The following is a 133,630-nucleotide window of genomic DNA, read 5'->3' on the forward strand; positions in this document are numbered from 1 at the left end:
ACATCAAATAGAAAATATCTAGATGTTTTGTGAATCATTTTCTGCACATTTCCCTGTGATTCAGGCAGGACATATTTGGTATCTTTTGAAACCTTTGAATATCCACTTGAATTTAAAATGAAACTCTGTTGGCCTGAACAAAGCTTGGCCATGCAGCAATGACAAACACTGAGGTGAGCAGTGGGTTGAAGAGGTTAAGGAACCCAATTCAACAATAAACATTCATATGAATGACAATACAAGCAGAGGAGAATGAATGTATTTTATTTGTTAGTTTGCATGCTGTACAAAATCATGATAAAAACATAAAAAGCAACATTTTGCCTCCAAAAACATGGTAGAATTACAATTAAAAATTGTTCCCTTCCTGGACGATTTGGTAATATTCAGCTTTTATGACCATAACAACCATCAACAAATCTCAGAAAAATTAAGTAATTTTAGTGATATAATACAGAAATCTAGACTCAGGAAGTTCTTTTGATGCTGGATTTAAAATTGTAGATACCACTTTAAAATAAGACTCATCTCATAAAGGGCTTATGAATGGTTTCATATTAGGTTACTAATTAGGTTGTAAACACTATAAATCATTAATAAACAATCGTAAAGAAGTTATAGCACAGTTTTCATACATTGATGCAAGGCTCACTATTTGGCAATGTCAAGTAAAGTAACCTAAGCAGTTGACAAAATCTGAAGTTTAACAGAATAGTAACTTGCCAGATAGTGAGCCTTCACCTATATATTAATGATTGATAATTGATTATTAATGATTAATATCCCTTTATAAGGGTAGTCTTATGGTGAAGTGGTACCAAATTGTCAAATCTTGCTTGAAATCCTTGGATTGTGTACTTGGAGGTGGCAGAAGCTGTTAGGGCAGGTTTTGCAGATTTTCTGGGTCATCCGAGTGATTGTTGTCTGCCAAACTGATATGCCAAGATCATCAATATAACATTTAAAATACTGAACAGACAGCGAGTGTCTGCATTAACAAAAGGCTATAACACTGTACATATCAAATGAAACATTCACTCAGCTGGCATGCCCTCCAAAAAAAAAAGAAAAAAAGAAAAAGAAAAAGTAAGTGTAGGGTTACCAGGCTGTGCTGGTTTAGGCATGATCCTGTCAACACAAATGCCGTGTCTGTACAGTAACGTGAAATATCAATATGATATATTTTGTATTATTCACAATTTTGTAAACCTTTATTTAATGTGTAACAAGACTTCTAAGACAAGCAAATGACTTTGGTGTTCTGTAGCTACAGGCTCAATAGAAAAGGAACATCAAAAAAAGAAAAAAAATCAGTAGAGAGTTCCTGTCTAAACACTTTTTTTTTTTTCAGCAGAAATTTGTACATAAGTGATTCCCTCCCATCCCTGTCCTGCAAACATCCCCGCCAGCCCAGTATTCACAGTGGTCCTTCAAAAAAACATTTTACTCAAGAGTAAGAAACATCTGCTTCGACCACCTGCCGAGGAAATGCATTGTTACATAGTTTACATCTATGTATTACAAGACTATTTTCATCTGAGTGGCTTAAAAGAGAGATACATGTATGAGTGTTAACCCAAAATATATGTGATGGCACCAATAGGAAATGCTACTGTATAAATGTAAACTAACCCTCAAGAAGGTGTACTTACTGAAAATGTATCTTCATCTTTTTATATATTACAGACAAACACAGAGCATTTCATAAAACCAGTATAACAAATCAGTACAAACAAAAGCTTGGCACTAATTTGCTACAGCTTAGCCAAATTTCTGAAAATTCTTGATCGGTTGAGAATGCGGAGAATGTACAGTGCATTCCAGCCTTGTGAGCAAGTCGTCCCAAGTGGGCAGACAAGTGCACTAATGATAGAAACAATGGTTCATGGGCAAGGCTCTGTCTGTGTTTTCATCTGGAAGTCTGGAAAGCCCAGGGAGAAAACATGATTCTCAAAGGATGTGTCCTTCGTCTGTTGTTTTGTTCGTCCACTCCTCTTTGCCGCTCTCCCGTTTGTTTCCCGGGCCGTCGTGAGACAAAGCGCTCAAGGCAGTTTCACCACCACCACGCAGGCGCCTGCCCTGCCAATGTTAAGAGGGACCTCCTACGGAATGGCACAGAGAGGTTAACCCACAGCCTCTCATCTAAGTCTGCCCTCAAAAGAAACTCATTTTGCTTCTTACACATGAGAGGGCTGCAGTGAAAAGTTGAAACAATTCATTATTGCAAGAAAAAGAGTAAAGAAAATGCAAGAAAAGTCATTTATAAAAGATTCACAGTACTCAGTGAATTCACCTCTCCTTTCCCAAGCTGTAAGCCCCTCTGGCAAAAGCAGCAACAATTAAAATATTTCCTTTAAAAAAGTTTTACTTTTTTTTCAAGGCCCCTAAATAGACAATAAATGATGCTTTTCACAGTTCAATCAGTGTTTGTGAATGTGGATAAAACTCACCAAGTGTTAGAATCCTTAGAACCAACACTGTTGGTCTATACATATGTATGTATGCATGTATGTATGTGTGTGTGTGTGTGTGTGTGTGTGTGTGTGTGTGTGTGTGTGTGTGTGTGTGTGTGTGTGTGTGTGTGTGTGTGTGTGTGTGTGTGTATATATATGTATATACACTACTCACAAAAAGTTAGGGATATTCGGCTTTCGGGTGAAATTTCAGGATGAACCTAAAATGCATTATAACCTTTACAGGTGAACTTAATGTGACCTTCTGTAAACTTTTGAATGCACATGTCCAACTGTTCAGTGTTTCAGTACTTTTTGCACAAGTTGCTGTTCTCTAACAAGGAGTTTAACGGCAAAATTCACATCAGGTGTTTGATGCTCCAGCTCATCGAGGTCGTATCATTAGGGAACGGCTGCTGGAGACTGGGGTACCTCAAATGGAGTGGCCTGCACTTTCTCAGACCTGAATCCCATAGAAAACCTATGGGATCAGCTGAGTCGCCGTGTAGAGGCTCGGAGCTCTGTACCCCAGAACCTCAATGTCCTGAGGGCCGCCCTTCAAGAAGAGTGGGATGCCATGCCTCAGCAGACAATAAGTCGACTTGTGAACAGCATGAGACGTCGCTGTCAAGCTGTAATTGATGCTCAAGGGCACATGACAAGTTATTGACACTGACATTTTTTGTTGTGGTATACCCACCACTGTTGTTGGCTTTTGTTTCAAGAAATTGTTTGAGATGAGGAAATCACCAGTGTATGCTTCTACTTAAATGCCCTACTTTCATTATATAATATCACTGTAGCGTGAACATTTTACATTTTCCATAAATTTCACCCAAAAGCCAAATATCCCTAACTTTTTGTGAGTAGTGTATGTATATATGTATGTATATATATATACACTGAGATGCCATAACCCTAATTTATAGTTCTTACATCCATCTAATATACTTTCAGCAGCTCTACAATGATTTGTTGATCTCATTTCTTTCTATTTTTGGGTTGGACTTATCAAAAATACTACTCAAATATGAAATGAAATACTGAGGCATTTATTCCCTCAGCTTATATCACTTTAAATGCCCATCAAGGGATTAGTATTGGAAATTTGCTCTGGCTATAAACACATGTACAGCACATCGGACTCAGTGAATGCAGTTGTCAGTATCGTATTTATTCTCCCTTACAGATTAATTGCTTCTACTACTATTATTATTATTTTTATATATATTGTGTTTTTCTTGTTTTTCTGCTCAGAGGTCTATAAAATAATAGGAATCAATCAGTCATGTTAATCATAACGTTCAGGGGTGCCATATGGATGGGGGAAGTTAGGACCATTCTAAGGGCCTGTGACTGACAGGGACCCTAAAAAATGATTAGAACATCACTTTTTTTTTTCAATATTAAATTATTATCCTGTAGTCACTCATAGAATATTTTATTTATAATGCACTAATAAAAGTAATGGCCTCTTTTTCTTGTTCTTTGCGATCCCAAAGATATATTTTTTCATGGGGCCCCAAATCACTGGAGGCTGCCCTGATGACATTAATACCAATAACCAAAATCACGGGAATGAATGCAAAACGTTATTGTGGTTTAGCTATTTATACACATATTTCAGAAGGAGGTCATTGTGACTGACAAACTTGATGTAATGAATTAGGTTTGGTTGATTGAAAATTACCTCAGTCCACTCGTTGTTCTGTGCATCGTAGGACTCAACAGTGTTCAGGTAGGACTGGCCGTCATATCCACCCACAGCGTACAGCCTGTCACCCAGCAGGCAAACCCCCACCGCATCTCGGGGCACACTGAGGGAGGACACAGTCGTCCATGTGTCTGTCTTTGGGTCATACCTGAGATTGGTGGCGGGGAGAAGCGACAGAGAGATTGAGGATGGTGTTTTATGAGAGGTGAACTAGTTTGGCAAATGCTTCTGTGTTAATATATGTTAAATGAACAATGTTTTGCATTGTGCTTTGTATATGATCACCAGACTCTCAGCAGATCACATGCTTTACTGTAGCTCCTTTATCCTTTATAACTGCATCAGAAAAAAACATAACATCCCAGGAAGATTTTTTTTTATCCTATATATTTTTTTATGTCTTATCAGCTTAAATGCACTGCAGCAACACAGAGGAGATTCCCATCTGCACAAACTGAGATGCCATCGATTTGCCATGTTCATCCAAATACATTTCAGCTCTTGGTATGGCCGCAGGCAGGAAACTGCACCCATAGCAGCAGTGAGCAACCACTTCATCCACAGAAAGCTAGACTTATCAAGGATCACTGAACCTGCTGCAATTTTTTTTTTCACCATCTCCATTTCTCAAAAAGAGACATTTAGGGTGCATTACATGATTCAAGTTACATCATCTCTGGATAATGAAGTCCCTCAAATCTTCAGCAATTCAAATAGATTTCTCTTCCTGCCACTTGGGTTCACCAAAGTGCTAAATTGCCTAGTGCAGCTTTAGGTCTTAGCAAAACCACTGGGTACAGAATTTAAATATAAATGACAAGACAAGATATAATCTGGATACTAAATTCTAAGATCTTATATAGGCATAGAGTAACTAATAGATACTGTAGTTAACATTTCATTGCCTGATCAACACAGTAAAAGCAAATACAGTGGTAATAATACTGAATGACGCACCCATAATTATATCAATAAGTGACTAATTAAGAACTAGTTGTTTAAAAGTCATTTGATTTGATACAGTATATAATGTAACTCTAAAATCTGGATTCAAGTAAATAAAAAAAAACTCAAAGCAATACAAATATGAATATAAAAAAAATATTCAGTAAATTAAAACACTATTTGAAGATCACTGAACTCTTAATAGAGCCTGCATAAATGTTGCATCAGTGGGCTTCCTTTAAAAAACAGCAAAACACGGTGTTACAAAGCAAAGCATACATACAGCACTAGCAGTCTTTTGTTTGTGTGCAAGGGAAGGGTAGAGCAAGATGACCACCAGATGGTGCCAGATACTTATAAAATAAACCCATCCATGGAAATTATGATCCCCTAAGTTGAGTATTGTGTTGTCAAGTCTCAAAATGCAGGAACAGGGTGGGGAACAACAGTGCTGTAGCATGGACGGAGTTCAACTCCCTTTTGTTTTTATGAGAGAGGAAAGGCCGCAGCAGCAGCAGCTCCACCCTCTGCTGAATTACCTCTGGTGAACTCTAACACAGAACAACTTACGCAAGATTTCGTGCATTTTTACCAGTAGAGAGGCAGTCACTGACCTCTCGACACAATCGGAGAGTCTGGAACAGTGGTTGGAGGCAGGAGCATCGTGTCCGCCCACGGCATACAGGAAGCTGTTGTATGTCGCCACACCCACCCCACCTCGTCTCTTGGCCATGGGAGCGCACATGCTCCACTTGTTGGTGTGCGGATCGAAGCATTCCATCGACCTCAGGCAAGAGCTGCCATCTCGACCACCCACTGCAAACAGTCTTAAAAAAAAAAATGCTTTCAATATCTCAGCTCTTGTACATACTGCCCCATATCTTATCATCCTAAATGTAATCCAATCTCTGGCAGGTATAACTCACGCCTCCCCTCTCAGCTGTCATGCTTGGCATTTTTCAGTAGCCCTTTCCTTGAGAGCATCCCCTCCCAGAAAGAGCACATCAGTCTGTAAAGTGCCTCTATCTTGCAGACCAGACAGCAGGAAAGTGAAGGCTAGGGAAATAGCTTCCTTGTTGTCTATTTTTGACCTAGATGCAGAAATAACTCAAGGATTGACTCAGTTTTAACATGGAATACTCATTGTATCCAGGCAGCAGCCTCTTTTTCCTCAGGCACACAAATATATTTAAATCAGGCTCCTACAGGCTTGTGCTGTTTGCTTAATTTACTTGCCCATAGTGTAGGGCATTTAATACATATTAGGAAGTAAACAGTTCTACAGTCAAAGAGTCTAGACTGCACTGTATAAATAACTACACAAACCAATACACCCTGTCTTCTGAACTATGGTGGCATTGTAATTTACCTTGATTTGAATTAATGTTCAGATAATCAAGTTAAACATACACATTAGTCATACATGATAAAAAGCACATTCACAAGGAAGTGTTAATTAAAACACCTATTTCCATTTTAGTCCTTGATAGATACTAATAACACATTCAGACAACAGACATACAAAAGACAAAGGCCTATCTAAAAAGTACTATGCTGTCAAACTTACTTACTTACTTACTATTACTGCACATTAGCAAAATAAAATACTAATAAATAAAGATGACACTTTCTCAGTCATTATCAGACTTTTTACATGATTAGACAAACAGGGTTCCTGTGACCCTGTGTGTCCATGCCGAAATCCCCTGCGGTTTAAAATTGGATTTCTAATGATGTCTGGGACATTTTAGGGTGTGGCCAGCGGTGAGCTTGGTTGTGACTATGAAGCACAGGGAAGTCATAACAACAATGGCTAGGAGCAGTAGGGAATGAAAGAACAGCAAAGCTAAACAAACAGTAGACAAGGGCCATTCAAAGTCATGGGTAAACGCTGGCATTGCTCATTCTTTCGTCATCCGCTTCTCCAATGCCTGTTGTGGTTTTTACGGATACCAGTTACCTCAGCCTCAGGCTAGCTGCCATTTCAAGGTAGAGAGCTCATCAAGACGAGTAATAAGTGTTGGGGCGGGAGCTTGACCATCTGTCTGGGAAGAGGTCAGGACTAACAATACATTACCCTGCCTCGAGGCTACAAGTGGCGTATTATTGCTTTAAGGCGTCTATGTAGACAGGGCAACTTACTTCCCATTGAGTGCGGTGACTCCCACGGTGCTGCGTGGTGTCGACATGCTGGCCACATAGTTCCACTGTCTGGCCTGCGGGTCCCAGCGTTCAACTGTGTTGAGATAGCTCCAGCCATCATGGCCTCCTACGGCATACATGGGACCCTCGAGCACAGCAATGCCTGCAGATACAGAGGGGGCTACATGTCATCCACTATATCCTGGTGTTGGGTCGGGTGATAGAGTAAGGGATATTGTCACAAGTTTTTACTTTGTGAACACACATAATTTTGTTTACATTGAACATTTCTCTCCAAAACACTTTAATAAACATGCTGAATACATTTCCTACCTGAAGAGACAATTGTAAGGCATTTATTTTGGAAGTTCCATATCTTTAATGTTACTGCTAATACATTACATGCAATTAATTTGTGTACATAAAGTAAGTACACAACCCTGATAATTGCAGATGTAAATGCATAATTTAAAAAAATCCAATATCTGATGCCACTCAGGCAGGAGAAAAAAAGATGTAATGGTGCAATAATGCTCACAGATGATGTAATTTGTTAAAAGTTTTATTCACATTATCTCATTTCATTCTAAGGAAATAGCTGCAGGTAACGCAGGTAGCAATGTAATGTTAACTTGCTTGTCCCATACTCTTCTTGGGTTGTTTGGTTCACCCATACCTTTGTGCTTTACGAGGACAGCCTCAGTGACAGAATGCATAGCAAACGGCAATGAATAACTGTGGTCCGTCACAAGTGAGCAATAGAGGGGGGTAAAGGGGATATACTGCCATTGACATGCGACCAAATGAAATGCGCCGTTACCTTGATTGAAATCACTAAGACTTCTCTAGGATTGAACATTTTTGGAAACATTTGGGTTAATACCAGTACAACTTAAGCATATACAACATAGGCCTGGTTGTTTACTGACATTTTAATGCGGAAGTGTTACATATTATGCCTTTAAAGAAGACTTAAACCTCAAACCCAAACCTCTGTGAAGACTTACCTCTAATGGTGAAAAGTGGGGTGTCTGGTCTGTGGTGACAGATGATGTTATCACCCATAGAGAACAACAGGTAGTGACATCACCTGCCACCAACGACCTGGCACCTAAATTGCACCATTAGAAGTCAGGCTTCACAGAGATTTGGATTTGGGGTTTAGTAACTCTTTAACTATGTATTAACAGAGTATTATTGTATTTGTACTGTATTTGTAGCTTTATGTAATCAATAGACTAATGCACACACACACACACACACACACACACACACACACTCACGCACACACACACAAAACACGATAGAATAAGACCAAAGCAATGTTACCTGTTAGTCACTATGATACATACAACAATGTCTGTGTATTGTGAGAAAGCACAAAACTATGGCAGTGACACTGCTTATAGTACAATCATAGCAGTTGTAACAAACACAGCTTCCAGCTATTGTTGTTGTAATGCTTTGTGAGTATCAACAAGTGTGGCTACGGCTAAAAAATAGCTTTTTGAAATCAATGTTTGCTAAAATTTCTCACATTAAAGCGTTTTGTGTCAAAAGCCAGTTGCACCATGTGTCAGTGCATAATCAATAACAAGAAAAGAAATGACATCTACAGATCAAACTCTCTTCTTCTATCAAGAGTTCCTGTTGAGGACTGGGCCAGAGGCTACATTTCTCATTTTAGAATTGTAAGAATAACATGGAGCAGAGTGACTCATTGCTATAGAGCTGAACAAATCTATTCAGCAAACAGGAAGAATGTAAAAATTCATGGTTATTCCTCCTGCCCAAGTCACAGAGGAAAGCGGTTTTCACCAGTAACAATGCAAAATATGTTTTAACACAATGTTTTTTTTACATTTCCACTCTTATTTTCTTTGGTGAGAGTCCAATTATCTTGGGGGAACATCAGGGCAAGATCGCACTCAGAGAACCCTAAATGATATGAACATTGTAGACAGAAACAATTCTCGTAGCGAGGCCGCCTTTTATTACTGACCGGGGTGTCTTTGGAAGGAAATAGAGCTATTTTTCTGTTTCTCGTCTTTCCCGTAATGCAAACACCAGGCCATAGCCGGGCAGACAATGAGCTCAAATATATTCATACTCAAAAGACGCACAAGCAGGCAAAGCAGCAAGAGACATCTGCTACAGGAAAGATCAAAGACAACACAGGTAATCTATACAGGGTAATCTCCTGGGCTAGTAAGCTCACTGATACCTTCGACCACACTGGGCGAGTCAGCCGAACGCTTGACAAGATCTCCCTGCGCTGTTACCCAGGCCTGTTTCAACTGTGAATCAAAACGCCTCTGATATGAGATTTATTGAACAGGGAAGGGTAAAGAAGAGCAAGACCAGCACAGCTGCCAAGCTTTGATAGGGAATGGAAAAATATCAAAGGTCTATCTGAAAAAGACATATGATTTTTCACAGCATGCCGGTTGTGACCCTTCTGAGCCGAATGCTGCAGTTTTAGCGATTCATAAACCGAGGTGTCTTAACAGAGCTTAAACCTTAAAACCTGATATAGATGAGGCAGCGGTTACTCCAAGGCCCTGTTTTACATATGAATTAAACCTTTGACTTAATTTCCTAAAGGATATCTCCACTAACAGAACTGTGTATGGATAATATAATAACGTGTTAGACTTTGGTCTTCAGATGGTATCAAAAACACAATTACCATATCTAAAATTGACGACAGGAATGTTTGTAAAGGCTTGCTGCACCTAGAGTGGTGTAAATAATAGTAATGTAGTCATAATAGTTTATGAACAAGGCTATAAAATGTACACTATGTCATGATGCATTATGTTGTAGCAGTTAAAATGGCACCTTATATTGTTATTATGACTCACTGTATTATGATCAGATCTATCATGTATATTATAGAATGTAATATTAGACCTTTTATATTTACACTACACAATTTAATTAAGGGCAGTAAAAACATGAATAACTTTTCTTAACTTTCTTAATGAGATTAAACAATTAGATGTTCTGGGGTGGCCACATTTCATTCTCAGTTTGTTAAATTGTAATGAGTTGAAGATGTGGCTGTGTAATTTGATACAGCTCCATACAGTCTTTAAGCGATGCACTGGCCCAAAACAAAACAATTACAATGCAGCTAAACAGCAGTGCTTAATGTAAAGTGAAAATGCTAATGTCATTGGCAGGTCACATTATTTTATCTCAAGTCATGATGATGGATATTTATATTCCACAGAATCTTGGTATAATGACATTTTTATAGTCCTGCTCATAAACTGTTGTGTACTAGTATTATGTTTTTTACCACTGTGTCAAACAGCATTGATTTTCGCTCTCAAGTCCTATGGTTTGAGTCCAAGGGCACACTCACCAAGTCCATGCCTGTGTGTTGACATAGGGGGCATTGTGGACCACACTTTGTTGACTGGATTGTAGCACTCCACCATATTGGACGTCTTCAGTCCATCCCTTCCACCAACAACGTACAGCTTGTTGTCGATCACCGCCACGCCAAACTGGAGCCGGCGACCGTTCATGACTCCAACCTGGATCCAAGTGTTAGTCCGTAGATCATACTTCTCTATGGTGGTAGAGCCTGAAAACAGAAGAGTAGCAAAAGCACTCAAATAAACTGGATTGAACCTAATCATCAGGCTTAAGGGATGCATCTACCAAGCAGCCAAAGCTTGATTTTCAACAGGTAGCAAAAGAATAGATGAACAGGCTTGTAGCACCATTCATGGTTGCGGAACTGTTGCCCATTTCTACAGTAGAATTGTTAACTGTTATGTTGTTAACTGTCAGTTACACAACAGTCAATCTCAGGTGATGCTGCAAAGTAAGGCAAAAGTAATGTAATGAATAGTGTAATTAATTATTTTCCAGAGGAGTAAATCAGTAAAATAATACATTCCTATTTATTTAGTAATGTGCAATACATTACTTTTTCAAGTAACAACCCCGACACTGCTTGTCATATGTTCAGCTCCGCCCAAACAGTATTCATACCTTGCCAATGCACTTTGTTGCATATTTTTATTCCTTTTGATTTCAATGATTGCCAAACCACATCATAGTGGAATAGCTCTGGGCCATACCTTTGGTGGCATCCATCCCCCCTACAGCATAAAGGGCACCAACAGTGGACTTTCTAGGTTTGGTTCTTGGGCTCTGAAACATGGGACGTCGCTCGGGTAGAAGATGGTACTTCATGGCCTCCATCAGTAGCTTTTGGCACTCCAGATCGTCCGAGAACATCTTGTTGTTTTCCAGATCAGCAAGGAGCTAGATTTAAAGAAGATAAGATAAGATGAGATAAGATATTCCTTTATTAGTCCCACAGTGGAGAAATTTCAAGCATTAAAGCAGCAAAGTGGATAGCAAAATATGAAGCAAATTTACAGTATAAACAGATAATAAATAGCAGCAAGCAATATAAACACTATAAACAAGGGATATAGAAAAAAAATATAAATATGAACAATTTAAACAACAGAAGAAAATAACTTAAACCTGAGGAACAACCCGCTCCGATGGAGGTTCAGAGTTAGCATGAAACCATGAGACCAAGTGACAGAACCCGATGCCTGGTACTGGGATTCAGGAACTGTTAGGCTTGATCCAGCCTTATGGAATCACCCCTTCCCCTCCAGTCTTTACGTGTCAGATGAATTGAGCGCATTACAAGAAAGAAGAATTGTGTTTAGTGTAGAGAACCTGGTATCTAGAAATGCGCTAAATGTTGTTTGAAGGAAGGAATTTGAGGTCTATTAATGTAATAGGACTGTGGCTAAAAAAAAAACTGTCTGGTGTTTGGTGCTGTAGAATTAATCAGGTATTTTATGTAGGAAGTTTTATTCAATTGTATGTAAAGAGAGAGCGTAGTGCAGCTTCAGGGAGACAGTACGGACAACGAATGAAAAGCATCTTTATCTCATCCTGGAGTGTATATTTGGAGGAAACCAACATGATAGTTTACCTGCCAGCGCTACCACCTGAACTCAATGGCACATGCAGCAGATTTTCAAAGAAGAGTGAAGTTTTGATCAGTAAGCTTTTTTTTTTTGTGAGACTGTATCTTAGCTGTTAGCTGCAATGTACAAACCTGCATTTTCAGTGCATGTTTTTATTGAATATCTCACCACCAATGACATATTCAAGGGCTTAAAGTATTGTTTGTTTGCATTTATTGATTTTGTTATCTATGGCAGCAGCAGCACCAAACTGTCGTTTTTTGCAGTCTTTACACACACCAGTATCACTTTTGACAAAAACAGTGATTCACTTCTGCTGTTTATTTGCCTCACAGTAAAAAAAATTCCCAAGCCACTGTATTATGCAACTTGTTTTTCATTTCATTTTCCATATTCGGTCTCTTTTCTTCTGTTCAGTCATAGAAAATCATGTCCTCCACTGTTTGCACATTTTTGGAATGGATTCTCTCAATTATTATTTATTGCATTTATTCACAGTGAACTATATAGAATGAATTAAAAATGTTTTGTGTATATTAGGTTAAATACAAAGCCACATTACTGTTAAGAGGGAGCTATTTGCCTATTCTAGAACAGATTTGCAAAAAAAAAAAAAAAAAAAAAAGTTAATCTATGTGCGATTTTATGTAAATTAGGGTGCCACATAAAAGCCAGTGCCAACTAAGGATCTGACATTCATGAAACATGAGCCGCAGTACTTGTAAGAAACGGGAAGCAGCCATATGCTTGTCTCATTTTTCATAGAGTGAAAAAAAAAAATCCAATTATTGAACACATAAACAAACTCAGTATCAGCAGTGCATTAACTCAGTGGGGTGCCATACTGCTATCAGCTTTTCTGCGGTCAAGTAGAGGACTGAGGTTATAATTGGCACTCCTGCTCCCAAGTTCAGATCTGTGTAGCTCTACACTAAGTGAACAAAATATCATATCGTCCTGGTACTGGGTTGCAGACCCTGTTGCACAATCCACACCTCAACTGCCTCAAAGCTTAAAAATCCCTCTCTAGCTTGTATGCTTCTCCTGAAGTATATATCCTCATTTGTTATTGGTATAGGTTTAATTAAGGTAATCATTAAAGGATCAATTGATAATCTAATCAGTGAGAAACGACTACATGTCCCTAATATTTTTGTGAGGCCGGACAACTCTGAGAAAGTGCATTATTGCTCAACAAACCCTTCCCTGGACACATTTGGCAAAGGTCAAAGAAGCATCTCATTAGTTTTTGCTGACAGCGAGGAGAGACAGGCTGCAAAAGTGTGAGTTGGGCTTCAAATTTATGCAGGCACAAGCACAATATATATAAGCCTCACACTCAGCCTGCACCACCACACTCCCTCCATCACATCCCTCACCTGTGGAGGCAGAAGAGGCAGGCGGATGTAGGAGAGCAGCAGCCCCAGGTCCTGCTGCCGATGTTGAACATCGTACCTCACCCACATCATCAAAGCCTGGAAGATAGTTTCCTCATCTGGCACGTTGATGTCATCGCTAGAGAGCAGCTTCACGATCTCAGCCGTGGGGAGGAGCAGGAACTCCTGGTTCTGAATGACCTCCAGGAAGTGTTCCTGGAGCAGAGAGGAGACATGGAGGAGGAAGATAATCATCAGTCATTATCGGAGGGGCACATTGAGTGTCTGCATCGCACAGAGAGAAGGAGAGAGAGAGAGAGAGAGTGAGAATCAGTGTGTGTTAGTGTGTGCTTGTATTTCTATTCTTATGAGAACCAAATGTCTGCACAAGGATAGAAAGGTTAGGAAAATGTAAAAAGGATTTGAGTTTTGGATTAATAGAAAAATAGAAGAAGGTGTTTAATTTATGATGAGAGCTCAGGTTTGGCATATAGTGTTGACTATTTAGGGTCATGGGTGTGGAATTAATGTAGTTTAGGTATAGCAAGATTATATCAACTTATATATTCAAGCTTTTGATATAATTTTTTGTTTTAGCCTAATCGCTGATTAGAGAACATTATGTTTTTAATTTGCATATCTTTTTTAAACCTTGTAAATTTTATTCAGATTACAAATCTTATTTCCAAGAGAGACCAAGATAGTAAGAACAAAGCATGCATCAAAGTTACAGATAGGCCCTTCATCATCCTCCCATATAGATCAGACAGCTTTTGGTCATTCTGTAACTTCTCAGAAATTGTGCTTTCATTTAATTTACGAATTCTCTACACTCATGTGTAGCAGCTGGAAATATTCATGTGTAGCAGCTGGATATATTTCATTTTCATACCACCTACAAAATAACTATGAGCTCTTCACGAGACAATTTTATCTTGGGGCCAAGGCATAATGCATCTTAAAATATGGGCTCAGATCAGGGATCAGTTCTTCAGTCTCAGTTTACATGGTTGTGTGGACTGACTAAAGTAGATCATTTAATTGAATTGAGCCTCGCTCTCGGAGGCTTCATGCATACAGGCTCTAAAAAGCGACGTTACTGGAACATAATTAAGGCCAGGCTCCCTGTAGAGCAGACACTGTCATTGTGACCCACGAGCGAGTGGCGGCCCTCGGAAACGTTTCTGGTGCCCCACAATTAGTTAAGGTGACACGATGAAATGCATGCATTATAAGTGGTCTGGTTCCAATACAGTCTTAACCCAACCTACATCACACAGTACTTTGCTTTAAGAATGCAAAACTGCACCCCCTGGGCTAAGCTGTCAGCTTAGGAGTGGTTGCATAGCAGCTACAGGATTCACAAGATGCCTCCTCGTGAGACAGATCATTTCATGTATGTTAGCTGGAGCCAAGGCCATCGCACTAAAAATAAATGAGGAGAAAAGGAAGTTTGAGGAGAAATGCAGCAACACATACTTTGTTGTACATCACAGGTTGGATAAGGTGATGTGCATAATCTGCACAACATTATGATACCAATGATAAAATATGTGAGTTAACAGACAAGGAGCGTACAACTAAGCCTGAACAGTTTCAAAGAGGCTGAGCTGCCCAGCAGTCAGTTTTCACAAACCTCACAAACCTCATTAAATACAAATTTAATTTATTTTCCATTACTGGCTGCAAACTGTTTCTAAAGCATAAATTGTTGACATGCACCTTTGTCATTAAAACATCAACAGATGGACAAAGAGGGTGTTTTCTCTCCTCTAGAAAACACAGCATACTTTTCTCAAATGATTCACAATCGGCATGACTTTTAATCTAGAATAGGCTGTTAAAGAAAAGATTTGTTTTGGAATAATTTTGTGTTTTGTTTATTTCTTGTGTGGCCCTCTTTCCAGTGTTTCATCCCCTGCTGTAGAGCCATTGCTCTTTACACACAGCAATACACTCTCCATCTCACAACATGCTAAAGAACAGATGACTCTGCCATCTGTCTAAATTAGATTATTGAATGATTACAGAATGATCCACAGAGACGGGAATTGACCAACAATCTAAGATGTGTTGAGCCTATAAAGCATTTTTACACACAGATGCACAAGATGTGGTAAGACTGATGCTCAAGTGGTGGCCCTTTGGCATAATCCTTTTTTCAGTGGTCTGCAAGGCAAAATATTGATGCTGCAGCTGCATGGTGTATGCTGGGTTGCTACATTACATAGCCATGCTGTGTAACAAATCACTGGCCTCACTGTCAGAAGACAAGGTGGATGCTGAAAGCAGTGGTGTTTTTTTTCTTTGATAACTATGTGACAGCTTGCTTGCTTCATGATGGCTATATTTTGGTCGACTTGTCTATGTGCATCTGGATTTCTATAAATAAATAAAGACAAAATGCCACAATCAGCTCACAAATGATTTCAAGCAACACATGCACATCACCCTGACCTTCTGCACACCTGCATTCATCATAAATGTCAAGTCATCTACTAGGAAAGCTTTGACTGAACCGGGTAGACAGATATAGACAGAGAATTTGTTGGCAAATTGATAATATAATTCAGCTTTACCAGTATACCCAATATCACATTCCAATTTATCCTGTCCTTAGTTTTATGCACAAGAAACATCACAGTCTGTGATTTTTCTAAATTGCACAAGACACACAAAATGTTTTTGCTGTTTTGCAGGCAGCTTTATCCAAATCCACAAAACGTTACTTTAAATTCTAGTGGAGATCATCCCGGGGTTTCCTAAAATTCCAAATATGTCCTGCTGAATTACACAGAAATTTGTTTAAAATGACATACAAGACATCTGTTTTCTATTTGAGGTAATGCTGCAGCCATAAAACAATGGCATCTTGGATTTCGCTCAGTATAATTGAGATGCACCTTCAGTGAAGCAATGCAACCAGCAGACACAGAATATTTGACGTTACTTCTAACTTTGAGGCTAGTTAAGGGGACATTTCTGGAGAAGAACAGAAAAAGAAAACCACACACACACACACATCCAAATATCTGCTGCTCATCATTTTAGTATCAGCTTCTGTCAGTCATATGCTCCGGTTCCCAGCATACTATAGGTTTTCCAAAACCACCCACCTACAGTCTGATTGAGTACCCCATCAGTTTTGATGAGAGGGAGAAATGTACACTGCACAGCTCAATTACCATCACACCACCCCAGTGTCCAGCTAAAAGTTTTGTTGGAGCTGTTCTTTATGAATTGCCTTCCTTAAGATTTATTTTCCATTTACTGGCCACAGGCCCAGGCAATATTACTGTGCTGCGTGGCTGCCTTTTCAAGGACACTGTCTCTGGGCAGTTCCATTAGAGATGGTGCTATATAAAACACCCTGCTTTATGCCTCTTTGTTATGTCCAACATTAAAACATAAAGAATACATGAGGAGAAGTCCTTGGCCGGAGCAGTGCCCAGTTTCCTCTTTGAACACGTCAGCTGAGCATTATTTATTGCTCCGCCAGAATAACTTTGACAAATCAAGCGCTTGCTGTGGTGCGGGTACATTAACAATTAAGAAAAACAAGAAAGCTATTGATCATCAACATGAAACAAATTACAGTGTCTTGGTCCAATCTATCATGAGAGCAGGTTTTAAGAGCTTAGCACAGACAGGCTTAATGAAATGAGGGACATCCATTGATCTGTTGTGGTATTACTGAGGGAGGCATAGCATCCAACTGTTTGACATTGCTATAGACCAATTATTCGTAATTACCGTTCCCGAGCTGCTGACAACAAAATTGAAAGCTCAACTGCATTCATTTCAGACCCATTTGAAAGCTTGTGTTCTCAGATGCTGGCAAACTCAGTGGTGAGTAAACTGCTTAGAAAACAAGATCAGTGGGAGAGGATACTAATTGATTCAACTACTGCAAAACGGTAATTGTATAATAACAGTATATTTTGAGGAGGAGGAATGCCGATGTTTCAAAACACCAAGGCTGCGAGAGGCACGAATGCCTCAGAAGACTTTTCTTTTGCCCTGTAATATATAGGCCCTGGAAAATCCATACTCAGTCCAAAACATTCTGTGTTATATCTCATTCTTTTTTAATGGGATTCTTTCAGTACATTTGGATTCATCATTCAGGTTTTTATATATATATATATATATATATATATATACCAAGTGTAGCATTGGGTGTATTTCTAATCGCTGCAAAGAAATACAGTCATCCCAAACAATAAAACAGTACATTTTTGGCCACCGTGATATAAAAAAACAACATTTTCAAAAAGGAAAAGGATGTCAGAGGCGGATCTCGGCTGCCATGTTCAACCAGGGAAAACAAGCTTATCAAAACACAACTCGTTCCACTCCTAACCCAGAGGATGGACTTCCAGGAAACCCTGAGCTCTCGCTGCTCATTATTGAAGCCATTGAACAGGAAGTTAGCCCTCTTGTGCAGTTTGGTGATTAGATTAACCTCTTGGTCCTGGATGGAGCCTATGTAAACAGACTGAGCAGATGTCCTTCAGGAGATAACGCCTGTCTCGCGCTGTCACGTCTGCAGGGCCAGCGAGACGTTATCTCGCTAAACGTGTTCCTGGACCTCAATCCTATGCAAAAATCCTGCACAGAAATATATAGGAGTGGCATTTTCATGTTTGATAATGTAATAATCAATGTGCTGCTATGTGGTATCTCGTCGTGACAGCCACATAAACAAATTAGATCAACCAAAAGCATGAAACCACTCAATTTTTATTCAAATGTGTCCGTGATCCATTTCTCAGCTGAAATTAGATGTTATAAATAACCAAGACACCAACAGTTCATTCCTCTACAGGTTATGACAGGTAATTTAAATTAACTGGCTTCAAAGCAGTGGATGGTCACAAATAATCCATTGTGTTATCTGTATCCAGCCATGACGCTTTGCTGTGCATGGAGATGCTTGGCTTGCTCTCATATTGCTGTTTGTATTAAATTTAGGTTGGATTCAGAAAACAAATCAAATTTTTAATCATATTTATATTCGATTTGATCTAAATTAGATTTTCAGTCCTCTTCTGGCAAGCTAATCAGGGTGCATGTGGTTTCTTCTTTAATTAAAAATACCATAGTAGTTGTACCACAAAAGATTCATACAAATATTTTAACTAGCCTGCATAAATCCCATCATTCCCTGAAATTATATTTAATACATTTTATTTGACCCAATATAATGTAAGATATCATTAATGTGAAACTGAATACAGAGGTAATGAAATGAAATGAAATTATTAGCAGTTGTTAATGTGGTAGATCTCATTACCGCTGCTGTCCTTATATCAGGGTTACTTAGCAGTGCAGTCTAATGTTGTAAATAAATAATTTAGCAAGCCCAACTATGTAAATGTGGTCTATAACTCTGATTAATGTCCTACCATAGTGTAATTATGAGCCACGTTGAGCAGGTCCATGCAGCCCTGGGCATCTGCAAAGGAGCGTATTCCCAGGCAATTGGACGGATGGAGCTGTTTCATCAGGAAGTTACAGCAAACCTGGATGACTTGTGAAAGCTGGAGTAGGCAAGCTGCTGCCAGTAAACTCTCAATGGTCTCCTCTTTGAGCTCAAGGACACCTGCAATGTCGACAGAAGCAAAGCACATTTTTGTGTGACAGCTGAATGCAGTTGCAGTGCCACACGGTTAAAGCGGTGTAGCTTCATTCATGTTTTTTTTTTTTCACACTTTTTACACCATTACAGAGGATATTCTCAATGAACATGTCTGAGGATTTATCTGAGGAGAGTTGGAGGGAATCTTTACATCCCCAGTGCAAACATTTTCAAAAGCCAAGAAATGTCATAGAGCGCCAAAAGTGTTTGTGATGGATGAGATTGTGCTGTGCAAAAATATTCAATTGTCCGTGCTGTAAAATAAGCAGCCTCTTATTTTCTGCATCTTGATGTTACTCCCTGTTCTGGAACCGGTGATAAACTGCTTTATTGATCCACTTTAATCATGCTTGCACATCGGAAGTCTTATAACGACTTACAAGAGCCAGTGAATGGCTTTATGAGCACTCACCAGTGTAGGCAAAATGAACCAGGGATCTGAGGGCCTCAGGATCCACTCCCTCCATCTTGATCTCCTCCTGTTTCGCCTCCCTCACATCATTGGTGAACATAGCAGCAAAGTAGTCCGACACGGCACTCAGGACCAGTCTGCATTCAACAAAATGTAATCAGTTAGTGTTTTTATACATTTATGCTGGAAAAAACTATTCATCTTAACAAGACATTTTGTCTCATATTAAGTGTTAAAATCTTTTTCTTTCTTAAAACAAGTGACAAACATCTGTCAGTGTGATGAGAAAACCCCATGTGTTTTCAGTGTTAAACAACTTGAGTCCAGAATTGCTCTTGGATCATTTTCTTGATTTTAGCGGTTACTCTGCCTTTTTGAAACAGACATTCTTGTTCCCAGAAAAAAACTCTTAAAACAAGTTAAACTGCTTTGGAAACAAGGCAGATTATCTCGATAGCAGATTTTTTTTAACTTGAAGATCTTGAATGTTGAAGAAAATCAAAATTTTTAATACCAAATGTGAGACTCAATGACTTGTTAAGATAGATTTACTTTTCTTTTCTTTTTTTTTTTTGTTGCAGTATACTTATATGTCTGTAGTATTTGTGTGATATTTAGTTTAATCAGGATAATAACCTACATTACAGTAATGACATACATTAATTTGTGTATCAGGAAAAGGCAGTTTTTGCCATAACTTCCAGTGTGCTACATCATTGCAATGATTTATAATGTCTTGGACACTATGCTACTGTCAGAGCTTGGGCAATTTACAGATTCCCTGTTCCATTCTGCATCTGTCTGATTTCCCAAAGTGTATGATGAGTGAAATCATCCCATAAACGACAATGTCATGCTTCTGATGGCTCTAATTGTGTTTACGCATTTGTCTAGCTCACATAATACATTGGTTAATTCACAAGGGCAAAAAGTGATCACAGCTATTACAAGGAAATGAGTTTGCCCAGAGTAAAGTTTACACAAAACAAAGTCTATTTGTCATTCTGGCAAACAAAATATTACCATAATCTGGTAGCTTCACTTGCAATTTGTGTGTGGCAAAGAGTGTGGTGAAGAGATTTCATAACAAATCCTTCAGTAATCCTCTCTTGGCTTTTGTGGGACAGTGCTAACAAATTGAAGGAGCTAGTCGCTGTTGTTTTGACCAAAGTGGAGGACAAACAGCTACACACTGCCCATATTTTACATGGACTGATTCTTGAGCTTTTTGTGTAATGGCACCATCAGGATTAATTGCCAAAGATATGTCAGTGGATAGATACATAAGAAAATACAGTGGATACAACACATCTCAAGTTGTTTTTCCATTTCTCAGACATAATATGGAAATAAGAAGGGCAGGGGTTTATTTAAATCAATACAGCATATGCTCGTACAAACCAGTGAACATGGCTTTTATGAAGGTAAAAATTGAACTTGTGGCTGTTTCCCAAAATCACAAAATAGTCCTGCTTTACATTAATGAAATTACACATTGATTTTTCCTCAGAGAGACCCAGCTAATACAAATACGACTGATTACGGCATGTTAACAGCAGTGCAAACAAATCCCCCCGAGCTTGTATTGACATCATAATGAAGTGAATACAGATCACAGCCATGTATCTCTTAGCTTGTGCACATTCAGGCGCGATGAATGAAATCAAAGCGGGCAGGAACACAGACACCCACCTGTGAGCCGGTATCTTATGATCCCCTGCTATCAAGAGGACATCGCACAGCTGCTTGTGCTGGAGGTAGGTCTCCATCTTACGGAAAGTCTGTTCTGCATGATTTGTGGCCTGGAAGAACTCATCAGAGCAGTTGGTGTTCATTCTGGAGTAGGAACTCAGAGCCAACCTGTGGAAGAAAAGCAGACTAAATCAATGGGACTAAAGCAGCGGACCATATCTGTCAAACTGCTGTAAACCTATCTGTTGTTGTTTTTTTTTTGTTTGTTTGTTTGTTTTCTATCTTCCCTTTCTCTCTCTCTCTCTCTCTCTCTCGTGTTTTTACTGCTATCTGATCGTTAGCTTTTGTCAGTTCAAATTATCTTTATTTCATGAACACTTGATCAATGCACCCTCTAGAGGGTTTTCTACAGGGGGTTCTGCTGACTCTGTTACACTGACCTCTTAATAGTGACTTGGAAGAGGTCTTATGCATGAGTAAGCAGTGGAAAGTGTGAACAATACCTACATTACTTGATGAAAATTTCAACACAGAAACACAAGAGGCACAAGAGGTTGTTGCAGAAATGAACAGGGACATTTTCATTTAGTGCAACCCATTAATTAATTTTGCTCCGTTATGTTAAGTAAGGAATGAAAAATGGTAAGCTGTACACTGCATGATAAGCAACAAATTATTAAGAATACAATAGGGCTTATTTGGACACTTGGCACTCCTGAATCCCCTATTCCCCAGAGTGCATGTGCATCCTTCTTGCTGCCACTCTAAGCTGAAATTAAAACTGTTATGGTCTAAACTGCATACATAAGTGGATAAATAAACACTGCAGTCCATGGGACGAGCAGCACAGCAATCTAGGCAGCAGCCTTACATACTGAATATGCTCGCGTTTGTGTGTGTGTGTGTGTGTGTGTGTGTGAGCGCGCACCTTTGTGTCCGCATGTGCGCGCGTCTGTGTCTGTGCATGTATGTTTTCAAAAGACAGGGCCTTTGCAAGTGCACAGGCCTGTTCCTCACAGCATTGTGGCACGGCTGAGTCCCTCTCCCTACAGGCTGCTAGATTACATGCTGTTTTACAGGCAGCCAAGTAATCCCTCAGACTCATGGCAAAATAATGCAGCCCAGTCACTGGTGTCCTTCACAGAGCAAATCCACTCATTGACATTTAGGGTTGTTTGTTACAGTACATAAACAGACCCAAGCTGTCTCTCCTTGGGAATTAACTGTCATCTCACGCCCCTTCTGCTGTGTAAAGATTCCTAGTTGGCAAAGGTTTTTTTTTTTTTTTTTTTTTTGATAAAGCTGAAAAATGTCACTGCTATTTAAAGTGTCACTTTATGTCTGCAGGCATCACCACTCATATGTTGAAACGAGAGCAGCATTAGCGAAGTGTGTTATTTGTCAACAGGAACGAACTGAGAAGCCTCTAATGCATGCATTGTATTGGCACATTTTCCAAGATGGATATCACAGACATACACGCTGCTGAAGAATTCAGACACTTGCACTCAAGCAAAGGAAGGGGCGGCGGCTCTTATTGACATCCTGATTAACAAACTATAAAGTTTTTAGCACAGTGTGTGACTTTCTCTTTTTTGATTATCAGACTACTTTTTCCTTGGGGAATTGTTTATACAGCACTCTGGACACTGCGGTACCCTATAGTCTAGTCTTTATTGGGAGGCTTTATGCTAAATACAAGAGTAATTTATTGCCCTGTCACAATAATTCCCTACTGACTCTGGAGTCTTGGAGAGGAACACCAAACGAGACTGAATAAGCAATGGGGCCATAAAACTGAGATGCATTGCCTTTGTATTGGCTCCAAGGTATGCTGTAAGGATTTTTCATGCCTACCAATCTCTCCGACACTAATTGCTTTGGTATCACATTCTGGGGAGCTGTAAATTTCTCTGAGGTGTTTATTTTCTTTTCAGTGGTGGGTTGGATCGGCAGAGGTGCAGACCAGCTTTATTGAGGCGCTACAGCCCCAGAACACCTTACTTCAGAGAAAATGCTGCTGGGACAATACTTAACATCCCATGGGCATTATCTCCAAGCAATTGAGGGAGAGTAACAGCGGCTAACAGAGCCTATAGGCCTGCGTGCATGGTCTGCTAACTACTACAAAGTTTCAGCTTGCATGCCTGCACATGTAAGGAAGAAATTTAGTCTGTAATCCTAAATTTATAGAACAGAATCAAATAGAATAGAGTAGAACTTGAGCTGCCTTGAAATGGAGAGCATTTGCTGATAGTATAAGCAATTAGAGTCACAGTAACATCAGTTTCAAATGCTGTTTCAATAATACAGAATAAACTGTGGGTTTGTTTTTCATCCTCCCACATATCAAGTTCACCAGTACATGAAGCATAATTGTCACCTCTCCTCCACACCTTCCCAAAGATATCGCACCATAACGTGACAAATTGACGCGTAGGGAAGGCACTACACCTTCAAAATCTCTGGTATTCAGGTAAATCGGTGGCTATGAGGTTTTGTCTTATGCTATCAGGAAGGAAGAGCCTTCAGCATGCCTTCTAGCAGTGCATATGCTATTTGTTTCAGCATAGGATAATGCAAGAAGCACCCACAGACACAACATGTAAAGACAAGGTACCAAATTATGAATACAGACTAGTTTTTTTTCCTTCCTTCCTGTCCTCCAAATCAGTCTGCTGTACTTTGAGTGTAGTGATTCATCTCTGCTCTGAAACTACCCTCCTAGATGAACAGCCAGACGATTCAAGATGTGCTTTTGTCGGCCCTGATTAGCCCCCGGCAGTAAAGGTCATGAGTCAGACATGTTGTTGAGGATCTAAGTCTTATTCCAACTAGCGTCAACTCCATCCCTCTACAAGAGGGAAAGCCATGCCTGCCTGGGCCAAAATGAGAAATAGCTCTTTCAAAATGGATTATAACAGCCTATTGTCCCCGAAGGCAGCTGAGTAGCTTGGGTTGTGTTGAGATTCCAACAAGCCAGACAAAGCTCTGTGCAGCGTATGCCAAGTCTATATATTCCATAAGATCCTGGTGCCTCTGTGCTCTTTACACCCCATATGCAGGCATTCAGCTTTGTGTAGGGAGAGAGAGAGAAGGATATACTCTCAGTGTAATCACTTGATCCCAGCAGTGGGCCTGAGATGATGGCTGTGTGCACAGAAACATTTCCCCCCCTCTTTCACTTTCCTCCCTCACCAAGGCTGACAACAGACATCCGTCCTCTGATGTAATTTGGTATACCTGACGTACCTGCTTCAGGTGGGTACTGATGGGAGAAATGTTGCTTTACACCAGAGCCACGTCTTTTGATATTTGACCAGCAAGGCGAATATCAACTCTTGAAAAGAGTGCAGTGGGAAAATAGCCACAGCTATTAACTGAGATAAAATATTACTTCCTTATGCATTCATCTCTCGGCTATTAGCCCACGCACGCAAACCCCACGCATTGTAAAGAAATGCAGTCCTGAAGTCATGTCAGCATAATTTCTGCAATCATCCCTGACAGATAATGCATAACATCTCTGGTAGGATATTGATTCCTGTTTTGAATATTGAGCACTGTGTCAAAAGGGACTGAATTGACAGTGGAAATCTAAACGCATCAATTAAAATATCTTTAAAGTTAGCTGTTTAATAATGCAATTGTGCGTACTTGTCTTGCAGGGGTCAACTGAGTCCTCTGGTTGATGCCACTGGGGAACCATGTGCTAGCAGATGGCTGTATTTCAAAGCAGAAAGAGCACTTTTTCTGTTGCTACACTGCAGCATATTAGCACTAGGAGTGTGTTGGAAAGGGCCAGTTGACGCCATTTGTGGTGATAAGGTGCATTTTAATTCCTCATTGAGATTTGCAATCCCCATTCATAGATTACCTATGATTACACTGCTGAGCTCTGCATTTTAATGCTGAGGAATTTGGTGGAATATGTGTGTGTGTGTGTGTGTCTTGAGGGATGGGGGCATTCTTTGTAGGTGAAAAATGTGCAGGTCTTAGCAGAAAAAGCTCTTCGCTGGTTTGCTGATGCCCGGTTTAGTCCCGTACTGTATGAAGGTGTCAACATCACTGAATTATCCATAATTTACATGTGATATTGGTTAGTAAACAGATTAGCCCACATAATTATACTGGTGGTTTCCTGGGTGGAAGGAGTCTGACTGTATAAATGCTCTATATATTTAAATCCTTTATGAATCTGAGCACAGCTTGTCAAGCCTGGTGGGTTTATTGTAAATAAACTGCAAATGTAATTGTCTGGTCATCTTCTTTGTGTGCAACACAGTTGATCTTTGCCTTTTTGGGACACAAAATGCTAGAACCAGAATATGTATATTTTAATTATATGCTTTTAGTAGGATAAATTATTGGGGGAAAAAAACACTGATTGCAGATGAAGTCTTTAAGTCCAACAACATAGCATGCTGAACCTATTATATAGTTTATGTAAATTATGGGAAATCAGTTGATCATATGTGTGTGTGTGTGTGTGTGTGTGTGTGTGTGTGTGTGTGTGTGTATAAATTCATTTATATATGTAGTTATTCTAGACAATACAGCTTTCAGCTTGATCACAGTCAGCCATGGCCTCATGATTCTTATTCTCTCTCTATCAATGCAAATGACCGAATGAGAGTGCTTGAGGACGCTGCTGAACTAAGCCATGGCCGTCACTAATAGACTGCATGTAAAATTCATGGAAAGCTGTGTCAGGGATTATTTTCTTGGAATCAGGTCTATTTGGAGGGGAAATGAGTGATCCACGTTAGACCAGAAATAAGAACGTGTGTCCAGCATTTTATGCTGCTCTATCACTTCTCACCACAGTTCAAAGCCTTTTGCAGAAGCCCAGCAGAGGAGTGCTGCTCACTCTGGCTTTATCTCCATCTTACACAGATGACAGCCTTGTTGCATTGCATATGCAAGCGGATTTGGCAATGTTTAAAAACCAACATTCAGAATCAATTATATATAATCACAAAATCTCCTCACCCGTCAAGATGTCTTCCTCCGGATTACAAAAGACAGATTTTGTTTGGTAATTTATTGCATCTTATAGACACCGCCACTTGAAGTGTCAAAAGCAGACGGGGACCCTGAAAGCCTTGTGGTGTTATGAGGCATCCAGCAAATATCTGAATTACTGCTGTTGACAGGGGAGAAGGTGGTGGTATTTCTTTTCCAAGGCAGCGATGGGGGAATTGAGATATCATTCAAACTAACAGCCCGCTGACTCAAGCCTCTGTTTGTGTTTATGTGGGAGAGGTCAGGGTTTCCATTCCATTCCAGTTTACTTCTGTCATATATCCTCTGCCAAAGATGGGAGGGGGTTATTTGGATCAGAGTCATGAGGACAGGACAAATATACAGTATATGGATAAACAAGTGTGCTAGGAGCATCAGCAGGGATGGGGAGACACTAGATATTTTATATCAGTATTGTACTCATTTAGCCCACTGTATCATACTGGTGGCACTGTTTGATTTAATAAACCTGCACTTATTAGTTATGTCGCGGGGAATACTTTAATATACAAAATATTTGATCAGCTCCAAACTGAAACTGCAATTGATTTTTTCTTTTTTTTTTGTGATAGATGTGCAAAATTTGACCAACTAATTAAAATAGATATAAACCAAAGAAGTAAACAACTTACTTGCTTAAAGAGGTTGATGTTTGTAAGAAAATTCCATCTCAAAAATATCAGTCCATTATAGTGAACATTTTCTTTTATTTAACTCATGCAGATTTTTAAATGGATAGCATACTTTTATCAGATACTTTTATCAATTTTTTTTTTTTTTTTTGTAGAGAAGAGAGTTTATTTTTTGGCCACACATTTAGGAAGAGCTGAAATATTGAAAACAGAGGTAAAGGATACTGATGGGACGAATTCATCTGAGATATTCTGAGCATGAAACAAATCATTCGGTGACATGTGCCCCAAAATGACTGACACAAATTTTTCATGCCAGAGAGAAAGAGCTAAAAATTGAGCGTTTTTCACTCACAGCAGCAGCGGTTTCTAGATATAGCCTGAGCGATTGTGACAAATTATGTGTCAAGGATTTATGATGTGAGACGTAATAGGGCCACCCAGCTGGTGGAGTAAATGAATGTGCATATCTCAGTGACATCCACACATCTGCTTAGTCCACAGTGAACATGCAAGCCATGATGCGTCATACAGACACTGGCCTAATTCACTGTTCAACATAGCATATCTAGAGAAACTGTGGATAAATGGATTCTTAGGTTACTCTACACAAGCATTTCTCATATTCACAACATTGTTTCTTGTTCACATGCATCCATTAAATATAAGTTTGATGGAAAACTAGCTCGTAAAAATGTATTTCCCTTATTATTGCTCATGTCAAACTACATTATGCTACAACTGCCATGGTTTACTGATTCAAGAAACGCTTTGCCACTGAGTCATCAGAAAAAAACCTATCTCCCTGATCCACTAATTATGTAAAACTGATGCTGACAGGGGATCAATTTATTTGGAAGAAATGAGGAAGTAATAGAACTGTCAATATGCTTAATGACTGCTACTTAGAATAAAATTTACATCTTTTACTAGACTGGATGGGACAAAATAGGGAAGCAAAAGAACAAAAGCCATCAACAAGAACTTCCAAGTGAAATTGATAATTAATGGATGGACTGTTGATACAGCTACGCCAGGGATATAGCCTATGATCCAATAGAGCTGAACCAGTTTAATATTTCAGCATCATTGTCAAAATATGATGGCTGCACTGTATTTTACATGGCCAGCGTGAAGTCAAGGTCCCCCAGAGAGCCACAGACTTACACATTTTTACTGCGAGGCACATCTTTTATGCATGCACCCCTCTCACACAGGGACCCCAAAACATGAACATCTGCCAATTATGCCAACACGAAGAGCAGAACGAGGAGCCGATTCCAAAACTGTATCTTAACTCAGAATAATTCATGTTCTGGTTGGAGCACCCACCCATCCACTGCCTGTGGCATTCATAAGTTGCAAATGGAGGTTATTAATTTAGATTTATGTTTTTAATTATAGTGGGATCTTTATTAAACAAAGAGATAGGTTGTCTTTCATTTGGTCATTTCATTACTTGGAGCGTGGAGCAAAAGCACCTGGGACTTGGCAAAGCACAAGGTCCGATCACCTTAGAATGTCACACAGTGGATGAAAGGAGACGGCTCCTTTCATCCTTGATGTGAGGTACTTTTAGTGTTCCACCAGACTACACACAAACACACACACACACACACACATACACACGCACAGACGCACACAAACGCACCCATCTCTAGAACACCTGTTTACTTCCTGGGTCGAAGACGTCAGATCACATGGTACATGGGGGTGGGGGGTGGGGGCAACCTGGCAAACCATGGGAGAGGGGAGGATTTATGACTGAATAAAACATCTATAAAGCTGAGAGTTCAGCATCAGGATCTTTGATATGATTTCTGAACAAATTAATTAGAATACCTTGTGTCAGCCCTGAGCTGTGATAGCTTTTTGCGCCCGCGGTGGTGGCAGTGGCACTGTAGATAATTCATGTGATTGTACTGTCTCCTCTTCTTATAGGGCCAGTGCATGTGTTATGTGATGTAATGGTTCTTTCCCGCTACCTACTTTTAACTCTGTGGGATGCATGCATTAGTGTGCTACGTAAAACTGAATAATACTCTGAGGAATCAGGCAAAGGCTTCCTGTGCATGTAACCGGCACCACAACAAAGACGGAGGAGCAAGATAGCTCTGGCTTGCCAGCCACTGAATAATTAAGAAGATGTTTTATTGGTGTGCCTTGCCTAACATGCTGAAAACACTGACAGTGAACTGTCCCCAGGTGAGTCAGGATAGCAGCTGCCTACCCTGAGTTAATTGGGAAATGATAGCTGCACAGATATTTTAATCCTTGCTTAATTAAAGAATCTGCATACAGAATAGGACTGCAAATCTGATTCAACTTAAAATGCTGTAGACATACACTTGATGTCGTCTCAGAAATATTCAAAACTGACTGCAGTCACAATCACCGATTCGTCTCACATACACTATAATACATAGATGTGGCGGGATTTTAGGTCATTTTTCTTGTCACAACAATAAAAAAATCCTACTTTTAATAACAGTGGTGTTGCCTTAGGCATCAGACTTTCCCTGTCAGATGGAAATTGAATCTAAGAGCCAGACTTTCACCGTGAAGCATCTGATGGAAGTGATCCATTCCCAAATGGCATCCTTTAATATGGCTTCCACTAATTCAAGATGCACCGCGTGTGGAAACTGTTTTGGCTCCCTGCATCTAATCTGTCTCCTCTGGGTCTCTAACACCTCATAAGAGTCATACCTTTCTCTGGCTTCCACCTCTGCAGGGTCCTCGGTGCAGCCCTTCACATTCTCTTGGCCACTGTTGGCGTCCTCTTTCCTGGTGGCGCTGGGTGAAGAGCTGCTCTTCGGAGGCTCCTCGCTCACCTGGAGACCCTGGATGGTGTTTTGCTGCTGGTGCCATGATTGATGACCCGCTCTGACATAGACAGGTGTGGGCCCTGGCGTGGGTGCCAGGATGCTGTGGACTGGGCTGTTGCTTTTCCGGAGCCCTCCTCCTCCTATGCCCCTGTCCCGGGAGTGACTCTTCAGGCGCCCCTGGACGGGCGTCCCTCTGTGGTCCAAGCCATCCTGCTGGATGTAGCCTCCCACCCCGCCGACACCGCCGCCCCCACTGCCGGCAGAACCCTGGGATGAATGGCTGAACCAGCGCCAACGGAGCCTGAGGATCTGCTTCACGTCAAATTCCTTCTTGCCCGACACAGACATCCTCCTTTTGGTTTGGAGACGAAGTCAGTGGAACGTTGAGTCCCCAAAAACATGGAGGAGAGCAGAGAAGAGAAGAGCCTTGGTTTCAGTCCTCACTGACTACAGTGTGCTTCCTCTCCTCCTTTATTGTCTCACTACTATACCACCACCACCACCACCGCCCCCTCCTCCTCTTCCTCTTACTCCTCCGTTGTTCTTTTAGTGGAGGTGTAAGAGAGATGGAAAGCAGTCCTCTGCAGCTTTTGTTCCTGTGCCTAAGATTATTAGCCTCCCCCAACTCTGCCTCACTGTCTCTCTCTCTCTCTCTTTCTGTTTCCCTCCTGTGCTGCTGCTGTTTCTGTTTGCTGCTGCTGCTGCTGCTGCTGCTGTGCCGCCGGAGCTGAGTTAATGCACATGCATGATCCACGTTCCCTCCCCTTCGCCTCCTCTGTCTCTTGCACGCTGTCTCTCTCTCTCTCTCCCTCTCTCTCTCTCCCTCTCTCTCTCTCTCTCTCTCTCTGGTTGTTTCTCCTGTGAGCACACACACACGCACACTCACACACACAGACACTCTGACAGATAGACACATATACTCTGGAAACGAAATGAGAAAATCTTCCAAGCCCTGCCCAGTCCCCTCTGCTGCTGCTGTGTGTGTGTTTGTGTGTGTGTGTGTGTGTGTGTGTGTGTGTGTGTGTGTGTGTGTGTGTGTGCATAAGATACCGGGGCTGCCTGCTCTTGCGAAAAGGGGGAGGTGGGGTATCATGGAGCCAGCATGATGAGGTCACACCATAGGCAAGTAAATCATTGCTTGCTGAAGGAGGGAAAGAGACAGACTGCTCACTACACTCCACTATCTGAACTTGCTCTATTATTAGGAGCTTATTATACGTGTTACTATGCATGAATGTGTGTGGATGTACATGCATACTCATGCATACACACCAATTCACTGGCACATTAATAACTCTCTTTTAGACAGTCAATTCCACACATACATATACACAAATTCACATCTCAAACATGCAGGCAAATATACTCTCACTCTCTCTCTCTCTCTCTCTCGCTCTCTTTCTGTCTCTGTCTCTCTCTCTCTTTATCTCTCTCTCTCTCTCTCTCTCTCTCTCTCTCTCTCTCTCTCTCTCATCTCTCTGAAAACCTACACATGCACACATCTGTGCAGTCTGCTATTCTCTCACATCAAACAGAATCCCATAGGGGAATGTCTCAGTGTAGGTAGCCATGCAGAAAAGATATTCTCCCTCAGTCACTGTGTCTTGAAGCCCCCCTGTGACTACAAGAGAAAAACTACATACTGATAAACCTTCAAGGTCAGTAAGCTGTCTCTTCCCCAGTTGGGCCTTCAGAAAATACAGTCAGTCATTTCAAAAATAGATTCTGCATAAGCCTACTACTGCACCACAGCGCCTAATTGAGATACCATGAAGCTAAACTCCTAAATCAAAGCCAAAGGGAAACTGGCGAAGATTACAAGGTAATCTGAGGACATTCGATAAATGCTGACAGCGGCACCGGCATATGAAAATAGCATATGATGATATGCTGTAGGGTATTCTGTCAACAATATTGGATGTGGTTGTTTTAAGTGCTTTATTATAAGTCAGTTGTCAAAGGAAACTGTATATCCCAAAGGGGCAAATGAGGCAATTGGATATGGAAATAGACTGTGACCAGAGGGGCTTGTGAAATGTACAAAACATCGTATCCTGATCCAACAAGCATCCCTATTCTACTTCCCTCATACTGGAGATCTTGGAATTTTGGATTTACAGTATGCATCCCCACAAACTGACTTAACCATGGTTAATGAACAGCATCCAAACTGCCCGCACACATGGTACTTTCAGGAGTCTTTTCTCCCTGTGATGTCACATTGACCTGGTACATATAGCCTTAAGTTCACCTGTTACTGCAATCACCTGAAAATGCAACACTTTTTTGTGTGTTCTTTGCTGCCACCCATTTCCATTCAACCAGAGAGGGCAACTCCACACTCAAACTACTATTACCGTAGTATATGTTGTGCCAGATCTCTCAGTATATATTTGGAAGAGTGGCTATAGACTGTTACAGTCAATGGTTTCTTGAAGACCCATGTCCTGTCAGTCAACTGTTAAGCAGACAAGATATACTGGTAACACCTCACAATAAATGTACAAATCATATGCTTTAGTCATGTCAAAGTAATTCATGACTCATGATGTTTTAATGCATGAGTTAACACACTAATGAAGTCACTATGACTTTATGCATTCAGTTGCTGCATTCCAGAGCTTTCTACAACACATATAGAATTAATAATACTTTATTTTTCTTTTTGTTATTATGTTTTTTTTTTTTTTTTATCAGAGAGACTGATCAAATGCTGATCTTTTTTTTATGTAAAAGGAATCCAGCTATTTGGTTGCATATCAGTTAATGTATGAAGTAACTGTGAACTAGCGTTCCATAACTGACAAATTATTAAGCGTGACCTAATCACATAAAGTCACAGTGACTTGATCCTGATTTGTTAATGGTTAGCAACAGGAAATCATGATACATTCATGCATTAAAACGTCATGAGTCATGCTTTACTTAAACATTACTGAAGCATAGCTGCAGTCACATCCATTTGCTGATTGTAAATAACTTATTTTATGCCAGGGCTGGAATGCACAATTCATTTCCTCTCCGTTCACCCGTGCATGAGCTTCATTAGTAACAAGCCTCACTGAGCTTGCAGATCCAGCTTAAGTTATAGACCTTTGACCGAGATGATCACCTTTTAAGCATCCGTGTTCTTCACGCTCCTGCCACATTTTACTGTAGCAACATGGATCAAGATCACTAAAGGCTTTCCAGTAATTACAGTAAGATTGAGAATTATGCATTGAAAGATGTTCATGTTCATGCATTATTCAAATAAAAGCTGTGGTGGGAAGTGGAACCACTGGGGGTTAAAGGATCATGCTTTTTATCCATGTTGACTCTCATGAGCCGATGAGAAGTGTGAGACCCTTACTTTTACATTCAAAAGGCACAAACACTGAATTATTAAAGAGGCATTTCTCTGCATATGAAAAATAATATATTACTCTTCATTATGTTTTTCTGGGAGCCTCGGAAGACCAGAGTACAATAACTTGTCTCTACAGGGGATTCTGATAATTGAAAAGGTTGGTTTACATGCTACTATCCTTTGGGTTTTTTCAGTGTGTGCATGAGAGTCCATCCTGGTTTGTTGGTTATGGAGAGATATGTAGCTCCTTCAGTCTGCTCTCTTGTCAAATGTTTCATGATAGAGATGACTGTAACTCAGTGAACAATACTCTAGTTTTTGTATACAGGGAAACAACACTGTAACCATCATTTGGTGGTTACTACTAAATTCGGTCATTTTCATTGGCTGGAAAGTGCATGTAATACAGAATATATTCATCATTATGTTTGAGTAATATTTTGATGGTGTATTACATAATCCTAAATTTATCATTGTATAATAAGAACATGCATGCAATCAAGTATATTTTTCCATCTTAAGTGCATTTTGCAAAAATGTGACAGCTGCAAATACGTTTGCTGTATTGAGCATGCAGATAAAAATGGATATGGTGCATGCTTGACTTTGTTACTCAAAGTGAATAATTTAGTTTTCACAAGTGTACCACTTTCCACTTAACAGATCTGTTGGTGCAGTCATTAATCATAACATGCCATTATCATTGCCTAATCACACTAGATGGCCTTAGCCGTATGTATTAATTGATGGAAAGGGGACTGGGTGAACCTTTCCCATCCCTTCAATTTAGACAGGCAGTTTAGGAGGACTGAAATTCTCCTGATGTGTCTTTAGCACATAGTGGATGAAGAAAGGAGCTTTCATGCCCCAAAACTAATTAAAATCAAGTGTATCTTACTTGAAAAGCATCCATACCTGATAAATTCAGTTTTTTTTTTTTATTATTTTCAGTGAAAACATACCTGTACAGAAAGCAAAGGATGTAACCCATAGCCTCATATTACTAGCTTTAATGCATCACCTAAATGAACAAGGGAGCATACACTTAAAGCCAGTGTGTAGGGGTAACATCAATAGTAAAAGCATTCCCAACACTGTTAGATAGCATGAATAAGGTATATGGTGGGTATTGCCCATATATCTAATAACTCTAATTGCATCACAGTAATAAAGGCCCATTAGAGTGAGATATTGTATAATGTATTGTAACAAGCCATCGCACTGGGTAACCTATTTTATTCTTGCAGGAGTCAAGGACACCATCTGGCTCGTCTCTCCACTTGACACATGAGATGTCAGTTCAGACTGCTGTCGTAAACCACATTATCATCCAACATCTGCCTCCCCACTGAACGTACCCACTCGCCTAACCTGCCATTCCTCGAGTGTGTGACATTAGATGATGGTGCGGCGTTTCAGCTTGTAACGGCAATCACACTGTTCAGGTAAGTGTCAAACTGCTGTCGTCTCATAAGTGATACACATGAAGGATTAAAAAGGATAGATTGTAGAACAATTAACAGTCAGAGGAAATATATTTATCAGCTAATACTTAACTGCTACTGCCTCTGCTTTTTACTGTTTACTGACTCAATCCCCATGAGTGACTGCTTGGAAAATTCAGGCTTTGTTTTCTTTGTGCCTATCAGAAGTTCCATGACACAGTGCTGCATGACATGTGAACTAGAGCTATTATAGTTTTCTTTAACAATATACTGTTTGTTTGTACTGCCTATTGTTCGAGAGGGTACTTTCTGCAGTGTTATTGTTGGATAGCTGCAGGATAAATGCTTTGGGGGTCCATTGTCCATATGCATCAGACCCACAAGTTGGGGTGATATGATATGGCTTTCACACACACACACACACTGATGAGCCGTCTGGTCATTTGGAAAGTCAGAGTGTAATAAAGCAATACCACCCACTATGTCTTATTGTGCACTGTAACATCCCTGACCTCATGTGTCTGTGACCAGGATAAAGCCACAGAATTGTGTTGCAGAGAAAATTCACTCACTTGAGGTCAGATAGGACAAGTCTAAAATTTATGGGAAAATTACATTTAATATACCATTCATGGTTGAGCCTGTGGATGAGGCGGATGAGGTTATCTTTTGAATCAATAGCATATATTTAGAGACAGTGGAAGGCGACCAAGGACATACAGTAGTCAGAACAGTGGTATGTGTTAAGTTTAGTGCTTAGCATAAGTCAAGTCAGGATTTTTTTTTTCACTGTGGTGAGTATTTTCTGTGAGTCATACTGCTGGATAAATGAAAATCTCTTCTGGTAATGCCCTTATCTCTTAATGTGTCACAGAAATTGTCTCATAACAAATGTCTTTGAAAGTTTGCTTTCATTCCTGAAGGAAATGTGCATAGAGATGACACTAGTAAATTAAAAAAAAAAAAAAAAGATACAGATGAAATATTTCCAACAAATCGAGCAAAAATACTGAAGTTATACATAATCACTGCTATTAAAGTAGGAAATGTTTCCAGGCAATATAGACACAATTTTTTTTGTCTAACAAGAAAAGAAAAAAAAACATAAAACAATGCTACAAATAAACTGAATCATCATATCTAAAGAATTTAAATACAACTTGCAAAAAGATAAGGTGACTCATATTGAGTCTGTTATTATCATAAATACAAGTTTAATTTAAAGATGATCAGCGAAATGTTCAGTAATCTCTTAATGTCCCTCTTACCTGGAAACTGGATCCAAAGTGTCTTGTCAACAGTGGAATTATCCTCTGCAGTGAAAAGCCTGCAGAGCTGCATTTAATTCAAAAACTCGCACATCACAACTGTGAGGGAATGTTCCAACTTTTTTGTCTCCTGTGTCCCTTTTCAGCGCTAAAATATTTGCCTTTCCTGAAAGGAAGAGGGCACTTTCCTCTTTTAAAGGAAACCCCTGATATGTTCCTTCCTCCGCCCGACGTCAACAATTGCATTCAAGTAACCAGAAACACAGGGTTCACTTCCTGTGTTCTAGGCAAAACACTGCTTCACGAGGGCTTTACACACAATGCAACATTGTTCTGTGCAAAAATTATGTAGCTTGAATTGAAAAAGTTTTCTAAATGTGGCAAGATTAGATTATAATGCCTCATATCCAATTCACTTTATACCTCAATACCATTTGCACCTTATGTAATTACTGCCGGTATCTTATTTTATTTTATTGTTCTAGTCAGTTTTATTAGCTGCTCTACATGCTTGTGAACTGCCATTTGGGAGCAAATAAAGTTTTTTTAATTGATTTTAATTGAATTGAAGATGTGCATCTGAGTATCATGTTGACAAATTCATCTTTTTCTTTGTTTGTTTGTTTTGAAATTTTTTGTATCACCATGAACAAGAACATGCAACAAAACAGCATGTTGTATGCATCATTTATCACCAAAAAGAAAATTATCAAGTCAGAAGTTTTCCATGTATTTTTGAAAGCAAAGGTTAAGCTCTTGCATTCTGCTCAAGCCTTTCAGGTAGTAATCAGTTTTCAACTTTGTCTGTGTGCTCGCTGTTCAGTTCAAAAATGTAGTGGCACTGTAGATTTTCTGATACAAGGTAAGCTTTAGATAAGCTTTTTCTGTTGATGCATTATCGCTTTATGAAGCATTCAGTGAATTGATCTGAAGTTTTGATATGTATCTGCTGAATGTGTAGTTTCACAGAAGCTTTAGATATGGTCACCAGTTTGTCTTGGATTGTCAACCTGTGTGTCCCAAGTCACAACAAATGTCTGGAAGACACTACAGTGTTCAAGTTTTCAACATTCAATACCAAATCATCCAGTTTTCACCGCAATTAAAATACCAATTGTATCGTAAATAATACTTAAATAATAATATGATAATAAGTAGTATAATAATAAATAATACCGCCATTTATCATGTTCTGTCTCACTTGTTATTACCTAACCCAATATAAAAACATAAACAATTCATTATGCATTTGAATTCAACCCTGATTCATTTGTATGTGTATGTGCTGAACCTTCAATGGTGTTGGAAGGTGTGTTCAGTAGGTGAGCTTCGTGCTGAACACACCTATGAACTGTGTGTAAGTGCATTCATGTACATGTGCATGAAGAGGCGGTACACTTAAGGGTCCCAGTTTCAGGGTTTGAAAATATGGTTAGCCTAGCTCTGGATGAAGTTGATATTGATGAGGGGGTGAAGTGAAGGGCAGAGGAGCTTATTGTGAGAAATTTAGAAAGCTCAATTTCGGCAGTAACAGATTGACTGTAAATTGCATGCTGGAAAGAAAACCTACATGAGTCTCATGACTCTCACACTGCAAAGGGGTCATTTTATTACAAAAAAAATGTAAATGATATAGCTTTGCTTAGTTTTAAGGTGTGGCTGCATGCATAGCTCTCCCTAATATTGGCACTTCTCATCTGCAGGAACCTATCAGTTAAAAGTCCCTGGAACCTGATTTCGGCTGTGTTCAGGGGGTGATACTAAAATCAAGTCCCAATAGGAGGAGCTAGCAAGACAGTCAATCTTGATTGGTCTAGGTGGTGACCTGGCAACCGTTGTGTAAAAATCTGCTATAAGAGGACTACAAGACAAAGCAGCCAGCTCTACACAACAAACTGCAAAAATAAAGGGCAAAACAAAGCAAGCTGCAAATTAGGCAAATGAATATGCACATGCCCTTATCATTAGTTTGGGGATTGTTTTTTCCTGGTGCAAGTTTCCTGCAGATGCTGCAAATCAAATAGGAAAATAACAAGAAAAGAGCTGTTTAATTCCCTAAAATCATTGCTACTGACACTCATTTTTTTATATATTGGCATAATTCACTTTGTTATCATTCATTTATGTACTAAAACTATGTAATATAATTGTTATGTTAGCTCTGGGGAGTGAACAGTGAGATATAAATGTAGTATTCTAGATGAGCAGCTCAAGGAAACATGGAGCTAAACAATGAAGATATTTTGCCATCATGAAGACTTACAATGCCCAGTAACTAGACAACTCAGCACTACCAAAATCCAATTTTGCCATAATGCTATCAAAAAATCAACCAAGACTATACACCTCATAACAATATATTTGCTAAAACAACATTAATTGTGTTGTCTTTTAACAAGAATGGGATATGGACATATCAAACGTTTGCTTCCAAGTTGGACAGTTGTAAAATGTCACTCCATTTGTAAAATCCCACTCCCCCTTCAGTCATGACTTTGGTTAAAGCAGTCAGTTACACAGCAAATTATTGCCATTTCACTGGAGGTTAGTTACCTGAAAAAAAAAAAAAAAAAAAAAAAAAACAGAAGAAAATACACCACAGCAACTACCTATCACTCAGTAATAATCCTAAACAATACCACTTAACCTACTGTGTCTGTGAATCCCATAATGCATGGCATTGCTTACATCATGAGTACACTATATTGATTGTGCTGGTTAACACTTGAAGGAAGCATCTGGTTGGAGTAAACTGAGGCAGTGAATAATATTTTCACTTTATTTCACTTTAAATGTGAAAAAAAAAAAAAACTCAGTGCAATAAGTTTTTGGCATTGATATGTTTAGGAAATACAATGAAAAATGATGATGTTGCTTACAGAATGAAATTTCTGCTAAGGTTCTACAATGTGCAGCAATGCCACAGCTTTTTGTTACTACAAAATATAAAAAGGGTATTGTTGTTAATGATGTTAAATAGAAATATATTTTCACCAGAATCAGCTTTTGATATATATGATAAACGTAATGGAGATGAGTAGTACTTCGTTAATCTGGAATAAGAACTGACCTGCATAAAACCAGTGTGGAATAAAATGCTGAATGTCGAAACAAACAAATATCAAATCAAACAAATGAAAAATGGTTTGCAATCAAGACATTGTTGAATACTGAACCGACTCAAGAAACTTCATGTAACGCAACTGTTTATTTATTTTGCAGAATGCACACATACCCAAAGAATCATTCTCCATCTCAATCAAATCTGATCAGAACTATGCAGCTTTTTTCCCTCTAGTATCACCACTGATTTTGTTAGCAAACGAGTGACATAAGATCATGATGACTGTCCATTCAAAACGTTTGTACACATATTTATGACATTTTTTTAATCTAGCCAAACACCACAAGGAGATATGCGTTTGAAAGAGATTGAAAGAAAAAGAGGACCATAAAACAGGTAAGAATGTAAATGAAGCACAACAAAATAAAAATAAAAATAAATAAAAACAAAGGAAGCAAATTATATATATTGTTTGCAAATGGAACAGAATAGATGGGTTTGTTGTTCATAAAAATAAACAGAAAAGTAATGACAGCAGTTAATAGCTTTGATAGTTTCTAGAAACATTGATTGTCTTTGCAATTATGGTGATTACATCATGGTCACTGTTGAGAATATGTTATAAAGGGCCATCTCTATGTTTTGCGTAAATATGCTTCTGCACTGATTACATAATGTCAAAGCTTCATAATAAAATGAAATCATTTCATACACAAAAAAGTAAATGTTTTCTCTTTGTGTTTGGGTGTATAAACAACATTTTCTTAGAAATAACTATTGTAACTATATCTCTTTTGTGCAATAGACCCCTGGATACAAATATACCACACCTACTCTTAACAACATTCCTTTAATAGAATGCAATAACACAATTGGACAAACCCTGTGACACGGTGAGAATTTGGTGAGATGTATATGTTCAATAAATTTTGACTATGTACAAAAGCAATATTTAATATTACAATACAAATTCATCTTATTTACATTTTGTTAGGATTTTAAACATTCTCATGTACTTCTGTGATTAATGAATTTTGGAAATTTACTTTAATTATGAGATGAGTGTGCACATCCCCCTACTTTTTAAATATCTTAGCAGATATTTATCATGTATGGGAGAAGGTATTTGGATGTACATGAGAGAGTTTAATTTGCCTAATAATTCATCATTTTTTTGGTGACACAGATAGTTCAACTCTTGGGAACCTGAAACCTCCTCTGGACCCACTGTCACTGCTAGAGGATGAAGACAGTCTAGATTTTTTTGATGGGAGAGAAACACCTGCACTTCCCTCTGCTCTTGCTTCACTATCCTCACCTAGTGTCACTTCATAAGAGCCTTTTGACTTTGAACCAAAACCTCCAAAGGTGCCAAACTTCAACTTGCCTTTCTTTCCTTTGACCTTGCCTCCCCCTAGATCTATAGAGACGTCACCACCCTCCGCCCCTAAATGAGCTGATGGGGGACTAACAGCAAGCCCTCCCTCATCACTCAGAGAAGTGGACCGATGCCTTGATTTCTTAAACAGATCTAGTGAGGCAGATTTGCCTTTAGGTGACACACTCAATCCAGAGTCACCCCCTAATTCTAACTTTCCACTCACCAATTCTCCAGAACTTAAACTTAAATCTTTAGAGACCTTTTTGCCTTTTCCACTGCCACTAAGTTCCACCTCAGGTCCCTGGAGGCTTAAATCAACTGCACTGCTGCCCTTTCCTTTTGACTTGCCAAAGAATTTAGGCATTTTAACCTTTACTTTTCCTTCACTATGCTTCACTTCTGAACTGTGAACTTCAACACTGTGTGAACTGATATGGCCACTAACAGATGGAGGCTGTATGTTTATGTCTCCACCAGCAGCTGCTCTTGACTCAACATCTCCTGCAACGTCTCGTTCCATGTGAGGTAGAGCAATACCAAACTTTGGTACCTTGATTTTGGGAAACGTAACTGTGCCCTCTGGGTACTGAAGGCCACCAGTACTGTTGCCTCCAACAGTTGTGTCCATCTCTGCAACACCTATTTCTGGACCTTTTAAACCTGCAGACATGGCAGCCTTTCCTTCTCCATTTAGATTTACATCAATATCAGGAGCAGTGACATTCACATTTGGCATTTTGACAGTAGGTGTCTTTAGTTTCACATCTAGTCCCTCCTGATGACTAACACCTGGACCTGTTATGCTTGTATTCAAGCTAGAAGATGGCATATCTATGTGAGGTGATTTCAGTTCCCCTGATAAAGAGACATCCCCTTTTACTTTTGGGGACTTGATATCAAATTCGACATCAGGAAAATGAAGCTTACCAAAAAGAGGCTTCTTTCCCTTTGTTCCTTTTACATGAATATCTGGTGTGTCAACTTCCACTTTTGCATCAGGTGTTTCAATGTCAAGGTCAGGTTTCTTTATCTTTCCTTTAACTTTAGGAAGTTTAAATTTGCCTTTCTTTCCCTTGATATTGTGGTCAATATCAGGTGCATCAAGACTTCCTTCAACATCAGGGAGAGTAACTTCAGCTTTGGGTGTCTTAACATAAACATCAGGCCCCTCTACTTCTGGAGACTTAATTCCAAACTTAGGACCTTTAAACTTGGGAAATGTAACTCCAACATTTGAACCTTGGATGTTTCCCTCAAGTTTTGGCAGCGATACATCGACATCTTGTCCTTTAATTTCAGGTGCCTTGACATCAATGCCAGCCTTTGGAAGTTTGACATTGACATCTGGACCCTCAACTTTAGGACCTTTGAAACCAAATGATGGTATTTTGATTTTTGGCATTTTGATTCCACCTTCAGGGCTTCCAATATCAACATCAGGCCCTTCAATATCCACTTCAGGAGCTTTGATGTCTCCTTCTATTTTTGGCACTGACACATCCACATCTCCCTTGAGTTTTGGTCCTTTAAGGTTAAAATCTACATCTGGCATGGAAATTTTAGGTCCTGAGATAGATGGCAGTTTGATTTTTGGCATTTTTAATCCGCCTTCTGGGCCCTCAATATCAAAATCAGGCCCCTCAATATCCACTTTTGGTGCTTTAATGTCTCCCTCAATCTTTGGCACTGACACATCCACATCCCCACTGACTTTTGGACCTTTCAGGTTGAAGTCCACATCAGGCATGGAAATATTGGGTCCTGAGATGGATGGCATCTTAAATTTTGGTCCTTTGATTTTACCACTTGGACCTTCAATGTCAAGTTCTGGTCCTTTCAAATCAGCTGTAGGCACATTAACATCAATGTCAGCTTTGGGAAGATTTACAGCCACATCTGGACCCTCAACTTTTGGACCTTTGAGGTCAAATGATGGCATCTTGATTTTGGGCATTTTGAATCCAGCTTCAGGGCCCTCAACATCAACATCTGGCATGGAAATCTTGGGTCCTGAGATAGATGGCATTTTGATTTTGGGCATTTTGAATCCGCCTTCTGGGCCCTCAATGTCAACATCAGGCCCTTCAATATCCACTTTTGGTGCTTTGATGTCTCCCCCAATCTTTGGCACTGAAACATCCATTTCTCCACTGACTTTTGGACCTTTCAGGTTGAAGTCCACATCAGGCATGGAAATCTTGGGTCCTGAGATGGATGGCATCTTGAATTTTGGCCCTTTGATCTTACCACTTGGACTCTCAATGTCAAGTTCTGGTCCCTGAATGTCAACTTCAGGTGCTTTGATATCAATGTCTGCTTTGGGAAGGTTTACATCTACATCTGGACACTCTACTTTAGGACCTTTAAATCCAAAAGATGGCATTTTGATTTTAGGCATTTTGAATCCTCCTTCAGGGCCCTCAATGTCAACATCTGGTCCTTTGATGTCAACGTCAGGTGCTTTGATATCAACGTCAGCTCTGGGAAGATTGACATCCACATCTGGACCCTCTACTTTTGGACCTTTGAGGCTAAAGGATGGCATTTTGATTGTGGGCATTTTGAATCCACCTTCAGGTCCCTTGATATCAACATCAGGTCCTTCAATATCCACTTTAGGACCTTTGATGTCACCCCCAGTCTTTGGCACTGACACATCCACATCTCCACTGACTTTTGGACCTTTCAGGTTGAAGTCCACATCAGGCATGGAAATCTTGGGTCCTGAGATGGATGGCATCTTGAATTTTGGCCCTTTGATCTTACCACTTGGACTTTCAATGTCAAGTTCTGGTCCCTGAATGTCAACTTTAGGTGCTTTGATATCAATGTCTGCTTTGGGAAGGTTTACATCTACATCTGGACACTCTACTTTAGGACCTTTGAATCCAAAAGATGGCATTTTGATTTTAGGCATTTTGAATCCTCCTTCAGGGCCCTCAATGTCAACATCTGGTCCTTTGATGTCAACGTCAGGTGCTTTGATATCAACGTCAGCTCTGGGAAGATTGACATCCACATCTGGACCCTCTACTTTTGGACCTTTGAGGCCAAAGGATGGCATTTTGATTGTGGGCATTTTGAATCCACCTTCAGGTCCCTTGATATCAACATCAGGCCCTTCAATATCCACTTTAGGACCTTTGATGTCACCCCCAATCTTTGGCACTGACACATCCACATCTCCACTGACTTTTGGACCTTTCAGGTTGAAGTCCACATCAGGCATGGAAATCTTGGGTCCTGAGATGGATGGCATCTTGAATTTTGGCCCTTTGATCTTACCACTTGGACTTTCAATGTCAAGTTCTGGTCCCTGAATGTCAACTTTAGGTGCTTTGATATCAATGTCTGCTTTGGGAAGGTTTACATCTACATCTGGACACTCTACTTTAGGACCTTTAATCCAAAAGATGGCATTTTGATTTTAGGCATTTTGAATCCTCCTTCAGGGCCCTCAATGTCAACATCTGGTCCTTTGATGTCAACGTCAGGTGCTTTGATATCAATGTCAGCTCTGGGAAGATTGACATCCACATCTGGACCCTCTACTTTTGGACCTTTGAGGCCAAAGGATGGCATTTTGATTGTGGGCATTTTGAATCCACCTTCAGGTCCCTTGATATCAACATCAGGCCCTTCAATATCCACTTTAGGACCTTTGATGTCACCCCCAATCTTTGGCACTGACACATCCACATCTCCACTGACTTTTGGACCTTTCAGGTTGAAGTCCACATCAGGCATGGAAATTTTGGGTCCTGAGATGGATGGCATCTTGAATTTTGGCCCTTTGATCTTACCACTTGGACTTTCAATGTCAAGTTCTGGTCCCTGGATGTCAACTTTAGGTGCTTTGATATCAATGTCTGCTTTGGGAAGGTTTACATCTACATCTGGACACTCTACTTTAGGACCTTTAAATCCAAAAGATGGCATTTTGATTTTAGGCATTTTGAATCCTCCTTCAGGTCCCTCGATGTCAACATCTGGTCCTTTGATGTCAACGTCAGGTGCTTTGATATCAATGTCAGCTCTGGGAAGATTGACATCCACATCTGGACCCTCTACTTTTGGACCTTTGAGGCCAAAGGATGGCATTTTGATTGTGGGCATTTTGAATCCACCTTCAGGTCCCTTGATATCAACATCAGGCCCTTCAATATCCAGTTTGGGACCTTTGATGTCACCCCCAATCTTTGGCACTGACACATCCACATCTCCACTGACTTTTGGACCTTTCAGGTTGAAGTCCACATCAGGCATGGAAATCTTGGGTCCTGAGATGGATGGCATCTTGAATTTTGGCCCTTTGATCTTACCACTTGGACTTTCAATGTCAAGTTCTGGTCCCTTAATATCAACTTCAGGTGCTTTGATATCAATGTTTGCTTTGGGAAGGTTTATATCTACATCTGGACCCTCCACTTTAGGTCCTTTAAATCCAAAAGATGGCATTTTGATTTTAGGCATTTTGAATCCTCCTTCAGGGCCCTCAATGTCAACATCTGGTCCTTTGATGTCAACGTCAGGTGCTTTGATATCAATGTCAGCTCTGGGAAGATTGACATCCACATCTGGACCCTCAACTTTAGGACCTTTGAGGCCAAAGGATGGCATTTTGATTTTGGGCATTTTGAATCCGCCTTCAGGTCCCTCGATGTCAACACCAGGTCCTTCTATATCCACTTTAGGACCTTTGATATCGCCTTCTATCTTTGGCACCGACACATCCACATCTCCTTTGAGTTTTGGCCCTTTTAGGTTTATATCCAGATCTGGCATGGAAATTTTAGGTCCTGAGATAGATGGCATTTTGATTTTGGGCATTTTGAATCCTCCTTCTGGGCCTTCAATGTCAACATCAGGCCCCTCAATATCCACTTTTGGTGCTTTAATATCTCCCTCAATCTTTGGGATTGAAACATCCACATCTCCACTGACTTTTGGACCTTTCAGGTTGAAGTCCACATCAGGCATGGAAATCTTGGGTCCTGAGATGGATGGCATCTTGAATTTTGGCCCTTTGATCTTACCACTTGGACTCTCAATGTCAAGTTCTGGTCCCTGAATGTCAACTTTAGGTGCTTTGATATCAATGTCTGCTTTGGGAAGGTTTACATCTACATCTGGACACTCTACTTTAGGACCTTTAAATCCAAAAGATGGCATTTTGATTTTAGGCATTTTGAATCCTCCTTCAGGGCCCTCAATGTCAACATCTGGTCCTTTGATGTCAACGTCAGGTGCTTTGATATCAATGTCAGCTCTGGGAAAATTGACATCCACATCTGGACCCTCAACTTTAGGACCTTTGAGGCCAAAGGATGGCATTTTGATTTTGGGCATTTTGAATCCGCCTTCAGGTCTCTCGATGTCAACACCAGGTCCTTCTATATCCACTTTAGGACCTTTGATATCGCCTTCTATCTTTGGCACTGACACATCCACATCTCCCTTGAGTTTTGGCCCTTTTAGGTTCATATCCAGATCTGGCATGGAAATTTTAGGTCCTGAGATAGATGGCATTTTGATTTTGGGCATTTTGAATCCTCCTTCTGGGCCCTTGATATCAACATCAGGCCCCTCAATATCCACTTTAGGACCTTTGATGTCACCCCCAATCTTTGGCACTGACACATCCACATCTCCACTGACTTTTGGACCTTTTAGGTTGAAATCCACATCAGGCATGGAAATCTTGGGCCCTGAGATAGATGGCAATTTGATTTTTGGCATTTTAAATCCGCCTTCTGGGCCCTCAATGTCAACATCAGGCCCCTCAATATCCACTTTTGGTGCTTTAATGTCTCCCTCAATCTTTGGCACTGACACATCCACATCTCCACTGACTTTTGGACCTTTCAGGTTGAAGTCCACATCAGGCATGGAAATCTTGGGTCCTGAGATGGATGGCATCTTGAATTTTGGCCCTTTGATCTTACCACTTGGACCTTCAATGTCAAGTTCTGGTCCCTGAATGTCAACTTCAGGTGCTTTGATATCAATGTCTGCTTTGGGAAGGTTTACATCTACATCTGGACCCTCCACCTTAGGACCTTTAACTCCAAATGATGGCATTTTGATTTTTGGCATTTTGAATCTGCCCTCAGGACCTTCGATGTCAACATCTGGTCCTTCAATATCCACTTTAGGCTTTTTTATATCTCCCTCTATCTTTGGCACTGTCACATCCACGTCTCCCTTGACTTTAGGTCCTTTAAGGTTGAAATCCATATCGGGCATTGAAAGTTTTGGTCCAGATATTGATGGCATCTTGAATTTTGGACCTTTTATTTTCCCTTCAGGGCCCTCAAAGTCAACCTCAGGTCCTTTGATGTCAATATCAGGTGCTTTGATATCAATGTCTGCTTTGGGAAGGTTGACATCTACATCTGGACCCTCCACTTTAGGACCTTTGAAGCCAAATGATGGCATTTTGATTTTTGGCATTTTGAATCCACCATCAGGGCCCTCAATGTCGACCTCTGGTCCTCTGATGTTAACGTCAGGTGCTTTCATATCAATGTCACCCTTTGGAAGGGTTAAATCCACATCTGGACCCTCAACTTTAGGACCTTTGAACCCAAAGGATGGCATTTTTATTTTGGGCATTTTGAATCCGCCTTCTGGGCCTTCAATGTCAACATCAGGCCCTTCAACATCCAATTTTGGTGACTTAATGTCTCCCTCAATCTTTGGCACTGACACATCCATTTCTCCACTGACTTTTGGACCTTTCAGGTTGAAGTCCACATCAGGCATGGAAATCTTGGGTCCTGAGATGGATGGCATCTTGAATTTTGGCCCTTTGATTTTACCACTTGGACTTTCAATGTCAAGTTGTGGTCCCTTAATGTCAATTTCAGGTGCTTTGAGATCAATGTCTGTTTTGGGAAGGTTTATATCTACATCTGGACCCTCCACCTTAGGACCTTTAACTCCAAACGATGGCATTTTGATTTTTGGCATTTTGAATCTGCCCTCAGGACCTTCGATGTCAACATCTGGTCCTTCAATATCCACTTTAGGACCTTTGATATCGCCCTCTATCTTTGGCACTGTCACATCCATGTCTCCCTTGACTTTAGGTCCCTTAAGGTTGAAATCCATATCGGGCATTGAAATTTTTGGCCCAGATATGGATGGCATCTTGAATTTTGGACCTTTGATTTTCCCTTCAGGGCCCTCAAGGTCAACCTGTGGTCCTTTGATGTCAATATCAGGTGTTCTGATATCAATGTCTGCTTTGGGAAGGTTTACATCTACATCTGGACCCTCCAGTTTAGGACCTTTGATGATGGACCATCCACTTTTGGACCTTTGAGGCCAAAGGATGGTATTTTGATTTTTGGCATTTTGAATCCACCCTCTGGTCCCTCAATCTCAACATCAGGCCCTTCAATATCCACTTTAGGTGCTTTAATGTTTCCTTCAATGTTTGGCACTGACACATCCAAATCCCCACTGACTTTTGGACCTTTAAGGTTGAAGTCCACATCAGGCATGGAAATCTTGGGTCCTGAGATGGTTGGCATCTTGAATTTTGGCCCTTTGATCTTGCCACTTGGACTTTCAATGTCAAGTTCTGGTCCCTGGATGTCAACTTTAGGTGCTTTGATATCAATGTCTGCTTTGGGAAGGTTTACATCTACATCTGGACACTCTACTTTAGGACCTTTAAATCCAAAAGATGGCATTTTGATTTTAGGCATTTTGAATCCTCCTTCAGGGCCCTCAATGTCAACATCTGGTCCTTCTATATCAACTTTAGGACCTTTGATATCTCCTTCTATCTTTGGCACTGACACATCCACATCTCCCTTGAGTTTTGACCCTTTTAGGTTTATATCCAGATCTGGCATGGAAATTTTAGGTCCTGAGATAGATGGCAGTTTGATTTTTGGCATTTTAAATCCACCTTCTGGGCCCTCAATGTCAACATCAGGCCCCTCAATATCCACTTTTGGTGCTTTAATGTCTCCCTCAATCTTTGGCACTGACACATCCACATCTCCACTGACTTTTGGACCTTTCAGGTTGAAGTCCACATCAGGCATGGAAATCTTGGGTCCTGAGATAGATGGCATCTTGAATTTTGGCCCTTTGATCTTACCACTTGGACTTTCAATGTCAAGTTCTGGTCCCTGAATGTCAACTTTAGGTGCTTTGATATCAATGTCAGCTTTGGGAAGGTTAACATCTAAATCTGGACCCTCCAGTTTAGGTCCTTTAAATCCAAAATGATGGCATTTTGATTTTGGGCATTTTGAATCCACCATCAGGGCCCTCAATGTCAACATCTGGTCCTTCAATGTCCACTTTAGGCATTTTTATATCCCCTTTTATTTTTGGCACAGATACATCTATATTTCCTTCCAATGCTGGTTCCTTGACACTGAAGTCAACATCTGGCACTGAGACTTTTGGGCCTTTGAGTTTTCCATCAAGCCCCCCAGTTTCAAGCTTTGGGCCTTTCATATCAACCTCTGGAACCTTGATGTCAAAGTCAGCTTTAGGAAGATCAACATTAACGTCTGGCTTCTCAAACTTTGGGGTTCTCAACCCAAATTTTGGCATCTTGAATTTTGATCCTTTAATTTTAGGTCCTGCCACTTCAAGTTCAGGACCTTCAACCGTACTTTTGGGACCTTTGATGTTGAAATCCCCTTGAGCTAGTTTAACATCAACTTCAGGAGCCTTGACCTTTGGACCCTTAAATCCAAATTTAGGCATTTTGAATTTTGTTTTCTTTGATCCAAGTTCAGGACTATCAATAGTGACATCAGGTCCTTGAATTTCAGTTTTTGGCAAATTAATATCACCCTCTATGTCGCTCTTCAATTTTGGCCCTTTAAGATTGAAGTCAACATCGGGTAATGTTATTTTTGGTCCAGATATTGTTGGCAACTTGAACTTTGTACCTTTCACATGTGCTTCTGGAGAATCAAAACCAGCATTTGGCCCTTCAATATCAATATCAGGACATTTGATGGTAGCCTCTGGTGCTTTTATTTTTCCCTCTACCTTTGGAGCTGACACATCCACATCTCCCTTGAGTTTTGACCCTTTTAGATTCAAATCCAAATCTGGCATGCTGACCTTGGGTCCTGACAAAGATGGCATTTTGATTTTGGGCATTTTGATTCCACCTTCAGGTCCCTCGATGTCAACATCAGGTCCTTCAATATCCACTTTGGGAGCTTTAATATCTCCTTCTATCTTTGGCACTGACACATCCATATCTCCCTTGACTTTAGGTCCTTTAAGGTTGAAATCCACATCAGGCATTGATATTTTTGGCCCTGATATGGATGGCATCTTGAATTTTGGACCTTTGATTTTCCCTTCAGGGCCCTCAAGGTCAACCTCAGGTCCTTTGATGTCAACTTCAGGTGCTTTAATATTAATGTCAGCTTTCGGTAGGTTGACATCCACATCTGGACCCTCCACTTTAGGACCTTTGATGCCGAAGGATGGTATTTTGATTTTTGGCATTTTGAATCCGCCTTCAGGTCCCTCAATGTCAACATCGGGCCCTTCAATGTCCACTTTGGGAGCTTTAATGTCTCCTTCTATCTTTGGCACTGACACATCCACATCTCCCTTGACTTTAGGTCCTTTAAGGTTGAAATCAACATCGGGCATTGAAATTTTTGGCCCTGATATGGATGGCATCTTGAATTTTGGACCTTTGATTTTCCCTTCAGGGCCCTCAAGGTCAAACTCAGGTACTTTGATGTCAACTTCAGGTGCTTTAATATTAATGTCAGCTTTCGGTAGGTTGACATCCACATCTGGACCCTCCAATTTAGGACCTTTGATGCCAAAGGATGGCATTTTGAATTTTGGCATTTTGAATCCACCTTCTGGTCCCTCAATGTCAACATCAGGCCCTTCAATGTCCACTTTGGGAGCTTTAATATCTCCTTCTATCTTTGGCACTGACACATCCACATCTCCCTTGACTTTAGGTCCTTTAAGGTTGAAATCCACATCAGGCATTGATATTTTTGGCCCTGATATTGATGGCATCTTGAATTTTGGACCTTTGATTTTCCCTTCAGGGCCCTCAAGGTCAACCTCTGGTCCTCTGATGTCCACGTCAGGTGCTTTGATATTAATGTCAGCTTTCGGTAGGTTGACATCCACATCTGGACCCTCCAATTTAGGACCTTTGATGCCAAAGGATGGTATTTTGATTTTTGGCATTTTGAATCCACCTTCAGGTCCCTCAATGTCAACATCAGGCCCTTCAATGTCCACTTTGGGAGCTTTAATATCTCCTTCTATCTTTGGCACTGACACATCCACATCTCCCTTGACTTTAGGTCCTTTAAGGTTGAAATCCACATCAGGCATTGATATTTTTGGCCCTGATATTGATGGCATCTTGAATTTTGGACCTTTGATTTTCCCTTCAGGGCCCTCGAGATCAACCTCTGGTACTTTGATGTCAACATCAGGTGCTTTGATATTAATGTCAGGTTTTGGTAGGTTGACATCCACATCTGGACCCTCCAATTTAGGACTTCTGATGCCAAAGGATGGCATTTTGATTTTTGGCATTTTGAATCCACCTTCAGGTCCCTCAATGTCAACATCAGGCCCTTCAATGTCCACTTTGGGAGCTTTAATATCTCCTTCTATCTTTGGCACTGACACATCCACATCTCCCTTGACTTTAGGTCCTTTAAGGTTGAAATCCACATTGGGCATTGATATTTTTGGTCCTGATATGGATGGCATCTTGAATTTTGGACCTTTGATTTTCCCTTCAGGGCCCTCAAGGTCAACCTCTGGTCCTTTGATGTCAACATCAGGTGCTTTGATATTAATGTCAGCTTTCGGTAGGTTGACATCCACATCTGGACCCTCCAATTTAGGACCTTTGATGCCAAAGGATGGTATTTTGATTTTTGGCATTTTGAATCCACCTTCAGGTCCCTCAATGTCAAGATCCGGCCCTTCAATGTCCACTTTCGGAGCTTTAATATCTCCTTCTATCTTTGGCACTGACACATCCACATCTCCCTTGAGTTTAGGTCCTTTAAGGTTGAAATCCACATCAGGCATTGATATTTTTGGCCCTGATATGGATGGCATCTTGAATTTTGGCCCTTTGATTTTCCCTTCAGGGCCCTCAAGGTCAACCTCAGGTCCTTTGATGTCAACTTCAGGTGCTTTGATATTAATGTCAGGTTTTGGTAGGTTGACATCCACATCTGGACCCTCCAATTTAGGACTTTTGATGCCAAAGGATGGCATTTTGATTTTTGGCATTTTGAATCCACCTTCAGGTCCCTCAATGTCAACATCAGGCCCTTCGATGTCCACTTTGGGAGCTTTAATATCTCCTTCTATCTTTGGCACTGACACATCCACATCTCCCTTGACTTTAGGTCCTTTAAGGTTGAAATCCACATTGGGCATTGATATTTTTGGCCCTGATATGGATGGCATCTTGAATTTTGGCCCTTTGATTTTCCCTTCAGGGCCCTCAAGGTCAACCTCTGGTCCTTTGATGTCAACATCAGGTGCTTTGATATTAATGTCAGCTTTCGGTAGGTTGACATCCACATCTGGACCCTCCAATTTAGGACCTTTGATGCCAAAGGATGGAATTTTGATTTTTGGCATTTTGAATCCACCTTCAGGTCCCTCGATGTCAACATCAGGCCCCTCAATGTCCACTTTGGGAGCTTTAATGTCTCCCTCAATCTTTGGCACTGACACATCCACATCTCCCTTGACTTTAGGTCCTTTAAGGTTGAAATCCACATCAGGCATTGATATTTTTGGTCCTGATATGGATGGCATCTTGAATTTTGGACCTTTGATTTTCCCTTCAGGGCCCTCAAGGTCAACATCAGGTCCTTTGATATCCACTTCAGGTGTTTTGATATCAATATCAGCTTTGGGAAGATTGACATTGACATCTGGACCCTGCACTTTTGGACCTTTGAGTCCAAAGGAAGGTATTTTGATTTTTGGCATTTTGAATCCACCTTCAGGTCCCTCGATGTCAACATCAGGCCCTTCAATGTCCACTTTGGGAGCTTTAATATCTCCTTCTATCTTTGGCACTGACACATCCACATCTCCCTTGACTTTAGGTCCTTTAAGGTTGAAATCCACATTGGGCATTGAAATTTTTGGTCCTGATATGGATGGCATCTTGAATTTTGGACCTTTGATTTTCCCTTCAGGGCCCTCAAGGTCAACCTCTGGTCCTCTGATGTCCACTTCAGGTGCTTTGATATTAATGTCAGCTTTCGGTAGGTTGACATCCACATCTGGACCCTCCACTTTAGGACCTTTGATGCCAAAGGATGGTATTTTGATTTTGGCATTTTGAATCCACCTTCAGGTCCCTCGATGTCAACATCAGGCCCTTCAATGTCCACTTTGGGAGCTTTAATATCTCCTTCTATCTTTGGCACTGACACATCCACATCTCCCTTGACTTTAGGTCCTTTAAGGTTGAAATCAACATCGGGCATTGAAATTTTTGGCCCTGATATGGATGGCATCTTGAATTTTGGACCTTTGATTTTCCCTTCAGGGCCCTCAAGGTCAACCTCAGGTCCTTTGATGTCAACTTCAGGTGCTTTGATATTAATGTCAGCTTTCGGTAGATTGACATCCACATCTGGACCCTCCAATTTAGGACCTTTGATGCCAAAGGATGGTATTTTGATTTTTGGCATTTTGAATCCACCTTCAGGTCCCTCGATGTCAACATCAGGCCCCTCAATGTCCACTTTGGGAGCTTTAATGTCTCCTTCAATCTTTGGCACTGACACATCCACATCTCCCTTGACTTTAGGTCCTTTAAGGTTGAAATCCACATCAGGCATTGATATTTTTGGCCCTGATATGGATGGCATCTTGAATTTTGGCCCTTTGATTTTCCCTTCAGGGCCCTCGATGTCAACCTCAGGTCCTTTGATGTCCACTTCAGGTGCTTTGATATCAATATCAGCTTTGGGAAGATTGACATTGACATCTGGACCCTGCACTTTTGGACCTTTGAGTCCAAAGGAAGGTATTTTGATTTTTGGCATTTTGAATCCACCTTCAGGTCCCTCGATGTCAACATCAGGCCCTTCAATGTCCATTTTGGGAGCTTTAATATCTCCTTCTATCTTTGGCATTGACACATCCACATCTCCCTTGACTTTAGGTCCTTTGAGGTTGAAATCCACATTGGGCATTGAAATTTTTGGTCCTGATATGGATGGCATCTTGAATTTTGGACCTTTGATTTTCCCTTCAGGGCCCTCAAGGTCAACCTCTGGTCCTCTGATGTCCACATCAGGTGCTTTGATATTAATGTCAGCTTTCGGTAGGTTGACATCCACATCTGGACCCTCCACTTTAGGACCTTTGATGCCAAAGGATGGTATTTTGATTTTTGGCATTTTGATTCCACCTTCAGGTCCTTTGATGTCAACATCAGGCCCTTCAATATCCAGTTTGGGAGCTTTGATATCTCCTTCTATCTTTGGCACTGACACATCCATATCTCCCTTGACTTTAGGTCCTTTAAGGTTGAAATCAACATCGGGCATTGAAATTTTTGGCCCTGATATGGATGGCATCTTGAATTTTGGACCTTTGATTTTCCCTTCAGGGCCCTCAAGGTCAACCTCAGGTCCTTTGATGTCAACATCAGGTGCTTTGATATTAATGTCAGCTTTCGGTAGGTTGACATCCACATCTGGACCCTCCAATTTAGGACCTTTGATGCCAAAGGATGGAATTTTGATTTTTGGCATTTTGAATCCACCTTCAGGTCCCTCGATGTCAACATCAGGCCCCTCAATGTCCACTTTGGGAGCTTTAATGTCTCCTTCAATCTTTGGCACTGACACATCCACATCTCCCTTGACTTTAGGTCCTTTAAGGTTGAAATCCACATCAGGCATTGATATTTTTGGCCCTGATATGGATGGCATCTTGAATTTTGGACCTTTGATTTTCCCTTCAGGGCCCTCAATGTCAACCTCAGGTCCTTTGATGTCCACTTCAGGTGCTTTGATATAATATCAGCTTTCGGTAAGATTGACATTGCACATCTGGACCCTCCACTTTAGGACCTTTGATGCCAAAGGATGGTATTTTGATTTTTGGCATTTTGAATCCACCTTCAGGTCCCTCGATGTCAACATCAGGCCCTTCAATGTCCACTTTGGGAGCTTTAATATCTCCTTCTATCTTTGGCACTGACACATCCACATCTCCCTTGACTTTAGGTCCTTTAAGGTTGAAATCAACATTGGGCATTGAAATTTTTGGCCCTGATATGGATGGCATCTTGAATTTTGGACCTTTGATTTTCCCTTCAGGGCCCTCAAGGCCAATTTCTGGTCCTTTGATGTCCACCTCAGGTGCTTTAATATTAATGTCAGCTTTCGGTAGGTTGACATCGACATCTGGACCCTCCAATTTAGGACCTTTGATGCCAAAGATGGTATTTTGATTTTTGGCATTTTGAATCCACCTTCAGGTCCCTCGATGTCAACATCAGGCCCTTCAATGTCCACTTTGGGAGCTTTAATATCTCCTTCTATCTTTGGCACTGACACATCCATATCTCCCTTGACTTTAGGTCCTTTAAGGTTGAAATCAACATCGGGCATTGAAATTTTTGGCCCTGATATGGATGGCATCTTGAATTTTGGCCCTTTGATTTTCCCTTCAGGGCCCTCAAGGTCAACCTCAGGTCCTTTGATGTCCACTTCAGGTGCTTTGATGTTAATGTCAGCTTTCGGTAGGTTGACATCCACATCTGGACCCTCCAATTTGGGACTTTTGATGCCAAAGGATGGCATTTTGATTTTTGGCATTTTGAATCCACCTTCAGGTCCCTCAATGTCAACATCAGGCCCCTCAATGTCCACTTTAGGTGCTTTAATGTCTCCCTCAATCTTTGGCACTGACACATCCATACCTCCTTTGAGTTTTGAACCTTTTAGGTTTATATCCATATCTGGCATTGAAATTTTTGGTCCTGATATGGATGGCATCTTGAATTTTGGACCTTTGATTTTCCCTTCAGGGCCCTCAAGGTCAACATTAGGTCCTTTGATATCAACTTCAGGTGCTTTAATATTGATGTCAGCTTTCGGTAGGTTAACATCCACGTCTGGACCCTCCAATTTAGGACCTTTGATGCCAAAGGATGGTATTTTGATTTTTGGCATTTTGAATCCACCTTCAGGTCCCTCAATGTCAACATCAGGCCCTTCAATGTCCTACTTTGGGAGCTTTAATATCTCCTTCTATCTTTGGCACTGACACATCCACATCGCCCTTGACTTTAGGTCCTTTAAGGTTGAAATCCACATCAGGCATTGAAATTTTTGGCCCTGATATGGATGGCATCTTGAATTTTGGACCTTTGATTTTCCCTTCAGGGCCCTCAAGGTCAACCTCAGGTCCTTTGATGTCAACTTCAGGTGCTTTAATATTAATGTCAGCTTTCGGTAGGTTGACATCGACATTTGGACCCTCCAATTTAGGACCTTTGATGCCAAAGATGGTATTTTGATTTTTGGCATTTTGAATCCACCTTCAGGTCCCTCAATGTCAACATCAGGCCCTTCAATGTCCACTTTAGGTCCTTTAATGTCTCCCTCAATCTTCGGCACTGGCACATCCACATCTCCCTTGATTTTAGGTCCTTTAAGGTTTAGGTCTACATCAGGCATTGAAATTTTTGGTGTTGATATTGATGGCATCTTGAATTTTGGCCCTTTGATTTTCCCTTCAGGACCCTCAAGGTCAACATCAGGTCCTTTGATATCAACTCCAGGTGCTTTAATGCTAATGTCTGCTTTTGGTAGACTGACATCCACATCTGGACCCTCCACTTTAGGACCTTTGCTGCCAAAGGATGGCATTTTAATTGTGGGCATTTTGAATCCACCTTCAGGTCCCTTGATGTCAACATCAGGCCCTTCAATTTCCACTTTAGGTGCTTTAATATCTCCCTCAATCTTTGGCACTGACACATCTACATCTCCTTTGAGTTTGGGCCCTTTTAGGTTTATATCCATATCTGGCATTGAAATTTTTGGCCCTGATATGGATGGCATCTTGAATTTTGGCCCTTTGATTTTCCTTTCAGGGCCCTCAAGGTCAACATTAGGTCCTTTGAAATCAACTTCAGGTGCTTTAATATTAATGTCTGTTTTTGGTAGGTTGACATCCACATCTGGACCCTCCACCTTAGGACCTTTAATTCCAAATGATGGCATTTTGATTTTTGGCATTTTGAATCCACCTTCAGGTCCCTCAATGTCAACATCAGGCCCTTCAATGTCCACTTTGGGAGCTTTAATGTCTCCTTCTATCTTTGGCACTGACACATCTACATCTCCCTTGAGTTTAGGTCCTTTAAGGTTGAAGTCTACGTCAGGCGTTGAAATTTTTGGCTTTGATATAGATGGCATCTTGAGTTTTGGACCTTTGATTTTCCCTTCAAGGCCATCTAGGTCAACCTCAGGTCCTTTGATGTCCACTTCAGGTGCTTTAATATTAATGTCTGCTTTTGGTAGGTTTACATCCACATCTGGACCCTCCAATTTAGGACCTTTGATGCCAAAGGATGGCATTTTGATTTTGGGCATTTTGAATCCACCTTCAGGTCCCTTGATGTCAACATCAGGCCCTTCAATATCCACTTTAGGCGCTTTAATGTCTCCCTCAATCTTTGGCACTGACACATCCACATCTCCTTTGAGTTTGGGCCCTTTTATGTTCATATCCATATCTGGCATTGAAATTTTGGCCCTGATATGGATGGCATCTTGAATTTTGGACCTTTGATTTTCCCTTCCTGGCCCTCAAGGTCAACATCAGGTCCTTTGATATCAACTCCAGGTGCTTTAATATTAATGTCTGCTTTTGGTAGGTTGACATCCATATCTTGACCCTCCACTTTAGGACCTTTGATGCCAAAGGAAGGTATTTTGATTTTTGGCATTTTGAATCCACCTTCAGGTCCCTCGATGTCAACATCAGGCCCTTCAATGTCCACTTTGGGAGCTTTAATGTCTCCTTCTATCTTTGGCACTGATACTTCCACATCTCCCTTGATTTTAGGCCCTTTAACATTTAAATCCACATTGGGCATTGACATTTTAGGCCCTGATATGGATGCCATATTGAATTTTGGTGCTTTAATCTTACCACCTGGACTTATATCAAGTTCTGGTCCCTTGATGTCAGCTTCCGGTGCTTTGATATCAGTGTCTGCTTTTGGTAGGTTGACATCCACATCTGGACCCTCCACTTTAGGACCTTTGAGTTCAAAAGATGGCATTTCAATTTTGGGCATTTTGAGTCTACTGTCTGCACTGGCATTTTTAACATCTGGTCCCTCAAGGTTGACATTTGTTGGTTTCATGTCTCCTTCAAACTTTTGAACAGACACATCAACATTTTCCTTGAGTTTGGGCCCTTTCAGATGGATGTCCATGTCTGGACTGGAAATTTTGGGTCCTGAGATGGATGTCATCTTCATTTTAGGTCCTTTGATTTTGCCATCAAGACCTTCAGTGTCCACTTCAGGTGATTTGATATGAATGTCAGCTTTAGGTAGGTTAATGTCAACATCTGCACCTTCCACTTTTGGACCCCTAAATCCAAATGGCAGTTTGATTTTCGACATTTGGAATCCACTGTCAACATCTGTTCCTTCAATTTCCAGTTTAGGTGTTTTTATATCTCCCTCAATGTTGCAAACTGCATTAGGTGACTTACTGTAAGTCTGTGGGCCTTTGATTTGACCATCTGGCCCTTTAATATCAATTTCTTGGCCTGTTATGTTTACTTTAGGTACATTCATGTCAGTGTCCGTTTTAGTCAGTTTAACCTCCACCCCGGCAGTCTGCTTTTGACCTTTCAGGTTGACATCTACACCTGACAGTGAAATTTTTGGCCCTGTAATTTCAGGGGATTTGATGTCACGTTTAAATCCAGGAACTGAAACATTTGCATTCCCACTCACATTTGGTATTTTGATTTCTGCCTTTGAGGAAGGATCTGAGGTATCAGTGTCTAATGTTGGTGCTTTAAATTCTGCTGATATCCTTCCTTTACTCCATTCAGTATCAGTATCTGTGGAGCCTCCACCAAGTCTGACATTGTGAATATCAGTATTACCTGATCCCTTTGTCTGCTGGTGACTAATGGTAATTCCTGATACTTGACTAATCACTTTGCCCCTCTCATCCAAACCAATGTCTATATTACCCCCTTCTCTCTTACCCACTGATGTAGAGAAAATGTGTGTGTTTTTTCCTGGTACGGACATGCTGATTGACCCTACTTTCCCATCAGATGAGGGCATTTCTGCACCTCCTAAACCTCCTATTGTTACAAGCTTACTGTCAGTATTCATGCTGTCTCTTATTGTTATGTTTGTTCCTGAGCCCTGAATGGTTCCATCTTCATGCTCACCTCTCCCCCTTGAGATGCTAGAATCTGATATTCTTAAGTTAGGTTCTTTGAATCTGAGACCTACACTACCATCTCCCTCCATTTCTCTGGTAACTGTTGTGGTCTTCATCCCTCTGCTGCCCCAGTGTGTTTCTGTGGAGCTAACTTGTGGCCCAGTGAAAGAGACATTACCTAACTCAAAAACTCCCTCTTCAGCTCCCCCCTTACCTGAGGAGCTTCCATATGAGACTCTGATACGAGGGGAGCCATCCCCAGATTCATGCCTTAACCCCTTAAACTCTGGACTTGAAAGTTCAAGCTGTTCAGTTATGCCACTTGGCATATCCACAGTGTAGGTAGTGATGCGGCGGGTGATGGTGGTAATTGTGCTGCCATCGCTGCTTGTGCTGCTGTGCCGCTCAGTGCGCACGTCCACTCCCTCTGCAAGGTCTTCAGACTTCAGCCTTGGTTTAATCTTTTTTGTGTATATTCTTTTATAGTCCTCATCATCTCCACTCTGTTGATAGACAGATACAAATTGTATACCAAATTGTATTATACAGAATGTAAGTATGATTGTACATTTTTTTCTTATAGTGTGTCTATTCAGTAGATTCCTTACCAACAAATGAATGTGATGAGAATAAGAAATATTCTATGAAAACTGAACTCACAAGAATGATGTCTGGACTGGAGCCTCCAAACCGGCTCTTCTCTTCCCATGTCAGTGTGCCCATAGGTGAACGACATGGTGTGCTCAAAGGCGAGCGGCATGGGGATTTGTCCCCTTTGTTTTGTAGTTTCAGTCCAACCTTGTGGCGGTTCAGTGTCTTCAGTAGGTCAGCTGTTTCTTCTGAGCTCATGTTGTCGAAGTAGATAGTGGCTCCCACAATCTGGTCACCTGTGAATTGAACACAGAAAACAGCAAAGCAGTCAATTGATAATACTGAAGTTGGTAGGTGTAGTGTAATGGGAAGGTGACTGAGAGAGCCTGCTTAAGAAGTCACAGCTAGGCATAGATTTAAAAAAAATAGCACCTTCATATACTTTTCCAGACCGTGCCGCAGGTGACTCCCCTTTCACCTCCTTGACAAAGATTTCTCCATCACCAGTCTGCTCAATTGTCAGGCCAGTTTTGTCTGGGCCTTCCCAGTCTGGAAAGAGCACCTCCCTGGTTTCCTCCTCCTCAGCCATCTATAAATATGTGAAGAGGAAGAGCATGAGAATAAAGCAAGACCAAGCAAGAACTGAACATGGCTACAATGTGCAATTTGTAAATAATAATCATAATCATAATAATGTTTGTATTATACAGATATGTACTGGAAGACCGCAAGCACAAACTAGGATATTTATTGTGCAAACAAGGAAACATCCTGAAAATGTTTACAAAATACCTTGTGTTTTTGCTTTTCTCTTCTTGTGCCCTGGTGTGATGAATGTTATGCCTTGGCTTTACTGCAAAATAAAGAGACATAATCATTAAGCCAAAAAGTCGCTTTGTGACTTTGCCACACTATTCTATTCAAATTCCTGACAGGATGTTCCTATTTTAAACCTGTTAGGTCAAAAGCATGTATGCATGAATTACATATAGTGCAGCAGCTCTGCTTTCAGTTACTCTTGCTTGCAAGATCTAATGATGAACACTAGATGGTGCTAAGACCACAAGAAGGCAACACTGCCTCTATCTGTCTGAAAAACCAAGGGGCCAGCACACGCCCGCCCTCCTGTGTGTTTTGGAAATTTGGTTGAAGTCAGACCACACCCTGCCCTGAGGAAAGCAGCCCGATCCTGTGCCTACACCCTACTCCAGTATCAACAGAGAGAACAATGATGGTTAAAGCTGCCTTTCTTTATGAAAACACATATGCACATGCAGAAATGCACATTCACACTGACACAGACACTCACAAATCCACAAGTTCAGACACATACACACACACACACACACACACACACACACAGTCTGATACACTACAGCCAGTAAACATTTGCTCATACATACACAAAACATACATGATACATTTTCTAAATCTGTTCATTACATACCTGTAAAAAAATATTTAAAATAGTTATTGCCAGAGTTTATTTGTCATTTTATGCTTACCATTCATTCATTTCTTTATATTTGCTGTCCATATACTTGTAATTTTATTTCATTTTGTCACAAAGTTGAATATCGTTAAGGTGTGCTCATATTTACGAAAGCCATTGTCATACTACATAGGAACAATATGGGGTACTGTGGTACCAGGCATATTGAATGAAGTCATTTAATTGCATGAATTTTCAAAAATAATAATAATGATGACTGTAGCTTTGGCTGTGATACAAAATCCCTCTAACAGACTCGCTGCAGGTTGGTCTATATTAATAACTGCGAAACATAACAAACACAGTTGCAAGAAACACAGCAACAACAAGGACTGTTTACATTTTTCCCTGTTCGAGTGTCCTGCTTCATCAAACATGCTGACTAGTCCTACCCACTCTTCTATTTGGAACAGACAGCCCATTGTTTTATTAATACCAACCTCTCCACTACCCACCACTGCAATTACACAAGGCTGTCTGAGCCGTGGCTCTACCTAGCCAGTTATGGTTTGCTTTCATGCCTCCGTGCATGAGCCAGTTGTCAGAAAGTTCAATGACTTATTTGGATGGTGTTTAATGAAAATGTATTAGTGTCCAGTATCCAGAAACTGATTACAGATTAATTGTGAATCGTTTCAGTTAAAGAGGCATGGTGATTAAATGTGCTGTGTTGTGTAGGGAATGTTTTCTTCCACCATTAAAGCATTTGTTTTGATTCCTTTCACAACAGCAAGTGGGCAGTATTTGACCCCTGAGAGGGAATTCTTAGTGACAGATGTGTAAGTAAAACTGACATACCAAGCAAGTGATTACAGTGGGCAGGTATCATATTTTATGTTTTGCAATTGCTTCTAATCAGCCAATACAAATGGAAAAGCATACAAACAGATAACATAAAACTGCAAAATACAGGATATGAGTCACTGCGCTAATTGATTATGTTTTGAAGGGATTGACCTGCACAGCACACAAACTGTAATAGCTTTATTGCTCATACATCCCTCCAAACTTTATGAAAGACAACTTCTGGGTGGTCAGTAAAGCAATTCATATCTGCAAAAAGGTCTTTTTATAAAGTATACGAGTGGCATGCTTTGTTTGTGTGATCTCCTTCCATTGACTTGGCTTGTCTGGGTCTCTTCCCTCAGGTACAGGGCGACCCAAAAAAATGGGAATCTTTGAAGTGCATATTGGCAGACATGAGCAAGTGGCAGCACAATTTTTAAAAAATGAATATTCCATCATTGTTTCTTAAATGGCATGTTTTAAGGTTTCAATTACTATGAATAAAATATTTTTCTTCCATCACTCTTGGTTTTATTGGATTGTTAAAAAGTTCCCGTTTTTTTTTTGGGTCACCCTGTACTTACTTGAGATGGGGAAACGTGTTCAAAATGTAAGATGGTGGTTAACAGGCTATTCTATTTCTTATATGATCAAAAGTGGTCATATAAAATGTAAACATGTGACAAACAGCCTAGTTGAACCATCTGTACCTCTGATGGACACAATATAGAGGTGAGTTTTCTGAAAGGCAGATTGCACTGTCAGGATTCCTGTGGCAAGGTTGAGTTGCCATTTAAAATTAATCAAAGGATTGCATGAGAACTTTGAAGATAGAATCTAGAAAACTTTTGTCATTGTCTGTCTCAGTGGTGCCAAGATAGTTCTTACTTCTGCATGGCACATTACAGCTTGACTGAAAGCACTATTTTAAAAAAAGGAGGCCTCTATGTCTGTAAGATGGATATGCTGTAAGTCTGTCACATCACCACTTTTTCAAGTGCCAGACAAGAGCAGTGAGATTAATCCATCTTTTAAGCAAGACTTTGAATTACAAAGTCCTTCCAACATGTTTCTGTCCTTGGCATTTCTTCTCTGCTGATTTTCAAAATATAATATGGAAAGTACAGTTAGTCAGAGGAACCATACTAACCTCCGTAGCACACATTATTTTTTGCACTCCTATAAATAACATAATTGCACCAGTAAACCATCAAATCCAGCATACCAAGAGCAAAATGAGTGAGGGGTGAAAGCAACCCAAACACACACACACACACACACACACACACACAGCCCCCCCATTCACATAGTTAAAACTGTTGGTGGCTATTACGGTGCCACGCTCCACCACACTGCTCTGCTAGATAACAGGCTGCTGAGAGTAAGAGGAACCCGGAAGAGATAAAGAAACAGCTGTTCCTATTGGATCTGTAACATGTGGCACTTGTCACCAGAGCTAGCCTACACTCTTGGTGCACTGCCTGAACATATCATTTTAATCAAATAAGGGAAGGTGAGAAAAGATGACACTGTGATGTTTTGGTGAGTCCCTGGGGGATATCAAAACAACCCGTCAGTCTAGATCAGACACACTAATCAAAGTCTTCCCAGTGTGTGTGTTTGTGTGCGCCTGTGTGCATGCGTATGTGAGTGTGTGGTGGCTCCTTCTGTATAACACTGGAATGTTGTTCACCTATCTCCAGAATGATCTCTGCCATATAAGCGCTGTGGTCCATATGGTTTTATGTTGATTTTTTTCTACTTTCCTAACAACCATAACATCAACATGTCTTGCATCCAATCTCAGGCTGTTCATCAAAGATTAGCCTGCTCCTTGGCAGGCCATGAGGTAGATTACACTAACTTCATCACAGACAGCATGTCCCAGCATTACTTGAAATTATCGGGCAGATTTATGTACAGATCACACAGTGACAATGACTATAGACACTGAATATGATATCATTACTGTTATAATGACTCCCAACAACTGACACTCCTGATTGAATAAAAACCTCAAAAACAAAAAAGGAAAAAGGAAAATTCATGCAGATGGAGAAATAAATCATAATACCAAGGATAAAATCTTAGGCAAATGAGGGTGCTCAAAAATGCATTTGTAAACAAAGTTTAAAATGCAAAGTGAATAGAAAACTGGTCTCTCAATGTGTTTGGATCCTGTCCAATGGCACATCACAAGCTATACACCAATTAACACAAGTCAATAAATAGACTTCAGCCCTACATGACTGGGAATATTGGGAAATGCATGCAATGCCTTATGGTAATATGAAGCTGCTCTCTTAAATAGCCTTTTGCTGGCTTCCAGGACTGAACAACAAAGGCCATGGCCACTCTGTGATAATACAGGCAGACGCTGATAGCAGCCGGCAACACAGGAGATAGAGATGATGTTTACGCTAAAGATGGCTGCCTCCACTTGCAAACACCTACATTGTAACCCAACAAAAGAGTAACCATTTTAGCAGGGTACACATCTACCTTATCTGTTTGTTCACGTCATGGAAATAGATGAAAAAAAATGTTACATATTTTTCTCATGATGTTGATTTCCTCCCTGGAATAGCAGGGACGTTATGTCGTTTTTTCCCCCTAACATGCTTCTCAAGGTTTATTTTAGTCAGTGTTTGCGAGGGGGGTGGTGAAAATGAAGCATTTTAACTTTCAAACAAGGCACAATATTTATGTTGGCTCAAACAGGTATTTACGAAAAACAGTCTTGCTAAGGGAGGAGAAAGGCAACAGTTATGTGTGTTCTCAGCAACTCCCTGCAAGCAAGGGAGGGAAAACCACATTATTATTCTTCTCTCCATCTCCTGCACAAAGGGGATGAGGCCTGAGGCTGAGGCCACACCCAATTCTCGCTCTCTCTCTCTCTCTCTCTCTCTCCCTCTCTCTGTATGTAAATTCAGTTCGATCTATCCATCCAAATTCATATACATAACCCTGTCTTTATCTTTTCTCCCCCCACCTTCCTCCTCTCTCTGAAGTTTTATAATCTACAGTGAACTATTTGGGTTGTCCTTGTTCTCACAGCTTTGACATGTTCCTGGCAGCAGACTGCAGGGAGGAGTTGAGGCAAGCAGCGATGGTTGAGGGAATGAAGAAAGTTGGGGGAAAGTGTATGTGTACGTGTGTATGTGTGTGTGGCGGTGGTGGGGGGGGGGGGTGGAGAGGGGGCTGCTTGTGAGAAAGAGAGGCAGACAGTTTTTTTGTGGAATGTATGTCTATGAGTTAACTGCCGAGAAAGGGGTGGGAGGACAGGGAGAACAACAACAGCCAAGGAGACATGACACAGCTCCACGACTGGTGAATCTCTTTGGAGGTTTACCTACACTGTACACAGGGCATTCTCAATATTTACAAGAGGACCTCACTTTCCTCCTTCATGTTTTATCACACGCTGTATCTGTGGTGAGGAGCAGCAGCATGGCATGCAGGGAATGACAAATGGCCCCTTAAGGGAAGCCAGTCTCAAGTATCGGAATCCCCCTCTTTAAGTTCACACAATCCTTGAGCTTATCATATGCCCTATTATAGCATAAATCATTTATCAAAAAGACAGAGTTGAAAAAAAATGTTAATAGTCCAAAACAGATCATATGATCAGTTATAGTCAGTGTAAACTGATACTAAATAAGGAAGACTCCGGGATCATAAGACAAGCAGGCAGTCTGTGACTCAAAGCAAAAAGGCAGAGGCAACAATCAAGCAATTCCTGCTATCTCTTTCATTCCTCTGCCAAAGCGGAGAGCGACATTCCTGAGGACACATGCTCTTTAACTGGATTAGTGATGTCATCAAATCCATGTTTGAGGGACACAAAAAAATAGATTTGGGCAAAAGGGATGGAGGAAATCACAGAGGCAAGGGGGACAGGAGGGTAAAGCTGCAGGGATAAGCTCTTCTATCCATCATCCTTTATTGTGGTCTGGTATGTGTGGTGAGCAAGAGACAAACTGCTGGGGGGACATAGGGACAGTCAGCCAGACAAAAGCCTTTCTTAACCAGCTTGCGACCACAGAGCATTTCTGGATACGCCTCTTTACTTTTGGTCTGTCATAGGCCTACAGTCTACAGAGATGGCATAGGGTCTGGTTTGGGTAAGAGTTTGGGTCTGGCTTCCCTCCACTCTGAAGGAATGAATCCTCCACAGATGCCAACTGCGAACGGTTAAAGAGTGTGAGATTGGCGGGCTTTTGACAGGGCTGTTTCATAAGAAGGGGAAAAGGGGGTCGAGCGGAACAGGTGGTTGAGCTATGGCGGAGGGGGGTGGAGGCCAAAGTAGAGGCACCGTGAGCAGAAGCAGCCAAGTGTCATGTTTCCACAAGGCAGGCTTTTCACAGCTGAATGGTGGCCTGACCTTCGAGGTTCAAAGGAGGCTTCGCAACAAACATTCCGATGGAGCTTTGGAGTCTGGCCATACAACAGAATGCTGTTCTGAGGTGACACTGTCTAGTTGGTTTTGGAGCGAAGTGTAACAGGCAGATGTATGTTTTACTTCCCTTATGTAATTAATAGCATATGTCTATTATGAATCTTTTCATTATGTCATCGTCATCAAAAGATGTCTTGAAGTGATGAAGATACTTACTGCGGATTGCTCAAGCAAGGCCAAGGGGCTTCAATCAAAGGCTTTGGTTCTCGTATTCTTGATTTCTGCTGACAGAAAAACAAAAACAAGATTGGAGTTTACTGAACATGACTAACAAGTCATTTGGGGTTTACTTAATATTATTAACAACTCTTTTGAACACAGGAACAAGGACTTTAAAACTCCTCTCAACATGCAGTTGCTCTTTTATCATAAATGATAGGAGGAAATAAATCTTTTTTTTTTTTTTTTTGTCTCTTATCATGCCACACGCTTAAGAATTCATTGTGTTTTGGTCAGATGTTTAACAGATACAGAAACAAATTCGTCTGATACAAGCTGAAACCTGAGAGGTCTATTTGTATATCATTCATAAAGCCACATGAGTACACTTTGGGTTCACTGATTGCGTCTTTACATGCTCAATGGACCTTCGCCTCAAAGAGAATTCCATGATCAATCAGGGCTCTCAGAGGCTTTAATAATTAACCCTTTTTAGTTAGGAGTATTGACACTAACTCATAATTATGCAAAAACACTCCTTTAAAGTAAATAAATCCAGCTACTGGTTGGAGTGCTCCAACAGAGTGTCTTTCACTTCTACCAAATAAGAGATGACTGACGCACTGCCTTGCCGGGATGCAGTGTAGTTGAAGGGAATTTTATATTCTCAGTTGATACCCTGAAGGGTCCTTCAGAAGAAACTGACCCAATTTTCAATTTGTGGTTTTAGAAGGAAATGTGCTTTCAAACAGGCCATTGAATTCCTCTGTTGTTATACTGGTGGAACGCTTAACTGAGACACTAGACAGCATTGCAAAAATGTCGACTATGTAGCCACGATGCCATAGCAGCCATACCACTGGGAGTGCTTGCACAGATCATTCCAGACTACAAAGATGCAGGGCACAGGGTAAGGCTGTCTCAGACTTTGCCAAAGAAAGCAACCACAAAGCTGCAAATACTGGATCATTGTGTTCAGAGTCATAGCTACGATATCCAGAGGCCAACAACCATATAAGTCAATATAGCTACAAAATATTGTTGCTTTTGTATTCATACTGTTGCTCAAGAATAAAAAAAGGTTTTGTCATGGCATATGTTACTACACAAAAAAATCCAGTCAAAAGGCCTGCTAATACTCAATAAGTCAAACATAAAGCACCTATCAGTGGGACACCAGCTGAAGTTAGATTAATGCTTTGTTGTGTGTCTTGATTTCTGCAACTCCTGAAGACATGGTTATGGAATATACTCTCTTGTGTTGCACGTCATATTGAAATATCTACAATCTGGCCCTTAAAAGGTTTCAAGGATATGTTCCTTATGAGGATAGTCATGCATCATTTTCTGTCAATAATCTAATCACGCTCATGTTTGAAAAACTCTCGGACGCAAGTCCTCAAGGTGCAGAGGTATCTAAGTTATGGGGAATGCTGATACATCTCTGGATCCTTTACTGTATGCCAGTGTTTATGTTATGATGGTTATTTAGGGTGTAGACAAATCAAAATATTGTTTTTAAAATGATTGTAATATGAATTGTCTTCTAAAATATATTGTTGCTGTATTCTTTTTTCATTTTAATTTTAATTTTTATGTCAGTTTTACTTGTGGAGTCTCCATTTTGCAAGCTAAGCTGATGGTACTTTTACTGGTTTTGACTCGTAATTTTGTGTTCTTTGCAAGAATTATTGCTTTGACCCAACAGTGCATTGTGAAACAATGCCCTCCCTTCTTCTCCAGCTTCAGTACTAACACAACCAGACTTGTAGTGTATACAGACAGGCATCTACCGGTGGGAACATGTCCCTTAGAAAAATTCTTCTAAGACAGGTTTCAAACCCTATCATTAACACCCCCTCCCCCCACTCTACCCTCACCCACTATGCTAAATACCCTAAACTGCTCATTACTTGAGTGAACATTATGGCAAATAACTGTGTTTGTGAGATTCTCCAACAATTTCTGAACTGTTCTAAATGTCTGCTCTTTCAGAGACAAACACTGCAAACAAATGACAGAAAGTTATAGTGCTCCATAATACCAGGTTAGCAAAACTGGCGCAGTGCTTGTAAAACACTTTGAAAGGTTTCCCCAACAATACATTGTGAAGTGGATAAGCTTGTGTTTACCAGCTGATGCTGTAGGCCACGCTGATTGATGATAAATATTAGAGAAGGAATACTATCATTTCTCATTATGATCAGTTATGATCATTTCACCTCCTTATATAAGTCTGTAATCACAGACCTCCTATGACCTCACCACTTTTTTTGTGCCTTATTTCTACCCAGCAGCAGGGACCATACTGGAAAAGATGCAACATGTTGGTGTCATCATGTTTGTCTGGGGAGACTCGCGCCATAGCAGCTGTGTACACTTTCTAGACACGGTACTCTGGTTAAAGAGATCTAATGATCAGCCTGTCATACAGGGGTGATTGAATGAAAGAGCTCAGCATTTCAGATGCATTCCAGATAAGTAGTCACCTGATGGTAACATGAGATATGAACAAGACACAAATGATGAAATAGACAAAAAGATGTTAGATTCATCAATTTCTAAAACGCATTTCCCTGACTACAGAATAGATGCTTACGACTTGTTTGTGGCTTACTCATTTATGGAAGATGCCTGACATGATAAAAAAAAAAATATTTCAGTGCCACTCCCTTCCCCATTTACTTACACTGGACTTTTTTTGGACACTTTTTTATATCTGACTATCAACTCATACACCTTTCTAACATCTCAAATACACTCAAATACAAATATGCTGTAACTGTCAGATTTGTAATGTCAAGACAAAATGTCATTATAAAATGGCTGCATTGGATAAACCTGGCGCTGGAATTGAAAATCTTGAGCAATAGGACCCATTCTGATGTTTTCATAAGAGACCACACACACACACACACACACACACACACACACACACACACACATACACACACAATAAAATGAAATGCGGTCACCAGCACTGGGCAAAGCATATGAAAACACACACCATGCTTAAGAGTAGAAACATCACCCCACAGTCCACGAGGTAGACTGTGTTGCATTGCCTCACTGCTGTGTTTGCAAACGGAGCAGCTCTGCGCAGGGCCCCACCCAGGCCTCCAGTCACACACATTCTTTGATAGAGCCGTCAGGCCAGCTGGAAGGGAGCCCAGCCTCTCCCCGCAGTGACTAACTCCAAAGAAATGTCCTCTCTCTCTCAACACTAACTCTGACTCTAGCAGCATTCTGTGCTGCCCACCCTGCACCCTGCCTATCTGCCCACCTCCCCGCAGTTAGTCTGTACTATCTCAAACCCTCCAGGTTCGGCTCAAACAAACAAGAGCACCTCAGATTCATGCCTCCTTGCAGACAAACATTGTCAGCAAAGAGTCCGCGCAAACAAACTCCCATCATATTGAGACGTGAGCATTATTATCATCGTTTGCTGGCTCCACTTTTTTTCTACCTGGCTGATGAAACAAACAGCATTCAACTTCAGCCCCTCCCCCTCACCAAATCCACCCCCGCCGCCCAGACCTGTGCATACCTCTCCTCCTTGTGTGGGAATACCTGGACTGTTTGACTGTCATAGTTTTTGCTAAAGTAGGTCAGAGCACGATGAAACCCTGATCAAAGAGTATTAAATCAGCCCAACAGGTTGACTGCCTCAAGTCAATTGAGTAAAAGAGAAAACGGGAGCAATGTGACAATGATTAAAGCACAAACATAAGTGATTCAGGCACAGCCATGGTACTGGTGAGTGATAAGATTTGATTATGAGCAAAGAAAAAGGCCTCAGTGTAGTGAGGGAAAGAGGGAGAGGGTGAGAGCAAAGAGCAGAAACCAAATCAGGCTTGTTATCAAAACAGAATAGACTCCCTGTTCCCCTCTCTCCATTGTGGTTTGAAGCAGTAGGACAACAAATACAGAAGTCAGGATACCAAGAGATGCAACGGCTGGCCCCAGTGTAGGCTCCCTCTTCCCTCAAAAACGCAGATAGGACATGCATGTGTGACGCATATAAAAGGAATGCGCGTCAAAATAAATGGTTTTGTTCTGTGCTCTCTAGTCCACATATCCCCAAACCAAACCACAACTCCTGCACAAGACCAAAGCCTCCCCACTGACGCCAACTTGGCCTGCTGCTGATTAAACCATTGTGACTTTGGCAGGAGCTGCCCTGCACAAAATGGAAAAACTGAAGAAAACGTTTTAAATCCTCTTCTCTCAGTTTTACTAGATCACATACAAGAGGCAAAAGTAGCCTACACTTGGATTTTGCCTTGGATTTTTTCTTGATCACGTATGAAAGAAATCATACTTTGGATATGTTTGGGGTTATGAGGTGAGAAATGATAGGGTAGTTTCAGAGCCAGGAATATTGAACAACTAACAAAGGAGTGAGTAAAAAAACAAATGAAAGAAAGCAAAGCTGCATTGTGTCTGCAAAATGGTGGACAGAGCTTTGAGCTGTGGATGCAAATTTTCCAACCGGCATAACTAGTTACAGCACAGAGAAAGAGAGGGCGAGAGGGGGAGAGAGGATGATAGTGTTTACACACTTCCTAACTAGAGCAAGATGTCATGTGAAGTCTACACCCACATACCCATAAAACCCATAGTAACCATGTATAGGAAATGGCATAAAATGCCCAAAATCAACTCAAAGGGCAATATAGTCAGTGTTTGTTTTCGGCTACCACAGCTGCTGTTTGAGCAAATGGATTTCAACACGAGGAGCCATGAGACAAGGAGGTTCAGAAGAAGGTTAGAGTGTAACCATAGCAGTAGAAAGTATGTACAGGCAAAACACAAATACTATTCCTTAGTTGTATGCCTGTGTGCAAAGGCAAAGACTTGGATTACTGTAAATATTGTAGCAACATGGCATTTGGTATTGATATACTGCTGAGTATGCCACGGTAGAATAAGAGTTTTTCAGAGCAGAGTGGAGCATTGGATTGCTGGGAGTGCCTTGGCATCTGAGTATTTGTTGCCAGATAGAGACAACCTAAACAAAGCAAAATGTCTTTCTAAATATACATTCCAAGCCCTGCTGCCTTGACATTTTTTTTTTTTTTTTTTTACAGATGCCACATGTCATTCCTTACACGGAGCAACGTGAAGGGGGTTGGGGGACAGACAGGGGCTGGGGGAGTTGCTCAGACTGATAGTCGGGGGCAGGTAGGCCATGCAGTGCACCCAGAATTATGTAAGGTTTACAGTGTTTCCATGATTTGGTATCTTTTCATAACAAATATTCTGCATAGTGCCTCAGACCAAATAGAGAGAGAATCAATGTACCACGCCTTTCTCTTGATGCTGATCCAAATCAGTGTTGTGGTTATACTTTCATCAGATAAGAAAAGTGACTCATAGCCTATTTAAATTCCACAATCACACCCAAAATATGAACTTTCAGCAACACAACAAGCAACACAGTGCCAATTACTCATTAGTCATATGAAATGAATGAAAGTTGAAGTAAAATAATAACGAAGGATTATAATCCCTGTCTGAAACACATTTCTCAAACAACAAGGCAAACAATGCTTATGACCAGCCCTTAGGTGGATGCCTAGAAAGACAGTTTGTATACTTTCATTTGCAGCAGGAGAACTGGAGGCCAAGAAAATCTACAGCAGACTTCTATCACGGTGAATGTATGTTTCTGCTCTTCAAATGTGCAGCTGTTTGAGGAAACTGAACTCCAGGGAGGACCTCCAGTGAGTCTGCTGGATCTTCAGGATGTCTGAGGGACAAATCTGGCTCCTAAGTAAGCAACAAGTGTGAAAACAACAAACAACACTTTGACTGCAATCAACCAGCCACTCATTTGGCGCATTCTCTACACCCCCTCCCCTGCTTTCTCCTCTCCACGCTGTCCCTCCCTCCAACCGCCCACTCCACAAGCCCATGAGGAAATGGCAGAGGAAGCGTGCTAGAGACCGGGTTCTTTCCGTTTCACACTGGCACAACTGAGTAACACCACTCCTCTCCTCTTAACTGCCAGTCAACGGGCCAAAGCTATATGGCAGCTCAGGGGGAGTGCAGTGATAAATATCTTAGCATGGACAAGTAAAGACTCTTAACAGTCATGAGGCATGTGCCATTCTTCAAGATAGTGAGGACACTGTTTGCCACATGGATGAGAAACTGCGACAAAAGCTTTTTGAGTGACACTGTATATCATGAAAAAGCGGGTTGGCTATGATTTGATGATTACAGTGGCCTCAAAAATGCCCAACTTAGCCCTGACAATTCCAAGATTCTTGTTTTGATTTTAGATGACAGAATGCAACCTGGGCCTTAGCCTCAGTGATAAACAGAGCAAGTATTAAAACGTGAGAGTTTTTGACTGTTAGCCAGCAAGCTAAGTTAAGTTCAGTTTCTCGCTCTAGGCAGTCAAAACCAGTTCTGAAAGTTTTAATGCTCCAGATATAGCTTGCAGTTTCTGTTTGTGACCCTGCCTTTGCTTGCGGCAAAACTCTACATCTACAGTAACCGACTTTGCCGCATGTTATCATTACAGGTGTATCATGAATTGTTAAAATGCAAGGAGAACCAAATATACCTCAATAGGTAATCTGGCTCCAACAACTTCAAGCCTTGTCTGACCATATGGCACTTCAAGCAAACTGTGTCACAATCAATCACCTTGACAAGAGCAATTTGAGAAATGCCAGACTTTTACAGCTTTGAGGCAGTCGACATGGACTCGCTGTGTGTTATCGACAGCTTGAGGAGAGCGGAGAGAGAGGCAGCTCTCGCTACCACACCATAGAAATGACTTAAGGGTGTGGCAGGAGGGTGTCGTGGAAGCCAAAGCAACTGCACACAGTGAAATTTGGATTTCAAGCCCGGTTCTTCAAAGCACTATGTCTGGTCTGGACTTTTAACCCTCTTCTGTTGCCCCTGCCCTGTCCATGACTCGAACAAATGAATCGGATCAAATGCAAAACATATTATGCAATGGTTTTAGTATGAGCGACACCTGGTAGGATACTGTTAGATTAGAAACTGAAGTAAGCCAGGCAAAAAAGGAATCCCTTGCCTTTAAGGCAGATAAAATGCGTCTTTCTCTCTGAATGTGCTGAGAAGTCTTAGCTCTCCCTCTCTATGCCTCAAACCTGGTTTCAATTAGCTTGTCTTTCCAAACCACTACATTCCATTACCCCCCTCTCCCCAGCCCTGTCCTCCCCCACACCTCCCCACACACACTGACTAACTCACTCTACGCCTCTCTCTACTCCTTGCTCCCTCCCTCTCCTCTTTCTCCCCGTTTCTCCTCCCCTGCACACCCTGGCCAGGAGCCCAGGTTAAGAGACCCAAGGTAACAAAAAGAGAGCAGAGAATGTTCACTCTACCAAAAGACTTTAAAAAGTCTGTTATAGAAAATAGCACATGCTTAAGTATAAAGCAGCAATGTAGTGGTAGTTTCTCACTCGCTCTTCCTTAACGGTCTGGAGGAGGAGGCAAAGTTTGTCCAGGAATTACTCTAGATCTGGGGCTTACAGCTTTTTCATGTCAAAAACCCACAGACAGATCCATGTTAGCCCACAGACTCCCACTTGAAAACTCTGCATCAGAAGTAACCCCACCTGATAGGAGTTTCGTCATCAATTATGAATTAGCTGAGAGTTGGGGATGAGGGGACAACTGTAATCAAAACAGCCACCCTTACACATTCTGTTATTGTGGGAACATTAAATTAAATTTAATCAAATGTAACTGTTCTTCACTTTGCTAGGGACTCGCTAGACACTCAAAGAAGGAACTCAGGAGGTCCACAGACCACAGTTTGGGAAGCACTGCTAGAGATGATTACAGCCTGTGAAAAGAAGTTTTTTTCCTCCCTCCCTTGGGTGTGCCTCTCTGGGAGGAGACAGAGGCATAGGGGAAGGGGTGGGGGTGAAAGGAGGTGAAGAAGTGGAATCCACACCCAAGCCTGTCGCTGCATGCTCTCACATTTTACAGAAGTACCTTTACAATTTAAACTCCCTAAGGTGTGACAAAGGGTGTTGGGTAGATAAGGGCTCTAACTATGTGATAGCATCAGCCATAAGAGCTTGTATTTTCCTCCTTTTATCTCTCCGTCACTGCGCAGCTACAACTCCTGTGAGTGAGCAGTCCACGTTGCACTCACACACAACTCACTACCAGAGTAAAAAAATGCTTTGTAAGCCCAAATTCCATGTCCAAAGACTCTATCAAGCACAAAAAGTAAATGTTTTCAATACAGAGTAGAGAAATTAAACTCTGAGCCTCATGCGCCACGTACGGCAACTTCTGTGCGCAGTTAAAAAGAGAAGCAAAGTGCGCAACTCAAATCCAAGGCGTCTCCATTCACGTTGTGGCTGTGGGTACACACCCACTTCTCTGCTCCTGCTCTAACTTCCAAAAAAAAAAAAAAAAAAAAAAAAAAAAAAAAACACTTCGGACCATAAGCACACTTGAAAACCATTACCACGTTCCAACTTACTCTGAGGAGAAGTAATCCTATGATAATTTTCAAAGGCTACTATACAAGTACCACAGCAAAACTAATTCCTTACAGCAACAGAGGAATACCACAGGATACCACAGAAAACAAAGTCATTCTAAACTCATTGCCTAAGGACATATCATAAGAGTATTAGAGTAATAAAAACCTTCTTTTTCCTGTTGTGCAACTTTTTCCAGTCAACAAACTTTTGCCAAGTTATCCAAAGTTAATCTATTGTGCAAGACTACTAAATCAATGGCCAGCAATGCAGTTCAGGGGAAAAGTTTAGTAACATTCACTTAATACAGCACTACTTTAATTTAAAACAAAACAAAACAAAACAAAACAAAACAAAACAAAACAAACAAAACAAAAAAAAAAAAACGCATGCCTTACCTTTGCGCAGTCGTTGCGCCCAAGAAGTCTCACACCAGCTTGAGCATCCTTGGAAAGTTGTCCTCACCCCCTGTACCCCAGCCCAGGAAAAGAGCTTTTCTCCCAGTCACAACTTTGCAGTCTAAAATGATTCTCTCACTCTTTTCCTATTTTTCTATCAACCAAGTTTCCAGGGCGTTTTCTCCCCGCTCTCCCTCCCTCCTCTGCTCTGAATGCTTTTCACTTGCGTTTTTTTTTCTGCTCTCTTTCTGTGTGGCTGCTCCTCCGGGCTGAGCAGAGTGGTTGGACAGGGAGTTGGGTAGGGCTGCTGGGTTGCAGAAGGAGGGGAGGGGACCGGTGCGAGGGAGTGGTCCCAGCAGCCACGGAGCCCACCCACCGCTTCTCATAAAGAGCTCCAAAGACATGCAACAGGAGGAATCAGCCATACTATACTTCAGCAAAGTTTACAAAACTTTTTTGAGGACTGTCCCACTCAGTAAGAGGTCCTGTTACTCTGCTGATACTCAGTTTTGTTCTGTGGAGCCTTAACAGGACTAAATGAGCACAAAATTCCCTTTAACTCTTTTGAAAATGTTTCAATGTTTGGCCTGGGAGGATGCATTTCTTTTCTTTTTTCTTTGCTTTCTTTGTTTTTGTTTGTTTTATTTTTGAAAAGCACAGCGTCATACCTGTAAAAATGGAAAGTAGCCTAAATTTTAAAATTTGGAATTAATAATAAGTAATAAAATCATAAAAAATGAAAATATACATTACACTGCAGTAAGATGTCAAAGTAATAAAAAAAAAGTAAGTAAAGTAAGTAAAAGTAAGTAAAGACAATGTAAAATTTAAAGTAAAAGTAAAAGCAGTGTAAGTATGTAAAGTTAAAAAGTAGCTCATTTAAAATGTACTGACAATAAGTTTGTCAGCCCTATGTGGACAATAACAAAGCTCAGATTAGATTAATTTAATTGGAAAATCTGTAGATGAAAGTAAAAATAAAATGAAATAAATAAAATGTACAAACAACAATATTCAGAATCAGAAATACTCTATTGATCCCCGAGGAGGAACTGGGTTAAGTTATGCCTCCAGGCCTCTCTGGTGACTGTCTGTTGACTGAAAACAGCTGCACACTAGGCCAAGTTATGACTGTCCTGTTTCTGGTGCATATGGAAAGCCTGCAGAAATAGTTTTTGCAATAGATGTGAATACATACTTTAAAAATAATTAAAAAAAAAAAAAAATTACAAATACACAATATCCAAAGCTACACATTTACCCACAAAATGTCACAGTCAGCTGCTGTTTTTTTTTTTTTTTTTGATAATGTTTTGGGGGCAACTGGAGCAAAGACCAATAACTGACAGGATATTCTGTGGCCAGTGTGATATATTATCAGACTCAAAATTACCAGCTTAAAGGGAGCATTAGTCCCATATGCTCTGCTACTGTGATCTTTTTAAATTTCTGCAGATATTTGGAGATCTTTTCTATCCATTATAATGATGAAAAAGAAAAAAACTGCAAGGTAACATTTGGACTCACTGGGGTTGTTGTATGGCAACTCACATACCTTGAACTAATGTTCCTGCAAAGGTAGCACTCTTAATTTCCTGGCCCCAAAAAAAGGCATCAGGGACACTGCAGTAAAAATCCAATATATTGTTTGAATTGTTTTTTCATGCCTTTTTCCTATCAAGTTAATATCCATTATTTAAAGCACATTTATTTCAATTTTGAGTGTTTTTTCCTTCCCATCTCAGAAAAGACTACAGCAAACAGAGTATACAGAAGCATAATTAAAGTACAACGATAAACCCAAATGCATAAAATCATATAATTTATATAATTGTCAGAGGAGGTGGAAGAGGAGGCTGTAATACCATGCAACGTGTTATTACAGCACTTACATTACTGCACATAAACTGACAGACACTTGTCATTAACAGAAGGACTCAGGAGTAGGTCCTTTACTTCACATAGTTATGGTTTAAAATGTATCAACAACAAAAGGCAAACTCTGCATCTGTATTTCAGATTTTTCTACACTGAAGTTTGAGTGTAGAATTAAGAGATTGCCGTTGTCTATACAAACCCTAACGCAGGGCTGAGTCAAACAAAGACAACTTGGGTGTTTCCTACAGTATTTCACTTCCAGATATTACAAAAAAAACAAAAAAAAAACAAGTTTGGGTTTCTAAACCATGTGCCATTTTTGTGTTTAGAAAATGCAAAACAGTGTAAATCACTGGATCATTTGATGTGAATGTTAAGTTTGTGCGTGTGTTTTAATGTGTTGGAGAAACATGAGAAGTGATGACACAAGTCAGTGAGACAGAGTCATGCGGGCTGCTGTCTTAGACAAGCTCAGCCTGGGATTACCAGTAATATGGGATCAGCAAATGGAGCCTTACAGGTTTAAGGATGGAAATGTCTGAGTTCAGTCATTTAAACATGACTTATGAGATGACTGATTTAGAATATACATATATATGTGCGTGTGTGCATGTCTTTGTAACCTTGTGCACATTGTGAAAGGGGATGTGCACGTCTGAGTGCATGTTAGTGGCTAACATAGTTCAATTTATGGCTTGTCCTTGAAACACCCCTCTTCCTCCTTGTTCACATGTCACACCCATGCTCAGCGAGGTGAAATAGCAAACAACAGACGAGGAGCCGAGCAAACACAGAGGAAGCTGCTGCGTGGCTTTGTGAGGAGAAGCTAAAAGGGAGTGGCACACACGCACAGTCACACGCGCACACTTGCATGTTACCACATTACACCACCGTGAGTCAAGAGATTTCTGATTTTGTTTTCTTTCAGAAACAGGGCGCAGCCCTGCCACAAAATAGAGGACCCACTGTGAGTGTGTGTGCGTGTGTCTTTGTCTCTGATTGTGTGTGTAGCTGTGCACATGGCAAGATAAAAGTAAAGGAGTTATGTATAAGATAAGCAAGAGCCTTAAAGGACTCAGTGTGAGGCAGAGTATCACATTACTCTTTGGACAGTAACAGTGTTTTAGTTAAACAATGCTTAAACACAATAAAAGGGTTAGTTATAAAGTGAGTATCACTCATTGTTTAAAACTATGCTGAGAATTGAGGCTGGATTGGATTACATCATTTTACTGACTCCAGAGATAATGATGATTGTCCATACATTGCCTTTGTAAACTGTAGTAACATTAGCCTCTTTTTAAAGTAACCTCCTGCTGCCTGCCTGTCTGCAGGTTTCACCGCCGGAGCTCCAGAGTGGTGTTGTTTCATCACCAAATACATGTGACCCTCACAATCCTCACTCAAAGTGTCCTGCTCCTGCATCTGTTTACTTTGCTTCATGGCTGTTTGCCACAGGTGTGGCTGTTGTTACCTTTGAAGAACAGTTTCAGCTTCAAGCAATCCCTGCCACCAGATGACTGTCATGTCTTGTGCATGTGTGCACAACAAGATGCCATTCAGTCTTTAGAGTGCTTTGCAACCTTTGTTTTTTTTTTTTTTCATATAGCAATACAGGAAGGAACACCATGTTGTTCCCCTGTTTCACTGTTTTACTGTATTTACCCCTTCTCAGGAACTCCTTCCCAGGCCCTCACATCCCCATTAAACATCTCAGTACCACTTTACAGTAAGAAGTGTTTATGAGGGGTTTATAAATAGGTTATTCATTGGGTTGTAAACACTTTATAAACTATTAATAAACAATTATAAATAAGTTATAACACAGTTTTCATCCATCTATGAAGGCTCACTATTTGGCAAGCTGAAGCTACCGCTGCACTGCATCTCTTCTGTCAAATCTCAGATCTTGCTAGTGGCTTAGTTTACTTTATCTTGACCCTCTACCAGTCAGCCATCCTCACTATCTGCATCAGTGTAAGAAAACTGTGTTATAACCTGTTTATCATTGTTTATTAATGATTTATAAAGTGTTTACAACCTACTTAATAAGCTAAACCATTCATGAACCCTTGTATGAGGGTAGGCTTATTGTAAAATGCTACCAACAGCTAGATTTGGTACTTCACAAATCCAACAGTCAGTCCTATCAACTAACAACAACAACAACTAACAGAGTGCTGCTTTGCATATTATTAATACCAGCTCCGTCAGTTGCTGTCAATGTATGCAGAGCTTTCCCACACCAGGGTTTTATTTTCCAAAAGACCACCTCAAAATGACTGCTTCTTGGTGGTTCTGTGTACACAGACAACAATTTGACAATTTAAAGGGTAACTAAGTGATTCACTGAAAACATTTTTTTTTTATGGCACAATTTTTTTTGACTGGCACAGATGATACTTCCTCTTTCTGTGAACAGAGCTCTGGTTATCAACCAGTGTGTCAGCAGGGGCTATTTTCATATCCACAGTTCGGTGCATTTTTAATGAGGGCAAGGTTTAGAGTTATATTTAAGCAGTTTAAAGGCATGGACCTTTTTTCATGGAATAAACGTACAAATATGTAATATTAATGATCAGAGATTACTTTTTAGGGTGTTAATAAATGGCTGGAGGGGGACTTTAATGATGCATTTTATTGCTTCTTAATGTCTCTTATTAAAACCAAAGACAGTCACAGGTTAAGAGTTAAGAGAAGCTGATGAGTTAGAGAAGGACAAAGATGTCCCTACTATTTTGTACATTCAGCGTGTGCTCTCACAATGTGCCTATCACTGCTCTGTGGAAAGTCACTGTAGTTCAATACAAGGATATGTGGGAATGGGTGTGTTTCCTGGTGCTAGGTGTGTCAGCCAGTGTGAACCAGCACAAATACCTTGGCCTGGACTCACGGTGAGTCACGGCCCATGACTACAATGCAAACAGAGCAGCCCAGACTGCAGAGCAGAAGAAAATCAGAGGATTAGATGGGGACAGATAGTTGAATGTGTTAGTGGGCGTGTGCTTGTGTGTGTGCGCATTTGTGTGCATGTGCTTGTTTGCGTCTATGTGTATGATTAATGTCTCCCACAGGATAAAGGCAGTCACATGGCAACGGCCTGAGAGATACTGCAGATTGTGATCAGATTAGACCAAAGTGACACCCCACCTGGAACAAATGGCCATTTAAATACTAGCAGTTTCTTTGACCGTTTGTGCGGCTCTGCCCATAGGTGTGAGTGCCAGATGTGGGGGTGTTGCACTCTTATGCAATTGTGTAACACAGGTTTGGTCAGTCACAGAGGACTCGATTTTCTGATTTCAAACAAGAGCAACTTTCAAGATGTTTTAAAAGGCGAGTAAAGGTTAGGATGGGATCAACAAGACGTACGTTCCTTTATTAGACTTTTAAAATGTCACAATTAGCAACTGAAATGCTTTGCCATTCAGACAGTAGTGTGCTTGGCAAATGGCCTGCCTCTGTGAGTCATCGAAATCATTTACTAGAGCATGAGACATAATAGAAGGGTTTCATTGCAAAACACCATTTATCCTTTTTAGAATGTCACTTGATAGTTGCTGCTTTTTTTTTTTAACTGACATGATCACTTCCTCTAAAGTATTGCTATTTTGCTAGTAAAGTAAATCACAATAATTTTAGTAGTATTCAATGGTGACATTTATTCTCGTGCTTTTCTTCAGGGCAGATTTCACAGTTTTCACAATTTTTGCCACAATTTTCAAATGGTGTTGCAATATCAAGTACTTCAGTGAGTGATTTGTTTATTTATTTATTTATCATCTCTGTTGCGGAATTATTAGTAAGGAGTGAACTATGCTGTGACTTAGTCAATGCTCAAAGCATCTTGCTTTCCCTGAAACTGGGCTTGTTTTTGCTGTTTCTGTGGTTGCTTGCAAATGTCAATACATTTAAAATGGTTGTGTTTGGGAGTCCACTTTGCATCTGGAGTGAGCTGCTGAAATGCTGCCCTCCTGCAAAACAGACACTGTGTGCAAATAAAACTGTAAGATCTTTGTTTTTTTTTGTTTTTTTAATACAAAGATTGTTTATTGTCGTCATTGAGTCAAGTGCTTCATCACCCAGTGCTGAAGATAAACATTGTCAGAGACAGTGCCAGAGTCCAAAAATGTCCAAGAATGTCCGCTATGGACTCATCTAAATTTCTCCCTGAATGAAAGCACTATTGTTGAAGATCATCACAAAGGCTGGAGAACACAAACAGCACTAAGACGGGGCTATTGTGTGCTCCTTAGAAAAAAGAGTTTGTCATAATCATCAGAGAGGTGGATTTTAAACCTGAATCACTCTCCAGAAATTGTACATCAGCTTTTCAGATTATTGTGATTTCTCAGTTGCTGAACTCCAAATTACCGCGGCTGTGAAGGAGTGGAAACTCCAGGAGCGATGCCGATGCACACGGAACCTAACAGTGAGGTTCTTTTCCTCCAGAACCCACTCTGCCTCTTATCACCACTGTCAGGCGAAACCTCATTATCTCCGAAATGTCAGCTTTTCAGAGGCTGAGAGAAACAGACTGGTATTTAGAGCTTGGCCATTGTGGATTTTTCAGTTTAGCAAATGAGTTTGGAAAGGAAAACACTGCAGGATTTTTTTTTATAACCCATCCAGAATCATTAAGAAAATCAGCAAAATTGGATTTACAAAGGTTTCATCTGACAGCAACAATATCAAGAATAACAAATATCTTGCACCACGGGATTACAGTTAAGGCAGTAATGGTTTAGAGTTAAAATACTTTTTTCAGTCTAATAGTCAGTGCAGATGACTCTAATAAGCTTTGTGAGAATTGATAGATATTATAATTTTTAAGGAAAAAAGTAGCGCATAATGATGGTGATGATAAACAACTGGATTTGTTAAGAGCTGCAAATGAAAGACTCATAATTTTCAGTCTCTGTTCATAATTTTCTCTATTTATAAAAAATCATCACTGTAGTTTACATCTTAGAATTTTTTGGTTTACAACCAAAATCTCTTTGGCTTTGCGTTTTGCTTGAGACTGCTGTGCACTTTGTTCTTCCGATATTTATGGTTTAAATCACTGTGATTCTTTAAAACTTTAACATTTTTGTCTGTTGTCAGCATTAAATTACTTTGGTGGTAACTTCGTAAGAGGGAAGAGAGCGAAAAAAAAAAAAATCAGATGCTGCCATTTACTTAAAAGAAACCCATTTTAAAATATTAGTGGAAAATAACAACCAGTTTTATGCTTTTTCTTCTTTCCTTTATTTGCCCAAACTGAGGCCTGAGGGGCTTTGAGGAGCCCAGAAAAATAAAATCATTTCCCTTGTTTTGTAAATATGAAAGCTAAGGAATGGCATCATCCTTGTGATGAGATTTTTTTTAATCTAATCAGTGCTTTTAACTGGATTACCTTTATCTTCTTGGTAATGTGATTCAACTATGGAGCTTAGATAAAACCTTAGCAATAACTCTCCCATTCACAATGTCAACAATCCACCGATTATGTCATTTATATATAAAGCCATATATTATATCATATTGTGTAATGCATATCTGTAACTTGGTTATTAAATGCAGTACATGTGGCAGGCTTGGCATGTTGCCATATATTTGATTTCAAGTTTGACAAACTGCTGCTACTGTTGGAGTCGGCAGACCACGAGTAAAGACTTTTCAAAGAAAAGTGGAGTCAAAGTAACCATAAACCAACCGAGATGAGTGTCCATGGATATAAAAGATTACAATGACAAAGAAATCACAGTCAGCTAATGACAGTGTTCAATACTCAAGATACAATATCTTGCAACACACAGATCACCACCCTTCATATTTGCCATCACCATAGTAACTTATCATTGGTAAGCTTTTTGGAATTCCCCACACAGCGCACACCCGCATACACACACACAAACACACACACATACGCACACAGATGATTCAGAAAGGCAGGCTGCTCCTTTGGTAGAGAGAAGAATGTAAGGGAAAAAGGGGAATGAGAGACAGATTGAATTGTGGTTTCCACTGCGAGTTGTGAGTCACGAACACGAGGGAGGGACAGAGAGAGAAAAAAAAGAAAAAGAAAAAAGGACTATTCTGGGATGGCTGCCATGGCAACATAATAAGCAAAGGGGGCAGGTTCTCGCTGGCTTGTCACCATAGCAATGCCCTATGTGTGTATAGATAAATATCACATGCCACAAAGCAGTTTGTAATATAGTAACAAACTATCCTGCGCAACTTTTTACACACAACTTTTGATCCCTCTCTAGCAGGAGCTTTCCTGTCTTTTTTGATACCGGCTTAATGAGTGTAAACTCCAGACTCATCTGAAGACAGACCAGGGGAGTAGCCCCTTTGACAGGTTCAGTCTTGCAGCTGCTATACTGTGCAGTCAGGGTAATTAAGCAAACTTAAGACTTTGCTTCAGGTGCAGTACAGTCGCCCCACCTCTAATTTCAACATCTCACCCAGAGAGGTGCAATAGTGTCTTTGTTCTGCCACATTCATGAACAAACGTGTTAACTGCATATCTGATTAGCCTGCTACCGCATAGTGTGTCATCAACACATGAAACTGTACATATGAGATTTCTCAGTTGGGCCTGCCCACAGCTGACTGTTCACTGATTTGAGCTATTGATCCAGAGGAGAGATAAGGGGTTTTGCAACAGTTTCTCCTCCCTTTAGCCCACCTCTCATCTAATCTGCCTCAACACAAGCAGAAATCTTCCCAAGCTCCACATTCCAGTCATAGCTGTAAGTGTTCCAACAGTCCAACCCTTTCAGGATGGAAACCAAAAGCAAGTCAACACACGAAACAGCTATCAATCCTTCGTAATGTGTGGTTAGGGTACCTAGCTGCTGAGAGAGATCCACCAGGTTTAACCGCCTCTGACGTAACTGAACGTTACAAGGAGTCACCCACTTCCATGCCTGAAATGAGTTAAGACAGGCATCAGTTTATTAACTGTGCTTTTTTCAGCTGGTATATCCGCAAGGTTAACAGAGAGAGAAAATTGTTACAAGACAGGCATCAGTTGAAAGAAAATTAATTATGGAAGTAATACAACTTATTGTAACCTGCAGGCAGTTGGAAAATAGGTTCAGTGAACACACCCAAATAACAAACAGGTTGCAGGATTATTGCAGGTGAAAATTTCTAACCTAATTCTTGTTTACTGCTGATGAAACAAATAGATGCAATGTTTATCTCACTGAAATTAAATTGTCTTCTGTCAAACAACTTTTTAAAGAAAAAACAAGTCTCTTGACTCATCAGTCAATGTATCAGTCAATTTATCCATTTATACAAAACTTGATAACTTTAACTCCTAAGTGGTCCACCAACAGACAGATAGCCCAAGAGAGAGTGAATAATCAAATCCTTTTACTGAACTCTAAAAGATTAGTTTCATCCTATTCTGTATTTTCCATAACACTGGTCAATATTTCTTCACTTGGTAGTCATGGTAGTGTGTATTGTAGTTTTGCCTTAGTTTGACAACATCACTTCCCAATGCCCCACCTCCAGATTCTGGTAATATGAGCCAGCAGCAGCTCTGGGGTTTCATGTCCAAAAGTGCAGGGGCTGTCTGTTTTCCCTCTGCTGTACCTCTACTCTCTCTTCTCCCTTGTCTCACGCACTTCTTCCTCCGCCCTCACACTGGCGAGCTCTGTTGCAAGGCAACACGAGCCAGGCAAGCAATAACTAATAAATAATCAGTGCTCTAAACACTGAGTCTCTCATTGCGAGCTAAAGAAGGTTACCCTGAGGCATTGTTGTGTGGCTGCGCCTGCCCGGATCCTGCACCAGACCAGCTCGTCTTTCCCTGCCCTCTGCAGCTATTTCCCCTCAGCACGCTCACCTTTGACCTCCCTCATTCCATTCCAGTGCTGAATTACTATGCTGCGTTTTAGTGCCGTGGAGAAATGCATAGCCCACACCCCTTTAAGTGTACATATGGGGAGAAACGCCCCACACCCCAGAAAAGATAGTAAGAGGCGTTACGATCCAAAGGTTACATTCTTGTTTAAGACCCACAAATACACTTGGCTCTGCATGGACGTGCATTTCAGCTTTTGCACAAACATAAAACCACTCTTAAAATTGTGGCTCACTGAGTATTTACTGCCTTTGATTAAATTGTGGCTTCATATTCACGTGACTGTACCTTAAAGACAAAGAGCCGACCCCTCTGGGGTGAAGTTGGCCTTTAGTGCTGAGTAAGGATCCGGCTCCCTGCCCCCCATTCCAAGTCTAAACATTAGTGTGTGTATGTGAGCGGGGTTGTAAACCTGTCCCCAGACCAGCGTCTAGAGGAGACTTCATAAAACTCGGAGGGTGGGACTATGTGGTGGCCGAGTGTTGTTACTATCAGCCTAAAGCCATCCCTCTAACCGAATAACAATACTGACACACTCTTGTATTGGCCGTTAAGCCCAGACAGCCGAGCAGAGCCATAAACATGTCAGAAGTGGGGGAAAACTCCTATTTAAGGACTCAGTGACCACAGCTACATCCTAAAAAAAATGGGCACGACCTACTGTGTAATTATAACTCACTCTGTCTAGAATCGGCGCAGCCTGATATAGACCAACCTCCATATTGATAGAAATTTATTGAGGCTCATCCAAAGTTATATTTCTTTGGTGTTACTTCTTCACCTCCCTGTCCCGAGCCCTCCAGTGCCTCACTCCTTTCCAGATGTGTGTCTTACACCACCAGATGCTCAGCACATGCATACCACGCTTAAAGCTCCTACAGGGGGCTGACAGCCACACAGGGACCCAGTGTAGTGAAACAATGCAGCCTCTCTCTGTGTTCCTCCCTCACCGGCCGCTCCTCGCTCCAACTGCTTTTAAGAAAAATCCCCCCGTTGCGCTTACACACACACACACACACACACACACACACACACAAAAACATCCAGAGAGTGAGAGAGGAAGAGAGAGGAAAGGGAGAGAGGAAGGAAAAAGTAATAGTGAGTGTGGGGCCAAGAACGAAATAAAGACCTGGGGGAGAAAGGTTGGCAGTGCTGGGAGAGAAAATGTTGCTGTTGGCGTGGGACTGTGTATTGTTCTTGTGGCTTGCTTTAATTTAGGTTTTTAACTCTGAAGTTACTACACAAACCGAAGGCAGGATTGTGTTAAACTCACTGGTATCGACTGCTGGAGGGCTTTTAACCTCGTGTGTGCTTGCTCTGTTCAGATTAATGTCATGCAACTTTTTGATTGCATGATGACGGGGTGGGGGGGCGGGCGGGGGGGGGGGGGGGGGGGGGGGGGGGGGCTTTCATAACACCGCTCCTTCAGCAACCGAAGGGTTAGCTATCAGCAGTGTTGTAACTGCTGAGTTGATGTGGGTGAAGCTGCAGCTATTTGCTCAAGTTACAGCCCTCTTCCACCACGATCCACAGGATGGGTGAGTCATGTGTTCAAGGACTCTGGCGCTTCACTGTTGTGGGAACATTTCCATTTTCTGATTTTCATGAGACCACAGAACAAACTAAAATGGCCGCCCCGACTCAACATTATGGTGGAAGAATGGTTGTGCCAAAATTTTCTCAAAATCACGTGTAGTGTAGTGCACTTGGAAAAAATGACACATCTGACTCACCCTTGGATGAAATTCCTTTCTTGTGCATCTTTCAACTGTGTGTGCAAATGCTTGAGAGAGAGAGAGAGAGGGAGAGAGAGGGAGAGAGAGGGAGAGAGAGGAAGGCAAAGATCCACCATGGAACTTAAATAAATCTTTAAAATATACCAAATAAAACATTTATTGATTTACTGATTAAACTGTGGTTGACTACACGTGGTGGTATTGTCTTATCCTTTTCTGGACATATCAAGCCTGACATCCAGACATGCTTAAATTCATCATAATTCATAATAACGGACGGGCCAGGTGCCTTATGTACACAGCAGTTATATACAGTGCACAGTCAGGTACTGAACAAAGGAATCGGGCATGGCGGAAATAAATGAATAAGCCTGTCTGGCAGGTGTGAGTTCAAAAACAGAAGTGCAATTTCTCTTATGACTGGGTGTGTCCCCACTAAATCCTTATATTCTCACTCTTCACGGTCCACCTTAAAATGTGCCACGCAAAGACAACAGCCATTCGCCTCAGGGACATTTCCCTCAAACAAATCCTTCATACAAAAGAAGGAAATCATCACAGAATTTTTTTTCATCCTTACTCATGAAGACTGAGCAGCTCAGCACATTCACAGATGTGGTGACCCCCCTCTAACTATCCAAACTGTTGTCTACTTAGCTTTAGTGTTAGTGAGCTCTGCTGCACAGCAAGTCGTTTCCCAAACACGGCATGTCAGAGTTTGAACGAGGTGTGGTCAAACCACATAAAAGATTTATTCTTACAAAAGGGCTTGTCAGCGCTTGATGATTATTCATCCCCAAATATTTGCCAACTTATTAACGTATTCAAAGAATTTGATACCGAAGGTGAAAAGGTAGAACTACTGTTCTCTTGCTAAAATTTCAGCAAGGAAATACAACAGAGCAGAAACATAACAACATAAACTAAAAACTAAGATCTCTTTGAGTGAAAGTAAGTTAGCTCTTCAACATGTACACAGTAAGTTACTTTTTAGAAAAGAGAACATTGTTTCATGTGATCTGTACTACACATGATGGGAGGACAGACTTCAAATTAGATTACGTTAATTGGAAAAATAGAAATTACAAAATTTTGTTGACAAAGTAATGCCAGATTACTGCTCTCGTCTTCACTGATTGTGGATGTTTCCAGTTGGCCAGTTTGTGATGTTTATTCTATGTAATGGTTTTAAAATGTAGCAAAATATCACTACTAACACTACTTCATCACTTCATCACAGATGTGCTTCAAATTACCGACTTTAAAAATACTCAGAAGACACAAAGAACACATTTACTGGAACTGGGGCAAATGTAATTAGTCATTTCCATCCTTATCTTAAAAATATCAGTTTGCAGGTAAATCTGATGAACATTAAATTAATTTTGAAGATGTTTTTTGTCTACAAAAAAAAACAAACATTTAATTTAGCATCAGTGCTCTTAAGGCTCACTATTTCTTCAAGTCTGTTTCAGAGCACTAATATTCTGATATATAAGCTTGCAAATGTGTTGAATGTGGTTTGTTGGAGGTGTTGCCAAAATAAAGATTTAAAATATTAAAGCAATAACCTGCAAGCAAAATATGACTAATTTGTGTGTAAGAGTGCTGGTATTTTTGAGTTTGATCAGAAGTTTTGTTTTCCAAATTGAGCTTACTAACACTGCTGCTTACTAATTTATTAACTGCCCATTGGAGAATATATTAGTACCAACTTGACTATCACAATTCATTACAGTAAACTACTCACTTTCTATTCAAAACTAGAAATTTTATGGAAATGACTCCTAGCCTGATGCATGCAAACTTTCACTTTTAGTGGCATGTTCAGCCTGTTCTTTAAGACCCAGCAGGCTTCCCCTACATGTACAGATACATGTAATACAACATAAAGTAAAAACTAAGATCTCGTTTGTCTACTTTTCATTTGACTTGGAGTTAAAAAACCCGCAGAGCTGAACCTAGTAATTTTCTTTTTCCTCTACTCAGCACAAGCCTTGAGGTCTTCTAAAATAAGGACTTTGATGCCCTCTGCAGGCATAAGCAAATATTACATCACTGAACCCTCTTCCAGATATACCAAGAGCCCTGTGTTGCTGACATTTGGCAGTTGCTTACATTTTCACAGATTAACGACTAGAAGACTACACCATTATCCAACTCAGGATCTGTGATGTTCAAGATTTATATTTATATTTCATATATCTAGAAGTGGGATGCAAAGGACCTGTTGAAAACACATTAAAATGGGCTGATAGCCTACAGAGAAAAATAAGGTTGAGTCACATCTGTTTGGGTTATGTTTATTGTTCACAGCACACCACATTAGGCTATTATGTACTCACCATTAACTTTCCATTTACCATTACTGTATTTGCTTTTTCTGGGTCCAGCTGACTGATAAGAACAGGACATGGAGTGGGTATGCAGATGGGACAATTCAAAACAGTAAACCCTTCAACACATTAAACTGAAGTCATACAGCACACAAACCAAATCCCAGTGATGGCATTGTGGAAAATGTTTTATTTCTCAACTCAAAAAAGAAAAACACTTGGGGGGGCCATAGTGACAAAATCCACTCTTGACCTGAAACACTGTCATTCCAAGTCATTCTTGCAGTTAAGTAAAGTACATGGTGGCTGAAAGTCTGTAGTTTAGGTGCTGATGGATAGCAGAGGCGCAGAGTGCTTTTTTGTTCAGACTGTCCCACTGTCCTCTCACTTGAAGATCTTGCCCTGGTTGAAGGGTTTGCCCACATGCTTGAACTCTCCCTCCCAGGAGAAGTACTCCTTCACCATGGTCTTGCACTCCTCGCTGTTTGGGTCCATCTTCCGCCAGTCGTATGACTCATAGTCGATCTGCCAGTCTTCACTCAGCTAGGGAGGTAAAAAAAAAAAAACGTATTAGCTGCGTGAGAATCAGCTTTAAGCTAATTAAGCTCCATCTATGACACCTCCAATTGTAACATGACAATTTACCCATTAAAAACAAAATCAAAATCAAACCCTATTGCTTTAGGCTGTATCAAGCAGGCATGGCTCATCAACTACATTTGTCCACAAGGGCCAAAATCCTTCTAAGTAATACTGCAGGGCCAGACTTTCAAACACGTAAATTTATTAAGACCTAACTGGCCTATTATCGCCCAATGGCTTCACTTTCTTACAAAACTGTTATTTTAATTAGTCTCTCAGTGTGAACAAACTCCTGAAAAAACATAGGAAATTAATAATAACTAGATACTTAACTAGGAAATGCTCTCAGTAGAGCGCAGACCTCCGCCAAGAAGGCAGTTCACTGAGGAGTGATGGTTCAACTTTGTAATTCCGGAAAGGAAATTGCAGAATACAATCCTGATTGGCCAGAATTATTCATCAACTTTCATCGGTTTTGACGCTATTATACAGTGTCCTCATTGGTGGAAGCGTCCCCCTGCTTGCACGAAGACATGGCACAAGCCACATTCCATTCATAAAAGACAGGAACTGGTTTCAGCCTCATCTGTCCTGGACTGCTGCTATTCAGTGACAACCAGCCAATCAGACGCAGCTTTGTTAGTGAGGTAGGCTTGACTCCTGCATCAGGTTATGTAGGTTGTTTGCTGGTAACTATGCTGACACGAATGTCTTTAGAACCCACGGGTTGAAAGCACATATTTGGGGACAAGTCTTTCCTAATAAAATTGTTTCCATTGATTGTTTTTGGTGTTGCTTCAATATAGCAAGGAAAAAAAATTACTAGATATCGTAAATACGAGAATGCATTTTTCCCCCTCACATTTTCTGACTTCATTAATATTCTGTGAGGCTTTGGCGGGCCAGATGTGGCCCACAGGGCACCAGTTAGCAATCACTGAAGTAAGGAACACTTTGTGTATCATTGACCATAGAGATATAATTTGAAAAACATGACCTGACATTCATTACCAATTTTATTAGTGACATTTTCAATTCAATATTGAGTGTGGTTGTGGCTCATCTGAACTTGGCTCAGTTAGACCTTAGGTTGCCCTCACATGAACCCAGGCGAGGGAAGATGACAGGGCTTTAGAAATTTGTGCGCAAAGGCATAATTAGTTCAGGACATCTCATGAAGTGTGTCTGCTCTTGCAGAGACTTACAGTAAAAGCCAGGTCCTGGCCTCTGAAGATCCAGATCCCAGAGATGCAGCTGTCGTTGTTAGTGCCAAACAGGATGACGCTAGCAAAGGCATTCTTTCGGAGCTTGTCCAGACGCTGGAACATGCCTGTAAAGAGCAAGAGAGAGTTTAAAACCACCATGAAATTAACTTGCATGACTTTAACCAGAATCCTTAGTGGTGACCTCATGTTGCCCTAGCAGGCATAAATAAAAAAAATTATTAAAAACACAACTTTTTGAATGTGGCCTGTCCAACTATCCCATCAAATAAAACCATTTTCCTCCCTAACTGATTTTCAATTAGCCTACCCTTGAATGATCCCTACCCACCATCCTCTTTTCATAGAAAATACATAAAACCTCAAAACAAAGAGCGCCATTTCATTATGTTTGAGACAGTGTGATTTAAACTACTACCGAAAACACAAAGACGCATTACAAACGCTAACAGCAGTTTTAGTTTAGTTTCATTTAAAGTTGTAAGAAAAGCCTTACTACCACAGACTAATCAGCAAGGTCGTTCTTAACCATTATCTCCATCTTAATTTTCCATTAAATTTAGAACGCCTCTCACTCAGTGTTTGAGGAAGATATTTCCATTTAACTGCTTTCAACTAGTGAATGACTGAACTTGCATGAGCAGCCATGCCCAGCTTTTTCATTAGACTGTCTGTGAAAAGGTTTGATAATAAATTGAACATCACGCAAGATTCCTATTGATCACTTGTCACTTTGTCACTTCTCATGACAAAAGGTTAGGTCACTGGCAAGCCAATGCCAGCGAAACACTGCAACCATGTTTAATTTTAACAATCCAACTTATAAAGTTATTGCTTTCATACTGTCACTCAGGAGATTGAACCAGATAAGATGAAAAATCCGCTAAGGAACTGGTTAACTGATATTTTAAAAATAAATAAATAAATAAAAAATACATTAGTCAGCCCACATGAAATAAAAACCTGGTGCCCATGGTAGTTAACGTAAGACCATTTAAGAATGAATACATCTGACTAATACAAAAATATTTTGAATATGTAAAACCACAAAATGTGAAATTACAGGTTCTCACCTGTGATGAGGTTGCAGCTCATGAAGGTTGCAGCAAGCTCGTTGGAGTATTTGTACTGGCTGTACCAGATGGAGTAGCCCTCGGTATCAAAGTGCTCCCAGAAGTGGGGTATGGCTACAGTCAGAGTGTCCTCGTTGGAGTACTTCCTTTTGAACTCGTCCATGACAAATGTGCTAGAACAAGGGGAGACACGATATCACAACAGGCATGTGCTGGGAGGCTTATGTAGAGCAGAGAATGACGTGGAATTACCCAGAATAGTGCTCAACATTCAGCTACAAAAAGGCTACCTTGATGGCTGAGCTCTACTTTAATTCTCATTTTGGCTAATTTCCTCACAATACTAACTCACGTTGCTTGCTGTTAGCTGTCAGCCACCATAAACATCAAGGTCTACAAGACCACACCACGAGTTTGAAAATCAGTTTTGGTCAACAAGGGCCCTCTTTGAAGTGCTTCAGCCAATTTGAACCGACTCTTTCAAAATAATTGACCACCCTGAAGTCAACTGTACTGCTTGAGGCTAGGTGTTGTGTAATATGTACCCATAGCATGAACCAGCCTTTTTCTCACTAAAACAGAGATGGCTGGGATGAATATGGACTCTAGTCTCTCTTCCCCTGTCAGATTAAGACTCAATGCCATGACTGGACACCGCCTTGCCCAATGACAGGGGACTGTCCTCCACATTCCCACATATCACGGGGAGGTGGAAGATTTGCTGGGTAAGGCCTGGGCCCTGGCTTCCAAAAGAGTTCAATATCCAAGAAAAAGGACAAGGACAAGAAACACCCTTGGGTTACACAGGCCATTCATGGTCATGTCCTTTTACCTCTTTGGCAGGTGTGCGAAGGGGTCCTTGGCCTTAGGCTCAGCGGCCAAAGCAGCCTCACACTCGTCCATCTCCTCAGCGGCAGGGGCAGCAGCAGGCTTCTTCTCTTCCTTCTTCTTTTCCTTCTTCTCCTGGGGCTTGGCTGCTTCTTTTCCTCCCTTCTCTTTCTTCTGAGGAGTCTCTTTCTTGGGCTGCATCTCTGCAAATTTCTTAGCTGAAGGAACAAGGGAAAAAAAGACATGCTTTCTGTCAAGATTTTGTTCACCTATGTTCAAAGGAACCTTGGAAATCAACCACAATCAGTAACTGAAAAATTTTCAACAACTGCAGCCAGAAAAAAAACAAACAAACAAAAAAAAAACTACATTTAAAGCCACAGCTGCAGTTTTATACTTTTTATATCTAACACTAAAGTTTTACAATCATGAAGAAATTAATTTTTGGTTAGTCAATAAAATGAAGTTTTAACTTGGGCCCTGTCTCCACCTGGTATTGAAATGTGTCGGTGATACAATCACAAGCTGACAGCTCTCAGTCCATTTGTTTACAACTGGCATTAAAACATGTCTCACCTGCCCACTTGTGATCGGATCTGACTTTCCTGCTCAATATGCAAATAAACACCTATCATTTACATTTATTTTTTATAAGCTGTGAGAGAAAGAGTGTGAGAGAGACTGCGTAAGTGGAGAGATATTGTCACATGAACAGTAAAACAGACGGTTACACCGTAGAATGAAATTCTTACTTTGCTAGGACTACTTTCACACAAAAAGTGGAAAAAAAGCATTTAACAGGTAGTAGGCATTCAATTAAAAAGGGGACATCCTTGCACACTCCAGTCTCATTTTAATGTGCTGTCAATTACTTAAGCCATATTTTACATTTTTACTAAATTACAGGCTTGACCCAGAAATGTGCAGGTGGGTGGGGACTGTCATATCTGACAGTGGTAGATAAGGTTTTATATATATATATATATATATATATATATATATATATATATATATATATATATATATATATACATATATAAAAATATATATACATATATAAAAATATATATACATATATATAAGGATATTGAAACAAGGGCACAGTCACACTGTCACCTGCAATATTTCTGTGGTATCTCTCACATTTGAGGTTAGAAAGAATGTTTAATCGTGCTGGGGCATAAACTTCAAGAAAGATGGCCGCCTCCAAATTTTATATGGAAGAAAACCCTGTATATTGTCAAAACATATTTAAGACTCCAATTTGCATTTGATCATCTGCTCAGCTGAACTGTCTGCTGGCGGAGCAGACAGTTCAGCTGAGCAGGGCAGAGTCAGGAAGGACATTCTGTCTATAGGAAAAGTGATGGCCTGGCCACTGTGAGAAGTGTTTGGCTGGACCAGACCTTAAGACAGAGAATGTCAAGTGAGTCGGCGGTCCTTCAGTGCATCCTGGGACACGTCTGTTTACACCTCTAATGCAATGAGACAAAAACGTTTCAGGCCATCTCCGAATGTGGCCTGGGCAATCGGCTCTCAAGACCCATGGGTGCCGTTTACACCTGTAGCTAAGGTGTCAGGCTTGTGATCAGATCATGCAGGATCGATAATGATGATACCATGTGGAAACAGGGTCTTAGTGTTCTGCCACACGTATTTGGATGTTCTACCTTAATCTTTAACGTACATTGTTTTTTGAGCTGAGTATGCAAGCACAAGGCTCTCCTGGTTGATGCGCATATCTATCTCCTCTCCAACTAGACATTGTGAATTGTGAATTTCCTGCGGGATGAATAAAGTATCTACCTACCTACCTTGTGTCTTGAATTCCATTAGTTATGTCCCTTTGCTACAAAAGCACAAGGGTTTTTTCACAAAATTTCATCAGTCCTGGCTTTAAGCCCTAATAAATACACATGAAATATTGCACAATTGTTCCATATCATGATGGCAGAACTTTGTAATGTGTATTTTTAATTTGTGCTTCAGATGATACACTCCATTAACCAGCACTGTGGTGAGCAAGTGCCATTCCTTGTTTATCTCCTTGCTAAAAAACTCACCATCAAACTGGGCCATCTTTTCACACAGCCTGACCTCCCCAAGGACAGCCTTGAACTGGGGCTGGTTGACGCAGGTGACAAACCAGCGGGTCACATTGGGATATGGCTGACGGAAAGAAGGCTCAAGGACCTTCAGAAGGAAACAAGCGTTAGGATCTTAAAATAAAGTAAAAAGGGACTAGACAGTTCTATCCAACTCCGGTCTCCTCATTTAATTATAGTTAGACAGATCTAGTTTTGCACTAAGAAGGTTATGTCAAACTGCTGGTCACGCTGTTGACACGTGGCACTCTCTCTCAGAAAGCATGTTTGTTAAACCACACTTGATAAGACTTGTTAGCACAGGCATGTTTGTTGAATTGTGATCTTTGCTGTGTCTATGTCAAACCTGTTTGTAGAGCCAGAGCATGGAGCAGACCACACTGATGTCAGCCAGGCTGACCCTCTCTCCCACCAGGAAGGTGCGGGTGTTCAGGTGCTGGTTCAGTACTGCCAGAACCTTCTTCACTTCCTCCTTGGCCTGCTCTGTGGCCTGGAAAGACATACATACACAAGAAAAACTACAATGGATTACACAACACATAAACTATAATATGAAAATCAATGCCCCAGTCATGCCAAAGCATAATAACTGGGCGTTGCACTCAGCAGAACTTTGAAAGCCCAGCTGAAACTGGCACCTGCTGTCCAACCAATCATTAAAGAAAACACTGAGCTACCCACCTGCTTGTTGAACTGCATGATTCCCAGAGTGGGGAAGACCCAAGCACTGGCAGGAGGGATGATCTCTGCATCAGCAAAGCTCACCCACTGCAGCACTTGTGCTGCGGCCTGGGGAGTGGCACCTCGCAGGGCATCATTGCTCACTGGGATATCCAGATAAAAAAAAAAAAAATATCATTAAATAGGCAAGCCTTCAAAGCTGGCGGGGCTCACTTGTCAATTTAGCGTTTCTACAGACTATGGGCGTAGCATAACTGCTGTATTTTTGTTGTGAGAAAACTACTTAGTAGCCAGTTTACTTCGATCTTATCTGTGCTATCACAGCATGGAATCAATAAAAAAAAACTTGACGCTGCCATCTAGCATTTCGGCAGCGCACATGCAGACCCAGCAACGCCAAACTAACACTCACGCTGTAGACAACTAAATAGCTATGGCAATACGGCAATGCAGAAACAGAAATCAACCTTAACAAACAATGAACTTCCTGACCCATGGAAATTTTGACAGATTACAACAACAAAATGAAGATGGACAAAGTACTGGTAGAATGGCTTTTTCCAAAGAGTGAAAAATACTGTAAGCACCTGACAGCAGCTCTAAGTGCACATAAGCCATCTATACATGACAGACATGATTAAGTCCCCACTGGGCAACTGCTGTGTTTTGCTACACAGGAACTACAGCAAACAAAGGGTTACATCAGGGGTCACCCATCATGTGCCATGGAGGGCCGAGAGGCTGCAGGTTTTCATTCCAACCAAGACCTCCACCAGATGACTTCACTGATCACCTCACCTTGTATCAGAAAGGAGGAGCTAATCAGTGAAATCACCTGGTGGAGGACTTGGTTGGAATGAAAACCTGCAGCCTCTCGGCCCTCCATGGCACATGATTGGTGACCCCTGGGTTACATCATACATAAACTGAAGTACTCGCAAAACACTGACCCAGTGGTGTTGACTTATTTGTTAAAGACCTTGGTTGACACGAATATACAGATCCCCTTTTTGAAAGACCATTCAATAAACACTACATTCAGGAACTTAGCTAATTCATTCATTATAGAAGTTAGGCAGAGAGACTTACAGTAGTGAGCAATGGCGTTACTCTCAAACAGACAGAAACCGTCATCTCCTTGGTAGGCAGGTACCTGCAGGGGAAGCAGTGGCGGTGTAAACGCACATGACTGCATATACACTCGCAGTTGATGATCACAGGTACTTCACAGTTACATGGGCACTCAAACCAGTTAAGGACTCACACCGTTTGAATTCTTCCACTAGAGTAAACATAACTGCTTTTTTACTTGACTTATTAACTGCGGTAACTGGTCAAGGGTTGTAATGAAATAACCCCCCCTCCCGCCCCCAAAATACAAATGAAACTGGTGCAATTAACATAATCCCCTTCAACAGCTTGGATATCATTTACACTGACCTTGCCCAGAGGGAAGTTGTTGAGGAAGGCAGGAGCACGGTTCGTCTGCCCGAAGGTGAAGGCAGGGGGGTTGCTGGCCACCTTAAGGCGAGCACCGCTGTACTGGGCTGCAATCTGAGCCTTGAAGGCTCGCCAGTTATCTGGGTACGTGTACAGAGTCTACACAGAGAAGGGAAATGACACTGGAGTTATTGAACAATATGAGCAGATTCAGTTCAGCTGAGAGTTGATCACGTCTCAACTGTGTGGCTGAAGAGGAACAATCTCAGTGTGTAACTCAGGTGCATGCACACAAACAAAAGGTTTTCATTAAATCAACTATTACATGGTTGTCAAACTAGAGCTGAGTCACAAAACAAGCACTGTAGGGTAAACTGGACTTTCAGAGGAGGAGTGTTCCTGATGGCGATGACAGACATCCCAAAGCCTAGCCCCTCTGTCCATTTAAACTGCCTGGGGGACGGATATGAACTTGCAGCTGGTGGGTAACCTGAGACAGCTGATGAAACGTTTCTACCTCAGCCAACAGCAACTCTAATAACCCACTACTGATAATGACAAAATTCTTATTCATGCGCTAGATAACATGCTAACTAGCCACCATTACCGGCAAAAAAAAAAGAAAAAAAAAACGCTCGTTAGTTTTCATTTGCTATACTTCAGTCATTTGACATCGCTTAAATGAACGTTTCTATGGACATGGATGTGACCATATAATATACATGCCCCTAAAGCGACAACATATCCACATGTTAAACTAGCGCTTTCCCCAGCCGAGGTAACGTGGCACACAGCGCGGCCAGGCAGGGCGTCATTCAGCTCGCCCGAGTGCTACGTCAGGATAGCTGGAGCTAGGTAAACCGCTGAATGAAAAATTCACCAAATACACCTCACAACAACTCCCTACGAGACGGAGAAGGTCGTTCATAAGCAGAGGAATTTAATCAGAGTGCGGATGGGGCTGATTGCCGGCGGATTACATCTGAAAGTAGCAGGGAAAGCCTCATGACTGCCCAGCTCTCCATCTTACTCACCCCTGCCGCCATCTTCAGAGAGAGAGAAAGGAAGAACGAGGGCGCGCTCTACTGACGTATTTACGACCAGGCGCCGCGCGCGCCACTGGACTTCCGCGTCCACGTTAACTTCACCAATAACAATCCGTTAACTGCCAAATATGCCGTTTTACGACCTTTAAGTACACCCCATCTTTATTATTTTTATTATAATAATAATTATTATTACCATTATTATTATCATCATCATCATCATTGTTACTATTGTTGTCGTTATCTTTGTCATTATTATTGTTATTATTACAGCTATAATTATCATAGCTAAAAGTTCAGATGCGCATATTTACACATAAACATATAAGAGGTAAAGACTGATATAATGAGTCATAAAGACATAAGAACAAATACAATATTTTATTATAGTCCAGGTACAAAAACAAAGCATATGTGATCAGAATGCCAATTATGAATTCTAGTGTCACAACTTGCAGATGTCAATGTACAACCATTTTATAACTATATCAGAGGAATAGCAAATCCAATAAAAACATACAAACTTAAGATATACAGCATAATGAAAATAACAGCTACAGGGCTTCAAGATCTGTAACCACTACTGCCATAAAAAAATACTCATTTTAACAAAAGTAATGGCCAGGTCTTTACATAAAATCATCCAGTATGAAATGTGCTCTCTCTGGAGGAAATCAGCTCACAAGACCTGGGAAGAAAGCACATACATTAGGTTTAGGAGCACTAGCAAATCACAGAACATACAACATTTAATAACTACTCTGACACAATACTGGTGTAAAAATGTGATGGTTAGCAGCTTAAAGGACCCCAGTAAAACTACAAATCAGGATTTTCACCATGTCCACTGTGGTTCACAGTCAATCCATGGCATGAAACACCTGACTCTAGCATCCATATGATACTCATATGATACTCCAGTACTCACCCAAGTAATCGTCCATAAGAGATCCAATGGCAAACTGAAAAAGGAAAAGAAAAGCTTGTTTTTAACCCGGTAGATGAGCTGAAAACCACTGCAGGCCAACATATTAACTTACATTAATTTCTCAGCATCACTGACCGTGATGTCCTCTTTCATGTCAACCACATAAACACTGCTCTATGTGGAGACAGTGCTGAATAAAAACATAATAAATACATTAAAAATAAATAAAATAAATAAAGTACACTTACAATGTCATTCTTATCCACTCTTGTGCCGACAATCTTTAGCCGGATCTCGTCATCTTGCTGGATTACAATGTCCTTGAAAAAGAGAAATAGAACATCCTTAAATGAGAGATTTGGCTGGTGTGCATTGCCGACAGCAGTAGAGGGGCTGGGTGAGGTTTAGAATGAGGTACTATAATGTACAATTTCCTGAAGGATACCTGATTCAACACAAAATGAAATGTAACTTCCTAACATTTTACATGAGCTTCTTCCTCAGTCTGGACAGGTAGGGATCAATGTGTGCAGCAGGATGCTTTGCATTGTGGGACAAATATTTAAAAAATTTAATTACATCAAATTTTATGGTAGACACATTTACATATCCCATCTATAGCTGTAAGATTATTGTCAAATGCCATGGAAGTAAATTGTGTAGTGAATAGGGCATATATCTACATAACATGGTATAGAAAACTGAGTTTTATAAATAGCAGTTTCAGTAAAATTAAGTGTCTTACCTCATCAACTGTCTTATAGCACGGAGGATTGGAGTTGGGGTCAAACTCCATTTCTGAGGGAATGGACTGCAAAAAAAAAAAAATATATATATAAAAGAAAGCTGCACTTAGATACAGATAACAGTATGAAACCTCTGCACAGCATACAGAACTCACACAAGCCAATACAAGACGTTCAAGTGACTCACATGGCGAGAGATGAAACAAGACATGGGGCCGATTTCAGTGAACAGTCCAACCTGCAATAAACACAGGGAAAAAAAACACATCATTTAGACCGGCAATGTCTAAGGAGGACAAATCCCATCATCAGCAATAGTATGATACAATAAAGATGCAAGATACCAAGTCCTTTTTCTGAACACTAGTTCAATGCTGCCTCTTAATACCAGTGTCACCCCTTAATAGAAACCGAGGGCTTTTTTCTATTTACCTTTGTATGACTCTCCTAGGATTCTCAGGCCAGCAACTCCAACCACAAAGAAAATGCACTAGCTTTACATTTATTGTAATGAAGTACTCTGCATTCCTCAGACTTGATGAATATTTCCCATAACTGTTACACTACATTATTCAGTTCTATTAAATCCCGTTTCAATGGAGAGACTGTTTTTTTTTTTTTTTTTTTGGCCCTCTCTGATGGATCTCTCAAGTTTTAAACGGTGGCACAACACTATCTCACTCACTTTGTTAACCTGAGTGACCACAGCATCCACCACTTCCCCCTTAAATGGTCGGAACACAATGGCCTTGTACTTGACCGGGTACAGGACGAAGCCTCTGCCAGGCTGAATTACACCCGCTCCGATGTTGTCGATGGTGGTGACTGCAATGACAAAACCGTACCTGGAAGAAAAGGATAAAGGCTGTAAATAAACAAAATAACAGCTCACTTCCATCACACTTAACGACTAATGCAAGATCAAGGACTAGGACTGGAAATTAACATCAATCACAAGCCAAATACTACTAAACTCTACCACTGCTACGTTATCAACCATAATCTGGAGGAACTAATCCGTTCTAAAAGTGTAATTGTCCTGGTAAAATAATTAATGGGTTACAGATTTTTTGGTTGTAACAGCTTCCTTCACCATTTGACAAGAAATTAGTCTGTTCCCAGTGGCATTTTAACACCATCGTGCACTAAATATGAAAAAAAAAAAAAAAAAAAACATAAAAAAAAAACACACACACCACCAAGTTGATATATTTCAGCCAACCTATAGCCTCCAGAATGAACCAGAATGAAAGTCAATAAGAGAATCTATGATCTCATGGCCAACAAAAGTCTCTCAGTCACTCACTTTCCAGTGCAGGTACCCTCCACTTCTGTGAACAGCTTCTGTTTGACGGTGTTCAGGAGGTTGGGGCCGAAATACCGCGGGTGGAGTAAGATTTCATGCTCCAAAGAAATCTGTGGACGCAGAAAACACAAAACAGCGCTTCCAACAGTCTGGCTTTCATTCTTAAAATAAATCGTAAATAACCACTGTTAATGTGATTTGTTCTGTGCTGTTGCAGTGGATCTGATGTTCTGTTTCAGTGAACCTGACAGTGTGGTCTAACAAGACTTTAAACAACAACAAAAGCGACAAAAGTCATGTGTTTCGCTTCTTTCCACACCAATCAGTTTAGTTTATGTTAGCTAGCTATGCTAACAGAGTCGCTAACATGCTCCTCTGGCAACAACGCACAAAACATTCACACAACGTCGCCACGGACAGCAATTAATCCACTTACATGGTAAAACATCTCGGTTAGTTGCAACGCCCAGTCTTTAATCGATTCGTATTCCTATTCGGCTCAATTAAACCAATAATCTTTGAAAGAATGGACGAAATCCGTCGCTCCTTCACAACAAAATCCCTTCCGGTGTGGCGACCAACCCCGTCGGCCCACAGAGGGAGTGGGACCCCCTGCTGGTGAGGAGGAGAAGTGCAAGAGGGCGTGTCGAGAGAGTGGGAGTGACTCAATACTTTACGACGATTGGGTTATTCAGACCCTAAAAAAAAAAAAAGCTCACCCAAAATGCATCGGCTCGACTAGGAAGAGGTGAATAGTTGACATTTCACAGCTGACAGACATGGCTAATAGCTTTGTTCTGAAATTGTTTCGTCCCTCTGCCTTGACATTGTCTGTAAGTTACTTTTTGACGTAGTGTGCTGCGTTGTCTGGCCTGTTTCTGTATACATTTCTCTTGGTCCGGTGAGTAAACTCTTCCTCCCTGTTTGGTATGCCGTCCCCCGTGCAGGCGTCTCTCCGGGCAGCTCGTGTGTTTCGGCGGAGCTCGGCGGCGGCAGGAGGGACCAGACTTTGCTCCAGCGATGAAAGCGAGAAAATCAGCCGCTACCCAGTACCCTACAGGAAAGACCTGCCGTATGATATAGTGGAACTGATGGGGGAAGTGGAGGCAAAGGTGCTAAACAATCTTGTGACACGTCTACATTTAAATCAAATGATTAAAAATGCGTTAACACAAAATAGTCAGTTTACATGAAGCTACAAGCTTACATGCTCTTTTTTTCTTTACAGGGAGGCTTTCTGCCCAATGTCTTCAAAGCACTGTCCCACAGACCAGCAGAGTTCAGAGCTTTCTTTGCTTATTACAATGAACTGATGAACAAGGAGACAGGTGTGTGTGTGTGTGTGTGTGTGTGTGTGTGTGTGTGTGTGTGTGTGTGTGTGTGTGTGTGTGTGTGTGTGTGTTCACTTGTGCATCTGTACATGCACTTTGCTTTGGCTTTTGACAGCTGAGTTTACATGCCATACCTTCCAGGCGGGTTAACCAAAGCAGACCGTGAGCTGATTGTAGTGGCCACCAGTATCCACAACAAGTGTCTGTACTGCGTGGTGTCCCACAGTGCACTGCATCGCATCTACTCAAAGAATCCCACTCTGGCTGACCAGGTACTTGTCATATCTCACTGACTACTTTGCTTTTTACCTATTATAATAGACCAAAATGTGTAGTAAGATTTGATCTCCGTTGAGGAGCCCAAAGGAGCAGACATCAGAGGTCATACTGTTACATATGACTCTGTAAAATATTAAATATGAGAGGGAGTTATGCAAGTTGAGCACCGGCCATTGAATGGCACCAAAAGATTACAATGCATTTGAAGAGGAAACGATAAAAATTAAGGAATTTTTAAAGTATAACAGGCATGCGGTGCTTCCAGTAAACTGAGTTTACTGTGGTATTTTTGAAATACCATAATGTTATTATGTGGTAAAAATTAACTACCAACACTGTGTGCACTCTGACTGGTGATTCATGTTATTACCACGAGCTGACATTGTCTTATAAAAGAATGGAGAGTAAAAGCAATTTTTTGTCTTGTTTGAGTGCAGATGTCTTGTCATTTTTCCAACATTTTCCATAGTGTATCATGTCCTGAGCAGCTTATTTTATGGTTCTCTCAATTCTTAATTCTCTTCCTGCCCACTTTCACCCAGGTCATTGTGAACTATGAGAATGCAGAGCTGTCTCCTCGGCAGCGCGCCATGCTGGACTTTGCCTTGGCTGTGTGTCGCAGCGACACCATCACTGAGCAGCACTTCCAGTCCTTGGAGGAAGTGGGCTTTGACCGTGAGGATGCCTGGGACATTGGTGCCATCGCCTCTTTCTTTGCCATGTCCAATCGGATGGCCCACCTCACTGACATGAGGCCCAATGCTGAATTCTACATTATGGGCCGTGTACCACGGGACAAAGGAGAGGGCAAATGAAAACAAACTACTGGAGCAACTAACATAATCAGCCAAGAGCCAGAAATGACACTTTGCTACATTCACACTGCGGCTGAAAGTGGATCAGCTCAGATTTTGTGTCCCCCTCCTAGGTGACACGGTGGCACTACATGGACATATGGTACAGAATAGTGTCCTGAGGCATGTGACGCACATGCATCTGGTATTTGAATGCTCAAATCACAATTTATCAGCCTTGCCATGACTGTAGGCAAATCTCACGTCATTCATTTGAGAACTTTGTCATAAGTTTGGTGACGACAGCAGCTTGACAGAGTTAGCTTGGGGGACCATGAATCACAACAATGGAAAGCTGATTTGATTGGTTTTTGGGAAGACGCCTCATTTTAGTCAAAACTTCAAGGCACAAATGTCTCACATTTACTTGAAACAAGTACTGACATAGTTGTCTTTTTGACATTGCTGTCAGTTCATAAAATATCATAGGGATTGCATCCTCCAATCAGTCATTGATTGAGAATAGATATGAACATTCATAAAAAAAAAAAATCAGATTTCTGTTGCACTTGGAAATGCAACATAAAGGACTGCAGTGTGAATGTAGTGAGCTGTAGAGTTCCTAAAGCTTTTTCCATTATCCTTACAGATGAATGGTTTATCAGTCTCACCGTTCAACATCTCATTGAGCAGAAGAAGAGGGGGAGAGAAAACTTTTAAATGATGTGTGCCTTTCAGTGTGTCTGTTCTCCCTTCCTCTTTTCCTGGGTAGGAGAGTTTTCAGAGGTGGCATAACACCAGTGTCTGTACAGCATGTATCTAATGTAGTCAGTCTGTTTTTGTCAAAGGAATACTGTGACATTTTTTTTTTTTTTTTTTTTTTTTAATTTTAGTTGGCTCCTGTTCTTCATGAATCTCTTGTCCCATTGTGATGGTAAAATTTTCTTTTTGTCAAACTAGTTGTCCTTTAGCTTCTCTGAAAAGTGTTTTGTTAACATGTAAAAACAAACATCAGCCAAAACTGAAATTCACCTTCCTTGCATCTGGCAGCCAATGTGTACAACTAAAGTTGGGTAATTTTTTAAGGAGCACTGCCTAGATAATCCTCATTTTTGTTTTTCTAAATAGACTATATATTTTTCATTATTCAAAGTAAGTTTCAGTTCCCTCTTTACCCTCTTTAACATTCAGAGATTGAGGTAATGTGACAATAAGTCATTTTATTTTGAAAGCTTTATCTGATGTACAGCCCTCTGTTGGTAAAGACAAAGAAGTTACACAATGTTTGTGAAATGATATTTTGCACCACTAGATGACAGCACATCACTATTGCACCATAGCATAGATTTATACAGTGAACAGTGAAGAGGTTAATCTGATCAAATGAGCACAAGTGATTTTGCAGATGTGTGTGTGTGTGTGTGTGTGTGTGTGAGTGAAACAGTGAGAAAAACAAGTCTGCACAGCACGCAGAAATACTAGCAACTTGATGAGTAGTAGTGCTGGAAAATGTAAACGAAACACTTAGTATTACTCTCTCAGTGCTGAAAACATATTTCCTCGGAGGCCTCTTGCACCCGCGTGCATGATTAGGATCTTAAGACGAGCGATTCAAATTTGAGCTGTAATTTGTCATTTTGTTGCATTTAAGAGGGAATGAGTCACAGTCCCGCTTCGCGTCTGGGTGATAAGCAACATTTTCTCTTCCTCAAGTTTATTTCCGACAACCTATTTTTAATGCTGACTTTCCTGCACCTGCTGGCTATGCCGGTTATCCAAGGTGATACAAGTTCAATGTGACTCCAGGCATACCTAGAACATCTACCTTGGTGTGTGTGTGTGACGGACATACACACTGTAATGAGTATCCCCCTGCCAGTTAAGTGCACACCCAGAAATAAATTCCTCCCATCAATTTTTAACCCCTTACTGTAAGGGGAAATTTAGCCACTAGATTTTCTGCCAGGAAAAAAAAATGATTCAAAGTCTGGTCTTAGTCCAGTTTGGTGTCCAAATCAGAAATAGCTGAAGATAGTGCAAGATACTTAACCGATAGTATGCCAGCATCTCACAGGACCTTTCCGTCCTTGTCGTCCTGAGAAAGTGTCATATGTCTTAGGAAGTGCTCATGTCCCATTACAGTTTCTCATTAAGCGCCAAGTCCCCTGACCGCCCTGTCCCCTACAAGTATTATTAAAAGCAGACAACAGGCTCTAGAGAAGACATGTTAACACAAATTTACGGTCTGCTGCTACCTCATTCTTCTCACTTATCTTGTAACTCCTCAGGCCACTTTGTAATCCTTGGATAAGTAGAGAAGTGTAGTGTCGAGGCAGGATAAGGCAGGATAGAATAAGATAGAGGATGACCCACATCAAATAATAACCAGAGCTGGAATAGATTACAGTAATTTATGACGTTTATGTGGTGATTGATTGACATGGCTCAGGCGTCACTAGTCAGGTTAACGGCTTGCCCTTACAGGGTGGAGCTTTTCATCCATTTCTTATTGTGGCCTGTTGGCGCATTGATGGATAGATCAATAGGCTTTTATCCTAGCTTGAAGCTGAAAAGAGAGTCAGGGGAGGCTTGGCTCTATGTCTTTATTCTCCCGAGACAGATAAAACCTGCCATGACACTCACATGTCAAATGGGGCATGAAGAAGAGGCCTGGAGAGTGGTGGAGCAAGGTGAGGGAACAGTGAGTTTGTGGCTCAAATTAAAGAAATGTTGGTGTACACCATTGAAGGATACTGTTTGTCAAGTGGTCTCAACGTTTTTCAGTGCCAAGGACCCCCAAATTGATACACATCAGGCCCCGGACCCATATTTTGATACAGTTCAGTCTCAGGAATCCGCAACCTGATAAGATTTAGTTGTTCAATAACTGTCTATACTGTAGATTGGCAGATTAACAGTGAAGACTGGAAAACATATGAACATAGTTGTCATTCTTAAACATTCTCTCACTGGGCTAAATTCTTGTCAGTTAAATAATAGTAAAATTAAAATATTCCCCATTTTTCTAGGGACCCCTTGGAACTCCTTCAAGGATCCCTGAGGGTCCCCAGGCTCCAGCTTGATATAGTTATACACTACTGTTATAGTGTAGAGTAATAGCAACTTATCCAAAACTCAATCTCAGCGGGTCTTAGGCCAGTTGTTGTCAAAGTGGTTAGCACTGAACAAATTTCATGGAGGTAGCTGGCAAATTCCATAGTTTATAAATTTTACTGTAATTTCACTACAGTTTTATTATCTCACACCCTGTTATTGGGATAACAGAATCATCCCAATACCAGGGTGTATAGGATTTTTTTTCCATTTAGAGTAGGTCAATAGATCTTACCAAAAGGGAGTTTGTAGCCTTAATGAGGGTCTGCCACATGTTTGAAGACAGCTGTCTTGGACCACTTCACGGATGAAAAACACTCTGGCCCCTTTTGATGACTCTGCTCATGTGCCATCAGCAATCAATCCAAGTTGGTTATGAAGCCATTGTTACTGATGATTAAACATGTTGATATCGACATTTAAAGATGAATGACACAAGTAATTAATTGCTATTGATTCTAAAAAGTTTGTGTGTGCACATGAAGTTGGTAGAACTCCAGCTAAGGTCTCTATGTCTTTTTGTATTGAGTCTGGCATGCACAGTGTCTCAGCTTTTTTCTTGGGTGAGGTTTTAACCTTGACTGCTGGCTGCAAAATACATCATCCCGCAGGGATCGTAAAATGTGAAATGTTTCACTCAGAAAGAGATATGGAGCACTTGAAAAATATGTTGCTTTCTGCTATAAATTGACTGCTGGTGTGTGGGTAAAACCTCTGAAATACATGTATATTTTTTAAATGGATTAGTTATTTTGAGCGCTTTGGTTACAAAATGTAACAATCTGGAGAAACTAACTGTCACTGTTCCTGCAGTTCTTTAAAGAAACATATTTTCTCCACAATTCAATAAAGGGTTAGAATGAAACATGTAACACATACATACATATACATATACTTGAGCAGTGTGGCTGAAATAGAAAAACATATGTTTAAGGCAAACAATTTAAAACAAATGATTTTTCATTATGTGATGTGTGATGTGAAGTTTCCATGTCTTATGTTTGCAGACTCCAGTTCCTGCAGTCTGAACTAACCCACATAGCTGGGGGAGAGATAAGAAGAGAATTTTTGGAAGAAGCGCTTCTCATCTTTTATGCCTCCCCTGGGTATTCAGGCAAACTTGTCCGCTTCAATTTAACACAACTTTGAGTGTTGTCAGACAATTCTTCCATTCTTGCACACTTGGAGAGGTGGGGGAGCAGAGGTGGAGCAGTGGTTCAACAACTTAAAAACGGGGAAGAAAATTAATCGGATGAGGAGTTTTTGATGGATTCTCTGCCTCAAATTGTCTTCAGTTTTTCCTGTCTCCTTTTGTGCAGCAGTGTAACTCTTCAAATTGTGCTCATGTCATGCGCATGCTTTGCTTTCCCGCCAGCTGCAAGTTGGATCCCAAACCGATACAAAACCTCAAGTCAAATCTTTAACAGTGCATGGGTATGAAGTAGATGTGGGGGCAGAGGGTTGGAAAAGTGCAACCACTGATCTAGTGTAAACACAGATAACAAGTAGCGACAGCCAGAGCTTGAACCCCAGGTTTTTCTGGGCAAAGGAGGCTTGACATGGCATGTCAGCAGGCAAGAAGGGCATGGAAATGGTTGAATTTATGAAAAGCAGCAACATGACAGGAGGTGATGGTTGTCTGGTGAACACCTGCTGCTGTACAACAAGGAAATTAGTTTTAGTTGACCTCCTTCAATGTCATCCCGTAATGACTTTTACCTCCTTCCAGTCAGTTGTAAATGCTTTGAGATTTTGGGAACAATTTTCTCAGAGAAAACAGAGGCACTGTGGCGAAAGGAGCACCGAAAGGAAATATGCACCATGTTTTAAAGGAACAGTTCGCCCAAAATTCAAGAAACAATATTTTCCTACCGTCTGTCCACCCTGATAGTTTATGTGTGATTTGGCAATATTTACAGAATGCCATGGTCTTCCTTCACCCCAGTAAAATGGGACTGGATAGGTTTTGTTTTGTGCAGCTGAAAAATTTACATGTGAAAAACTCAACAGCAACAGCTCTTAGCAAAAACAATGACAGGGATACCTGGCATAATCCGCAGCTCTAGTTGGTGATGAGTTTTTTTGGGAACCATTTCCTTCCTGCTGAATAACACAAAGGGCATTTTTATTTTGTTTTGTTTTAATTGCTTGTTTTCATAATTCCTGCAGATAATATTTCTAGCAATGTTAATAACAGCAATGTTTCCACTAATGTTTGTCAAAAACATCAGTGGAAAACACCAGATTTTGGTGTCAGAATCAAAGAGCAAGTTTATTTCAATGGAATGCAGCCACAAGACGCTTAGAACAAGGGCTGCAGTCACGATAACAGTCATGCCTGATGTTCACAAACCAATCGGCTGCTCAGCTGTGTTTATATGCCCAAACACCCACCTTTTGACTGAAAGTAGCAAGTTGATACACTTTCTCAGGGGTTTACTGAAAGGCATTTGAGGAAATGTAAGGAACCACTATCTGAAATAAAAGTGGAGGCTGAGGATATATGAGTAAAACAAAAACAGTAAATTTTACTCACTCCAAAAATGACATTAACTTTACAAGACAATGACAATTCCCTTTAACGTAGATGATTCACACTCAAGAGAGGCACTCCCATTTGCTGTCTCATTGAAGGGAGACATGATAAATAGGCAGCAGACCTAATTTCTAACCACACATATTCATAGGGGACATTAGCAAATGGACAGACACACAAGGATAAGACCATTAGCATCCCTGTTAGGAATATGTGTGTGTGTCTGCACGTGGACATGGTATTCCCACATGTATTTGTGTTAATGTGCACTGGCATGCACACGCAGCCGGCGAGGCGTGTGTGTCTGTGTTGTATGTGAATGTTCTATGAGCAATTTTAGCTGAGGTCACTTGCACCAGTGGTTTGATGGAATTTCCCATGGAACAGAGAAGCTACCAGTCCCTGTCTGGGAGTCTGATTCCTGCAGGATCGACGTCACAGATACAACATACGTCCTCTCACACAGCTGCGACACACAACTGAGAGGCTGAGCGGGAAAAAAGCTGTGCATCTTTGAACTTTGGCAGCCTTGGCGAAACAGTGCACCATATTTTGGTGAATTCATCTGATCTTGGGCATAGGATTACAGCAAAAGGATTGGCAGAAGCTTCACCTCTGTGTCTTTATTTAGCATGCTACGGTGCACATGACAAGACTATGGAAAACAAAAACAAAAACAAAAACATGACATTCCCCCAAATGATGCAGTGCCCCAGCCACCCTTTATTCCAGTCAGTGTGATTTTGAAAATGTCCTGGTGAGATCTCCAAGTCTCCAATTTTACCTGTTTCCCAACTCCACTTTTGGGTGTCCTAGCTTATGTGATGGACAGATGATAACATAAGAATATCTAGTACCCCCAATTTATGACAAATTAATTGTACAGTAACTCATCATACAGAGAATATTGAACCATAAGCATAGACCACACAGTTAATAATGTACACAGAGATAAAATGTAGCGAGATACTTTTATCATTACAAAACCCTGGTGATGTCAAGGAAATGCATATATAATTTTTAGTTTTTAATTTTGCAGGCAAGATGTACAAAGTCATTCCCACAAAATACTAAACTGAGAGCACAAAATACTAAAATGTGTGCATGAGTTTGAGCTCTGAAATTAATAAAAGTATGCCCATATTTGCTCAATTTGTGCTCTCATCTGAAGAAATTGCCAGAGAATGGACCCCTACTGTTGCATGTGTGCCCTGGGAGGTCACTGCATCCCGGTTGCTTAAAACATATTACATTATATTGTTTATTATGGATTCTAATAACTCTGTATACATCCATAAAGCCATGCAATCTGCCTCACAACTGATTTACAGCGAATTCAATTACTCTCCACCTCTATAGCCAGCATTAAAGCTAGCAAACTTTTCCTTGAGGTGTTAATAACATTTGCATAAAATGTTAACAAAGTAGCCAACTGCTAAAATTTGCTGTGTCAAGGATATAATGTGTACGCTACTTTACTCCACCCACAAGAATATAAAGGTCTCTCAGAGGGAGCCACAATGATATACGATGCAGGACCATGACTGAAGGGCCGCTGGTTTGAATACCTTAACATAGACTATCAAAGTCCACACTAAAACACTGTGACATGGATAATATCCACTACTGGCAATATGCCATGAGCCCATTTTGTTGTTCAAATCTTTTCTCATTTCAACCTCAGTGCCACTAATAGTGGGACAAACAGAAATGATGCAATGTTACAACTAAAACACAAAGGTTTTTGTGTTAATCCCTCTAAACTGAAGAGCAAGGGCTTCTTTCTAGACTCATTATTTTGTACTAACATTCAAAAGTCACACTAAGGGCATTTGCACCTTGTAATTTTCTGGAAATGTGGGAAATCATTCAATAAAGTAGAAGTTGACAAGGCAGGTTGCGGTATCCACCAAAGATAAATAAATAAATAAATGCAGCACAAAAGGACTTCTGGGATGCCATAAACATCACAGATTGATGATATACAACAATAGAGGCAGTATCCAAGGGTGTTAAATTTTCACTTCACTTTCAAATGTAGCTGTGCAGTAGGCTGTATTTGTCCTGAGCAACTCCCAGTGTGTTTTTAAAAGAAAGAACATGAGGCAAGGTGCTGCTGAAAAATGGGCAAACCTTCCCTGGGGAAATACAAACTTCAAAATAAATGTTGAGGATCTAAAGCCGTGCAACCAGACCTTCACTGCGGCTGGGTCTGAGACAAGACCAGAGGCAGACTTACTTAACGGCACCCCCAGCTCTTTCAAACATCCGCTGTCACTAATAATCCAGAAAGTGCTGCTGCAGGTACCAGTTCATTGCATCTCCACAAGTGCTCAAGCTGTTTCATGGCCTCTCAGTCTGAGAAGTGTTTCAGATTAGAATGTCCCAGACTGATAATCCAAATGCACATTCCCTCAGATTACTTCATTCCTGGGGATTATGTGGTGTGCATCATCTCGTATCTGCTGCTGCAAGAGAGAGATTCAGGCATACACTGCATGCCAGTGCGTGCGTGTGTGTGTGTGTGTGCCGGCTGGCCTGTGTTTGTGCAACTACGGTCTGTGATTGCTTTTGAGTGTGTGTGTGTGTGTGTGTGTGTGTGTGTGTGTGTGTGTGTTTGCATGTATGTTGATAGCATCTCCTGCTGCTGAGTTTACAGTATTAAAATCATCAGCCGGGGACCAGTTCCCATCAATGCCGTCATTAACAGCATGACCTGATGCAGCATGTCCCCTGAGCTCCTGAGCCCACTGGGACTAATGGCTCCAATATTAGATGGATGCGTTATTAAATCTAATCGCTGTGTGATGAATTTCTTTTGGCATGGCTCCTCCTTAAAAGATCAAAATCTTTGTTTTTGTTCTGTTTTTGTAGTGTTTAGGCTTCAGATTATGGTTAGGCCTAGGTTATAATCCTCATTAAATATTGTAGAAAGCTGCTATTGTGTAGCCTGTCCTCACAATTTGATCATCGGCTGGTTAGGTTTATTTGTGCATGCTGTGCTCATTTGATTGTGTGCGTCATGCATATGAATATCAGCTGATTTATGTAATTGCTGCCATATCTGTTACAGGGAATTTACACATCTTGCATATCAACATCACGTTCTGGTCCCCCAGACGGAGCCAAGTTAATGTTATTCAGACCTCTGGCCCACAGAGAGGAGGCAGAGCTCTGGTTTGTCAGGGAACCCAGAGCCAAGCGATGGGAGATGAGGCTGATAGATGACCGGAGTCCCAGTCTAGCCAAGCCCGGTGTCACATTAGCATGCAGGCGGTCCCTTTTCCCGCCCACTGAGATGAATCACAGCTTATTACACTAATGAAAGCATCATGGCAGAATTCATTGGATAATACTTTAATGAATTACTGAAATGGAGTGGAAAAGAAGAGAACATGGAATAATAGAGAGAACACAACAAAACAGAGGACAAAACGGAAAGCAGAACATTGGCAAAAAGAAAAAAAAAACAGAAAACAGAAACAACGATTGAGATTGAGAAAAACACAAGAGCATCTCTCTAAAGCTGAATTATGTTTCCCATTTCTTATTCACTAATTGGGGAATATCAGTTAAGGGAACTTCACTGACAAAATTCCTTTATGTAGGATGTCCTACAATGTCACTGATCACAGAAAACATTTTAATCCCGCAGTTTGATTTTACAGGACCGCACAGCTGACTGCTACAGCCAAGCTAAAGAATTTGGTTGTCTCTTCTCGGGCTGCAAAGTGAAAAGATATTAATACATGTTTCTAACTACCTCCGTATAGCAAAAAAAAAAAAAAAAAAAAAAACTAAAAAACTAAAAACTAAAAACTCCAAAATGTTAATACTGTATTTTAGTTTACAAATAAATTTAGGTAACTATGGCTGGGAAGCTACAAGGGTGCATAACGTTAGTGAAATAGCAATGTCAGCAAGGTAAACTATAGCTCATTTCTCAGAGGATTTCATTCAGCTATTCAATTTATATGTTATTATTATTATTATAGGGGATATTAATTTTAACATTAAACATTTTTCAGTTAAAGATAATTGCAGCAAAAAAATCTTACATATGGAAGTTCTGAGGCTATCTATTTTGCATTCTTGTCTTCCTCTGAGGCCATGGTAGCTCACCTGGTAGAGCACGTACCGCTTATGAACGCTTCTGATATTGCACATAAAATAATACTTTGTGTAGGCCATTTTGCAGGGAATTACAGATTGACTGGAATGCACCGTAGTTGTGTGAGACTGATGAAAAATGTGTGGAGTGGTTAGGTGCGCGGATGTGAGAGACTGTTTGGAGCGAAGGACTGGACAGGTGGCAGGGCAACAGGCAGGCCGAGGAGGGAAAGAAGATCATCTGGCGGACTGATAGTGTCCTGCGGGTTTGTCTCTCAGCTCCATCCCCCAGGGGATTGTGGGAGTGGCAGATTGATCAGGACGAGCATGAGAGAAAGCGAACAGTGCTGTTCAATATCTGTGTGTTTCTGTTTGGCTGCCTGTGGGTATGAGTGTGTGTGTATGTGTGTGTGTGTGTGTGTGTGTGTGTGTATTGAGAGGCCATGAGTCTCTGGCTGTTTAAATCCACCTTAAAGTCTTAAAAACACAAACGCCTAGCCTCTGTATGGACACACACACACACACACACACACACACACACACACACACACACACACACACACAAACATACTCACACAGCTATATTTTTCTCTTAACTAATAATGCTGGGCCAGCAGTTTAACAGGCAGAGGTCGCTACCATATTGGATGGTAATAAGATTGCGGTTCAAACCATGACTTTTTTATGAATTTCATTACTTTCCTGCCCTCTGTCCCCCCCTCCCTATAGCTTCTTTGACCTGTGTGTGGTGTTTATTTCAAAGTAATATACCTACATTACATAGTTGCATTATTAACCACCACAGATTACAGCTCCATTCGAAAAATAAGATAGAGAGAGAAGAGAGAGAGAGAGAGAGAGAGAGAGAGGGAAAGTGTCTGTTTTGGTTTTGAACTTTTTGATGCCCTGTGAATTATACATCAGTGCCACGCTGCGCCCAACAGTCTGACCGTTTGACACTCGCTGCACTTGCAATCTGCTCTCACTCAGACACCCTGTTGTGCACAGGGTGTGTGAATGTGTTTATGTTTATGTGTGTAAGCATGTTTATGCATATGTCTGAATGTGTGCATGTGTGGGAGGCGTGTGTCATGTGCGTATGTGAGGCACCCAGTCGCCAGGTCTTACACTTCAGCCTTACATCGATGAAACCCCCCCATTAGAACTTCCAGTTGTCAGGCTGTCACAACAACAACAAAACAACAACAGCATTTGTTTACATGTTTCTGTCTTACAAGCCTCTGAGGAGGTCTGACATCTTGCTGAAAATGTCAAGCACTGGAATTTTAGTGGAGGGCAGTGGGGTCTGGCAGCTGATCTTGTTCTGCCTCACTAGGGGTTTCCTGTGTGTATACCAGGCTGTGTTGATGACACTGGGGAAGGCATCTGTCGTAACAGTTTGTTTTCCACAGGACTGTTTTCTGATTTTCATTATCCAGTGTTTCAGACATGAGAAAAGTAGAGGAGTTAACTGATTGGCCCAAAACCTAAGACCCGAGGCCGGTACGGGTTCGGATCCATGTTTTATATGGTCAATCTGGTCTAGGGCGGGTCCTGTTCTATTGCTGTGGGTCTCTGGTCTGTTTAACATAATGCATAATACAGATTCGAGAAGACCCATCCATGATCAGAGCACTGATCATTAAGGAAATGCTGTGTGTGTTTGTGTGTGTGTGTGGTAACTTACAACATTGTAGATCAGGGGTTGGACTTTCAGAGAGCAAAGATGATAGCAAATTAGAAATGCTATTCAAATTAGAAATGCTAATGTTAGCAGCCATGACAACGAATGAGCAATCGTTCTTGTAGTTCAAAAGGGCAAACAGTCAGAATCATCTTTATAATACTATATGCAACAAAACTGCAAAGCTGATTCTAAACAAGTCGCGTTTGTCATCCGTCACTGTGACAACAAGTGGACATTTAAGCTTAAATTATGAGTGGATTAGCCATGTTGTTTCAATCAGCAAGAGAGGTATAACAGAAAACCTGCTGTATGTATTTTACCAAATTTCTTGGCCATGAGGATGGATTATATACGTCACAGCAGGGCACAGGGGAGAAGGCTACTAATGTTACATGAGGTAAAACACAAAGTTTTGTTTTGAAAAGTTGTAAATTAATGTTAACTTGTTAATATCAGTCAATAGCCGGTTTGGTTCTGACACTTTTCGGTTCGGCATGGGCTCGGGACCAGTTTTCAAATAACAGATGTTCCAGGTAGTACATTTTCAGGTATTTTTGGGCTCGGGCGCAAAGTTTTGGAACCGTGAAGAGAGGAAAGATGTGTGGAAGGGTAAAAGCTTCCCAAAATATAAGTATTGAAAGCAGTACCACTTGTCATGCAAAACAGAGGCTATTTACACCTGTCTACAGTTGCATAGGAAACTTCTCTTGACTTTACACTGCAATGTACAGTTGGCCCTCTCTGTCCGATTTAGGATTCTGCAGCCAAATCAATCGAGTCATCGAGTCATCATCATCGAGTTTACAAAGTATTACATGGTGAATGGTGCTGCTAGCTGCATGTCCAACCCTCGTCGTTTTGTGAGTGGGGCTTGGGGGTGAGGACAATATTACCTAATGTCTTAATGGATTACAGAATCACATCACATGAAACCAGATAGGTGTTAGGTTGTGTTCAAGCTGATTAAACTCACCATATATATAGCATATGTAGCAGACAGACGACTAACTGCTACCAACTACTGACTGATCTACTCAGTACTCATTTTAAAAATTACCTACATCAATACACCTTTAACAGCCTCAAAAGTTTGATCAGACAATTTGAGAGAGAAAAAAATAGGTTAAATCCAACATCTCCTAAAGTAAATTAGGCCAGTGGTGAGTTGACAGTGTTTCACCCTTTAAACACGGTACTGCAGTTGTGGACTGGTGCAATAATACATCACAATGCAATGCAACACATAGTACAATGAATCATGTGATGTTTGCTTCATGTGGTGTTCATTCAGGAATATATTTTGTGCCTCAGTTGCAAATGATGTGTCGTGGGTTGCCTGGTGGTCAGGGAGGCAGATCTGCATCTCAAGGTTGCAAGATCAAGTGTCCATTTCTGTTGATGTGTCTTGAGGCAAAAAACTGAACTCCTTCTAGTGCTATAAGAGTTATTCTTTTGCTCTGATTCCTGATGATATGATCATAATCAGGAATGTGGGAACAAACAGATTCCAAATTAAACTATATAAAAGTGATTTGGATGATAAGATTTTTCCATCATTGTGGGCATCCTGGGATTTGCATTTAGGGATTATTATTTCTCAAATTAGGAATGAAATAGGTATAATTCATTGTACATTGTGTACAAGTCCAAATATTACTGATACATTTCTTTGATTGGAGAGATAGGTTCAAGTGGCTTTAAAATACTGCATTGTACCCTTTTGCCGTCTTGACCACAGTTTACTGTGCCTTTGCTGTTCTAAGAGTTACAATTTCTGCCATAAAAGCTTAATAGCTTATTTCTTTCTCAGGTGTTTGTCACCTTTTAAATCTCTCTCTTTGAGTTCTTTAAGCTCTTGTCTTGCTGCTGATACACAAAGATCTTTAGTTCTTATTCTTCTTGCCTTTCAGTTGCTCTTGCTTTGTTGTCATTTTCTTCTCTTGCTCTGTGTCTTTCTTGTCTTTCTTTGTCTTGCTGCATCTTTATGTGTTAGGTACTGAGTGAGTGGTGTATTCATGAGGCGTGTTTGGAGGGCTAATGACTTACAATGCACTTTGGGTACAGTGGCTCTTCTCTCCTGCTGTGGGAAACAGGAGCCCACAGAGCTGAGCAAGCAAAGATAAACTAGGAAAAGAGAAGAAATGTCTGTGCACACACATATGCATGCATGTGCACGTGCGAGCACACACACACACACACACACACACACACACACACACACACGACAAAATGATTTTTTTCACTCATAAGATGTCCCTAATTAGGAATGAGATCACAAGTACTCTTTCTAATCAGAGTGCTGCCTCCAACTTGGATAGCTTACTCGGCATTTCTAGGTTGTTTGCACACTCTGGCAGTTCAAATTAGTTTCTCAATAGTAATTTTCAAGTTAGTGTTTCCCTCTAAACTTCCAACCTGCATTCCTGATACGCATTCCGAAAAACAACTTAAATAAGTTTTTGTGCAATTTTAGATACTGCTTATTAGTTTGTCTCTTTCAGCTAATCTCCTGCTTGCTACTGATTCAACCTCAGTGTTATTACTATTCCTCCTGAATGCAGCTTCTTTTAGTGTTGACCATAACGTACTCTTCAATTATGTTGGAAACAAATTGGCATTGGAGGATTGGTACTTGTGTGGTTAAAGTCACATTTATTCAAACGAAAGCATTGTATCCTACACATAAATATTAGCTCAGACTATTGCAGGAAGGACTGCGGTATAGCACCAGGCTCTGTTCTGGGCCCATTATTATTTTCCATCTACATGCTAATGTTCTGCAAAATTATCTGTAGATTTTTTTCCCATTGTTGCGCTAATGAATATCAGCTCCACATACTCATTAAACTGAATGACTACTCCAAATTCCTGAACTCAGAAAGCATACTTGTGCAAAGTCAAATGATTGATGTCCCTAAACGTCCTGATTCTCAGTGCTAACAGAATTCAGATATTGCTTATTGAACCAGCTGGACACAGGTATCTAAATTAAAATTAAAGTTAGAATTAAAGTTAAATTTTGATAATTGCAATCCTCACAGTCTGGACATCACATTTGCTCATTCTCTCTTGTTCAGTCATGTCAAGGACATCACTGAAACCACTTATCATCTTTACAATATTGTTAAAATTTAACCTACATAAAACATCTATATCTAAAGGCACTAATTTGTACTGTCAATAAGAGAATGCTCTGTTCTAGGATTAAAAATCTTCAGCTCATAAAAATGCTGTTGTAGCAATCTTGACTACAACAAGAAAAGTTGACCAGTGGCTGTTGTTCTTTTGTGTCAGCATTTATTGTCGATATGGTGACTGTCATTATGGGCTATCCAGATAAACTTTAAATGACTTTAAATTACTTTAATACCCATACTCATGTTCCTTACAGTGAGGGTTTCGGTCTTGTTTCGGTGTGTCTATCACATTACATCCCAACACATTTACCCTCAAACATACAGTATATACACAAACCCTTACCTGTTTCGATAGACACACATACACTAAGCAACTGAGTGGTTTCGCTGAGGTAAGCAGGACAAAATAGAGTCAGGCCTGGCTTGCAGTGAGAGGTTAGCCTGAGATTCAGTTAGAAACAGACTGCTTGTTTTTTGTTTTTTAGCCAAAAAATCTTGACAGCCTTAGACCATTATGGCAATGAGACAAACACACACACACACACACACACACACACACACAAGCACAGCCATAAAAAATACACACTATAATACCATAATGAAATGCTTGTCTGTTCCGCTCTTAGAACATGCCATGTGGCTAAAATCTGACCTTTACCTTGCATCTTTCCTGTCAGCAGGTGGTCTTTGTTATCTGGGCACTGTGTGTGTGTGTGTGAATATGTGTGTGTGTGTGTGTCTGTGTGTGTGTGACACAGACACACACACACACACACATACACATGCACAAACATATGGACCGCCAAAGTTCACTCTTTATCGTGGACTTAGCCATTTTTATCTTCAATAACCTATGACCTATCCTCATATTTGCATGGGATTCCCCGTTTATCCGTGATTATATAACACTCTTTACGTGTAGTGGCCTACTAACTGCTTACTTCATAATAGTTATCTTTCTATCCAGTTCTCTCTCAATATTTCATATGGGACATGCAGATATCATGAAATCTCATTGTAAAACCTGACCAGATTTCTGAAATGTATAATCCTCTCAGTACCCATACATAGAAACACCCACCCACCCACCCACATAAATACACATACACACACACAGAGACACACACAGTTTTTAACATGTACAAATACAGAGGAACACATTCATGTTCATGATGTGTCTACAAATTGACAGGTGACGTATGAAGCTAGCCTTGTGAAAGGGGATGGCATTTTTTAGGTCTTTTTTTTTTTTATAGGTCTTTTATTTCTTATCAGTAAAGAATCAGAATTGATGCATATTTCAGTAGGCATATACTCATTTATTTATTTATTTATTTATTTATTTATTTTACATATCTACACGTATGGAAGTCTGGTAGGCTTTGTTTGGCTCATGTTGGACCTTAGGATGGGTTGTACTGTATGACACTGTCATCCCCCTCCTACATGCTTGCAGACCCAGTTGGTGAAGAAAATGGGAGGTCTAAATTCTAAAATCCCGCTCCTCCAGACTTTAATCTATTGATGCTCATTCTAATTTAATTTCCAACTGATTTATTTTGAAATGTTCACCGCACTACATGCTGTCAAACCTGAATGTAGAAGAAACATGACATGAAATTTGTTCTGGGTTTCCTCTAACCCACTGCAGTTAGTTGTTCCAGAAACACATTAGTGCCCATCTATCCATTATCTAATTCAATGTAACATTACACAATGGGGCCCGACATGACAGAGCTCACACCTAAAGAGCAGATGACAAAGATAACCAGTGCCTCTGGATCACTGAAATCACAGAAGAGGGGATATCACAGCCGCACTGTTCTACTCCAGTAAATTTAAAGTGGCATTTGAGTATAATGGTGCAATTGGATTAGGATGCTGTTGCATACATAATTCTGCTGTTGATCTGCATATGAACAGTCCAAATCACAGTGGCTTTAATGGTTAACTGAGGCCTATTGTTATTGTTTGATTTCTGTTATCTACAGATTTAGTCACCGCTTTTCCCACCACTTTAAATGTATATTAGAAATGCTGCATACCCCACTGCCCATGAGCTGCAGTACTTTTATCCACCTCCATCATCAGTTGTTTCACTCATATTTTACTGCCATGCATCTTTAATAAATGATTAGAATAGCAACACAAGGCATTACTCAGCTTTATCTGTTGTGCTCAGACAGTGATGCACATACACATACACATGCAAGATAACGTGTATACATGTGTTTTCAGACGTCCCACTGGACAGTCATAAGTATACTGTAATAAGGAAGCCCATTCCTCACTTCATTCCTCATTTACTCACAATTGTGAGTTTATAACTGAAAACTTTTATTTTATTTTATTTTATTTTATTTTATTGTGTTCACCAAGCAGGTAAAAGCTCTGGCATGGGGTCACCCAAGTCCATTTATCTGTCCATCAGCAAGATAACTAAAAAAGTGTGGGATGCATGCACAGAACTGCATACACAGAACTGCCAACCTCCCCGCTGGGGAAGTTGGCAGCACTGACCAGCTGTTTTTTGGTGTTGAAAGGGCTGAAAGGGACGTGTCCTATGACAACAAGATCGCATAAAGGGGGTGGGCTTAGCACAAACCAGGCTATCCACGCAACATCACAAACTTATTTACTTATGCATTAATATCAGATTTTAAGACATGATGGGCATTTGTTGCAGCAACTTTTAGCGGATGACCTTTGATAGATGCTTACCTCTGTTGAATTCCAAGGCACTCTATGGTACTTTCTGGCTTTTTGCAAGACCAGCTCAGTATGGCCTGAGGATGCTCTAGGATAAAACTTCAAATCTCTGAAAGGAATAAGCATACAAAGCATTCTGTTTGAAATGTGGGTATGGTCTTGTTGATTGGAGTTCATCCACCAAACATCAAACAGTTGAGAGGAAGCCTTTGTTGGCCACACAAAAAAGAAGTCAGAGTATACTTCGTAGACCACAGAAGGAAAACATGTCCCACATTCTTCATATTGCATGCTTTTTTGGGGGGCTATTCCAGCTCCGATTTATATTTGATTTCCCTTCATTTCTGCTCATTATTTGCAACATTTTTCCTCTACCATGTTTGATAAGGGAAAACTAAAGCTTCACTGAAATGAAGGGAAATTTTACATTTTCTAATTTAGGAAACATTGTACTTGCCTGGTTCTCTCTGACCCTGTCACTTTTGATGTTAAATTTATGACTTCCTCATCACATTTCAGTGATGCCATGGTTCACACATCCTGATGCATTACCATGATGGTATAATGAGCATTTCACAGTGATAACAGCTGGAAATTTGGAGCTCTCTGCAATACAAAATAATTTAATGTCTGTCTAACCCTCTTAATTATTGATGAGGACAATGACGCTAAAGAAATCTGTTGAGCTTTAAATATGCCATTCTGATCTTATTATTGCAATGCTGACATAACACAAACTTTGAACAGCCTTTAAATATTTTTTTTTCATTTTATTGGCTCTCATTAAAACAGTATATAACTTTTAATTATGCTTGAGGCAGTGTTGGCTCATGTTTAGCCACAGGAGTTAAGCAGCAGTTGTGGACAAGGTCAATTAATTTCCCTTGTAACTAGCCCTAACTTTAGGGAACTTAGGTGTAAGGCTTGGGTATAATGCATAATGCACCACTGAGGATGCCTCTTTACCTACAATCTCTTTTTACTGTAAAATGTCTTCGAGTGCGAAGAAAAGTGCTATATAAATAAAATGTACCATTGTTGTAATTATTATTATTTGATCCCTCTGCATGCCTACATTACCAAGAAACTCCGGTTCCTCCTGTGCAAAAAAATGCTGATCTATACCAAGAGATATAACAGAGCCTGGGTGGAGAATGAACAAGGAGACCTTTATTAACATAGAGAGTAAATAAATCACAACATGAGTGACAGAGAAAGAGAGAAAGAGACCAATGACTATAGCTAGGACAAAGAGGTGACTTGGAGGTTGAGGTGGAACTATACACATTCACAACATTGTCGTGTGCATCAGTCAGTCCACTCGGCTACAAAACACAGACAAAACTCTTACTGACATGAGGGCCTTTGATGAGTCTACAGTATGTTCTCCAGTGATATGGTGGTTGTTGTGAACCTTTCCTCTTCAGCCTCTTGTTCAGCCCGTAGCCTTTGTTTGCCAAAGTCCAAGTCCCTGGGGTCACACCATTGCCTAGTGTTTTTACAACTCACATCCCTAATGTACAACAAATTCCAAGACACAAATTACTTTATAAACTGTGGTAATAACTTGACTTTGACAAAATAAAATTCAAGACCTGTACATGTTGTGTCAGAGCACACACTTAAAGGATACAGCTTTTATATCTGAGTTAGTTTGGAGACTATACATCTTGTGCTGTTTGCCAGCACAACATACTTACTAAAATATACTGTGCCAAATGTGTCAAAACATTTGGTACAGTTTATACTCCTGTTTTCACAAACGGTTTTGTTAGTGTTACTAACGTGCTGAGAAAGACTCTATTTTAGGAGTGTAGAGGTCTGATAGCATCATGTCTACAGATTGTATTGTTCAAAATGATACAGACAACACAAACCAAACAGTGATCCTACTCTGACAGACCTGGTGAACACAGGAAATGGCTCTACACTTGTGTTAGTGTGATGGCAAGCAAAAAAGTAGTGCCCGATGCCACGTTCACTAAAGTGAAAGCAAAAACAATGAAGTTCACAGTGAAACATCTCATTATAGACAGTTACTAGCCTACCATGATCACAAGGATGTTACATCATCCACAACAGATGTGACGTCCTTAGTTAGTCAAAGTTCAAAGGGTGAGGAGTTGCCAGGCTGTGACTGCTCATATGGATTGAGGCGGTATTTGTACATATGCATTTGGATTTGCACAAAGGCTACAAGAACGACTTTAGTGGAGATGACTGACTTGACTGAGGCAGTGAGATGGATCCTGACATTGACACAATGTATGTATCTTCTTACACCAAGCCAACTTTTAAATTTTCATGAAGAGTATGGATAAAACATTATATTTACAATATTTTCAAAGAAGGGCAAAGAAAAAGAGCAGAATCATCATAATCCTCTGATTCCTTTCTTACTCAGCCTGTTTAAAAAAAAAACCCACTGTTCCCTCCTTAAGTTCATCCTCTTAGTGATTCCCAACCAGACCTGTTTATCTTCTCAGCGTAAATATCAATTAAAACAGAAATATATGTTTCCTTATATTTTATGTTTGTGTCTCTTTATATGTCTTCAGTATATTTGGAATGGATGTGCTGACATAACAAAATTAAATGTTTCTTTATAATTCATCAATTGATTGAACAGAGCGATTTTTAAAATCTAAATTTTAGGACACACAGACTACAGGTTGGGAATCACTTCCTGACTGCCCTCTTTATCCTTTCCTTTCCCCCTGCTATTGTTTTTCTGTCCCTTGTCGTCATCCCTCATCATTTTACTCCATCCTCCTTCCCACTCTCCTGATACTGCAGCTATGTGAAGTCCTTGGAAACAGCCTCTATGAAGTTGGGCGCTGACATCAGGATGGTGAAGGTGCAGATGATGGAGAAGAGTGAGAAGGCCACCAAGCACAGCCGGTCTACCACCGCCGCTGCAAACTTCCACTCGCTGCAGATGGCCTCAGCCTCGTCCTGGTCACGGAAGCGCTGGGCGATATAAGACACCTCCTCCAGGATGCGCTGGATCTCCGGTGGGGGGATGCCGACTCCCACCCCGGCTATCCCCAGGCCCCCGACCCCATTGCCACCTCCTCCTACAGGTGGCTCAGCTTCCTCGCTTGGGGAGCCGTGGACGCGTCCACCTAGAGCCACCCCGGAGTCGCTGGAGGGCGGGCAGCGTGGGCTCTCAATGGGGTGGTAGTTGCCAAAGTAGAGGCTCATGGAGCCATTGGAGGTACCAGTGGGACAGGGCGGGCAGGAGGTTTGGGAGAGGGGCACAGAGAGGCTGGGCACAGTGCCCATTTCAATGGAGCTAGCGCTGGAGTGATGCTGGAGGGCGTGGCGGTACTTATGGTTGGACCGCTTGCGTTCATCGCCGGGCTGTTTCATACGGAGAAACCAGGCACACCAGTTCAACAGGACCACTCGCACCTAATGGGAGAGAAGGACTGTCAGTACCACACACTAACATGTCCATACACACTGGGGATAATGATAATGATACTGCTGCTAGGAACGAAGATTAGTACAAAAACTTTAGTTGCTCACCCATTTGGGCATCTTGCCTCCCTGAGGGTCATGATGGTGGAACTGCAGGACTATGACGGTAACCACAACAGACATACCCACAATCATCATGGTACTGGCAAAGTACTGGGCTGCCAAGGACACAGAAAACATCAACATACTTTGAATTTTACTCACATTTGTGAAAAAGATTACATCTTTGATCATGTCTTGTGCTCTCTTCCTTTTCATCCTTTCTAAATTCACCCCTGACAACATTTGATTTAACAACAAGTACTAACAGGTAAAAAAGAAATGTTAAGCTGAATTAATTACCAAAATAGGTTGATTTCATGCTCTAACATTAAAGGAAAGCAAGCCTGATCGAAAAGTTATATTGCTAGGGGGGGAAGATGCACACTTGAACTCAAACAGCAAAAAAAAAAAAAAAAAAAAAAAAAAAAAAATCAGTGCAAAAAGTGTGACAAAACAGAGAATAGGGGTAAACAAGCCAAAATAGCAGAGAGAGAGAGAGAAAGAGAGAGAGAGAGAGAGAGAGAGAGAGAGAGAGAGAGAGAGAGAGGGGGGGGGAGAGAAAGAGAGAAAGAGAGAGAGAGAGAGAGAGAGAGAGAGAGAGAGAGAGACAAAGAGAAAAAGAAAGAGAGAGAGATTAGTGTGGGTTCTGGGGGCACATCGGGGATGTTTTCACCCAAGGGAGGGAACTGTAAGGGAGTGAGGGGAGCATTAACTGAACACTGTGCTCGCCCACAGAGTGTACACAGACACACACATACACACAAACAGACACACACACAAAATATATCTCAGGGCCAGCCCTCTGTTTGCATGGTTGCTCATGACTGTGAACAAAGTACAGCCAATAGCCAAACACAAGTAGAGCTACTGTATCATCAAGGTCAAAGCTTGTGTGACCCTGCTGAGGTCATGGGTCATGACCCTGACTGTCCCGGTCATTTAAGGTGATAATGGAAGGAAAGATGGAGGTGGGGAGGTTAAGGGAGGAGGGAAGATAAAGAATGCATTGAATGGGAAGATGACAAAACAGAGAGGAGACAGTGACATGAAGAAATAACAAAGAGGTGACACATTGAAAGAGGTGAATGTGTATGTTGCCAAGAGCAGAAAATGGCTGATTTGCTTTCTCAGTTCCACAATAAATATATAAATGACTAAATAAATACAAATAAAGATGACTATAATGAGAAAGGTGCATTGCTTTCTCATCAAACTGCCACATTAGCAGGTGAATTAAAATATTTACAGCTGAGACAAAGTTGTTTGGCAACTTGCATTAAAAAAAATACTGGTAGCAAATTTTGTATGGTGATTATCATAGCACAACATAAGATCTGATGGCAGTGGGTGAAATTAGAATGCACACACAAACATTTGCTCACTGCACTGGTCTACTAACTAATTTTCTTATTCTACAGGACTACTACTGCTCTCTCTCTTTCTCTCTCTCCATCACTCTTTCTCTCACTCTCTTTCTCTCTGTAAGAGTGAAGATGGCCTAGACTTCACTGCTTTATGATGCTAATCACTTAAGCTTCTGTTATTTTATGGCGAGAGAGTCTGAAGAATAGTATGGTGTAATATAATAATTCAACATATAATTGTCAAACCTTCAATCCCAACCCACATCGTTATTCATGGTTGACTTAACTAAATTAAAAATGAATTAGAATTAAATTGAATTAAAATGAACTGAGCCAAGCTGTCTTGAATCAGATCAAATAGGGCTGTCCAAATTAACTGAAATGAACTTGCGCACACTTAGTTATGCTTAGCTGGTGATTAAAGGCCTGTGATAAAACACATATGGTCTGCTTCGGACAGGAGGGGTGAGCATTGCCTCATATAGAGAGTGATATTTGCAGCTACATCCAAGAAGCTACAGTAACTCACATCCACAGTCAGCCACTGTGTTGTAAACGGGCATGATTCATTTTTACAAGGACACTAAAAGTGTCCCAGTTGGCTTCATGTTCAAGAGATGGGAAATAAAAACGAGGTAATCACTGTATTGATAAAGCAGGTCGTGCAGCTTTTCTCAGTGGAGGAAATCACCATGCTAACTCAGTGGAAACACGCAGTTACGCAGTGATGTAATGATGTAGTAGCGATCATGTTTTGCATGGCTAAACAATATTTAAATCAATACACTCATAAAATACAGTAGAATTTAATGTCTGATTTTGACCCAGTGAGAGTGATTTGACACTGTACATTAGTACATTATATACAGGATTGCAGTCATAATTCAAAGCATGCAGGCACACAAGCACACACACTTACGTACACACACACACACACAAACACACACAAAGACACATTTTCTCTTCGGTGGCCCAGCGAGGAGAAAGTGATGACAGCTGAATTAGTGAGCGCTAACTCTCCTATCATGCCTGCTTCATCACTCGCTCCAGGAAGCCTTTGAAGTCTCTCTCTCTCTCTGAGAACTTTAGCCCCAAAGGTTACTCATCCCTTTCCCTCTCTCTCTTTGTCTTCCCCTCCTTCATCCATCATTCTTTCTCTCTCTATTCATTTCTTTCCTCCCTGGCGGAGATTCCAACTCTTCACGACCTATTAATGGTGTTGACAGCTTTAGTTGAGGCCACCCAATTTACTCCCTACACCTTCCGGGGGCACAGGGAAAGATGTATAGGTTCTCTGAGCCGGGCAAGCCAAAGCCCAGCCAAAGCCCAGCTATTATCTCGGGTGATCTATAAAGAGAGGCGAGACAATTGCCAACATTTAAAACCTACAAAAATGATGCATGTGTTAAATAACTGATCTTTAATTACTATGCAAAAATGACCTTCTCATTTTTTAGGAGGACAGATATCAAGTCATTGTGTTTCAGCCCAGTCACCTGGAAACGAATATTCCACACAAATAGACAAGTTTTGTGACATAATATTAAAGGCCCCATGGTGTACACTTTTTCAGGGTTTTATTTTAACTGTTGATATCCCTAGCATGATGTATTTGTGGTTTTGAGTACCTGTGGTCTGCTAAATATAGTTTCACAGCTCCTCATTTTTGCCTTTATCCCGGAGCTCTGGCAGCACAGTTCGTTTAGCCAATCGGAAGAGAGAATCAGCCCCTCTCCACTGATTGGCTGACTGTTTTCTGAGTGACATATGGTCGGGCCAATCAACCGACGTCACTGCACAATGCATTCTGGGACGTAAACAATAGCACGCCACCATATTGTGACACCATATTGAGCGAGAGAAAAACGGAGCCAACGAGATACAATAACTACTTGAAAACTTATCAAAAGCGAATTATCATCTTATGTAAGATTGTCATGGCTACCGCCGAGCACGATGTTATACAACCATACATATTTGATCCGAACCACAGACGAAGCCAGCATTGTATTGTGTCGGGTTGATAAAACAGTTGGCACTGAAATGAGCCCAACAGATGAGCAAATTTGGACTAAAACCCTACAGGACCTGGGAAACTGGGACCCTGAGCGTGATGGTTACGACCGTACGTATTTGAGTCCGCCTACGATCCTGAACCACAGACGGCAGGAGACACCAAACCACCTCAAATCCGTTTATTACAGGATGTTACAGAATGGTAAGTTATTTTAGTTAAATATGTTGTGAACTTGTTGCCCTGGGAGCGGAGGGGTATTGTCTAAGTTCGCTAGCTTGTGAGCTTGTTGGCCAGGGAACGAAGTCGGACTGGCTAAGTACGCTGGCTTGGTAGCTGGTTGCCTGGGGACGCAGGCGCTGTGGGCAGAGTCACAGTCCTTGACGTCAAGGATTAATGGAAGTACAGTCCGCTCGTTTTACAGGGACAGTTTCAAAAAACGGGCTGTGTGCACTTCTCCATTTATCATAGGTGTAACGCATGGGACAGTATTTATGTGGCCCCAATACCTTCCCTATCACGCAAAAACAACGAAAATTGCATTTTTCAGGCCATGGGGCCTTTAGATGAGCAAAAAAACACTGTGTTATAGGTGGTGATTGGTACAATCAAAAGGACTTTGCTTCATGTTTGTTTTTAACTAATATTTGCTAGCTATTATTAGCGCAAATGCTTCGTAACATTAACCATGACCTTTTCCTAACCTTAACCGAGCAGTTTTGATGGCTAACAAAGCAAACAAAAATGGATAAAGTAGCTAACAAGCAAATGATATGTGACATTGACACAGGGTCCACCATATTGACTATGAGTCTAAATGTTTACATAAAACATATTAAAACATATTTTTGGCTTACAAAACATTAACATTTCAATGTATTTGTTGGTTTACAGAAACGTAAAAGAGCAGCGTTTTAGTCTGGTGATAGGGTGTTTTTTTTTTTTTTTTCTTTTTTTTTTGATTAGAACATTTTCCAAGGACTCGAGTATCCCTTAGTCAGTTACACATGTCATAAGAGGACTGCATGCATTAGCATGCATATGTATAATTATGGCAAGACACATTGGTACCATTCAAAAATTAATGGTTTTCTTACAAGTTTCCTGTCACACACTCTTGCTTACCCTTTTTAGAAAATGCCATCTTGTCAGTGTTGTCTCCAGCCCGTGATCATACATTTATGCACACACATGTAGTCTCACTCTCATTCACACACACACACACACACACACACACACAAAGTTATATACATACAGTATAACTCACCAATGAGAGGTACAGAGTCGGATGTGGCAGGCATGATCTCTGCAACCAGCAGCATGAAGACAGTGAGCGACAGCAGCACAGTAATACCTGGAGGCAGAGAGAGGCGCATGAACATACATTCATAGTGACTTGATGAGGATCACTGGTGTATGAAATTATTCCTGTAATGACTTATGTATATAATTATTTATGTTTCTATGATTACAACCATTTGTTAGTTGGTGGCTCCTCTGACATGTCCAAGGTAGGCTACATCCCCAGAAATCACTGACAAACTCTAACACTGCAACCCGTGTCTGCTCATCCGTGGATGGCTATTTGTCAAAGCTGATGGAACTGATAGAATTTCAAAATGCTGAGATTTCAGGGCAAGCTTCATATTTGGAAATTCAATAATTCCAAGGTGGTGTGTTATGCATGTATTCATAAGCCAGCTGTATGATTCATGTGTGTGTGCGTGTGTGTGTGTGTGTGTGTGTGTGTGTGTGTGTGTGTGTGTTTGTATGTTTATAGTGCATGCAGGCACACAGATACACACAGATGCACACTGAAGCGCACTTGCGAGTGTGCTTCAGTGTGAGCATGCAGTAGTGCGCTAGTGTGTGTATCAGTCTAAACCTTTGCTAATCACTTCTCTTGCGAGATATCTTTTTTTGGGTCGAGCAACCTCCATAACCTAAGGGCCTAGGAAGCCCATTCAAATCATATTGATTTTTTCAAAAATTATGGAATTCTCTTTACTTCTTTCCCTCTTTCATTCCATCCGTCCTTGCTGAGGCATTTTTTTGTTCAAGAGCAGAGCCACATGTACTTCTGCGTGTGTTCAAGTGTCCCTCACCCAGAGAGATCTTCTCCCCAGAGTCTGCAGGGAGCAGGAAGACCAGCAGGGCCAGGCCAGAGATCAGCACACAGGGGATGAGCAGGTTGAGTCCATAGTAAAGGGTTCTGCGGCGCATGGTGACCGTGAATGTCACGTCAGGGTAGGGCTCCTTACAACACTCATAGTACAGCTCATTACGTTTAGCTGGTACACCTAAGGGAAGAGAGCACACAGATTCAGATACTGTATGTACGGATGTGCAGACAGAGGGATAAAGTAAGCAAGTGAAAGCATGCAAGTGCAAGTTAGCAAGTGAGTAAATATAATATCCAGGGAAGGTCCACTCTTCAGTTGTAAAAACTTTTTAACTATATGCCCCGCCCCAACAACCCCATAGACAACATCCCCACCTGGATCCTAAACCCTGAGGCTGGAGATCACATATGGCCTGGCTACATCCCTGTCTATGTGTCAAGCATTCCTATTACACGCCATCTGGTCCTGTCTGACACCCATCCGGCCGGACAAACAACCCCGAGGACCAGGCCCCGGGATCTGCTCTACTGCTCTGTCCCAGCTGGAGACGCCCTGCTTGGGAGGTCTTCCAAAACATCTCCCTTTTCCTCTCCTGCAGCTATATTTCTCCCATCCAGATGATGTCCCAATTGTTTAAATAGAAATGATTAATGCTCTTAAGTTCATTTTAGACTTGGGAAGTCAACAAGGCCACTCATCCCCACTGAGGTTAGGGTTAGGTACTCCATTAATCAAACAAAATGTAAACACATTTGTGCCTAATGCAGTGTTGATTAAGCACTCATGAGTATTTTGCTGTCCATAGAAAAATAGCATTTGGTTAGTTCTGCATCATTATTTGAGCAATGTCAAATGTTTTGAGGATAGTGATGACTGCAGTGATGTAAGCAAGCCAAGATCCTGTACATGATAAATACAGCAGTGAATTGTGGCTGAGCTATTGTAGTGCCGCGAGCAGGAATTTTGCTTTCAAGTGTCATAGGAGGAATTTTACAAATGGCAGACATTGATTTTGTGTTAAAATACACCTACTCAATTTTACAATTGCACTGGCCCCTATAGTGTCATTGTGGCTACCACTGATGATAAACCACCCAATTCGACTGTTAGCACACCACTGAATGGATGTTAACAGTCGTAATCACTCCACAGCTATGGGTTAGTAGGTCCCTACTGTACCTTCTAGTGGCTCAGACGGCTGTTGTCATTTATTCCTATCATTATCGCACCATTCAGTGGTGTGTTCATGGTCAAAGGCGGTGTATAAACAGCGGTAAGGCTTTCTTACCCACAAGGTCCCATTCCCCGTTGGGTATGTAGGTGGATGTGTCCACATCTAGCATCTGGAGGTCCAACAGCCAACCGTTGTGGGTCCAGGATCCAAATTTCAAGTCACACTTCTGGACATCAAACGGGAACCAGCGCACGTCGATGTAGCAGGTGCTCTTCAGGATTCCAGGGGGAATGTACTGGCAGTAACCCGACGCATTCACCAACACATTGGTATGGAAGGTGGCATCAAAACGCTCATCAGCACTGGGAGACAAGACGGGGCAGACCACAAGTTGGCTATTATTGGTACATTTTTAGAATTTTTTTTTTCACTGTGCATTTTCTCTGTAAAATAAACCTATTAATGAAATGACTTTGATGAAAGCAGACTGCGGGGAGAGAACTGAGAGGAAGGTTACTATGTTGTTTTGAATTCAGATAAATGATAAGCAGACCTACAGTCAGGGCTAAACAGTTAGACATTAAGTTAGTGGGTAAGAGTGGGACAGACATTTTGAGAAAAAATAATTTGAGTTTTACAGAACAAGAAGTAGGCCTTGGGGAGACGGCTCGGATACTGCATGAAAAGAAACACAATATGTCTGCTTGCCCGAATAGGACAGACAGAGATTTAGCTGGCTTAACACAAACCTTTGCTGTGGTGTGTGTGTGTGTGTGTGTGTGTGTGTGTGTGTGTGGGTGGGTGTAGCTGTTCATATTTCACTTGTATTCTTGTGTGAGCTGTGTAGATTACAGTGCTTGGGCTGTGAGCCTCTTTGCTGTTTCAGCCTAACCTGTCGCAGCAATGAGCAGTGAAGTGATATAGCAACCCAGCCATCTGTGGACCTGCCAGTCTGCTCAGATCCCACACACACATATACATCAACACACACACACACACACACACACACACACACACAGAGGTGAAACCAAGGTGAAATCTAGGTCAGAGTGAGAGGAAAATTTCAGTCCAATTGCTATGTCAACAAGAAGGCCCTCAGTAGAGTGTAGACATCTGCCAAGGCTGTGGTTGGATGTTACGGCCTGGTTGGTGCAAAGTGATGGTAATGCTGTTGTCATAGGACACTTTCTCACCAAGGTCCATGCGAATCTGTCCTGTGTTTTTTTTTTTTTTTTTTCTCTTTCAAATCCTGCTGACAGACAGACAAACAGGGGTGATCACATAACCTCTTACTGTAGGTTTCATCTCTGTGGCAGAGGTAAATATGCAGGCTCAGGAACAGCAGCCCACACATGCAGAAATGGTGAATAGCCTTCATCTACTTAAAGTTTCAAATATTCAAATCAGCTCACTTGAGGTGCATCTAATTCATCGTGCCAGATTCTCATGCAGACTCAAAAGTAAAAACATTACTTATAAAAAGTAATGCAGGAAATTATTCAGTGCGTATGTTTTGAAACTACTCAAACATAAAAACTATATTCAGGTTCACAGGGTTGCAGGGAAGCCTATACAGAGAAATCACAGCCATTGACTGCTTAAGGACAGGAAAAAAAGAGTGCAGTACATCTTTTTGAGCATCAGGGGCAGTGCTGAGCTCTTGCTAAACACAGTGGAATATATAGTGGATTCATTGGGCTTAAATCCCATTAAATGATCACTACTTTTGATTTAAAATATTTACCTGTAACCACACTCCTTCTGCTGTTGTTACATGGACCAATATGTATGGTGAAAATATAAGCTGATGTGAAATCAGTGGTTGCAAAATGATGGCAATTTGAGAGGATTTCCACTTTCATTGAGGACAAAAGATCTATCTATCTATCTATCTATCTGTCTATCTATCTATCTATCTATCTATCTATCTATCTATCTATCTAGATAGATAGATAGACAGCTAGATTAAGTCTTGATAGGAACATGAGGTAAATCCCTGTATTCAGCTATTATTTGGACATATTGTTTAGAAAAGGACAGTGTGTCTTGGCACAGAAACACCTTTAAGAGACATATTGTTAAAGAGGTAAATGTAACAACTAAACACCTAATTTTAGATCCACGTCAGGTCTGGGACTCTGGCTGAACTCTAATTAAGTATTAAAAGAGGAGCTTCTCTGGTGTCGGTGAGTGTGGGAACTATGAAGTGAAGCGCCAGAGGCAAATTCTGAACTGTTGGAGAATTTACTCAGACAACCTGCCTTCTGTTTCATTTCCACGCCTACAGCCAAAATGCTGTTCACAACCACACACACAAACACACGCAAACAACATGACGAGGCATGTGGGTTTAGTACATGGAAACCCGCTCAATTCTGACCTTATATCCTGTGCCCTATATTGTCCTACTCACGCACATGCAGAAACACACACGCAAGGCCCGACAGGAAGACAATGTCATTGTACAGCGACCGACTCACTGTTTGTCTACTGTTGCTGCTAGTTGGAAGCAATGCAAATTTTCCTGTTCCTTCTCTTTGTCCCTACTCTCCTTTTCACTTTGCCTTAAAGATCTCTTGGGGATAAGAGGGTAAAATGAGGACTGCTGAACCCTGATGAAAAACTGTAGATAGAGGAGAAGAGAAGAGAAGAGAAGAGAAGCGAAGAGAAGAGAAGAGAAGAGAAGAGAAGAGAAGAGAGGAGAACTGTATTCCCTGTTTGGACAGGATTGGTTTTATGGGCAGAGGTGCGATAATGTAATAATTACCAAAGCATCTCTGCTA

The 133,630-nt window shown here is 40.8% G+C and overlaps 6 protein-coding genes across 10 annotated transcripts in view; 1 reads left to right on the forward strand and 5 right to left on the reverse strand.

Annotated features, from left to right (window-relative positions):
* Positions 1–286: 286 nt before the first annotated feature.
* Positions 287–35,993, reverse strand: klhl4 (kelch-like family member 4). 2 transcript variants are annotated; one of them, XM_030062108.1, is made up of 12 exons: positions 35,896–35,921; positions 29,715–30,185; positions 21,349–21,516; positions 19,657–19,793; positions 19,012–19,208; positions 13,607–13,819; positions 11,352–11,538; positions 10,625–10,849; positions 7,255–7,417; positions 5,727–5,939; positions 4,144–4,315; positions 287–2,102 (listed from the first exon to the last, which is right to left on the reverse strand). In XM_030062108.1, exons 2-12 carry the CDS (start codon positions 30,179–30,181, stop codon positions 2,043–2,045), a joined length of 2,202 nt encoding a protein of 733 aa, XP_029917968.1. In that variant the 5' UTR covers positions 30,182–30,185; positions 35,896–35,921; the 3' UTR covers positions 287–2,042. The 2 variants fall into 2 exon arrangements, with proteins under 2 accessions (XP_029917968.1, XP_029917969.1); XM_030062109.1 differs by lacking the exon at positions 29,715–30,185 and having other exon boundaries at positions 35,896–35,993.
* Positions 35,994–39,088: 3,095 nt separating this feature from the next.
* ahnak (AHNAK nucleoprotein) lies at positions 39,089–75,425 on the reverse strand. Its single transcript, XM_030061647.1, is given in 17 exon segments — positions 39,089–43,742; positions 43,745–47,461; positions 47,647–48,583; positions 48,585–50,716; positions 50,873–52,684; positions 52,687–52,857; positions 53,014–54,285; positions 54,443–54,808; positions 54,811–55,600; positions 55,602–55,885; positions 55,888–57,135; positions 57,138–59,307; positions 59,465–59,691; positions 59,828–59,984; positions 60,188–60,248; positions 66,289–66,353; positions 75,173–75,425. Coding segments are annotated over 14 exon segments (18,900 nt in total). The 5' UTR covers positions 60,188–60,248; positions 66,289–66,353; positions 75,173–75,425; the 3' UTR covers positions 39,089–40,125.
* Positions 75,426–89,162: 13,737 nt separating this feature from the next.
* On the reverse strand, positions 89,163–98,085 carry eef1g (eukaryotic translation elongation factor 1 gamma). Its single transcript, XM_030062047.1, has 10 exons — positions 97,959–98,085; positions 96,925–97,083; positions 96,574–96,637; positions 95,485–95,627; positions 95,150–95,293; positions 94,762–94,891; positions 92,703–92,916; positions 91,871–92,043; positions 90,780–90,904; positions 89,163–89,535 (listed from the first exon to the last, which is right to left on the reverse strand). Exons 1-10 carry the CDS (start codon positions 97,968–97,970, stop codon positions 89,377–89,379), a joined length of 1,323 nt encoding a protein of 440 aa, XP_029917907.1. The 5' UTR covers positions 97,971–98,085; the 3' UTR covers positions 89,163–89,376.
* A 251-nt stretch (positions 98,086–98,336) lies between these two features.
* Positions 98,337–101,553, reverse strand: polr2g (RNA polymerase II subunit G). Its single transcript, XM_030061294.1, has 8 exons — positions 101,387–101,553; positions 100,951–101,060; positions 100,330–100,489; positions 99,832–99,882; positions 99,644–99,709; positions 99,147–99,218; positions 98,899–98,932; positions 98,337–98,658 (listed from the first exon to the last, which is right to left on the reverse strand). Exons 1-8 carry the CDS (start codon positions 101,396–101,398, stop codon positions 98,645–98,647), a joined length of 519 nt encoding a protein of 172 aa, XP_029917154.1. The 5' UTR covers positions 101,399–101,553; the 3' UTR covers positions 98,337–98,644.
* A 105-nt stretch (positions 101,554–101,658) lies between these two features.
* Positions 101,659–104,627, forward strand: LOC115367116 (uncharacterized). The gene is made up of 5 exons (XM_030062851.1): positions 101,659–101,783; positions 101,898–102,062; positions 102,179–102,278; positions 102,423–102,553; positions 103,103–104,627. Exons 1-5 carry the CDS (start codon positions 101,730–101,732, stop codon positions 103,373–103,375), a joined length of 723 nt encoding a protein of 240 aa, XP_029918711.1. The 5' UTR covers positions 101,659–101,729; the 3' UTR covers positions 103,376–104,627.
* A 17,168-nt stretch (positions 104,628–121,795) lies between these two features.
* The window catches only part of LOC115366386 (neuronal acetylcholine receptor subunit alpha-7-like), a 53,805-nt gene continuing 41,970 nt past the window's right edge, over positions 121,796–133,630 (reverse strand). For all 4 annotated transcript variants that reach the window (XM_030061804.1, XM_030061802.1, XM_030061803.1 and 1 more), the window contains 5 exons: positions 130,962–131,209; positions 129,656–129,850; positions 128,818–128,904; positions 124,179–124,288; positions 121,796–124,061 (listed from right to left, as the gene is read on the reverse strand). In XM_030061804.1, the coding sequence (XP_029917664.1) occupies positions 123,444–124,061; positions 124,179–124,288; positions 128,818–128,904; positions 129,656–129,850; positions 130,962–131,209 (1,258 nt within the window). In that variant the 3' untranslated portion in view covers positions 121,796–123,443. The remainder of the gene's footprint in view (positions 124,062–124,178; positions 124,289–128,817; positions 128,905–129,655; positions 129,851–130,961; positions 131,210–133,630) is intronic.

The sequence above is a fragment of the Myripristis murdjan genome, chromosome 10 (genome assembly GCF_902150065.1).
Source record: "Myripristis murdjan chromosome 10, fMyrMur1.1, whole genome shotgun sequence".
Classification (NCBI taxonomy): Eukaryota; Metazoa; Chordata; class Actinopteri; order Holocentriformes; family Holocentridae; genus Myripristis; species Myripristis murdjan.

Excerpts from the sequence above, each read along its gene's own strand:
- LOC115367116 (XM_030062851.1), top strand. The coding sequence starts at position 101,730 with ATGGCTAATAGCTTTGTTCTGAAATTGTTTCGTCCCTCTGCCTTGACA. Across the intron at positions 101,784-101,897 it reads CCTCTGCCTTGACATTGTCT|GCGTCTCTCCGGGCAGCTCG; the intron begins GTAAGTTACTTT and ends TCCCCCGTGCAG. Across the intron at positions 102,063-102,178 it reads TGGGGGAAGTGGAGGCAAAG|GGAGGCTTTCTGCCCAATGT; the intron begins GTGCTAAACAAT and ends TTTTCTTTACAG.
- polr2g (XM_030061294.1), bottom strand. Across the intron at positions 100,490-100,950 it reads GAGGGTACCTGCACTGGAAA|GTACGGTTTTGTCATTGCAG; the intron begins GTGAGTGACTGA and ends CTTTTCTTCCAG. Across the intron at positions 99,219-99,643 it reads GCTATAAGACAGTTGATGAG|GACATTGTAATCCAGCAAGA; the intron begins GTAAGACACTTA and ends CTCTTTTTCAAG.
- eef1g (XM_030062047.1), bottom strand. Across the intron at positions 95,628-96,573 it reads TAACGCCATTGCTCACTACT|TGAGCAATGATGCCCTGCGA; the intron begins GTAAGTCTCTCT and ends TGGATATCCCAG. Across the intron at positions 92,044-92,702 it reads TTCGCACACCTGCCAAAGAG|CACATTTGTCATGGACGAGT; the intron begins GTAAAAGGACAT and ends CCCTTGTTCTAG.
- klhl4 (XM_030062108.1), bottom strand. The coding sequence starts at position 30,181 with ATGTCTGTGTCGGGCAAGAAGGAATTTGACGTGAAGCAGATCCTCAGG. Across the intron at positions 19,794-21,348 it reads CATAAGATACCGGCTCACAG|ACTGGTCCTGAGTGCCGTGT; the intron begins GTGGGTGTCTGT and ends TGTTGAATGCAG. Across the intron at positions 7,418-10,624 it reads AACACACAGGCATGGACTTG|GCATTGCTGTGCTCGAGGGT; the intron begins GTGAGTGTGCCC and ends CTGTATCTGCAG.